We start from the raw sequence: 114729 nt of genomic DNA on the forward strand, positions 1-114729 counted from the left end.
CACTTTACTTCCTCACCTCCTCTGAGTCTCAGTGCTTAGCCTAAGATTTTTAAAAATACCTGTTAGTTGACCTATTTTCCATTCTTTATTTCTACATCCTGGTAATTATTTACCAAATATTGGTCACCTGACTCTCCAGCTCCTTTCAGCATTGTCCTGACTCTACCAAAGACTGAGCAACACCACTTCCAGACACTGACTAACTTTATTTAATGTATTCATGCCACCTTGATTACCCTTTGGAGGATTTTTAAGCTGGGACAGGAAATGATTACTCAATTTCTTTCTTTTTAGAGATGAGAAGATGGGTCCATGAGTAATTTATAATTAAGGGCTAGTAAATGTTTTGCAAACATAGAAATGAAAATTACATTCTTGTGATTCTAGAACAAAGAAAGAAAGGCTGACTTTTAGTATGTTCTAAAGAACAATGGATTTGGGTCCCAAGAGCCTTAATATTATTGCTTTGCTAGTTATATGTGCAGCCTTGAGCCTTACTTCATAAGGTTCAGAAAGCCTCAGAACTCTCAAATGTACCAGGAAAATAACTATAATGATATTAATAGTAACTATTGTACCGTCCTTTAGTAAAAAATAAAATGTTGAAGGTGATGTCATTTAATAAATGGTAAAGCACATGCCATGATAGTTATCAACAACAAGTATGTTAGGTGGTAAACAACCAGAATGAAATATTTTGTACAAATGACTGCAAATGACTATCTACACTTAGTTAATTGTGAGCTTATACACCACCAAATGTTAAAGGCTGTTTCTGTTTTAAAGGACAGTAGATAACATAGGAAGCTCTAAAATCAGTTTCTGGAGTTACAAATAGTTTCACAGAGGTTCTCCAATATCAGGAAAACCTGATGTATATGGCTTTCATAATTCTATCAAGAGGTGATACTTAATTGGATCCAAAATGTGCTTACTAAAATATGGCCATGTAACTAAGCTTTAAGTTATGTCCACAAGATGGGGAAACATATTGTGGTAAAAGAAAAGAAAATCATAGGCATTTAAAGTGGAAAGATAATCTTGTTTAACCTCTCATTACAGCTAAAGATGAGGAAAATGTAAGTTTTCATAGAAGAGTTCAGTGACTTGCTCAAACGTATATGGTCATTAGTGTGGAGCCTGAAGTAAAACTCATATCTTCTCACTCTGAGCTGTTCACTATAACATAAAACCTATTATTTAAACACGTTATTAAAAATGAGTAAAATTTTAAGTAGATCCCCAATGGAAAACCGCAGATCTGTAATAAGTACCACCCACTTTTCTTAAGGTGGAATAAAACCACAAAGTTTTATTCACAAATTTTACAATTTGGAAAGACTATAATGATTCATAATGGGAATAAAATAATTATTTTAAACAAAAATAAAATGCAAAAAACAAAAAGGTACTTGCTATATTTGAAGATAGCTATATTTAGTTTTAAACTTGTTCATCTTTGAGTCATTAGGTATTTGGTATGATGGAAGTATTAGAAATGAAGGAGAAACAAGAGGGAGAAATAATGAGAGAAGCAAAAGGGAAAGAAAGAAGCTGAGAGAAAAGAGGTTGAGAAAGCACATGTAAATCCGGCTAATGAGAACATATTTAACGTTGGACCACTAGATGGCGATATAATGTAAGGTGCTTCCTCGACTTTTTTTTTTTTTTTTAAACAAGCTATTTGCTGATTTGTATTAGGTACCATAGAGTGAGGCCGGGATGAAGCCGAGAGGATGCTGCAGAGGTCTCTGGTGCATGTGTGTATGTGTGCGTGTGTGTGTTTGTGTATGTGTGTTCTGCCCCAGTGAGACTGCAGCCCTTGTAAATCCTTGGTCACCTTTTACAAGAAGGAATCTGAACAATTGCAACTGAAGGCACGTTGTTATCTGGTCTCTGGGAGATGCAGTTCCTCATTGCGGATGGATAATTTTCTTTTAAATCAGGTAAGCCGTCTGGTTGTTTCGTTGCGATGTTAGACATATTCATTCCAGTTACTCCTTTGGAAAAAGAGCCCTTGGAAATACAGTTTGGGCTGAGCAGGAAGTCCATTTTTGTCTGTGAATTCGGACTAACTGTCCCCCTCCTCCCTCTCTTCTCCTCCCCTTCTCCTCCTCTTCCCCTCCCCCTCCTCTCTCAACCTTCCATGAACTGAAATCAGGTTTGTTTTGCAGCTCAGCATTTTGATACAAGATGGGATTCTTTGGCCTGAAATAGCTTGGAACCTGGCCAGTTCTTGCCTTTGCTTGCCTCGATCCTATTCAAGGTCTCCCTTGAAGCCCCCTCTGCACTGGGGCTTTGGTACTGCACTAGCTGGGAATAGAGGTCATGGTGTTCTTAAGGAGGGAGCACACATTAGATCTCAGTGTTAAGCCCAGGAAGAGAAGGCAGCGGCCGGCTGCTGGAGCCTAGCATTGCAGGGGTGCTCAGCCTCCCCAGTCTGAGGCTGGGCTTTGGAGGAGAAATGCCTCATGGCTTGGCTTGGGCGAGAAGGGGACAATGATCTCTCCCGCTAACTCCGATGGAACTGTGCTAACAAAGGAGCTAGAGGACAGTGGGCACAGAACCTTTCTGTGGAACCAGATGGGAAATACTGTTACTTTTAATTAGACAGAGGTCACCATCAGCAATGATACTGCAGATGCTGTTCCGTTCCCAATGTGAACGTCTTGCCTTTCCAAATGGCACAAGAAATGTCTCTGGGTGGATGGGAGGCTTTTCTGAACGTCTTCATTATCATGGATTCCCTCTCTCCTACCTGTTTGAGGCATGTGTGTGAAAACACCCCCACCCCACGTTTACTTCTCATGTTTCTTTTTGTTCCTTTCAGTTACTCACTGACAACTGTCACTCCTCTTTAACAAATGAGTCCAGATAGAGCGGTGGCAGGTGCTTTTTTAGGTGTCTGGTGAAATGATTAAAACCAAAGCAGGGTAACGTTCTGTCCATACGTGCATGTGACTAAATATTTCTGAGGTGCCAAACTTGCAAATTGCCAAATGCTGTTGCTATGACACTTATCAATGTGGCTTCCTTTTCTATGGATTGACAGGTTCACGTGCTGTGGGCAGGTTTCTGATGCGCTAGTGTAGTAACAGAACATATTTCTCCATAAAGCCCTTTAAATCATCCCAAGAGGGTGATGCCAGACAGAAATAGGAAAATTCCATGCTGAGGTTGGTGGATTCTGCTTTAGGAGCAGTGGGTACCTTTCCTATTGGCTGCAATACCTGGCAGGCCAGGGTGATGCAAGTGGAGGTTCTGCACGTCCCCGGGCGTCTGACACGTTCTTTCCCCTCCTCTGTGCATTTGGGAAGCAGAATAACTACGGTGAAAAACTCCTGTGACCCTCCTCTGTGGTTGCTGCTTTTGTAATTGCTATCGAGCCATTGCACCCTTCTTCTAGGAGCAGTGTTGCAATTTAGGCCTTCCTCCACAAAGCTCCTTGAAGAGATTTTTAGATGGTGTCTATTTTAGGAACATAATGTGTAGACAGGAATGGATGGCCACAGAGATTTACGGGAAAACAATTTCGTGGAGAGGTCGAAGTAACATTATAAACCACTAGAACAGAGCACAGTGGCTGGTTATATATCACATGAACCCAGCAACAGAATTAGATTCATTGAACTCACTGCAACTCGTTTGATGACTTTTGCTTTTTTCTTCCCTCTTAACATGGTTGGTCTGTTTTTTTTCCAAATATCTCTTTAGGTGGCCAGTGCATCTAGAATGCTCATACTGGTAAAAAATAACGCGTTGGATTTTGCAGCCAATACTAATAGTGTTCATTTACTTCCTGTGATATTTTCTATCTAGAGACTCGTTTATTAGGGCAGTTTCCCTTTAAGGCCTGGTCCAGAGGGTTTCTCCATGTATGGGAGGGGAGGGGAAGGCACACTTGGAGGCCTAATTAATTATACAGTATCTAAGAGGGCACTGGGGATTTCAGACAGGATTCTGCTTTATTAACCAGAGGTAGCAGGGTGAAGGGATGAACTAGAGACCCAGAAATAAACTCTCTGGCCACCAACCCAGGAAAACTCTGGATCTCCCAGAGGAGTCCCGTAAGAAACATTCTAGCTCCTTGTGTAGAGGGCCCTGTCAGGGAACCCAGCGATTCAGAGAGGGAAACATCAGAGCATCTTCTCTGGGGGTGGAGGGGAGAGCCTGGGGCTTGTTTGGGGTTATCCCTGGCGCATTACAGACCAGGCAGTCCTCACCAGCTTATACTGGTATGTGCTTGACACAGAAAAGCAGGCTTCCACCATTTAGCCTGGGGGCCCACACCCGGTGTTTTCCTCTGGGGCAGTTGGAGAGCGAATCCCGTCACTTCTTCCCTGTAAGTTCCAAAAGCAAAAGAAAGGCCTATTCTCTCAGCTACCTTGGGAGGGGAAGAGAGGAGGAAGAGGAGGGTGGGGGGAAGAGTGGGAACTGGCAATTGAAGCTCTCACAATCTTCAACGCAGGGTCCCGGATGCTGTGGCTGTGAAGTAATCACTTCCCTTTGAAATTCTGATTAGTCAATTAAGCTTGTTTCACAGCTCACTTTAAATTATTCTGGGATCGGGTAAAGGTAGGGGAGAGAGTTATTCTGAGAGCAACTCTGGTCAGAAAAATAAGCCAAATTTCCCCCAAACTGTGCCTTTCCAGCTTTTTCGTTTGGTCATGTTTCGAAGTTTCCAGCTATTAATTATTTTCTTTAACAAAAGATGTATAACATCTATTTGGTGCCAGCCACTATTTTAAGCAGCACTTTACAGATATTTTCTCATTTAATTCCATGAGGTAAGTGCTATTATTAATGATCGCTTTACAGAGGAGGAAACCAAGGCACAGTGAGGTGAAGTTAACTTGCCTTTGGGCAGACAGTTTGTAAGTGGCAGAGCTCAAACTTGAACCCAGGGAGTCTGGCTGGAGTGTCTGTGCCCTTGCCTCCCTAGCACCTGAGTGATGGTAGAGCTATGGCTTGGCCCCGACAGTCAGGACTGAGGTTGGTGCAGTCTGTACATGGCAGCTGTAATTCATCTGCTTTTGGACTCACCAAAATTTCAAAATACTTTCTTTGAATGAGTACAGATTCCCTAAATCTGCATTCATTCATTTTAAAAAACAACAACAAAAAACACCCCTGAATGTGCTCTCCTATAGCATAGGTCAGTCCCTATTGTAGGTGCTGGAATATGGTGAATAAAACAAAATTCCTGCCCGCATGGTGTTTTCAGTCTAGTGATGGAGGTAGGAAGTAGACAAATCAACGCGTAATGAAATACCAGTGAATATACTTTCTTTGACAAAAATATAGCAGGGTAAGGCGATGGTGAAGGCAAGATCGGCATGAAGGTGGCAAGACCCCTTTAGTCCTCTTGTTCTAGGACTTGTTCTAGAACAAGAGGACTAAAGGGGTCTGTTTGCCTGTGCACTTCAAAGCCCAGTAAGACAAGAACAAGAGTTTGCAGCAAATAAAGCAAGGTTTATTTTTAGAAAGTGACCCAAAGACAGGTTAGCTAATGCTCTAAGACCTGGCTCCCCAGTGGCCTCTGGGAATGGGCTAAGTCGTTAATACAGGAGTAAGGGTTGTGGTCTGGGTTGTGTTCTCTACTGCTTGGTTGGTGCAGGATGCGGGGTAGTTGATCAGTGCATCTGGTCCTGATGTCAGCCACGGCATTCCTCCCTCTGGTTTTGCCATTTTTCTGGGCGTGGAGCTGAAACACAACTTGAGGCATAGATGTTATCTCCTCTGGTTTGATCAAAACTCTGTCCCTGGGGTAAACAGACCCAGGCTTTGTTCCTAAGATTATTTTATCTGAATCCGAACCTCATTGTCCTGAGGGCTTAAGGAATAGGAATAAGTTAGTGATCCTGCAACAGAGAAGGAGATAGGTGAGTCGGCGTGCTGGGTGAGGCCAGTTTAAATCAAAAGGAGAAACGGTTATGCTAAAGAAATGAAGTTTCTACACTGTTACAAAAATGTTATTAAGGAGGAGCAGAAAGTGATTTTTATCTGAATGAGGTGAAAGAAGAGGGTTCAGGGCAGAGAAAAGGGAGAAACAGAGGTCCCAAAGGGCGCAGTGTCTCAGGGGTATAAGGAATGGCACCTGTTTTCTGATCCTGAGAGCAGAAGAAATGGGCCACAGGATGACCAGCCTGACCTGTGGAGTGGGTGAGTGTGCTCTAATTGTCCCTGCAGGGCTTTGACAAAAAAAAAATCAAGGAGTAATTTAATGGTGACAAGTTACTAAGTTAAACACACACACACACACACACACACACACACACACAGTCATTTTCACAAACAAAACAAGTTTTGGCAATTTTTTTAAAGTTCTTTGAAAAATGCTATGGTTCCTAGAATACAGTGAAATTGAAAGGTGTTTAAAAGACACTATTAATGAAAAAAATCTGTTTTAATTGAAATAATTGGTTAGATTGCTGTAAATTATCTGTTAAAATAAAAATAGTGCCCTGACCGGTTTGGCTCAGTGGATAGAGTGTTGGCCTGCAGACTGAAGGGTCCCAAGGTTCGATTCTGGTCAAGGGCATGTACTTTGGTTGCGGGCACATCCCCAGTAGGGGGTGTGCAGGAGGCAGCTGATCGATGTTTCTATCTCTCATCAATGTTTCTAACTTTCTATCCCTCTCCCTTCCTCTCTGTAAAAAATCAATAAAATATATTCTTTAAAAAATAGCCCGTGACCCATTCAGTCTTGTTTGCACTTAAGGCCTTACCCTGAGATGACTGAATTGAGAAGGTGCAGCCACAGCAGACACTGAGGATGGAATCCATCGGTACATTCCCTGGAGTGGTCAGGGCATTGCAGGGACTCAAATCATTTTCTTTTTTTTTTTTTTTAATATATTTTATTGATTTTTTTACGGAGAGGAAGGGAGAAGGATAGAGAGTTAGAAACATCGATGAGAGAGGACCATCGATCCGCTGCCTCTTGCACACCCCCCACCGGGGATGTGCCCGCAACCAAGGTACATGCCCTTGGCCGGAATCGAACCTGGGACCCTTCAGTCCGCAGGCCGACGCTTTATCCACTGAGCCAAACAGGTCAGGGCTCAAATCATTTTCTAAAAATTAATTAATATTAATGTGATGTCAAAGTAACATGATGACATATAAATATAAGCTTTTGTTTTTTCCCTGAATTGAACCTTTTGTTATTATATTTCTGTCTCTTCAAAATGTACCCTCTAACGGTTTATATTTTTATAGTTTCTGGCTCTTTGCTCCCACTCCTTCTCAGTTCCCTACCAACCTTACAGTTCCTCTCTGGCAAATGGGAGTTTCTATCTAACTTGGTTCTTGTTTTATTCCTCTAAGTGGAAAAGAACTTCTTGCCCTCTCATATGGCCTCTTCCTCCTTTGGCGCTCCATATACAACCTTGGCCTTAATTTTGATGCAATATGTATAATCTTTGGCTTTAATTTTTTCTTTTGTCACTTGTGTTTTTGATGTTATGAAATTGGGCCACAAATGGGCTGCCTGTCACTACTGGAGCCAATTAAGCAGAGATAGGGTTGAATCATGTATGAGCGTTAATTCCAATAATGCCTGCAGCATGTGAGAGCAGCAGGTCATCCACGAAAATCTACTCTACCTTTCCCCATAAGCCAGCTGCTTCTATTGGGTAGAAGGACAAAGATTACAAGGGAAAGTAGGAATTATAGGACCAGATTATTTTGTCAAAAAGGTTGTTAATCGCCCTAACCAGTTTGGCTCAGTGGATAGAGCGTCAGCCTGAGGACTGAAGGGTCCCAGGTTTGATTCCAGTCAAGGGCATGTACCACATCCCCAGTGGGAGGTGTGCAGGAGGCAGCTGATCGATATTTCTCTCTCATCGATGTTTCTAACTCTCTATCCCTCTCCCTTCCTCTTGGTAAAAAAAAATCAATAAAATATATATATTTTTTAAAAAGATTGTTAATCTTTCCATGATGATAGGCAGTTCTCAGAAAAGGAGAATGGATTGCATTCCGAGGTTAACTCCCATGTCTTGTGGAGTACACTCTCAGCCAGGTGTTAAAATGGGCTTTCTTTAATCAGAGCAGAACAGTCACGGTTAATTTAGCATGATTAATATTTCTTATAACTATAACTAATCCCCAGTACTCTATTTCTGCCCCTAACAGTTATATACATGAAATCGTTGCCAAATGCAAAGTCATGAAACTTTATATTTTTTTCTATAAGTTTTATAGTTTTAGCTCTTACATTTAATTAAGTCTATGCTCCATTTTGAGCCAATTTTTGTATATAATGTGAGGTAGGGGGTCTAACTTCATTCTTTTACATGTTGCTATCCAGCTGTCGCAGCACTGTTTGTTTAAAAAACTATTCTTTCCCCCTTGAATTGTCTTGTTAATCTTATTGGCTGTGCCATAGATATGTGCATCTATGTTTTAGCAAATTATTATTATTATTATTATTTTAAAATAGATTTTATTGATTTTTGCAGAGAGGAATGGAGAGAGATAGAGAGTTAGAAACATCGATGAGAGAGAAACATCGATCAGCCGCCTCCTGCACATCCCCTACTGGGGATGTGCCCGCAACCAAGGTACATGCCCTTGACCGGAATCGAACCCGGGACCCTTCAGTCCGCAGGCCGATGCTCTATCTACTGAGCCAAACCGGTTTTGGCGCAAATTATTATTAACAATACTTTTATACGCTGGGTGCTAGGGACAACTTTTTTATTTAAGAAAAGAGCAGTGATATTCTTCTTTCTTGAGAATTCACATAACTTTAAAGAGAAAGTTGACCCATATGACCTTAACTGTTAAACACTTTTTTGACCCAACTTCATGTCAAAACTTTCTAATTTAAAATATATTCATTTTTATTCTACTGGAAATTTAAGAAGATAATGATGTACAGTTCAGTAAGGACCTAATATTTTAGGAGAAAGATTACTAGTTATTTCTAAGAAACATCTCTAATGTATTGCACATGCTTTACCAAACTTACACAAACTTTATCCATGCCTTTTATGATATTTGTTGCTAGTCTGCTTTTTTCCCTTAATCCTCAATTGAAGATATTTTTTTTCCATTGATTTCTAGAGAGAGTGAAAGGGAGGAAGGAGGGGGAGAAAGAGAAACATAGGCGTGAGAGAGACAGATCAATTGGCTGCCTCCCACACACACCCCTACCAGGGCTGGGGAACCTGCAATCGAGATATGTGCCCTTGACCTGGAATTGAACCTGCAGCCCTTTGGTCCCAGAGCTGATGGACTCTAACCACTGAGATAAATGGGCCAGGATGCTAGTCTGCTTTTGTTCCACAAATACCATTAGAGGGAAATCATTGAACTAGAGATAGAAGAATTCCATTCATATTGGATTGATTGTTGCTGTAGCTTGCTGAGGCTGCCATGACAAAACACCACAGAATGGATAACTTAAGCGACAGAAATTTATTTCTCACAGTTCTCGAGGCTGGAAGTCCAAGATCAAGATGTGGGCAGGTTCATTTTTTTTTTTCTTTAGAATTTAGCAGAATTTTAGAAAAGTCATTATATACTCATGGAGAATCTACTATTTCCAATGAATAGTTTTTGTAAAAATTGTCTTCAGATTGAGAACAATAAAGAAAAACAACCAACCTATAAATACTATCACAATATGTACATAAAAATTTTAAATATATAGAATAGAACTTATCAAATTGGCAAATGAAGTTATAAAATTACCATCATTAGCAAATGTAATGACAACAAGAGTAAATTAACAATGTACGCTACTGAGCCAGAGTTGGCAGAGTGGGGCAATGAGGGTAATTACTAGTATGTATTGCATTTGGAGATGTGAAATTATTTGTGTTGAGTGTGTAGTGGGAGGAATCTGTGTGAAGGGTAATAAATGGTTAATGACAAGTCTTAGATTATTATATGACTTATTTTAAGCTATTATTAATAATTTAAAAATTAAAGAGAAATATTGAATAAAAATTTTAAAAAGAAACCAGATTTCAGGGTTTCTAATAATATATTCAGTGAGAAGGGAAAACTACGAGAGTTCTGTTACATAAAATATTTCAATCTAAGAAAGTCAGTGAATTTGAAAATCCTGAAAAGAGTTACTTTGAAACTTGACAAATGCTACCAGGCAGTACTTTTGATATTACCCTGGAATGTGATATGCCATTTTAAAAGGCCAGTGGTATTTTGGGCTATGTATGTTAGTGCGTTGGGACAAAACCAAAGAGGCAACAGGCTGGTTTTAGGTCTAGAACACTATAATGTATGCGCTACCTGGGCCTGGGCCGCGGCGTTTCAGGTTTCGGGTGATTTGAGAAGTCTGGAAGATTGCACACCATTTTTTAAAAAGGCATTTAGAGGATTAGAGATCAACCTGCATGAATGAAGAAAGAGTGCTTTTTGTAGAAATTCCAAAATGGGAGTTTGAATATAGTGAAGAAGTAAAATAGAAGCAAGCAAGGAAAAAGAAAATAAGAGGGTGATCTTCTCCATAAAACTCTCCATGGAATAACAAAGGGTAGGGTCCCAACGGCCTCTTCCTGGGCCAAACTTTATTTTACTGCTTTTCTTTACCTTTTTTTTTTTTTTCATTCCTAGGCATTTTTGTTTTACCCTCTTGTTTATGCATTTCACTTCTAACCCTCCCTCCACTCATTGAGTTATGTAAAAATATTCCACAGTTGTGTTCTCTGCATATTCATAGTCTTTGATTCATATAGAATATAATTCAAGAAAGAGAAAAATTATTGGCATGATTTCAACAGCTATTCTCAAAGCATAGTCCACAGACCCTCTTGAATTCCCTTGAAACATTTTAGGGAGTCCATCACATCAAACTATCTTCTTAATAATACAAAAACATTTTTTGCCTTTTTCACTCTATTGACATTTGCACTTATTATGCAAGAACAATTAAAACTCCTGGCCTTAACACTTGTCAAGATAGTGGCACCAAACTGTAGTAGTAGTCATTAATTATATTAGTCACTGCCATATATTCCCAATAAAAATAAGTAAGTAAATAAATAACATTAAAATCCAGCTTTACTAAATAAATGTCTTTGATGAAGCACTAAAAAATATTAACTCTATTTCGTCTAGACATGCAAGTGCACATATTTTAAATATTCTGTGTGCTGAAATGGAAGTACACATAAAGAATACCTGCCACATGCTAAAGTATGACAATAGTTGCCAAAAAAACCAAAAATCTCATGCACTGTTTGAGTTGCAAGCAGAACAAACTGCTTTTCTTTTTTAAAATATATTTTTATTGATAATTTTAGAGAGGGAGAGGGAGAGAGAGATAGAAACATCAATAATGAAAGAGAGTCCTTGATCAGCTGCCTCCTGCACGCCCCACACTGGGGATCGAGCCACAACCCAGGTATATGCCCTGACCAGGAATCGAACCGTGACCTCCTGGTTCATAGGTTGATGCTCAACCACTGAGCCACGCCGGCTGGCCATAGCTGCTTTTCTATGGGAAATCATTTTTACTTGAAAGAATGACTGACAGACAAATAATGGTTATTCATACTTGGTTATTCAATGGATGATTTTTAAAAAATGAATGAAGTGAGCCTATCAATAAAAAAAAAAATAACTGATAATATTTGTTACCAATGACAACATTTGAACTTTCAAAAGAAAAATTAGAATTTTGGAAAACTTGTATTTGTCACCATAAGCTCAACAACTTCTCAAAATTTACAGGATTTTCAGATGTGATTTGTGCTGATGTTAGCAGAAGGATAATGAAGTATTTCAATATTTCAAAGATCTGCATGACTTAGTCAACAGATACTTTACAAATGAGAAATGGATAATGATATAAAATCATGCATGGATAATGGATCCATTCAAAGTGCAAGATAAGCAAATAAATTTTAATGTAGCAGAAACAAGAAGTTTATTGATACGGTTTGAGATTCCACCTGTCTAGTTTTGCTAGGCTATCAAAGAAGACTATTCACACTTATGTGAAAAGGCTATTAAAACTTTATAGCTAGATATCTATATGTGACCAGATTTTCTTCATCAAGTGTAAATTATAACATTGAATGAAAAGCAGATTTAAGAATCTAGACATTAAGGCATATATTAAAAAGATTTGAAAATTTATGAAATAATGCCACTCAGATATTATTAGGGCTATGATTATTTTTCATCTAATATATTATTTTATTAGCATGTTACTGGTTTGTTATTATTTATAAATGAATTAATACATTTTTATGATTTCTCTATTTTAATTTCTAATAAAGTAAATATCAATAATCTTACCCCAAAATATGTGACTTGTGTTTAACAGGTAGTCAATATATATTTGTTGCTTCTGATTAATCACAGGAAGACTAGGAGGATGATAGGATATTTTTACATGTACAGATCAACTTTATTGTTTCAACCCTTTTTTTTAAAAAAATGTCAAATTGATTAGCACAAAGACACAGGCTAAATTAAAAAGATATCCTGCCCTAGCCACTTTGGCTTGGTGGATAGAGCATCGGCCTGTGGACCTAAAGGTCCTGGGTTTGATTCTGGTCAAGGTCATTACCTCCGTTGCAGTCTCCTCCCTTGCCAGGATCCTGGTCAAGGCGCGTACTGGAGGCAACCAATCGATGTGTTTCTCTCACATGGATATTTATCTCTGTTTTCCCTCTCTCTTCCACTCTCTCTGAAAATCAATGGAGAAATATCCTCAGGTGAGGGTTAAAAAAACTTCTATTACTAGAAGGCGACAATAATGTGTATTAAGGAAAATCAAGGCAAACATCAGGCATCATCTTTATGCTATTTTATTACCATTTCTCTGTTAGAGTGTCTAAGCAGATCAGTGCAATTGGGCATAAATTGGAAAGAAACAAATGAACAATGCAGATAATTATACAGTATTCATAAAGGGAGACAGTATAACTGCCTTCAGGTATATGCAGGTGTGTCTCAAGGAGAGCATGCAATTGGATCTTTTATCGCTGAAAAGAAAGGTCACTGGAAATGGGCATAAGCTATAGGAAGGGAAAGCTTCATTTGGTTTATTTCTTTTCTACTTCCAAAAATGATTTGATCTGAATTACAAAGTCAAATACAGTATAAATCAGAATAATAAAGGCCAAAAAGCCAAAAAGAGTGGTGAACTTGTTGCCAAATGCTGAAGTATAATGTGTTTTTTGTTGGATCTTGAGTTTAGCTTTGTGCTTATAACACTAAATGGATCATTGCAGATTACATAGACTCCCTTGTCTACACAGAAAAGTTATTAATTAAAGGGGAGCACACTGCAAGTCTCTGATGGTCCTACTTCCTCCAGCATCTAACTTAGCATAGTTGTGGTTTAATCGTTTCTTTGGTGCTTGATTGATTGGCTGATTGGTATTTAGTGATCATTTTTTATTTTCTTGTTGAACTTTATTCTACTATATGTATGCCTAGCAACTGCATGCCTATGCTAACTGAATAGAAATTTTTGGCATTTTTATCATATCCAACTTATTTTCTGGCCTTACTTTGAAACATCTAAAACACTAGACATTTTTATACCAAGATTCTTTGAATTTTGAATGTTATTCCTCATTTCTGCCAAAAGATTATATAACATACAAAACTGTGACTTTATGTGGAAAATAAATTTGGCTCAATATTATGGGCACAACTTAGTGTCGACTACACTAAAACTTGTTCTTTCTGGCAGATGTTATACAAGATCTAAAATGATCATTTAAAAGAACACTTTCAATCACTCATTAAATGGTTCAGAGCTTCCATTTGCAGGTCATCCATTCTGACAGACCTATCAGTATACCAGTCTCAAAATCAGTCTCCAAATGTAATCCTTCTCCTTCTCCTTCTCCTTCTCCTTCTCCTTCTCCTTCTCCTTCTCCTTCTCCTTCTCCTCCTTCTTCTCCTCCTCCTTATCCATCCTTTAAAACATAAAGCTCTGACAGCCCAACTAGAAATTTGTCCAAATGTTTGCAATTATATTAAAGACCATTTTTGAAAAAGATTTATCCTGGAAGGATTCTTTTAGTCTACTTTTATGAAAAAGTACATGGCTCAATTTCTCAGTGAGAAAGCATGTTGGGACAATAAATGTTTCAAATAAAATATCAGCCCTGCTGCCTGAATTCCTGTTTTTTGGGGGGGTTTTTTAAGCATTGAGTTGTGAACCAGTAGACCCAAATTAAAATATCAAACTTCCTACAAACTATCTTTCATCTGTGATACTTTCCACTCTTGAAACTCCATTTTTATTTTCCTCTTTGAGGTAGGCAGTTAACATTTAAGAATTTTTATAAGCAAAGCCATTTTACATTTTTAAAGTTTTGGTCAGGGAACACTGACCAAATTTCAAGGAATAAAAACACATTCAAGCTAGTATAAGTACAACGGGCTATTTATTGTAAGGATACAATTGGAAAGCATTTTGACCAAAACATAGCTAAGCCATAAAGAGCCTGAACTGGAACTGAGAAATCAGGAACCAAATCAAAATAGCCCTTTTTTTTTCTCTCAGTGGTTTCATGCTTGCTTCTTGTTCCTGCTTATCTCTCTTTTGCTGTTTTGGCTGGTGTCCTCTGCTTGCTCATGGCCAGATATCACTTCCCCACACTCAACTTTAGATCACTCAGTTCATGTTCCAACAACATTCTGACTCATTCAGTCTTACTCCAATTTAAACATTCTCTGGAAAGAGAATCCTATTGTCACAGTCAAGCTTATGGATTGGTTCCCCTCTGCTCTGTGTCCTCATTTAGTCTACCAGACTCTGGTTCTGGGAATGGGATGGGAACATGAGGTGGTACAAACACGGTTGCCTAGTTTCATCTTTCAGCATGATTTACACATGGGGCACAATTTCCAAAAATGTGTGAAGGCTGGGAAACACCTAAAGTTATTATAACAACCATTTATGGTTTATAAATGGTGTCATTGAAGCTGAGGGAGGTCAAGAGATTATTTTAATGTCACAATTTTTTTAAGAATTAGCACCGAAATGTGAACCAAGATATTCTCATTCTAAATTCATTGCTTTACCACTGAACTTTCATGGTTAAGAAAAATAAATCTCTGGCCTGGCCAGTGTGGCTCAGTGGTTGAGTGTCAACCTATGACCCAGGAGGTCACAGTTCCATTCCTGGTCAGGGCACATGCCTGCTCTAGGTCAAAAATGATTCCTTCCAACATTTTAATTAATTGAATCATGAATTTATCGTTAATCAACAAAATAATACTTGCATTAATTAATTCCTTACATATCAAAGACTTGTTTTTGATATTCGTTAAAGATGTTCACCCAGTCCATTATTCTATACTAGTGTCTCGCAATATTTTCCTATTGATAAAGTACAAGCCCTATATCCTAATCACCTGAACAGTTGTTTTGAGAACAGATTCTGGACCCAATTTCAGAGCTCTAAAACAAAACCTTAGGGTGGGACCTTAGACTATGTATTTTCAAAGAGCTCTCTAGATGATTTGTATATCCTCAAAGTTCAGTGTTTATTAGAAAAACAATAAGCATTATGCCATATAATTTTAGTTCACAAATATAAAAATATTCCCTTAATTAAATTTTTATGTTACAGTCTTGGATTTCAAAGAAAGGAGAATTTTTATCTGAATGAAGCTCTAAAAATTGTCATTGTGGCCATATGTTTTAGTTCTTTTAGTTTAATGATAATATGTGTGTTAGAATGAGATGGGAGACTAGGATAGTGATGTTGCTGTCTCATGACCTGTGTACTGAGCAGATGACCTAGGATAAGCCATTGATTATGAATTCATTCATTCATTCATTCATTCATTCATTCATTCAAAAAAACATTTACCGAACACAGTGCGGCACACATTTTGGTTCTCTAATGTGTCAGATAGAATGATGGTAGGTATATTTCTGGGGGATTTGGAGGAGAATATGGGACACAAGAGACTGAGTTGATTTCGTTCTTACTGAATAGTTGCACAATTTGCCTTTTCCTTAATGCTGAAGTTGTCTTTTCTCCCTTTCTCTTTGGCGGAGAAACGAACAATGGAGCAGCAGTAAAAAGGGTCTCAACTTGCTTATGCAGCTGGCAAGATTTATCAGTTTGTGAAAATGTCCAAAAGTGCTGAGTAATGCCTGCAAATGTAACAGGCAATCAGTCCCTTCTCTGCAGCTCAGTTAACGTCTCTACCAGCGCTATTCAATCCCTGGGTTTTTATAGCCCTGTTTCTAAGCCCTGTTTCTAAAATGAACCTCAAACTAAATTAAGCCCACAATAAGTTTAGCACTCATTTCTTTATTCAAATCGGTAGCATCAAAGTCTCTCCTGTAAGGCCCCTCTGCTTTGGTGAATAGATTAAAATATTTAAAAGTTCTATGTCTCTAATTTCAAAAACTTTCTAAACAATTTCCTAAGGTAAATACCTTTCCTTATAGCCAGTAATGTTAGATTAGTTATGTGAGTTTAAAAAAAAGAAAGGAAAAAAACATGTCTTTTTTTTCCTCAGCTGAAAACAAGCAGTGCTACTCCAGAAATGGTTTTATTTGTAGCCTCGCTGCAGCCTCTCTCTGCTGCATTGGTACGTAGCTTCAGAACTCTGCATTGTATAACTTGCCCCTTCAGTTAGTCAGCTGTTTCGTTCTCTTTCCCATTAAAATCATTGTTCAGGAGGGGATAAAAAACAAAAATATAATGCAGGCTAGCTCATTATGTCCTGATATCTGTTTTATGCAGCCTGTGGTGCAATAAAGTACTAGTAGCTGAAATAGAATGTAAATGTAGTTTGAGTTAATTTTGGTAAATTGTGCTATTTTAAGCACAAATCTTAGGAACATGAAATTTTAAACTTGGATTATTTGATTAGGAACGGCAAATAGAAGTATGAATGAACCAATAGATAATATAAAATATTAGGTTTTGGAATATTAAATATTAGGTTCTGAAGTTATAGAATATGTTTGGAGAATTTTGCTTAAAAGATGAATTTTAATGAACAATTGTCCAATTAACCAAAATATTTGGTACATATTACTCTTCTGGGTGATAGGGGAGGTAAAACAATTTTTGTAGCTATGTTCAGTGTACAATATAGTTACATTTTATAAGAAAATACCTGTCTCTGCACAGTGAGTGGTAGAGACAATACAATTGGACCTTGAATAACATGAGGTTAGGTGTACTAACCCTCCCATGCAGTCAGAAATCCATGTATAGCTTTTGACTCTCCCAAAACTTAACTACTAATAACTTTCTGTTAACAGGAAGCCTTACAATAAACAGTTGATTAACACAGGTTTTATATGTTATATGTATTATATACTGTATTATATAGAAAAAATCATGTATAAGTGTCCCTGAGCAGTTCAAACCTATGTAAGCTGTCAACTGTGTGACAAGGGAAGACTTTATGGCCTGACTGTGTATAAGGAGAGCTAAGTGTTGCCAATTCCTACTTTTTCTTATGCTTTTGCTAGGAATTTATTGCATCACCTCTAAGACTGAAGGGGAAATATAATTGCCTTATCTCTCAAAAATACATATAGGTTTATGATGCACACAGATGTTTAAGAGTATTTTTCTTTTTGTTTTATGGCTGTTTAGGTTTAGCAGTTTAATCCATAGTCATCTGAAATTACCTTCTTTTTCTTTCCTTGTGAAATATGCATGTATCAGACCTATGGCGTCAAGAGTGAAGTGATAAAACCAACAGAGGAGAAAAGTCATTGATGTAGAAAGATGCACTACCCAAACCTTTGAGAATAATCTCACATTGATAAATTTTATAATAAAATAAACCTAACCAATTAGCACATGAGCAAACAGATATGACCCATGCCAAGAACTGGATTTTCAAAATTGTCTATGTGAGATTTCTGTTAAAAATGGAAGCCAACGTCATTAGTATAAATATCATTATTTACACATATTGAAGCCACATGAAATTAGTTAACTTATTTGCCCTGTGATTTTGTTTTTCCTTTCCTCCAGATATAACTTCAAAAAAATGAGGTATTAGAGACCTCATAATTCAATTTGCTTGAACTGATAAAGGAAAAATTATAAGCACAGCACACACAAATTTATATTTCAGTAAACTATGTCACCACATAATGATTTTCTAATGGCTAAGGCTCTCAGTCTAAATGTAGGACACATATATTTCAGTACCTCATACTGTCAAAGCATCATTTTACTTAAGTGCAAGTTATGTCTTCCTGGGTTGAGTGGTTTCCGGAGTTCAGGAAACAATCCGATGGTATAGGTGAAGGCATAATCTGAAAATAGCAATGCGCATAAAACTGGACCCAATGAATTATTTTGCCAAATAAAACTTACCATATGGCAAAGAAAAATAGAATTTAAGACAGGATAATATCTATTAGAATTAACTTTGCATAAGAAAGTTCTGTGTGGAGCAAGAGTACAAGCCTATGGGCTACAACACCATATATATATAGTTAAGCACATTATGGGAACTGATTTGAGTGAGCTTATGTATTTTTTAAAATATATTTTAATTATTGATTTATGAGAGGAAGGGAGAGGGAAAGAGTGATAGAAACATCAACAATGAGAGAGAATCATTGATTGGCCCTCTCCTGCACTCTCCACACTGGGGATCTAGCCCGCAACCCAGGCATGTGCCCTGACCGGGAATCAAATCGTGACCTCCTGGTTCACAGGTCAATACTCAACCACTGAGCCATGCCAATCCGGCGGGCCTGTGTATTTTTTTAAATTCATCAAATACTGCCTCAAACATATTCCTAAACTCTGATTATATTCAAAGTTAACTTTGATGTGATGTAACATTCCAGATGTGACTGGAATGTTAGATCCCTATTGTGCTTTTCTAAACATTTAATTCAGTAGTTATACAATGAGGCAAAAAAACATGCCCCAAGCTGCACAATTTTATTAATAAAAGTGATGTGTTACATATTTCTTGATTCCAAGCATGCCTAGAATGTAGTGTTTTATTTTAGTTTACCATATCATGCTATTTATGTTAACTTTGCATTAGTATCTGAAGTTAATATAGACCTTCTATTCAACAGAGTAATTAATTGTGTAGTCTTAAACAATGCATTTTATAGATATTGGATTGTCAAAGGCAGTCATGGATTGAGTGAATTTTGTAGTTTGTGGTTTATTATTAGAATGTCCTGAAACATACTCGTAAAAAACACAAACGAAGAGGTAGACATATGTTAGTTATGTGACCTTATTTTAAATGTAATCTGCATTTACCATGAAAACTTAGGGGTGGATAATAAAGTTATTAAAGAATGTAAATGTTTTAAACACATGTATGAAGTATGCTGTTTAGTTAATCCCAATTGTAGTACTAAATATGGATATTATTATAAACCATATGAAATACATATCATAAACATACTAAACTAAATTATTTCTAAAAAAAGAAATTTATAAAGCAATATTTCCTAGGCTTGTGAAATTCTATGTACAGCAATTTCTTCCTTGGGTGTTAAAAAAAAAAAGAGTTCTGTGAGATCTCAACTGTAAGAATAACATTGTACCTGGTCATTTTTGTTATTAGTGGCAGTAACAGTCTTTTATAAAGGGGGTGGCGGAAACACCACAAAAGCACCTCAAATACTTCTCCACGATTTGCCAGGCCCAGATGGTGTATGTCCCAGAATAGCAGAGGGACTCTACAAGGAGCTGGCAGTCATTTTGGCAGCAGTCTATTTTCTCCTCAGTGTGAAAATCAAGCCCTCTTAAATTGAGAATTGCAGGCATATGCATTTTCTCCACCTCAAATTATATAGTATAAGGTGGTCAAGATCCATAAATATTGTATGCTTATATTATAACTTTGGTGTTAGGAAACCTTTGGGGAGATTAAGTGGGACAGGTGAATTACAGAAAGTGATTGGCTCAATTGATAACTAAAAATAACCAGGTTTAGCAAAATTTTTTTAAAGTTTTAGAAGTAAAATATAAATTGACTGTGGAAATATAGTTCATCAGGTTTCAAACCTGTATGATACAATTTCTAAATTCAAATATTATGAGTATTTTCTTTTTGGTCTCTTGTTTTTCAGATTTTTAAAGATCGCCTCTATTTCTGCCAAAATACTTCATTTACTAGATTTGTTTTGTGTTTCTCCAAGGAATACAATTCATTGAGTGAATACTAATTTAATATGGCTACTGTGATATATTTGCATACACTTTATTTAAGTTTACAGTCATTTTAGTACTTGAAAATTATTTCAGAATTGTTCGAAACTGGCAGGCACTGGTTTGGGAATCAGGAAATAAAAGTCCTGATTTCAGTTCTATCATTAATAAGCTGTGTGACCCTGAACAAATCACATATTTATTTTGGTGGTAGGAAGCACACAAATTCTAAACAGAGAGATGTCACTTTGTTCTCTGTTAAGCGAGAGGGCTGGATTTGATGATCTCTAACTTGGCTCTCAATGTTTGCTATTTCTTGATTTTATGATTTACTTATCTTTGTCTGATTTTCTTAAACTAATTTATTTAACATTTCAGAAGTTCAAAGGTTGAAGCTAACTAAATCTTCTCTTCAGAAAGCCTGTGTTGTAAACTCTAATGACCTGCTCCACATCAACATCAAAATACGATTACGGTACATTACGGATTACATATATACTCTCGTCAGAAAGGAAACACTTACAGGCTATAACCCATGACATTCTGAGACAACATATTTAATTCACTCATCAACTAGTCCATTTTTTTTCTTGTAAATTTCTTGCAGGGTCACATAAGGCATTAAATAATAGCAATATTCTAATAGATCACAATAGCAGCAGTAGAAGCTTGGATGAAAAGATGAAATAATTGTCTCAGCATTGTTGGGGGAGAGGAATGGAGAGAGGGGATTACTTTTAGGTTTTAAAAACAGCATGGAATTTAAGGACATTGTTAAACAAACCAACAAGCAAACAAACAAAAACAATTCCCATGAAAAGTTACTGGATTATGTTACTAAATCCACGATGGCGTCAGAATGCAAAGTTGTGGATGTTGGAAGTCTCTTAAGGGCATCATATAAAGACCACCCCTCTTTCTCACATGGATTCTGAACAAAGGCAAAAATTAAACTGAAGACTAAGACAGATATGTAGCAGAGTATCATCTTGTAACCTCATAGAGGTGTGTTTGTCGAGTGTAGCTTTGTGTGAAAACCCAAAAGGACTGTTAACCAAACTCCAGAGTTAGACAGATCTGCCCATGCAGGCCTGAGTAGTCATGGCCAGAGGTGCTCCCCAAAAGAAGTAGAATAATAATTAATGTATAAATGGCCATATTCAAGTACAAAAGCATTTATAAGATTAAGACCTTTGTGTGAAATGCCACAATGAAAATGAAATACTCCATTCTGAGCTATTATAGATATATCTATGTGGTTGGAAAAATACAGATGCCCAAAGCAGTCGGAACTGTGAGACCTCATTAGTTATGCTTACATTAAATGAAGCTTCTCCATCTGTGCTATGAAGGTAACCAAAACCATACTGCTCACCAAGCCACTTCAGGACAAAGTCTTTTGGCTGTGATAGATGATTACTCAAGTCCAACATGTAATACATGTGTAATCGCTGCGAAAGAGAGATATGAAATGTCCAGAAGAAAAACCTCATCCAGACTAAAATATTTATTATAGTGGTAAATGGAATGGAATAGGAGTGTCTTAGAAGTGATGCAGAACATTATCATTAGTAACTTTTGTATCCGACAACCCCCCTGCAAATGTGTAGTATTATTAAAATAGCATTCTAATGTTACTGACTGTCTCCTCCTCTTTTACACCAGTTTTATATCACCAGCATGTATTGTTGCTTTTATTTATTATTTGTACATTCTAATAAATTTCCTCCTCTTATTCTTCGTTCACCCATATTAAGTAATATTGATCATAGTATTGCTTTACTTTACTATTTCTTTCCACTCACAAATTCTACTTTGCTTATTTATAAAAGAAAATTTTTCCCACAGCCTCTGGCTTCCATTTATTTTCTTTTGGATTTTTTTTCTTCTTTAGGAGTTCTTTTCTAATTGGTTTCTACTTTAGTTTTGCTTGTCTTTTTTTTTTTTTTTTTTTTTTTAAAAAAAAAAAAGATCATCATTTTTCTATTGCCCACTACATTACTTATTCCCAATATCCTTTTGTTGTTCTTTCAAATTTGCTGTCTGTTAATGTATGCTTCCTTTTATTTTTATGTTTCTAGCTATTGTTAGCTCTCTCTCTCTCTCTCTCTCTCTCTCTCTCTCTCTCTCTCTCTCTCTCTCCTCTTCTCTTTTTTATTTTTTCTAAGTGCCTGTCATTATTCATAAGGGAAATATGCCATCTCTTTGAAGTATTTTCTCACCAAGAAAGTTATGTTGCTTTTCTCTTTTGAAAGGGCTCCTCTGTCAATCCAAACACATATTTAAATGCTTGTTCTCATATACAGAGAAAGGTGAAAGCCAAAACTACAGATTCTGTGAGGAGTCTCTCTCCCATATCTAATGAGGTATAATTTCAGAAATTAGGACCATTTAAAGTATTCAGTAAAAAATTTTACACTAAAGAGTGAGGTATGCCCGGCCAGCGTGGCTCAATGGTTGAGAGTCTACCTAGAAACCAAGAGGTCCTGGTTCGATTCCCGGTCAGGGCACATGACCAGGTTGCAGGCTTTACCTCCCTTGCAGGAGGCAGCCAGTCAATGATTCTTTCTCATCATCGATATTTCTATTTGTCTCTCCCTCTCCTTTCCTCTCTGAAATCAATAAAAATACATTTTTTTAAAAAGTGAGGCATATCACCCTAACTGGTTTGGCTCTGTGGATAGAGCGTCGGCCTGCGGACTTAAGGGTCCCAGGTTAGATTCCGGTCAAGGGCATGTGCCTTGGTTGCAGGCTCATCCCCAGTAAGAGGTGCGCAGGAAGCGGCTTATCGATGTTTCTCTCTCATCGATGTTTCTAGCTCTCTATCCCTCTCTCTCCCTTTCTGTAAAAAAAATCAATAAAATATATATTTTTTTATATATAAAAAGAGTGAGGTATAATGTAGATAGAAAACACAATTTATTTCTGTATTTTTAAGCAATGTACAGATTTTAAATACAATTCAGAATTTTTTCTATAATATTACTGACAAAGTGTTAATATTCATTATACTTAACAGTTTTTAGATATTCCATATGAAACATTTTTTAAAATTTTATTCTTGTAATTACTGTAATACAGAGTTTATTCTTAAAACGATTTGAATATAAGGTATACTTAGAGTTAAGAAACACTTTCATTAACCTCAATATAATATCATTATAATATGGGTTAAATTGCTCACATATAAATGTTATCCCAGTATTTGATAAGACTAAGCTTAAATAAACAAATCATTGGAAAAAATATATTAATCTATTATTTGGAAATTTTGAACACTTTGATTTACCATGGCTTCTACAATAAAGAGGAATTTAAGTCGGAGTTTATTTTAAGAATTTTCTGTTATTTTTGTTTGGTTGATTTTCCGTATGAAGTTTCAAATAAGTTTGTATAGTTCTAAATTTTCTGTTATTTTTATAGGGGCTACATTTAAATTATCCATCAATTCAGGAAAATTTCATCTTTATTATATTGTATTTCTATCCAAGAATAAGATGTGCCTTTTCATCCATTTATATTTCTTTTCAGTTTATTCAAAACTTAAAAAAAACCTCTTATTTTATTTATAAAATTTTCATCAAATGTATTTTCCCCTTTTAAATAGATTTGTTTTGGTTCATAGCAAAATTGAGTAGGAATTAGAGTTCCTATATATGCCCAGTCCCCCGAAAGCACCATCCACCATCCACAGTGCACACCAAAATGCCACATTTGTTATATCGATGAACCTACAATGAGACATCATTATCATTCAAAGTTCATAATTTACATTAGGGTTCACTCTTGGAATTGAACGTTCTATGGGTTTGGACAAATATATAATTGCCTGTATCCACCATTACAGTATCATACAGAAATTTTTCACTGCTCTAAAAATCCTCTGTGCCTTAGCTATTCATCCTTCCCTCCTCAACACCTGGCAGTCACTAATCTTTTTACTGTCTTCATAGTTTTGTCTTTTTCCGAATGTCATAGAGTTGGAATCAGACAGTTTGCAGCCTTTCCAGATTGACTTCTTCCACTTATGTAAGATGCATTTAAGTTTTCCCCCATGTGGTTTCATATCTTGATAGCTCATTCCTTTTTAGCACTAAATAATATTCCCTTGTCTGTATCCAGTTATCTACTGAAGGATATCTTGGTTGCTCCCAATGATGGCAATTTTGAATAAAGCTGCTATAAACATCCATGTGCAGGTCTTTTAGGACATAAGTCTTCAGCTCATTTGGGTAAATATCAAGGCGGGCAATTGCTGGATTGTATAGTAAGAGTAAGCTTTCATTTGCAAGAAAATACCACACTGTCTTCAACAGTGGCTGTAACATTCAGTGGCTGTATTGCATTCCCAACAACAATGAATGAGCCACATCCCTGCCAGCATGTGGTGGTGTCAGTGTTCTGGATTTTGGCCATTCTATTAGGTATGCAGTGGTATCTCATTGTTGTGTTAATTTGCTTTTCCCTGATGACATATGATGTGGAGCATCTTTTCATATACTTATTTAACATGTGCATGTCTTCTTTGGTGAGCTATTTTTTAAGGGCTTTGGCCCACTTTTTAAATCAATTTGCTTGTTTTCTTATTGTTGAGCTTTAAGAGTTCTTTGTATATTTTGGATAGGAGTCCTTTATCAGCTTTGGTTTTGCAAATATTTTCTGTGGATTGTCTTTTTATTTAGTTGATATTGTCTTTCACAGAGCAGATGTTTTTAATTTTAATTAAGTCTAGCTTATCAATTATTCCTTTAATGGATTGTGCTTTCAGTATTCATTAAAAAGTCATTGCCAAACCAAAGATCATCTGAATTTTATCCTAATTTATCTTCTAGGAGTTTATAGTTTTAAAATTTACCTTTAGATCTGTGATAAATTTTGAGTTAATTTTTGTAAAGTGAATACATATAACATGTATATATATATTTGTAAAGTGAATATATATATATATAACACGTATATATATTCAATAATAATAAAAACATAATATGCTAATTAGACCGGATGTCATTCAGGATGTCCTTCCTTCCAGACAAAGCCACAGTGGGCGGGGACTGTGGCAGAGGCGGCAGAGGCCCCTGGCCATGGCGGTGGTAGGCAGGGGCCGTGGCTAAGGCTCTTGCACGAATTCCGTGCATCAGGCCTCTAATATATATATAAAATCATGTGGCGGTCCAGTTTGTCCAGCACTATTTTTTGGAGAAGACCATGTTTGCTCTTTTATATTGTCTTTGTCCCTTTGTCAAAGATCAGTTACAGCTACAATCTTATTGCAATTCATATATACAAAAGATGCAATTAGCCGTATCATAGCTTGCTGACCTTAATGAGTTAATTCAGTATCCAAATAAACCTTGGGGCCAAGCGGTAGCATGGGCTTTGTGAAGTTCTGGCTCAGTAATACCTGTGAAATTTGAGCTCATATTAAATATGCCTGAAAATAATACATTTGGGATTTGGCCTCTGGCATCAGATCAGGTCTGACTCTGCTATCTGGAGTTGAGAGTTTTGCCTCAAGTTCTCATAATAGGACTATAGCGCTATGGGACTATAGTATCAGCAAGAATATTATTATTGCTTTAGTGAAGAAAAATAGTGCAGCTCCTACTGAGCTCATGGTATCCTGTCTTCTTTCTGGTCATGTTTTCTCCCCTGAAATAGGAGAACCCTGCTGTCTCCAGCAACTTTAGCTATCTTCCACCATGACCCAATCTAGTACTTTCTCTCTAGTCTAGTCTTTCTGTCATTCTTAGTTATATCAAAGGCATTTGTCCAGTCTTTACTTGTCTCTTTCTGTGTGTGTTCCAGTTCGACAACCTCAATATGGCTAATGACATGACCAGGTCACAGTTTTAGTTGTCTCAAATCTCAGAAAAGAAGACTCAATCAGAACAGCCTGATTGGTCATTAAGGCTGGCTCAGCAAACTGTTCTGACCACCTTGGCCAGGGGCCACTTGTCAGGACAAGAGGATTGGACTTTTTAAAAATATATTTTCATTGATTTCAGGGAGGAAGGGAGAGAGAGAGAGATTAATCTTGAGAGAGAATCATTGATTGGATGCCTCCTGCATGCCCCCAACCAGGGATCAAGCCAGAAACCTGAGCATGTGCCCCAACCTGGAATCCAACCGTGACCTTCTGGTTCATGGGTCGATGTTCAACCACTGAGCCACACTGTCCAGGTACTAGAAGGTTGGGTTTTATATCCTCTAAGAGACAGCTCTCTTTCCACTTCATCCTGTTGATGAACTAACCATTGTCTCTATGGGGTTACATCCTCATCTTCTGTGTGTCTTACAGAGTGAACAGCCCACTAGGGACATGGTGGTATTTAGCCTAATGTACTTTAATTAAGGCTAGACTTGAACCACTTTCTTAACTTATGGCACAGTTCCTGTATCTGCAAAGCATAAGACTGAATAAACAATGTTGGTACACTTAATAAAATCCTAGATAGAAACCATGTCTATTAAGCCAGGATCATAGAAGCAGAGAGTAGAATGGTGGTTACCAGGACCTGGGTGAGAGAAAAATGGGGAGTTTCTATTCAGGTCTATGTCTGTTCCAGTTTTATATCAAGGACTCTAGTATATTTAAGGTTTACTGAAGAGAAAGCTCTCACTTAAGACCAATTAGTGATTTTTTTTTCACTCCTGAAGTAACTGGAATAAGTGCTGCAAGTGTTGTACAATTTCATGCCTATAGTTAACAATACTGTCTTACACACTTAAAAACTTTGTTAAAATGGTAGATCTAACATTAAATGTTCTTATTACAAAAAAGATTCACATTTAATAATTACATTTCAATTTAATTGGAAACAAAAATGTCCATGCTCTAATGTTTAATGCAAGAGTTTATAGATATTAAGTCTTCTCTTAATCTCCTTAAGAAATGTCAACATTCTTTTTTTTTTTTTTTAGGACTTTCATATGTGGAGTAAATGGTAATTAAAATGTGCAGGATGACAAGATGGAGCAAACAGTGCTTGTACCACCAGGACCTGACAGCTTCAACTTCTTCACCAGAGAATCTCTTGCGGCTATTGAAAGGCGCATTGCAGAAGAAAAAGCTAAGAGTCCCAAACCAGACAAGAAAGATGACGATGAAAATGGCCCAAAGCCAAATAGTGACTTGGAAGCTGGAAGGAACCTTCCTTTTATTTATGGAGACATCCCTCCAGGGATGGTGTCAGAGCCTTTGGAGGACCTGGACCCGTACTACATCAATAAAAAAGTGAGTGTTTTTTATCAGGCATGTTTTGCTGCTAATTGCCTACTGCATACCTTGGATGGTTGTAGCACCAACACAGGCTGAATTAGCACAGTCTTAAGTACCCTTCTGTTTAAGAAATAAAACATGTTTGCATGTGTTTATGCACATACGTGAGAATGAATATATCATAACTGACGGAGCTGTTCCAAATGCACCACCACAGATACCTAATAACAAATTTAAGTTATAGGCGGCTAATTTAATAAATTACAAATTTCTACCCTAAGATTATATTTACTATAAAATTTTATGTTTTCTGTACTTGAAAATCCTGGAATTATCACATTAAGACTTCAAAAATATTATTATTAATGTCTTATGGAACAAAATATGATGCCACAAGTGTTTTTAATTTCTAAAGCATGTTATAGGTAAATCGGTTAATTTCTGGAACATTACTATATAAACTCCAATTTTAAAAAATTATTCAACTTTTGGTAAAAATATATTTATATTGATAAGAATTAAGAAAAATATAGTATTCTGAAGAATGTATAATGATATTTTAATGCTTGCATTTTCTGTATCCATGCTTGAAATAAGTACCTTGCATTAAGCACCCAATCTTTTATTAAGACCATGATTTCACCAAACCAAGAAGAAGAGCCTACAGGAAAAGATAAAATAAAAAATGATTATTATATTGATTTTGGATTGCAACATATTTTTATCTTTTTCATCTGACACAATATATTTTTGAACTCTTGGTGGAAGGGTAAGGCACAAAGATCGTATTTAAGCAAATGAAATATTTTAGTTGGACATGGACCTTAAAATACACTAGGCTCTGTTTGTTGCGGACACAGTTCTAAATAACATGAAATTAGCCTTTGTCAAATGCTTAAGTTTGGCAATTTTAATATGTGGATTTGAGACAGTCTTGTAAATCACTTCTCATTGCTATAGTTTCAAAGATAAAAAAAAGAACCCTCACAAAAGAATGACTAGCACTGTGTTTGTGTGTGTTTTTTTCTTTTAAGTTTCAGGATATAGCTGGTTTAAGTGTAACACACTTTTTACCAAGCATTTGCCCATTTTACATTATAGGAAGAGATAATCATTTTCCAAAGATTTTATTTTTCTCTATTTAACATTACTTATAATATTGCCAAATCTTAGTAGGTAAGAGATTATCCGTTTCATAACTGCCTTTCAAATTATAAGAAAAGTTTCACTTTATCATTAAATCAGTCCTTTGGAATATAATTTAATATATCACCTGAAATGCTAAAGCCCAAATTAAACAAACTAGGAGGGGTTTATTTGTATGAGGAAAGTAAAAATGCAGATAATCAAGTTATTTAAACATTTCAACTTATTGAAAAGTACTTCATTATTGAGGTAATGACTCTGCTGTGTTCTAGACAGAAATTTATTCACCCCATGGAGTGTGCTAGTTTATTTGTAGATATTGGACATATTTAGTCTGTTCAAAGACTTCTCTTATTATGGGTTAGGCCGGGGAATCGATCCCCAGAAGGCCTTTTGCTACTCAAAGACACCCAGCCCCCATCTCTCCAGCAGTAAACACCTTCTAAAAATTGTTAAAGCTACATAGGGCCTTCATCAAACAGGGCTGGAATCTAGCATCCCAGCTCATATGCTGTATCCTTACTTGTGAAACAACAAATGAATGGTGTGCTTTTTTCTTTTTCAAATGAATGTTTGATAAAGACCAAACTAACAAAATGCAGTTTGACAAAAGCAGAGATTCTTCATGTGAAAATCAGATAACTTAATTCATATTTCCCTTTAAATCAGGGGTGGGGAATGCTCGGCCTGTGGGCTGTGTAAGGCCCGAGAAATAAGTTGGTCTTGCCCTGCCAAGGCATGAGGGGGTGAGTTAATGAAATGTTTGACCAAAGACAGCAGGCTAATTTTTAAGTGGATAATTTTGTATGATGCAAATGATGTTAAAAAAAATATCCAAATGGTCTTTGGCAAAAAAACGGTTTCCCACTCCTGCTTAAATTAAAGTTTTCAGACTGATAAAATTTGTTATCTTGAGAGGATGTCCCCAAAAATAAAATTATTGGTTCATAATGAGTGATATATAATCTTCTATACTAATAAAAGGGTAATATGCTAATTAGACCAGATAGATCGGACATCTTCCGGACGCCCTTCCGGACAAAGCCACAGTGGCGGGGGCCGAGGCAGAGCAGTTAGGGGTGATCAGGCCAGCAGGGGAGAGTGGTTAGGGGTGATTAGGCAGGCAGGCAGGTGAGCAGTTAGGAGCCAGTGGTCCGGATTGCAAGAGGCTGCCAGCAGTCAGACTTCCCCCAAGAGGTCCTGGAATGGAGAGTGTTCAGGCCAGGCTGAGGGACCCCCCCCACCACCATGCACAAATTTTGTTCACTGGGCCTGTAGTATATACTAAAAGGGTAATATGCAAATTGACCCCAAGAGTGGAACGACCAGGAACAACCGGTCACTATGACATGTACTGACTACCAGGGGGCATACGCTCAATGCAGGAGCTGCCCCCTGGTGGTCAGTGCGCTCCCACAGGGGGAGCTCCACTCAGCCACAAGCTGGGTTGAAGGCTGTGAATGCACTGGCAGTGGCGGGAGCCTCTCCTGCCTTCTCATCAGCTCTAAGGATGACCAACTAATGGCTCCCTAGGGGGAGCGGGCCTAAGCCATTAGTCGGACATCCCCCAAGGGCTCCTGGGCTGCCAGAGGGATGTCTGAGCTGGCAGGTGGACATCTCCCGAGGGGTCCTGGACTGTGAGAGGGTGCAGGCCAGGCTGAGGGACCCTCCCGAGTGCATGAATTTTGTTTATCAGGCCTCTAGTAAAGAATATAAAGGCAGATGGAAAACAAAATTATGCAAACCCTTTTTAATACTGAAAAGAATGGTCTTAAAACTGGGTGTGAAAGACCAACTCTGATGAAATGACTAGTCAGCCAGATTCTTGTGCTGATGTAACCCTTATAAACTTTGTCAGGTTCACATTCAGACTTGCCATTAACATCTTCTATCCTTATCTTCAAATGCACATTGTGTGAGGAAGGAAAAATATTTTGGAATTTTGGAACAAATCACAGTGAGCAAGTAGAACAACCTGATAAGAAAAATATTGTTATCAGGAAGGAGTTTTCTCTAAGGTAAGACACTTCCATTGCTTTCACATTGAGCTGACATTAAATGAGTCTTCAAATGTAAGTCATTCAAAGCAATGCAAATGAAACTTCTTACAAGTTCTTTAAAACCAATATGGTATATTTAGGATACCTTATTGAGTTGTGTTTGAAATTTCACTATTTTGCATTTTCATGTTTTAAAACTTTCTCTAGTTGCCTATACAGTTTTCTAGTCTTAAATTTTCTTTCATAATTGTATTATTTCATATGCAGGAATAGTCTTAAATTCTGAAATTGTTTGCTATGATTAAGGTTTGAATGCTTAGCAAAATAATAACCTTTTAAAAATAATAAATTTTTCTTTTCATATTTGATGACTAATTTTATTTTAGTGACTTGAATATCTGAGATTGGGAAAGTGATCATCATTAAAACAATGCAATACACATGCACAGTACTCTGGCATAGCTATAGGGTTTAATTGTGGAAATGTCACTAGAGAAAAAGCTTCTTAGAATGAAGTTTCCCACTATTACTGATATTGAGGATGTAGATTGTATTGCCTGAGTGAGTTGGAATATGTAAACCTCAGGTAGGCCAGTGACTTTCCTAAGATTTTTCTCAAGTACAATAATTAAGGGGTCATTCTTACCTATATATAGTTTCTAGTTTGTTTCTTAATAATATATAGAATAAACAAAGCAATCCTATATAATAAAAGCCTAATATGCTAAGTGTCCGGTCATCCAGTGACCAGTCAACTGTTCAACCAATCAAAGTGTAATATGCTAATGATATGCCAAGGCTGCTCAACCACTCGTTATGATGTACACTGACCACACGGGGGGCAAACTCTCCTACTGGTAGGTTAGCTTGCTGCTGGGATCCAGCTGATTGGGACTGAGCAAGATGGCCGGACATACCCTGGAGCCCTCCCGCTGTCCCTCTCCAGCCCTGATCATGCACCGGTGGAGTCCCTCGGCCTGGCAAGTGCCCTCTTGCAATCCGAAACCCCTCGGGCAATGTCAGAGAGCCGGTTTCAGCCAGATCCCGCAGGCTCCTCCCCTCAGAAGGATTCCAGATGCAGGGCTCATGGCTGGCGAGCACTGCTGTGGTGGCATGAACCTCTCCCAATCGGGACTGATTGGGCACAAGCCCGTGTCAGGCACAGTGGGGCCAGGATGAGTGGGAGCGGCAGGTAGGAGCTGCAGGCAGCATTGGACTGTGGGTTTCAGCCCGATGCCCACAGGCCACCCCGAGGGACCCCATGTATGCACGAATTCATGCACTGGGTCTCTAGTACTACTATAAAAACGGTTGCAGGATCTCTTTTTTCTGTTATACTTTTGATTAAATTACATATATGTAGCATATGTGGAATGTATTGTGTAAGAAATAGAAACAACGCTAAGCTCTCTGTCATCTTCTACAAAGACAATTTCAGTGAGCTTATGGAATTGTCACTGCTGATGGTGTATTTCCAGATGGCATATGCCCACATATTTTTATCTTCTTTGCTCCAGTTTAAAGTGTGCAAATTACGTAATGTTAAAAATTTTACTAAAATTGTTAAAGTAGTTTAATCCATGATCAGTGACACCATCTCATGAGCATTCCTGGTGCATGGAAGCATTAGGAACTTCCCAGACCCTCAGATGCTTTAAGCCTTCAGAAGTCCAAGGTAAGAACTAAAGAAAAAAAGAGTGCTATCAGAATATTGTCATAGAATTCCCCATACCATGTGAGCTCTGGTCCAGTGTTCTTCAGAACATCATTCAAGGTTTGATTCCTTTTATTTGTTTATTTACTTTAGTTGTGTGGCAAGGCATATTTGAGCTTGTGAACTCATCTCCCTCCTGCACCCCTCCATGGGATTTTTTTTTCTCACCGTTACTTTTATAGCTTGGGTTGATTTTGTACCATTTGGCTATGCATTCAAATTCTTCACCCACTCTTTATTACAGAAAATGTCTCCCTTCTCATGTTCTTAAAATTACAGATGACTCACTAGCACCATGGGAGGAAATATCCTTTTGACAGTGTGACAGTGCAATGACAATAAAATGAGGTATTTTAGAATTGTAGTGAGAATGGACGTTTGTTCATTATGGAAAGTAGAAATTTATCCTTTAAAAATGTCTAATGGACCATATAGAAATAACTTATTCTCTCTTTTTATCAGCTCTTTTTAAAAAGGTGCATAGCCCTAGCCGATTTGGCTCAGTGGATAGAGTGTTGGCCTACAGACTGAAGGGTTCCAGGTTCGACTCTGGTCAAGGGTACATGCCTGGGTTGTGGTCTCCATCCCCAGTAGGGGACATGCAGGAGGCAGCCAATCAATGATTCTCTCTCATCATTGATATTTCTATCTCTCTCTCCCCCTCTTCCTTCCTCTCTGAAATCAATAAAAATATATTAAAAAAATAAAAAATAATAAAAGAAATTACAAAGGTGCATGCTCCTTCTTTATCAGGCCTGCATGAAGAGTCATGCATGAATTTGCTATTTTAATTCATGCCTGGTCTGTTATTGCTACAGGAATTTTTAGTTATTATATTGGGTAGAGAAAATTATTTACTTTGTTTTTAATTGGGTTTAGGGCATTTTTTTTCTTGCAAAAAATAATTTAGTAAGAAATCAGAAAAGTAGATAGTAATTAAAAGATTATGATTCCATGACTTATCATATGGACAGTTCCCAATTTACAATTTTTTTGCATATTACTAGCTCCTCTTGAATTACCAGTCACCTAGTATCTCCCTTACATCTAACACAGTATAATTGACTTTCAACTCTTTCTCCTCCCCACCCATAATTTTTTTCCTTAAACCCCCTTTTTGTTACCTCTAAGCCTCTGTCTCAGAAACAATCCGAAGGTGATGATATTGGTAATTAAATAATGGTTAGTGTTAGCCTTTATTGAGTACCTGCTATGTTAGTAAGAGACCATTCAAGTCAAAGTGACCAAAATGCATCAGAAACTAGTTTAAAAAAGAAAGAAAGAAATATGTAGGTGAATCTGGTTTTTTAACATTGAAAGATCCAGTACCTACAACTGCCAGAAGTGGGATCAAAGGGATCAAACTTTGGGATCCAGTCCTTTTCCATCTTGGGTTCTATTTTCACCCAAGCTAGCTGCATTGGTAGGCTGGCCCTTCCCACACGATGGCACAAATAGCCACCAGTAGCACTAAACTAACATCCTGCAGCTTAGTAACTCCAAGAAAAAGAACTGTCTCTTCTAAAGCTCTAACAAAAGCCCTGGAATTGGTTCTAATTAGGTCACATGGCTAAGGGGTTGTGATGGTCTCATTGGCCAGAACAGTGTCACATGTTCTCCTGTGTTGAAAGGGGTGAGTCAGCTCATCAGAAGCCACAAGGGCAGACATGGGGTGGTGGTTTTTCTAAAAAGAAGAGATGAGGCCTGTTTAAAAAGGTATGTGAGGCAGGCAAAAACTTGAGCTCTGTATTCTATACAAAATGTATCAGGTACATACAGTTCTTATTTAAAACGCATGTCCTTCCAAGATTGCTTTTGTCTGTATTTAAAAATAATGAAACTGAGGTGAAGTAATTTCCTAAGATCACAAAGATATTAAGTGAGAGAGATTAGATTTAAACCTGATCTCTCAGCTTCCATAGGCCATTGCCATGCCACTTTGGGTCTGCACTTGTAGTAAAGATACAGTGGAAAAGATAAGCCAGTGACAGAATCTAAATAAGCCCGTTACTGCTTTTCCTCTCCCTCTATCCATGCCACTTTGCTAGCCGTAGTCCTTTTCTCCCAGGCTGGCAGTATTTCCCAACGCTGACTTGTCCCTCACTTTTTTTTCCTCCATCAGGAGCATCCCCTGCCTTTGTAAAAACTAAAATCTTAGAGACTCATTGGGTCTGCATCGGCTTCTAAAATAAGTCGATAATTTCATTTCCCAACAGATTCTAGTTGTCTGATAAGCACCTTATTTTTCAAAGAGGACAGATTCGGGACACTTCAGTTATGTGCCGCTGTAAAGAAATGGCATTCAAATTGGGATCTGAAGGACAGAAAAGAGAAGAGAAAGAAGCATCTTCTAGAGAAAAGCAGTCTATCAAAGGATGTGTAACGGAGCTGGACTGTATTAAGAAGAGAATAGAATGAGGTTGGGATGTGGGCCTGGGGCCAGGCAAAAGGCCCCTTTTAATACATCTGAAAGAGTTTGAAGTTTAAGGGCAAAATGAATTATCAGAAAGCTTTGGGTAGAGGAGTAACATGGTCCATTTTACATTTTAAATATATTTTTATTGATTTCAGAGAGAAAGAGAGAGGGAGAGAGAGATAGAAACATCAATGATGAGAGAGAATCATTGATTGGCTGTTGCCTGCACGCCCCACACTGGGAATTGAGCCCGCAACCCGGGCATATGCTCTGACTGTGAATCAAACTATGACCTCCTAGTTCATAGGTTGACACTCAACTACTGAGCCAGGCCAGCTGGGCTCAAACAAAATTATTATAAGTTCTTACATTGACAGCCTAGAGCTGGGGAAGGGTGCATAGATGGACACTCCACACTGAGCCACACCAGCTGGGCCACGTTACATTTTAAAAGATCAATTAGGAGTCCTCTGGACACTTGGTCTAGATTTTTGACAATGAAGATGGAGAATAATGGGTAGGATCAGGATCTATTTTGGAGGTGTAACATTTAAGTATCAGAGGGAACAAGCTAATGGCGTTGTTTCCTAAATATGGAATTTGGGAGGAAAGTTATTGAACAAAAAAGTTCCAATGTGAAAAGTGGCACTGCTTTCAGAAACATGTGTCCATATGTGTATATACTTGAAAGCCAGACAGACACACACTTTGAATCTTTTAATCCTTATCATTTTATGGTAGTTTAGAACTGAAGGGCATTCACAGGTTGTATTTCATTCATACTCAAAAGAAGTCTGAGAGCCCTAACTGGTTTGGCTCAGCGGATAGAGTGTCAGCCTGCAGACTCAAAAGAAGTCTGAGGTTAGTACTACTGTAATTCTCTCCATTCAGATGTAGAAGTTGACATAAAGTTCTCACACAAGTCTGCACTGACACTGGGCCTCAACTTGTTTTTTTCCAGCCAATGAAAAGTTAACTGCACAAGTCAAAGTATACCACAGTCACAGTATGGGATAAGATACAGAGCTAAGAAATGTTTGATCCCCAGATTTTAACATTTCACCTATGGTTATAGTTTTTCTCTCTGTGATAGAGGCAGAGGTGTCCCCACCCCTGGCTGATGAGAGCCCAGCTGGCACCTCCGATGGGTCATCCCCTCACTGGCTCTCCCCCCCACCCCTTTTTCCCCCAGCTACAGGCCAGGGACAGCAATTTTACAGACTTCTCTACATACAAATTCTTCTCCTTTGCAGGAGCTTACAGCAAAGAAAAAAATTGTCTGTGAAGCATTGAGCTCAGAGATATGTTTTGTTGACTCATGCAATATTGTTTAAAATTTTGAATTAGTTTCAGAGATGTATGAATCTGGAGATTATACACATGTCCATGCCTACACACACACACACACACACACACACACACATGCTCACAGACACACACACACACACACACGCAGGCATGTTTAGGATTTCTGATTTGCATACCAAAAATTGGCACACACCCCTTGCTAGCCAGCCTCCATGAACACTGATTGTAATTGCTGGCTTACATGTCACATGTGTAATTAGGTAAAGGCTGTGTAGTAGAGCCTGGAGGGCCCAGCAGGCAAGTGCCACAGGTTGTTCTTTAGGTTGCTTATCCCTAAAATAAAAAGAAAAGCAGAATGAGACTAAGGAAGAAACAAAGTTATTTTAATATTGATGCTCACTTCAGGGTCAGGTAGAGAACCTGTGAGAAAGCTTCCCATCCCTCTGTGAGCCAGGAAAGGAGGGAAATCTTGGCCTGAATCCACAGGTTATAGCAAATAGGCAGGGAAGTAGGTGAGACCATTTAGAGTGCCCCCAGGAAGGAAAACAGAATTAGATGCCATGGAATTTCCTCAGGATGAGAAATGTCCCTGGAGATATGCAATAATAGGAATCTCTTGACTTCTCCATGCAGTTCTCTACACCCAAATCTCTGAAGCATCTCTCCTCCTGCCAGGACTCATTCTACCCCTCCCTGCTAGAACCTCTTCTTAAGCCAGCAGCCTGGAGCTGGAAAAAGTTTGATCCCTTTGATCCCACTTCTGGCAGAAGATAGAGCAAGGGAATGCTCCTAGTGCCAATGCCAGGGCATCATCAAGGGAAGAGAGGTGTACCTTGCAGCCCAACCTAGTACTCTGTTGTGGGAGTTCTAAACAATTGACTTCCAAACACATTTTTGGAACACAATGTATGTTAAAAGTTGAAAATTGCTTGTTTTAAATTTTGAAGCTGAGGCATAAATTTAATAACCAATAGTGTATTCTGCATTTTTCTATTGTTCATGATCATTGCTAAGCTTTCTCTGTTGCGTATAGCTTTTGCTAATGAATGCATGTGTACAACATAATCATTGATAATTTGAGCAATTTAAAAGATCACTAGTTAACCAAAACAGATTCACAGCCCTGCTATTGCAGAATCACCTGAGTCATTATTATTATTTTTTTGTTAATCCTCACCCAAGGATATTTTCCCATTGATTCTTAGAGAGAGTGGAAGGGAGGGGGAGAAACAGAGAGAGAGACACATTGATTGGTTGCCTCCCGCACGTGACCCGAACAGGACCTGCAGCTAAGGCACATGCCCTTTACTGGATCCAGGACCCGCGGGGATCCAGGACTCTTCCACTGAGCCAAAACAGCTAGGGCCTGAGTGTTGTTTTAAAATTCAGAATACTAGGCATGAGAATTGAAATCACAACACCTTTATAAGCTAAATATTCTTATTCACATTTTTCAAAACAGGCAAGTGAGTCACAGGCAAGCCAAGTAAGTTGATTAGAATCTCACTGCTGGAAGGCAGAGAGCCAGATTTTGACCCTGGCACCCAACTCCATTGTCTGCACTTTTAAAAACTACATAAGTTCCAACGAATCCTACTTATATTTTTCTAATGTTTCTTTACAGATTGTTAAGCTGCTGATGACTGATTTGACTGGGGGTGTTTACCTCTCTTTCTTGGTTTGTCTTTAAAGTCAGAAATGATAGTTTACCTGGCAGTCTTCCTGAAGGGAGTTGGACCTTGCAGCACAACGAATGGTTTGCGTCCAGGTCTGTGCTGCCCAACAGAGTAGACGTTAGCCACGTGTGATTATTGTATGGAAAGTGTGGCAAGTCGACTTTGAAGACAGGATTGTATGAAAAAGGATGTACAATATCTCCATCGTTTAAGTATTGATTTCATTCCTAAATGGTAATGTATTGGAAATACTGGATTAAAGAAAGCATTTATTTATTTGGCTCAGGGGATAGAGCATCGGCCTGTGCATTAAAGGGTCCCAGATTCTATTCTGGTCAAGGGCACATGCCTGGGTTTCGGGCTCGATCCCCAGTAGGGGGCATGCAAGAGGCAGCTGATCAATGATTCTCATCATCATTGATGTTTATATATCTCTCTCCCTCTCCCTTCCTCTCTGAAAACAATAAAAAATATATTTTTAAAAAAGAAAGCATTATTAAGTGGAATTTCGTCTGCTTTTTACTTTTTTAAAACATGGCTACTAGAAAATTTAAAGTCACATATGTGGCTCAGATTTATAGTTCACATAATGTTTCTATTGGGCAGCTCTAGTCTATGAAAACCTTCACTTACCCTTTTGGACTTTCTTCTATTAGAAGAGACAGTTGAGCACTCACTAGTTTATGAGCTTCTTGAGGTAATGACGGATGTATCTTTGCTTCCTCTATAAGCCATAACACAGAGCTTTGCAGGTATTGTGCTAAACAAAATACATTTTTTTTTTTACAATGAAATTAGTTAAATTAAAAGTTGAACCTAAAACTAGTTTCATGCTACGTTCCAGGTATCTGCAATGCTCATGCTTATTAATAGCTTATTGTACAGGGATTCAATAAATGTTACTTTAGTAACTATACATGAAGAGATAAGCGGAAAAACTTGACAAATATCTAATACTAGAAGCCTGGTGCATGGATTTGTGCACTGGTGGGATCCCTTGGCCTGGCCTGCGGGGATCGGGCCGAAACCGGGTCTCCAACATCCCCCACAGGCCACACCAAGGGACCCCACCAATGCACGATCAGGCCAGGGAGGGACCACAGGAGGGCTCCAGGGCATGTTCAACTGTCTCACCCAGTCCCAATCAGCTGGACCCCAGCAGGAAGCTAACCTCTCGGTCGGAGCATCTACCCCCTGGTGGTCAGTGTGCGTCATCACGACCAGTCACATGGTTGAACAGTTGGACACTTAGCATATTAGGCTTTTATTATATAGGCTATAAAGAGTTATGTTACTACAAATATATCTTTAAAGTGGTATTTCATATATAGAATCTTATTTTTCTAATTCAATCAAACTGCTATATTTTGAAATTTGTTTTCAAGCACAAAATTTTTCACGTTAAACTGATTTCATGAATTCCCTACGGCCTTGGGCTATAAAGAGAAGCCTGTTTCAAGCTAGATGCTATTGGATCAGCCTTTTCTCTTCCACCACCAATTTTGAACTTTTCATTTTGTATTGATGTGACTTCAGGCAAAATAATGTATCTTGAGTTGTTTTAATTAAATTTTTATAGGACTAATTTAGATTTAAAGGATGTCAAGATACTTCACTGTAATAAGCCATCCAATACATTGTGTAAGAAAAAGTCAACACTGGGCTGTATGTTTAGAAATGGTTAAGATGGTAAGTTTTATGTTATGTAGTTTACCACAATAAAAATTTGAGGGGAAAGTGTAAAACATCACACTCAATTGAACAGTTGGTAAATCTTGATTTGCTTAAACTTATATAATTCAGGTTGGGGCAAAAGTAGCTTTACAGTTATTCATATGGGAAATAGCACAATACTTAATAAGTAATAACACACGAATAAACTGTTTTGAGTACTCACAACTGTAAACCTACTTTTGTCCCACCCTGTACTTGTTTATACAATTTGAGATACATAACATCTTGGCTAGTCTTTGAATTCTTCCCATTTCGAGCCTTTTCTTATTTGTTAAATGGGGAGGGCAATTACCGATCTATATGTTTGAAAATTCTAGATTTACTTTACTTGTAAATAAAGTGTTCCCTTCTGATTCTATTCTCCCTTCAATACTATTAATACCATTATTTGAAGAACCATGTATCTAAGTCCCATTAATTCTTGAAACTTGTAAATGAAATATTTAGCTTCTTGACTATGCAAACAACTATAAGGATGATAGATACAGAGATGAGGAAATAGAAATCAAATCAGTTGCAAACAGTAAATTTGCAGTTCTAAATGGAACTTACTGATAAAAAAATGGTAACACATTTAAGATTCTATATATTGGGTTGCTCTATAAGTCTGCTTTATTGGAAGGCTATTTAAAATAAACCCATAAACCCTTTAAAGCGACATTTATGAAGTTTTTTGGTAAGTATATATGTTTCAACCTGAGAAAAGCAGAGGAGTCCTAGCAAGGATGCCTTGGCCATCTCTATGAATTGTGAACAATTACAAAAGAATAAACATTATTGTACAGTAAACTTCATTAATATCATTATAAATTCAAATTGCAAGCACTTACACAATGTACATATATTTCTTGTAAATACTAGTATTGTTAAAAATAATTATCTCCCACACATTATTTGAATTTTATAAACAAACTAAGAGGCCTGATGCACAAAATTCATGCACCTGGAGGGGGGTCCCTCAGCCTGGATTGCAAGAGGGTGCAGGCCAGGCTGAGGAACCCCACCAGCGCACAATTGGGGCTGGTGAGGGACATGGGAGGTTGGCCAGCTGGAGAGGGACCGTGGCAGGGCTCCAGGGCATGTCCGGTCTGTCTCCCTCAGACCCCAGCAGCAAGCTAATCTACTGGTCGGAGTGTCTGCCCTCTGGTGGTCAGTGCACGTCATAGCGAGCAGTTGAGCAGCCTTAGCATACCATTAACATATTACGCTTTGATTGGTTGAACAGCAGGCCAAACGATCAGACACTTAGCATATTAGGCTTTTATTATATAGGATAAAGGGAATACAACCTAAAATCAGTGAAAGTTTCCAACTAAGGCTGGAACAATTGAGAATTATGTCCCTTTGCATTTAACTTTTGTGACAAAGTATGGACTCCTCCATGTGAAAGCACTTTTAGCTTTAGCATTACTTATCAGCATCAGGGGTGCAGTGGACTTCGTTCTATTCACGTTAATGGTTCCAGCCATTTTTACTGCCTTTTGGGGCTCCTCTCTGCTTAGTCTCTGAGTTTTGCTCCTTTTTGTTTTAGTTCTCAAGGCAGAATTTTTCTTTCTCTCCCCTACCGCCTCTTTTGGCCTCTGCAATTCACTGATTGCTTTACCACCCCTTTCACTATCTACTTCCTTCTTCCTTCGGGCTGGAAGGTGCACATAGCCAAAGTCACAGGAGACCTCTTATGTGCATGGTCCAGGCTCCTTAGAATGAGCCAGTTGATTTTTATCCTGTCCACTGAGCCACATTCAGTACCATCATCATCCCTCTTACCCGCAAGCCCATTGTTTAGGCTACCTATGAATTGTAACTTCTTTATTATGTCTTTGAATCACTAGTATCTATTTCAAAATTAGTTTATAATATTATTTGATGTAAGAAGAATCTTTTTTTAAAAGTATATATTTTTATTGAATTCAGAGACGAAGAGAGAGAGAGATAGAAATATCAATGACGAGAAAATCATTGATCAACTGCCTCCTACATGCCCCATACCAGGGATTGAGCCTGCAACCCGGGCATGTGCCCTGACCAGGAATCCAACCATGACCTGTTTCATAGGTTGATGCTCAACCACTGAGCCATACAGGCTGGGCAGGAGATTCTTAGTTTTAAAATATATATGCTAGGTTATATTTTTGTTGGCTCTGCCATTCCTAGCCCCCAATATTTCTGTCAGGTTTTACTTAACATGTTTTTGGAAAAAAGAAACATATGCTGTAGGTTTGCAAGGTGGACCATACTCAGTCCTTTTTGTGTCTTTGTATGCATGTACTCCTTAAGGCAGAGGCATCTGTATTGCACAAGTCTGTTCACATTTTATGGTGAACTCAGAATGTCATTTAGGGACAGGAGCATTGAATGAATCAGAAAAAAACGGGGGGAGCTAAGTATTGTAGACATGATTATTGCTCCTCCAGTAAGTACAGGTGAAACTCTCCCCTCCTACAATGGAACTTGGTATATAGTTTTCTTTGTATTCTGAACCAGAGACCTTCAAAGATAAAAAAGAAAATATTAGTAGAGGTTCAAAGTTAAAGTTACAGCAATGCTTCTCAAACTCTCTGTTGTAGAGGTGAGGTCACCATTCTTCTATAAAATACATAAAATTAAGTACTAGAAAATGAAAAAGCAAACCAATGAAATACACCCGCTTTTTATTATTGCATTCAACTGATGAAATTAGTGTGTCAAATTGACTTACAAGTTTCTAAACACTCACTGTCACGATGTTGTCCCAGTCCAGCAATGGCTTGGACACCAGCACCAGTGGGGAGACTACACTTTCACAGCCCTGATTCAGGGCATTCCACACATACCAGACAGGAAGTGCTACTTTCAAACAGAAACTCAGTGAACGTTTTGGAATTATTGCTTTACTTGAATTTAGAGGGAAAAAGAAATGAGAAATCTCTCAATGAATGACCTGAAGAATAAATGAAGCATGTAAACACTTATCAAAGATTCTTAGTAGAAAGTAAACATAGTAAATGCTTGCTATGTCATAATGTGATCAAAGGCAAAAACCCACAACTTTTAAAGAATTGGTGAATTTTAATTAAAAAGGTATGAAGTTCTCTTCCTATGAAATATTCTTCACAGAGAAAATGGCTTCCCCCACCCCCAACTCCGTCTGATTGTAAGTAAACATCGTAAGAAACACTGAGTCAGAATCTTTTCTATGCTATTGTGGGTTGCTGCTTTTTTTTCTCCTGCACACTGCTAATTGCTTTCTATACTTAATTTTTGGGATGCAGTTTCTTTCACATTTATGGATTCCAGGTTCTACAAAGGCTTTGAGCTACTCTTCTGTGCTAAGAAAGCACTACAGGAGATAGGCAGTCAATTGGGATTAGAATTCAATGTGTCAGCTAATTCAGAAATCCCAGTACAGAATTTAGCACTCCTGGTCAACAGATACTCTCCAGGGAACTTGGCCTCCAAAAATCAATTATTAGGTTATATCCATCTAACCCAAGAGTTTTTATTTCCTATTACCAATAGAGTTATATTCATTTTATAAACATAAATGGTAAAAAAAAAAACGTTATTTTTTTAAATATTAGTTTTGTTGAATGATTTTGCATTCTACAGAGTTACTTTTCAAGATATTTGAATTGGAAAAGCTGAAATCGCTAGAAAGGAATGTAGTGTCTTAGGATTTTCAGAATAAAATGAAATATCCACCCATTTAAGGCATTCATTTAACTCAGATGTTTAAAATATTAAGAAAATAAATAAATGTCTTGTGTGATGACATTGCATGGACGTATTGGGTGAAGGTAAGTGATGCCTTTGGATGCCCTCCCTGTTAAGAAGAAATCCAGGGGCAGGTTGTCTTCATGGTGCACAGCAGAAGTTGTAACGTTGGAAGAGTCATTGTGACAGATAATAGAAAGCAGACAATAGAGTTTAAATGGTTTATACTTTTATACTTCTGTGTTGTGTTCCTATCTTACAGACTTTTATAGTATTGAATAAAGGGAAGGCCATCTTCCGGTTCAGTGCCACCTCTGCCCTGTACATTTTAACTCCCTTCAATCCTCTTAGGAAAATAGCTATTAAGATTTTGGTACATTCATATCCTTTTCAAGTAATCAATATTAACTATGTGTACATAATCTATAAGTGCTTTGTAGCTAAATATAAAATTAAGTTGGGACACATATATATTTTATGGCTTTTGTCACTCTAATTTTGTATCTACTTTTGTCATATAAGCCTTATTCTTTTTTTATAAGCTTTATTCTTGGAGTGTATTAGTCACATAGATGTCACTGAAACTTACAGTCTTAACATTATATGTCTACATATATCTTTCTAATAATACTTGTATGTGTTAAGTCCTACAAATCTAGTGTAAGATAGCTATACTACTCTTTACTATAGTTGTACACAGTTTGTAATGACCAGGGATATGCAGCAGAGAATGATATAACAAAGAAATCTAGTTCCAAAGCCAAGTTTAGACATATCTATAATAAAGAGCAGTTTAGTTTACCTTAAAATAAACCTTTAAGCATATTTTCTATGAAAGATGGTCAGAAGGCTTGACTAACACTTAGCTAATTATTGAACTTTCCTAATGAATTCTGTGAAGGAATTACAGTAATATTGGCTGACTTTCCAATTTAAGTCATTAAATTATTACTATCAAGCAAAACTGATTGCTTAGTAAAGACTACAGAAGTTAATGAAAAAAGCTTAGATTATATTTCCAAATGGTCTTTAGGAATGTGGCAATGTGGTTCCCGTGGTGTTAAAGAAAAAGAAGGACTTTGCAAATAACTTCATCTGTTCATATTCATTGGCAAAAACTTAATTTCTGATTATGTCTCATTCAATGGCTTTGGGAATAAGAAAAATAGAAATACTTGTATAATGATCATAAACTCATACAACCTGGTTCTTTAAAAAATTATAAAACTTAAAAGACCATTCTGTTTTTTAACTGATAACAAGAAAATCCTCAGTGATATAAATATGTTATTATTAAAATTAAAAGATTTAAAATATTAAAATCATATTTCAGCATTTTTACAGGTATGGTTTCCATATCCTAGTTTTTGTTTTTAGTGCCATCGTGTGGTCATTTGATGAAAACTTTCTTTTTCTTACTTATGGAAAATTTTTGTTTTGGCAATAAACTGTAGTAGAAAGCATATTGAATATGAAGGCAGAAAATTTGTGTTCTAGTCCTCGACTGAGTTATCTAATTTCTCTGTTTTAGGCCTTATTTGCCTGATGTCTAAAATAGAGTGATTACAATATTTGTTTTTCTAGGTCCCTTTTAGTCATTTGTTTTAGCTAATACTTATCATATCACACACATGAACTCATTTAATCTGCACCTCAAACTGAGACAAGACCACTTTTAGGTTAAATTTTAATTATATTCACATCATGTTAAGTCCTGGCCTTCAAGAATATTCACTTTTAATCATATCCATGGCTGCTATAGTTAATTCAGTCAAAACAGAGCAACCCAACACCTGCCATCATGCTGTACTTTGTACATAAATTTTTTAAATATATTTTTTATTGATTTTTTACAGAGAGGGATAGAGAGTTAGAAACATCAATGAGAGAAAAACATCGATCAGCTGCCTCCTGCACATCCCCCACTGGGGATGTGCACACAACCAAGGTACATGCCCTTGACCAGAATCGAACCTGGGACCTTTCAGTCCACAGGCCGACACTCTATCCACCGAGCCAAACCAGTTAGGGCTTTACATAAATTTTTAAATGTGTTTAACTATATTAGGTAACATTTGTTTCAGAAATTACAATATTGCAGATATGTGCCCTTTTCAACAACTTACTATTTTAATCACCTGAAATAGTTTAAGTCAATCTCTCTGCTCAAAAACTGTATGACTCCAGATTGCACATAGCTTTCCCTCTAAAGTTTTCTAGGGGGTAAATATGTTGATTTAGTAATATTAGCAAAAGCAACACTTTGTCCTTATATAAAGCTTTTTGTACATTATCTCATTTAATCTATATTGCTACTCTGTGAGGGTGATATTATTGCTACATTTTACCAGTGACAAAACTGAAGTTTAAAGAGATTAGATAACTTGTCCATGGTGTATTTTTCATGAGTCCTGGCTAAAATTCAGTTTAAGCTTTTCAATGTTAATTTTATATAATACATAGATTTAGATTTTTTTGTGTGTGTGTGTTCCTTAACAATAACCCACATTATTCAGCATGCTAATTATGTGCACTATTTTGACCAACTGTGTGTTTATGACCATGAGTAACCCTCCTGAATGGACAAAGAATGTAGAGTAAGTTCAACTTATATTTTAAACCACCTACTATGTGATTATTGATATACATATATAGTTAGGATTTTGAAACTATGTCTTAATGTACCTTCTAAATAAAACCAAAGAGCGTAATTACTAAAGGCATTTCTAAGCACAATTACAAAGCAGGAAGACAATACTCATTGACCCGTAGACCTGCTGGGGTCGGGTCTAATATCTCTCCTTCACGTGTACTTGGTGGATACCAGGTGCCCATCATTCTTGGACACTTATCACTTTTTCTTTAGTATCTACAGTGGTCAAAGCAAGTGTGGTGAAAACAATTGCAAAAAAGAGCCAGTATAGTAGGACTTGGTCCCAGGTAAATTTCAGATGAATTCAGTGAGTTATAAATTTACAGGGGCGGGTTACACATGCCATCAGAAGACATCTTTGAGTCTCACAAGTTTTCCCTTCCATCAGGCACATCCTATTCAGGTCAGGCCTGTATCAGTTTCACCAAAAACATTGCAGAAAAAATATCCCAACATTTGGGATTTTAAAACTTGAAAATTCATTAGACTACGGGCTTAACTAACTGAGGGGAAAGAATAGCATTTTCAGAAAACAGAAACATTACTAACTACATTTGTGGGCTCTGTTCTGGAATACATTTGAGCCGAGGGTCCAGATCTGTGATAGGTGCTCATTCCGCTCATGTTGTGACCACTATTACTCCATGGCTGTTGACCCTTAAAACAACAGCCCAGAGTTATTCCCAAGATCTTCTTCAGTTCTAGACAGTTCCAGATTGGAGCCAATCAGAAAAGGGACAAGATTATGAAGGAAAAACTATATGCAAAGAATACCTAAAGTATTGACATTGACATGTGAGGTCCACAGGTCTTTAGTCATCCTAGTTTTTGTGATTTTATTATTTAACTTCTGAGTAAAATATTTAAACCTTGAAAACATCCAAGTTTCTGAGTTAGCCTCATATTTCATTCTAAACTTTGATTCTAGAATTACCTACTTTGTTCTTAACAAAATTCTTTTTGCAAGTAAGTTAACCTGTCTTATCTTATGGAGAGAAATAAAGACTTGCTAATTTGTCAATGTTTTTCATTTATAAAACATGATGGAAATTGAGTTTTTTACTTTTGGAAAGAAAATCATTTTATGCTTCTGCAATATTATGGATTGGCCACTCCATCACATGAATGTACTAGATAATTCTCAAGGAGCTTTATTCATTAATGTCAATACTAAGACATTTCAGACAGCACCTAGCTGGACTTTATACAGCATGTATTTCTCACTCTGCTCTCAGGACACTCTTCATGTGTTAGGGAATTGAATTTAAATTAAGGGCTATGTTTTATTTCCATGAAAATAATATCAACCTGCTTAGATTCCTTTTAAAATAATTCATCTATTCCACTGACAGGGTGATAAGAAATTGACTTACTATGAAAAATATGTTACTTTATCAATTCTTTCTGGATACTTATCTCCAGGTACACCTTCACTGGAATATATACTTTTGAATCACTTATAAAAATTATTGCCAGGGGCTTCTGTTTAGAGGATTTCACTTTCCTTCGGGACCCATGGAACTGGCTCGACTTTACAGTCATCACATTTGCGTAAGTGCCTTTTTTGAAACTTCAAAAGAGTGTGGTTTGGCTTTCTATGAGTGTTTATGCTTTGAAAGAATAAGTTTGCTGTAACTGTAGAATATTTTGGTGTGATTTATACATTTAAACTTCGGATTTTAATTTAGTATAACAGAGGTCAAAGTGACATTTCACTTTGGCATATAAAGTCTTTGCATTGGTTGAAATTATAATTTTCACATTTAACAAACATCTAGCAAATTTCACACATGCTGCTTTTTCAACACACACACACGCACACACTAGTAAGAAAGCAAAAGTCTATTCATTTTACATTGGTGAAAATGACTTTTAAAAAATACAGGCACAAACAACTCTGCTGGCTGCACCAATTTTCATTGACCTTGCCCATTGACTTTTCCATCTTCTATTAGTTTGGTAAAATAATCTATACTAATAATAGAGGAATATGAAAATTGTCCTGGATGCCATCATGTAACAACCAATCAGGATGGGGGTGGGGCCGCAGCGGAGAGCTCTCAGCATGCCTGCGCCAGGGGTCCAAAGGGCACGGAGAGGAAGGGAGAGCAGATAGGCAGTTAGGGGGATTAGGCCAGGAGGGGAGAGCAGATAGGCAGTTAGGGAGATCAAGCCAGGAGGGGACAGAAGACAGGCAGTTAGGGGGATCAGGCCAGGAAGGGAGGGCAGTTAGGGGGATCAGGCTGGCAGAGGGGAGCAGTTAGGCAGTTAGGGTGATCAGGCCAGGAGGGAAAAGCAGTTAGGGCCATCAGGCTGGCAGGGGAGCTGTTAGGGGCATCAGGCAGGCAGGCAGGTGAGTGGTTAGGAGCCAGTGGTTCCAGATTGTGAGAGGGATCCCGTATTGGAGAAGGTGCAGGCCGGGCTGAGGGACCCCTTCCCGCCCGCCCCCCACCCCCCCCCGCATAAATTTTGTGCACCAGGCCTCTAGTAGAAAATAAACATCTATTAGCATCAAAACATTCCAAATCAAACTAATTGGGGGGGGGGATAAGTTATTTAATATATTAAATTTTTATTTCATCAGCAAATGATTTTAGTCTTATAAATGGACATACTCTCTCTGCCACTTCCTACTTCTAAACTGATTTCTTTTCTTTCTTATTTCCCTTTATGATTTTTGTCATCTCTCTCTCCACCCTCAACATAAATCTTTTATCCTTACCTTTCTTCCAGATTCACTCAGTATGTGCACAATATCTGCATCCCTGTCTACCCACACACCCCCACCTTTTTTTTCAAGTGGTAAATTTCCCCAAGAGAGAAGAAACTCAGAAAAGTAATAGAAGGTCATACAGGAGCAGGTGAAATTAGAATGTGGAGGAAAGTGGACCCACACCACTTGCTCTCATCATTCTTTCCGGAGCGAACTTTTTAGCCTTTACAGGTATACGTAGATGCTAAATGGGAAGAGAAGCAGAGCTGATATTCTCAGGGCTCCAAACACTGCCTCTCTTGTCTTCATTCCACATCTAATCAGGAAGAGCCAATTCTTTGCCATTCCCTCTGGCCATGATTTAAAAGAAGGCATGATGAGACTACTGTTTTTTAAAACAAAATAGCAGCAATGGCAGGAGCATCATTGGGCTCCATAAAATATTCTTAATTTACCTTTCACTTAAAGGTTACACTAGAAAAACTTTGTCATGTACAGCTAGTCAGGCAATCTGCCTTTTCATGCATAAATTTCACTTGCATAATTGTATGCATTTTTTTTTCTAACTGCAACCTTGAAACTATAATTAAGCTTTCTTTTAACTTAATTATCCTAAGTTACACATGATCCAAGCAAATATATAAAATCCTGCTTAAATTTTGAATAACTCTGATTTAATTCTATAGGTATGTAACAGAATTTGTAAGCCTAGGCAATTTTTCAGCTCTTCCAATTTTCAGAGTCTTGAGAGCTTTGAAAACTATTTCTGTAATCCCAGGTAAGAAGTCGTTAGTGTAAAGTATAAGGCTCGTTGTACCTACAGCTCTTTCTTTGTATCCTGTCACTGTGTTTGTGTGTGAACTCCCTACTGCAGGTATGTGACAGAGTTTGTGGACCTGGGCAATGTCTCAGCGTTGAGAACATTCAGAGTTCTCCGAGCACTGAAAACTATTTCAGTCATTCCAGGTGAGAGCTGGGTTAAAAGACATCATGTGTTTTTCAGCAACAGCTTCTTTACTTGATATGCAGCATTACAGAAAATCAGAACCATGAAAATCAAAATCATAGTAATCATGATAGGGTGCTTTAAAGAAAAGTATTCTTATTATTGGGACAAAGGTTTTTATGGTCTCACATTTTTTTTATTGATTTTTTGTTTTAGAGAGGAAGGGAGAGGGATAGAGAGATAGAAACATCTATTTGCTACTTCCTGCACAACCCCTTGTGGGGGGGCGAGCCCGAACCCAGGCATGTGCCCTGACCGGGAATGGAATCAGTGACCTCTGGGCTCACGGGCCAATACTCAACCACTGAGCCACATCGGTTGGGCTGGTCTCACATTTTTTATCAGCCTTGGAGTTTAACAATGTCTTGCCTGAGACACTGTAATATAGAGTCTGTATGATTTACACTTAGAGATGTCAATTTTTATCTATATCAATTGTAAGGATTTGGTCCCTATTGAATGTACTGATCTGTAATTGCTTATTTATTGTAGTCATTGATATCTATGCCAATACAATGTAATCTTAATATTGTTTAAAAAGACCAGGGAAGCCTGGCCAGTGTTGCTCAGTAGTTGAGCATCAGTTTATGAACCAGGAAGTCACAGTTCCATTCTCTGTCAGGGCACATGCCTGGGTTGTGAGTTCACTCTCCAGGGAGGGGCATGCAGAAGGTAGCCGATCAATGATTCTCTCTCATCATTGATGTTTCTATCTCTTTATCCTTCTCCCTTTCTCTCTGAAATCAATAAAAATATATATATTTTTTAAAAGTCAAGGGAAGAAGATAATACAGACTAGCATGAGTCTGCATGGAAAATGTATTATCTTAAGGTGTATTTATACTCCAAACCACCCCCAGTTTTACATCAAAATATTTGTTACTTATAAGTAGGAATTCAAAAATACTTATTCGGGTAATTTGGTATAAAATTATGGGGCAAGTTTCATTAGCAAAAAGAGAAATACAAGAGCCTTTCCCAATATAGGCTTTATGAAGACCATGAATCTTCCCTTATTTTCTTTCCAATATATTGGGACATGGATCTTCATTTCATTGCTTATTTCTGGAGGTCACCTCCATAAGCACCAGCCTACCATCAAGTGTTGCTTTTCCACTAGCATTGGCATCATTTTCAGACCTGTGCATGGAATCTATGTTTTCAAGAAAATTGTAAGGCTTTTATTTTTTCAGACCTTGTAAGTCTTCATGGTAATGGCCTTCTTTCGTTCTTTCAGGCCTGAAGACCATCGTGGGGGCCCTGATCCAGTCTGTGAAGAAGCTCTCAGACGTCATGATCCTGACAGTGTTCTGTCTGAGCGTGTTTGCGCTGATCGGGCTGCAGCTCTTCATGGGCAACCTGCGGAATAAATGTGTACAATGGCCTCCCACCAATTCTTCCCTGGAGGAGCATAGTATAGAGAAGAATATCACTGTGAATTACAATGGCACACTTGTAAATGAAACTGTCATTGAGTTTGACTGGAAATCATATGTTCAAGATTCAAGTAAGAATTACTATTATGTAGATTTATTTTTCATTGTTGATCTGCCTTCCATTTAGGCATAGATATATTTTGTTAAATGGTTGCATCACGGTTTGTAATCTCTTAATCACCATGTCAATGTTTTGCACATACATTTAATTACTTTATTCATAACTATTCTAATTTTGACTCCCAAATGGCATTTTCTGTTGTATCATCATTAAGGGAGGCTGAAGAATTCAGTAGAAATTTTCCTAGGATCTTTGGTTGCTGTACATTCTCCTTGTGCTGATTGAGACAATTAAATAACATAAGAATTTCTAAAGCCCTTTTGAACTGTAAAGTACTATCCAAATGTAACCCATAAAACGTTAATTACAGAACGCCTTTTATGTACTAGAAACTGTACAGGATGCTGGGAAATTAATGGTAATTACACATGGCTTCAGGGTGCTTATGTTTTAGTAGCTTATTTTTATTGTCATTTTATGGAAATCAAGTGAGACCTAAAGGCAAACATTACTCTTATACTATATTTGTAGAATAAGAATTAAAAGCAGTATCACATCAAGTAGAAGGGAATTGGAGTCAATTAAACTTTAAAAAAGAGTAATAAAAATGTTAAATAAATCAGTGGATTTATGGGAATTCAGTTTATTTTTATTTCAAGAGTTCAGACAAAATAGTCAAATGTTTAAATAGTCTACTTTAAAGGATGGAAAAATAATTGGCCTAATATTCTTTCACTTTTAAAAGTGACAAGAAAGTAAGTCAAATTTTCTCTTTTATTTAATTTTAGTATCTGCCAGTAGCAATATTTCAAAGGCAGAGAGAGTTAGAACATGATTCATGGGTAACAGGAATGTTCTTTTAGAGAAAAATATTAAATATATGAAACTTAAACTTTAGATGTACCTATCTTAAATTTAGTTATATCTTTATTATTTTAAGGTGATGCTTAGGGAAAATTTTTAGTATTTTAAGGTGATATTTAGGGAAAAATCAAAGAAGGGAAGAAACATTAATGACTTTTTATAAAAGGTTACTGGTGGTTTGATAATTCTTTTTTTAATATATTTTATTGATTTTTTACAGAGAGGAACTGAGAGGGATAGAGAGTTAGAAACACTGATGAGAGAGAAACATCGATCAGCTGCCTCCTGCACACTCCCCACTGAGGATGTGCCAGCAACCAAGGTACATGCCCTTGACTGGAATTGAACCTGGGAGGGACCCTTGAGTCCACAGGCTGACGCTCTATCCGCTGAGCCAAACCGGTTAGGGCTGGTTTGATAATTCTTAAAGTAATGATAATATAATCTTTAAAAATGAATCATTGTCTTTTTATAGTTGTAGATCTAGAAAATACCTTAGTTGCTACTGATGAACTCTTCCATGATATTAATGATTTGCCAATAAATAATTTGCAAAGTTTTAAATATCTAGATTAAGAAAATACCTTGATTAAGAAAAATACATGTCAGAGTAGTCCTTATTAACTACATATGCCAATAAGTCCACTGATGTCATCAACTCTCTGAAAAATTTTTTAATGTAATAACAAGGAGCTGACTATGAAGATGTCATTTAGGGTATATTTTCTCTAGTGAAATTTATTGGGTGCCATTTTTCATATATTCAAAGTCAAGGATATCTAAGGCCATTTTCAGCTCTAAAATTTGTTTCCTAATTATATTCTATTTGTTGAAACATTTATTTTAAAGCAAATACAAATATAAACAAAGTAGTTTATCTTTTAAAATATTAGAAAATTAAATTTATTAAAATTAAAGATAAATTTCTTTAGATTAAGCATATAGATCAGTGAATTTAATTGGGAATACAACTTCATGTAAGTACCTGATATCAAAAATTCATCCAGAAACTACATATTTCTTTTGCTTTGTTTAATTTTAAATAAAATTTAAAGATTCTATCATAATTGTTCTATGTTCAAAGAAATAAAGATGTTAGAAATGAAAATTAAATTTTGCATTATGTGTTTTGTATCCCTTACAGAACTATGCATAGGTTAAATTTCTCTGAAAGTTTAGGATCCAGAAAATATTTCTTCTGAGAAAATCTAAAATTTTTCTTCTGAAAAATTCTTCTTACAAAATGATTATTTAATTTTGTGTTTCTCTTCTTGTTATCCCTTTACTAATTCATTCAGTAAACTTTATTGAAAGACTACTACATTCAAAATACTATAATGTGGAAATAATTAACCATTAGGTTTTCTTTCAAGGTGAAACAATATTTGTAAACAACTAATTACACTATAGGATAATGAGTATAATAATAATTGAAATATATACGTGTTATTGGCAGCACGGTGGGAGTTCTCAATTTGCCAATCTTTAATGGGAAGGAATTAGAAAATATCAAAGAATAATTCACAGAAGTGACTCTTCAACTGAATAGTGAAAGAATCTAAGGAATTTGCCAGAGACAGAAAACTTTGAGATAATGAAGTATTCACCTATAATAATTATTTAAGCTTTAGTATTTAAGATTATTTTTATTTCATTTGTTTTACATAACTTGACATGACTTATGTATCCTTTACATAAAGACACCTATAAAAAATAAAATAAAAGTTACCTATGATATATTCTGGGAGTTGGTATAATGTAAATTATAATTAATTATTAAACTTTTAAAAATTGTGTTTAAAAATAGAGAAAACCAGAAAAGATATAATACCTCTATTTTGAAATATGTGACTATTTGGAGAAGGCAAAGGAATCCATTTTATTTTTATCTATTTTTACAGAATGCAATTTTTACTTTTTATGAGGGTGGTGGAAAAACACTGATACCTCCTAAAATATTATGTTAATACCTATAGTTACCACTAATTTTACATTTACCAAGAACAAATGCTTTGTCCTAGTAAGTAATCCCCTTAATGTAATATCTAACATTGGTAGAGAGAAGGGGCAAATACCTGTGTCTTTGAATTATATAGTGTATTTTAAATTACTCAATGAACTCTAAAAGTAGGGCCTCATCTTCTTGTTCTCATTTTTCAATGTAATGCAAATGTTCATCACATGACTTTCTTTTTTCTAAATAGGATATCATTATTTTCTGGAAGGTTTTTTAGATGCATTACTATGTGGAAATAGCTCTGATGCAGGGTAAGCCAATAATTTGTGTGTGTTCCTGTATATGTGCATGTATATATACACACTTATTTTGTCTCTTTTTTGTGGAAACTGACAGATAACAGCCAACTAACTTTATTTATACTAATTTACTATAATTATGGTTACTTATAAGGTGACAACTTATCTAAATGTTAGGCAAGTGCTTATGTTTTATAACTTTAGCTCTAATGCTGTTTTTAAAAATAAGTTTTTATTGATTTCAGAAAGGAAGGAAGAGGGAGAGAGAGATAGAAACATCAATGATGCAAGAGAATCATTGATCAGCTGACTCCTGCACGCCCCACACTGGGGATCAAGCCGGCAACCCGGGCATGTGCCTGACCAGGAATTGAACCATGACCTCCTGGTTCATAGAATCGAACTGTGACCTCCTGGTTCATAGGTCGATGCTCAACCAGTGAGCCACACCAGCCAGGCTCCAATGCTTTTTTTCTTAGATGAGCATATATGAGCCAAGAGTCAACTCTGGAGGTTTCCATAGTAGGGACAATGAAAAAGAGATAAAATGCTAATTATTGACAGAAAGCAATTTTGTAAAATATCATTAGAAATTCTATGAAATATGTTAATGATGACATCAAGTGGCTAGTAAAATTACGTTGTCAAAAATTGAGAAAAATATTAGTTACTTATTTATCATACTTCTATTCCTTGAAATAGACAATGTTATAACATGCTGCAAGAATAAAAAAAAAACAACACAGAATTTATTGTAAAACTTTCTTTTTCCACATTACAGCCAATGTCCAGAAGGATACATATGTATGAAAGCTGGTAGAAATCCCAACTATGGCTATACAAGCTTTGATACTTTCAGTTGGGCTTTTTTGTCCCTGTTTCGACTGATGACTCAGGACTTCTGGGAAAACCTTTACCAATTGGTGAGAACCTGAAGCAACACATATTGCATTTTTAAGTAGAAGTATATAAGAAAACCAAGTTAATTATGAAATTCAAACCACAGCATAATATAATAGAAAGGGCACAACTTGAAATCGGGAGATTTGAGTTCCTTTATCCTATTGATTATAACATTTATTAAGCATAGTGATGCTGGGGACAGTGGTTCTTTCTAATTTCCCTTGAGCTCAAAACTTACTAACCATCCTTCCAAGACACATCTTCCCAAATAGAAGGCACACCCTTTCCTGGGCTCCAACTACACCCTCAGGTGTTATCTACATCCCACAGGTGGCAGGGGATGAGAATTAATAAGCAGATGTAGAAAGATGATTTTGGTTTCTTTCTGACTCTCATTTAAGACTCAGCTCCTTGATGAAGGTCTCTGTGGTATTTTACTCAATTCTGTTTTATTCTTAGTAATTCCAAGAATTCCCTCCTAGAGTTCAAAATGTGAATGCATGAGTTAGGGAAGAAGAGGATAAGGTTAAAAAAAACAAAACAAAACAAAACAAAACAAAACAAAGAAGTGGGAGGGGGTGTGACCATCATTATGGTTGTTTATGTCAGAATCCTTCAAAATACACAAGTAAGTTGAAAGCCGGGGCCACCAGTTAATGACATTATATTGAAAACGAATGCTGATGTTGTTGTTTCCAGACATTACGTGCTGCTGGGAAAACATACATGATCTTTTTTGTGCTGGTCATCTTCTTGGGCTCCTTCTACCTGATAAATCTGATCCTGGCTGTGGTGGCCATGGCCTATGAGGAACAGAATCAGGCCACCATGGAAGAGGCAGAGCAGAAAGAGGCTGAATTTCAGCAGATGCTCGAACAGCTTAAAAAGCAGCAAGAGGCAGCTCAGGTAAACTCGTCAAATGGAATATGTCCTGTCCCTCGGCATGATATTTTTATTGTTATGGTTGTTACAAAAATCCTGGAAAGAAAGTGAGAGACAGATAATTTGATTGTATTTAAGAGAAGCTGGTAGTAGAGGGGATTGGTAAAGATTTCTACATTTCGAGCATCTATATAGATCCTTTAGACATTCTACATTGTTTAAAATATTAACCACAATAGAACACTCTCGTGCTATTTTAATCAACGGAATATCTTTAGAATAAAAGGGAAATATGATTTTGGGGTCCTCTCAAGTGAGAGACACTTACTGAATGAGTATACTGGCATTAGGAAAAATCCTAAGAAATCATCTTTTCTTAGAAAAAACTGTATTGGTTATTTAAAAAAAATATTGGAAATTAAAAGTGTTCACCTTCGGTCCCGTGCTCACATGGCAAGAATCAGTGCTGAGCTGAAGAAGCTAGGAACTGTATTGGGGAATTGAATGTCTTGTCTTGCTTGGCAGAAACTAGGGACCCTCCCCTCTCTAGTCTTCTGATAGAGCATTATGCAGGGCTGAGGAAGGGGTGTTACTACCTTCCATGGATTTTATTGATAATATTTTGAGGATATTGGACAACCCAGTTTCAATAACTGGAGAGAGGACCTCAGCTCTTATCTCATTTCTCCTGCCTTTGGATATGACCTCAACTAACTCATCAGCTTTTCTCACAAGTGCCAGTTTCCTTCTCAGAGAAAAGAAGACAGTGCTAAGTAAATACCAATTTTTAGAGTACATGAAATCCCCAAAAGTACAATGAATATCTGTTCTTGTGGATGCCTGATTGATCCTTTTGAATATGTGGTCTGTGAAGCATAATACAAACACAATAAATGTTAGCACAGAGAACACCAAGTTAACTTTGCAAGTGTTCATTAGGTGGAAAGAAAAAATAATTCCCTCTAATAATTGCAGAGCTGCTTCTATGTAAGATCAGCTTGAGTCAGCTAACTGTATTTTTTAAATGTCATGCAAATAGTTGGGCCATTTTTTAAAAAAGATAAAGTCTTCTCTAGTGCCATGCTAAAACCATTTCTCCTCAATGTAGCAGGCAGCCACTGTAACCGCCTCAGAGCATTCCAGAGAGCCCAGTGCAGCAGGCCGGCTCTCAGACAGCTCATCTGAAGCCTCCAAGTTGAGTTCCAAGAGTGCTAAGGAGAGAAGAAACCGGAGAAAGAAAAGAAAGCAGAAAGAGCAGTCCGGTGGGGAAGAGAAAGATGAGGATGAATTCCAAAAATCTGAATCTGAAGACAGCATCAGGAGGAAAGGGTTTCGCTTCTCCATCGAAGGGAATCGTTTGACCTATGAAAAGAGGTACTCCTCCCCACACCAGGTATGGCACTACAGAGTTAAATGATGCCCGGGTGAAAATGAGAAAGCTGAAAGAGGGGGAGAATTAAATCAGACTTATGAATCTTCATCAACTGAATTGACTGCTATGTTTATTATATTTAAACCCATCCTTTCTTCACATAGTTATGAGAAAATTGTACTCCATATATATGTAAGTCTTACAGCCTGGTGTAGTTGAGACAACACTAAGTTGAAAATAAGAGCCCTGGATTCTCATCCTGATACTGTCTGCTGCTACTTGTAACTAATGGCATTTAATATTTCTGATCATCAACTTTTTAAAATTAAATTTACTGGGGTGACATTGGGTAATGAAGTTATATAGGTTTCAGTGTACAATTCTGTAATACATCACCAGTAAACTGTATTGTGTGTTCGCCACCCCAAGTCAAGTCTCCTTCCATTGCCATTTATCCCCCCTTTCCTCAGCTTTTTGTTGTTGTTAATTTTTCCCATTGAGTTTTAGAGAGAGTGGAAGTGGGGGGGGGGAGAGAAAGAGAGAAAGAGAAACATATATGTAAAAGAGACACATCAATTGGTTGCCTGATGCATGTACCCAGACTGGGGATGGAGATCAAACCTACAACACAGGTACATGCCCTTGACCAGGAATCAAACCCATAATCCATTAATGCGATGGCCAATACTCCAACCACTTAGCAAAACCAGCCAGGGCTCCTCAGCTTTTTTAATTTTAAAAAAAGTGGATTTTGGACTAGCTAATCAGTGTCTTTTTGGTCATTTTATACTGCCCCTCCCTCCTAATCTACACTAATAAAAGAGAACCATGGTAATTGGCGTACGACCGCTACCCTTCCCATTGGCTAATCAGGGCGATATGCAAATTAACTGTCAGCCAAGATGGCGGCTGGCAGCCAGGCAGCTTGAAACTAACATGAGGCTTGCTTGCTTCAGTGACAGAGGACTCCAACATTCCCCGCCTGCCTTGCCGGCCTCTGAGCTGGCAGTTTGAAACATAGTTACAAAAATAGAAGCTAAACAAAACCCCAGAAACCAGCTTTCAGCCAGCCGGGATCTCAGACCTGGAGTTGATACAGAGTTTCCATTGTAGAACCTAAACAAACCAGATACCTGCTTTCAGGAGTGGAGGCCTAAGAGCTGGAGCCTCAGAGCTAAAGCTGGCTCAGAATTAAAAAAAAAGAAAAAGAAAAAAAGGAGCAGTTGGGAGCTTCAGTCCCAGCCTGAAAACAGCCCTCAGCCCCTCACCCAGACTGGCCAGGCACCCCAGTGGGGACCCCCACCCTGAAGGGTGTGTGACCAGCTGCAAACAGCCATCATCCCCTCACCCAGGCTGGCCAGGCACCCCAGTGGGGACCCCCACCCTGATCCGGGACACCCTTCAGGGCAAACCAGCCAGCCCCCACCCATGCACCAGGCCTCTATTCTATATAGTAAAAGGGTAATATGCCTCCCAGCACTGGGATCAGCGGAGCCGCGAGGTCTCCCGGCACCGGGATCAGCATGACAGGGTGCAGCGCCCCAACCCCCTGATTGGCCCTGCTCTGTGCGTGACAGGGGGTGGCGCCGCAACCTCCCCATCGCCCCTGCCTTGAGTGTGACAGGGGGCGGTGCCCCAACCCCCCATTCGGCCCTACCCTGAGCATGGCTGAGGGTGGCATCGCAGCCTCCCAATCCGCCCTGCTCTGTGCATGACAGGGGGCGGCGCCCCAATTTCCCAATTGGCCCTGCTCTGAGCCCGACCAGGGGCTGCACCTAGGGATTAGGCCTGACCTCTGCCACCGGGGAGCAGGCCTAAGCCAGCAGGTCGTTATCTCCCGAGGGGTCCCAGACTGCGAGAGGGCACAGGCAGGGCTGAGGGACCCCCCCTCCCCCCCCTCCCGAGTGCACAAATTTTTGTGCACCGGGCCTCTAGTTTCTTTATAAAACATCATGTGCGCATCTGAAAATATGAGTCATGGTATACTTTATCAAAAAGTTCATCAGTCTGATTTCAGAAATTTTAACTTCGAGTCCCAATATACTGAGCCTTATAGATGAAGCAGACATTGTGATTAATTTAAAGTGATTTTAGAAAGATGTACTAAAGCAATTTGTGAAAAGTGATGAAATTCCTTGGAAGGAAAGAGCAATGAAAACAAATGTAGCCTTCTTGTGGCCCTGCTACTGATATTTACCGATTGTTTACAATGTCCTAGTAATATTGCAATGATGTTTCCTTCTGAATTTGAAAAATGGTAGCTCAGGGTTCTGTTTTTCAATATCTTTAAATTGCAATCTGTCTCCCCATTCATTAATCTCCAGGACTCGAAACCTTCTCTTATAAAACGAATTTAACTTAATCTGAAAATGCACATAAAATAAAAATGTTGTTAATCAAAAGAAATGAATCATGCTCTGTCATGAATGCTAAAATCTCCTTCAACTTAATCTTGCAAATTAAAAACACGTTTCAAATGGCTAAATTAATGATTTTGCTTTTTTTTTTTTTTTTTTTTTTGGTGTCCAACTTTAGTCTTTGTTGAGCATCCGTGGCTCCATATTTTCTCCAAGGCGCAATAGCAGAACGAGCCTTTTCAGCTTTAGAGGGCGAGCAAAGGATGTGGGCTCAGAGAATGACTTTGCCGACGATGAGCACAGCACCTTTGAGGATAATGAGAGCCGGAGGGACTCCTTGTTTGTGCCCCGACGACACGGAGAGCGACGCAACAGTAACCTAAGTCAGACCAGCCGGTCGTCCCGGGTGCTGGCAGTGTTTCCCGCGAGTGGGAAGATGCACAGCACTGTGGATTGCAATGGTGTGGTTTCCTTGGTTGGTGGACCCTCGGTTCCTACATCGCCTGTTGGACAGCTTCTGCCAGAGGTGATAATAGATAAGCCAGCTACTGATGACAATGTAAGGAAGTTTTAAACAGTTCAGGCATGGCGGGCCCATTACTGCTGCACCAGCCAGTGTTTCTACAGAATGGAACCCCTTGAGAATGATTCCTGGTTGGTCAAGCTGTGAATGCACCTGCATCTTGTAATACCTTTATAGACTAACCAACTAAAACTTAAAGCCTCAACACTCTCTTGCATAACACCTGAATGCATTTACCTATTAAACACGCTAAGGATAAATTAGACACAATCATAAGTTACTGTCTACAGTTGGAGGATTTGCTATATACCCATGCTGAACTTAGATAGTAGGGCATCTTCTAGAGCCTGGTAAAAAGTGAATGAATGATGTCTATGTTTAAGTGTAAAGGGTGTATAATAAATCTTTCCAACAGAGTCTTCAATATAGCCCTGCTTTAGTTTAGAAGATTTTTAAGAACACTGTGCCTAAATACATAGCTTCATTGTTCTCTTAAAATTTTCTAGTACTCATATTTGTCTTACTAAAAAAAAATGCTGATATAGGCTTTCTCAAAACTAATCTTAGTGAAAAGAAACAAATAAATGATTAATACAGACAGGTAAAACAATTGTCTGTGTTCAAAGGTATGTTATATGTTTGTGATGCATAACCCGCTGATGAGGAATTTCTAAACACATGCTGCCTCATTAGACTGTTAACTCACTTGGAAATATATCAGCATGATGAGGCATGACTAAGTCAGTATCAGATGACTTATTGCTTTGGTACCCTGGATGAAACTGTTGTCCATGCAGCATGTGTGTGTGTGTGTTCTTAAACATACATTTTGTGTTGTCAGTGACCATCTATGTCTTGTGCCCAGAAACTGAGATGGCAATTACATGTGTTATGATCATTTCTATTTCTTTAAAAATAAGCAGCTTCCTTTCTCAAAAGAAAATGCCCTGATCATTTATATGAATTTTTCAAGTTGTTAGTTTTTCGCTATTAGTTCTAAAATAAAGGTAACTGTTAAATCTGTCTCTCAAGAGATTTATCAACTCTATCTAAATGACATCATGTCTCATAAAATTATGAAATCAGAAGGTTAAAAAAATTCAGTTTTTGCTGTATGGCTAAACAGTTGACAGTTTGGACACTCCAGGTTAATTATACAATAAGTCAGCAATACCTGCCATCACCAATTAGATATGAAAGTGCATGATGCATGTGTTTCATGCAATTCACTGTATCATGTTAGTTGTTTACTCATCATATGGTTCAAGTTAATTATTTAATACATTAGCATTTTCTTTACAGGGAACAACGACTGAAACTGAAGTGAGAAAAAGACGGTCAAGTTCTTTCCATGTGTCCCTGGATTTTCTAGAAGATCCTTCCCAAAGGCAAAGAGCGATGAGTATAGCCAGCATTTTAACAAATACAGTAGAAGGTTTGTAACAAGTTCCATTCAATTCAATTTATTAAACGTGTCGTCTCTTTTAAACAAATCTCTCTATTTGTGCATTGGACACAGTATATTTGGTGGAGAGTATAGTAGGTCTTCTTCAAGAGTTATTGTTTGTTATACCTACTTAGAAGTCCTAGGAACTTTAAAAAAATTCTTTAAACTCAGTGATATTGGACCTCTAACAAATGTTTTCCTGTGTGTGGAAAATCCTTGAAAATGCAGAATAAGCGTTTCTTTTTTAAAAAGAGTTAATATAAGTTTAGTATAGTTTATTTTTAATCTTTACTGTTGAAAATATTACATAGGTCCACCTTTTTCCCCCATTAACCTCTTCCAGCCCACTCCCGTCCTCCCCGCCGAGGCCCCCACTGCCCCATTATCTGTGTCCAAGGGTTATGCATATATGCATACAAGTTCTTGGTTGGTCTCTTCCCACCTGCCCTCCCCTGCCTTCTCTCTGTGGTTCAACAGTCTGTTCATGCTTCTATGACTCTGGGTCTATTTTTGATTATCAGTATTTGGTTCATTAGATTCCACATATAAGTGAGATCATGTGAATAAGCATTTCTATTAGAGGTTTCTAATCCCATTAGTCATAGTGATTCTCTCTCCTGTTCTACTTAGTTTAAGACTTCCAACATCAACCTAAATACTCTCATGATTGCAAGAGAGAAGTAGGTCATTTTTGTAAAATAAAAACAAATTTAAAAAAATGATTTTTGGCTCATGTTGATCCCTACCCTATCTCTTACAGCCAGAGGATAATAGGTTAGCCAGATATTAACACAGAATGACACTTCCCCAATCCATGTTTCTATTGAGACTTCATTTAAAAGATGGTTCAGCCCTAACCTGTTTGGCTCAGTGGATAGAGCGTCGGCCTGCGGACTTAAGGGTCCCGGGTTCAATTCCGGTCAAGGGCATGTACCTTGGTTGCAGGCACATCCCTAGCAGCGGGTGGGCAGGAGGCAGCTGATCGATGTTTCTCTCTCATTGATGTTTCTAACTCTCTATCCCTCCCCCTTACTCTCTGTAAAAAATCAATAACATGTATTTTTTAAAAAATAAAAATAAAATACAAGATGATTCATTTAAGTTAAAGGCTGAGCCACATTATCAATACATACAAGGAAAAAAAACCTGTTCTTTGCTACTTCTGTTTTATGTGTATGTCTAATGAAATATGTTCAGGAGTCTAAAGAATAAATACTTTAGATTTTTGTTTTGAAAAGAAGTCTAGTGGATCTGAAATAAATGTGTGTATAAAATAAATCTTTTGGTGGTGGTTCTTATTTTTTTTTTTTTTTAAATCTAGAACTTGAAGAATCCAGGCAGAAATGCCCGCCCTGTTGGTACAAATTTGCCAACATATTCTTAATCTGGGACTGTTCACCATATTGGTTAAAAGTGAAACATATTGTCAACCTGGTTGTGATGGACCCATTTGTTGACCTGACCATCACCATCTGTATTGTCTTAAATACTCTTTTCATGGCCATGGAGCACTACCCCATGACAGCTCATTTCAATCATGTGCTTACAGTAGGAAACTTGGTAAGCATATTAGAAGGTAAATGTGTTCAGTCTTTGATTATTTTTGTTTGAGAAACTGTTTACATTTAATAGCTTTTAGCAGTCTTTCCACCAAACTTCCTACTCCTGGCTCCCAAAAGATAGGAAATATATCTAGCTGACTTCACTGTACATTTTGCCAACAATAATAGTCCTTGATATCAGAGCAAAAAAACTCAGAAAGTAATAGGCATAGGACTTTTTGAAAAGTCAATATTAATAGTTATAATGTTTTTAAGATGCAGAAGCAGTTTAAGGACACACTTTTTGAAATAATATTATCACAGTTTCCCTACTGGTAGAAGATTAAAATAAAATAGTAGATCTTTCTATCTTGCTTAGTCATCATCATTATAAGCAAGAACTTAACCAGTCAAAACGTCTCCAGCTTTTCCACTTCCAGAATCTAGGTAGGACATATATTGTTTTATCCATCTATTCTATAATAAAACTATAAAATATTGAAATTGCCCAGTACATTTTGTGTATTATATGATTAACAAGGCCATTTTGGTTGCAGGTTGCCACTTGATTCTTTCTCTTCTGTGCTTAAAAAAAATAAATTATTGAAGTGTTTGTCAGTTGACTCAACTTAGGAATATTAGCTTTTATTTGCTGAAAGAGAGCTCTACAGTAATGCATGCATTTGCCATATTTGTTTTGAGATTTAGGATTTTTGATGGTAAAGGCAGAACATGTAAAATGTACTGCATTGTAGTATTTACATTTTCAAAGCACTAAGGTTTATACTATGGAAGTAAATTTATTTTTTGTGTGCTTAACAAATTGATAATAGTAATATTATATCATTATTATTACTATTATATTATTATAATACATATATATGTTTAATAACTATCTGATTTGAGAGAAATGAGAATAAACCTCTTGATAAATAAAATTGTTTCTGGGCAAAATCTTGTCAGTACCTGTGCTGTTTGAAAAGGCAGTTTGATTTAATGCACAGAACATTGGTTAAAAATAGATTTGCACTCAAATCCTAGTTTTCCCATTTTCCAATTGTATGATACCAGGCAAGTCATTGAACCCATCTAACGTTCTCTTTCCTCAACAGTAAGGTAATTATAATACCTGCCTTAGCCACTTAGCAAACTTCTGTGAGGCTCGGCCAGCATGGCTCAGTGGTTGAGCATCGACCCATGAATCAGGAGGTCACGGTTCGATTCCCGGTCAGGGCACATGTCCAGGTTGCGAGCTTGGTCCCCAGTGTAGGGCCATCAGGAGGCAGCTGATCAATGATTCTCATCATCATTGATGTTTCTATCTCTTTCTCTCCCTCTCCCTTCATTTCTAAAATCAATAAAAATATATTTTTTAAAACTTCCATGAGAATAAAATGAAATGATGTCTATGAGAGCCTTTTATCAATTATAATTGTGTGAGCTAGCAATAGAATCATTATGGGGAAAGTAGCATAAGCATTTTGTTCTAAGAGCAAATATTGTGTCATTCTACTTTATCATTATTTGATGGAATTACAGTAATTTTGTTTTGATCTTAGGTTTTCACTGGGATCTTTACAGCAGAAATGTTTCTGAAAATTATTGCCATGGATCCTTACTATTATTTCCAAGAAGGCTGGAATATCTTTGATGGTTTTATTGTGACACTTAGCCTGGTAGAACTTGGCCTCGCCAATGTGGAAGGATTATCAGTTCTCCGTTCATTTCGATTGGTAAAAACAAACAAACAAAAACAGCAACAACAAAATCTTTCTAATAACCAGGGTTTTTGCATAACACTATTGTAGATTTGAAACCACAACCACTAACATTTTCAGTTTTTGTGTGACATTTGCATTGTCAGAAACTGTTCCTAAATGGATAAAATTTCCCCACTTATTTCAAAAAATGTTTATTGCAAAAAGCATAGTCATGTAAAGTTTAATGTATTTCTCAGTTACCATTCTAATTATTGTTTCTAGAGATAACTACAGTGAATATTTCTGGATCTAAAAATATTTATAATGAAAATGTATCCCATTTTAGTAGTAACTTAAAATATAAACAACCCTTTGTAAAAATGGATGATGATGAGATACAAGATGTGCGGGCAGAAACTTTTCCTAATTCTACCTCTGGAAAACAAGCTTCTTCACAATCACAGGAAAGAAAGCTGTAGGGTTACTTAACATGCCCATTGATTCACATATATGTTCTTATACATCAGAAAAAGAATTATAATCATGGGAAATATTCCAAACTTTAAAATGCAGGCACATCTAGCTATGCCAGTGCCTCAAAGGAGCATTAATAAATAATAAATACTTTTCTACACTTATAGTAGAACTCAATATGATGTTACTTTGCATGCTGTTAACAAATAAGTAACCGCAGAAATCATTGCAATTCCGATGTTAATAATAGGGTCAGGCCTAGTATGGCTTATAACCACCTTCACTAAACAAATTAAGCACATTTGGATCCCACATCGGCATTAAACATCTACTCTTAGGGAAAATCATCTACATGGTTAAAATATGTAAGAACCAGATTCTTGTTAGGGGATCCAAAATTACCCATGAGCCAGAGAGGGTTCAAAGGCAGGGCAGATGTTATAACAGACTCAATACTAATCACCATTTCTTGGTAAACCATAATATATATATAACCTCTTTAAAGGTCATGATAATTTTTTTTTTTTTATTTTCCAGCTTCGAGTTTTCAAGCTGGCAAAATCTTGGCCAACGTTAAACATGCTAATAAAGATCATCGGCAATTCAGTGGGGGCTCTGGGTAACCTCACCTTGGTGTTGGCCATCATCGTCTTCATTTTTGCCGTGGTCGGCATGCAGCTCTTTGGCAAAAGCTACAAAGATTGTGTCTGCAAGATTGCCAGCGACTGTAAGCTCCCACGCTGGCACATGCATGACTTCTTCCACTCCTTCCTGATTGTGTTCCGCGTGCTGTGTGGAGAATGGATAGAGACCATGTGGGACTGCATGGAGGTCGCTGGCCAAGCCATGTGCCTTACTGTCTTCATGATGGTCATGGTCATTGGAAACCTCGTGGTATGCACTTATTTGAGATATGTATTTCAGAAATAGATTAAGAGCACGGTAGAATGATGCCATTTTATCCAAAACAAAAACTATGATTAATAATTTTGAAAGCCTTGTATATGCTTATAGTCTCATTTTGACAACACATCAATATAGCAGGGACTCTACAGTAATACTCAACACCACTTTGTCAATCATGTCATCACATTTATTATGTGAATTCTTATACAGTATCATATTGAAGACAGGCCTAATAGGATATGTTGAGAACATTCAGAGACAAGGGAAGGAAAAGTCTGGAAACAATTTAGAGAAAAACCCAATCTTACTTGCTAGTTTAGGACTAAAAAGTGAAGCCTTTAAGTGTTCATACTGATTTTACCATTTTCTTGTCCCTTCATGGACACAGTAACAGTCACTCCCTGGGATAGCCAATTCTCTAGTGGCTCTCAGTCAAAACAAAGGTTGGCTAATAAGTCCTGAGGTTACCTGAATCGAGTAACTGATCAACTCTTCTCTCTCTTTAAACTTGGAATATTAATTACTTTTTATAGTATAGAAATAGATAATATATTCCAAAGGATATATACATTAGTGTGTCAGTCTTATGGAAATATTAGGAATAAATAGCTCTCCTAATTAATAAACAGTTCTCCTAATTAGTCAATTAGTTCAATTAGTGAGGTATGAAAAATATAATAGATTAAGAAAACAAGTGTCAATGCCTATGTTAAACCCCTAATTCTCATTCTGGGTCATAATGGTCATATTTCAATTAATGTCCTATGCAGTAGCACTCTTTATCAATAAAGAAACTATAGAATGTATTTAAATTCATAATTGCAAGCATTAGTGATTTTTAAGTTCAGAGCTCTTTTATAAGTACATACATCAATCTGTTTTCTTATAATCAAACAGTTTTAAACTTAGCTAAACATTAGGGCATCTCATACAACTTCTCATTCTATACGTGAGAGAGCTTGAGACCAACAGAAATCATCTCTTTGTTAAAGGATGTATGTGTAGGGAAATAGCTATTGAGCAGGATCAAAAATTCAGGATCAAAAATTCCAATCTCTAATCACTGTACTGTGGTGCTCCTTTCTTGTCTAGTTGTTAGAACTTATAGTTTCCTCTACACTTAGAGGAATAAGTGATGTCCATATGCTATTCTTTATATTGGGGTGAAATTACAATCATGTTTATATTATTTTTAAGGTCCTGAACCTCTTTCTGGCCTTGCTTCTGAGCTCATTTAGTGCAGACAACCTTGCAGCCACTGATGATGATAATGAAATGAACAATCTCCAAATTGCTGTGGAGAGGATGCATAAAGGAATCGCTTATGTGAAGAGAAAAATATATGAATTTATTCAACAATCCTTCGTTAGAAAGCAAAAGATTTTAGATGAAATTAAACCACTTGATGATCTACACAATAAGAAAGACAGCTGTATGTCCAATCATACAGAAATTGGGAAAGATCTTCGCTATCTTAAAGATGTAAATGGAACCACAAGTGGAATAGCAACTGGCAGCAGTGTTGAAAAATACATTATTGATGAAAGTGATTACATGTCATTCATAAACAATCCCAGTCTTACTGTGACTGTACCAATTGCTGTAGGAGAGTCTGACTTTGAAAATTTAAACACAGAGGACTTCAGTAGTGAATCAGATCTGGAAGAAAGCAAAGAGGTAAGATTTTGTAGTTGTGGGTAGATATGACTATGTATGTGTATTTATAATTATATATTTTCTATCTAGATTTTTTTGCCATCATATAAAGTTTTATTTCACTGATAAATCGAAGATTTAAGACCAGGGAAATGATTGATAAATTAAAGAGTAATGTAGTTTTTGTGTGAATTTTCTCATTTTTATTAATGGATATTTGTTAGATGGTGAATAAGTGAATGATCCCAGAAATAAATAAGCATCATCTGATTTAATACATATGATAACTTTAAAAGGAATATGTTATTATTCTAAATTTTCAGAGAAGAAAATTAGCTGATGGAGCTTAAAGTCATATAACTAATGAGGGGTATAGCTGAGAATTGAACTTACAGTCTTTGTTTACAAGGGTCTGTATATCTTCCATTGCATCACATTGTCTCATACACATGGAAGAGAACTTAACCAGAAGAAATACCCTATATAGATCCTCCAATTAAAATTATAGTGACCTATGTGTTAATCTTCCAGGATGCCATAGAATATGTCGGACACGGCATGACTTAAGCAACCAAAATATATTCCCTCACATTTCTGGAGGCTGTAAAGTTTGAGATCAAAGTGATAGCAGGGTCAGTGCCTGGTGAGAGTGCTCTCCTGGGGCTGCAGATGGCTGCCTCCTCACTGCGTGCTCACCTGGCCTTTCCTAGGTGTCATGTGTGGAGAGAGAGCTCTGGTGTCTTTTCCTCCTCTTGTAAGAGCAACTGCCCAGTCGGATTAGGGCCCACCTTAGGATCTCCTTTAACCTCTATCAATACCTCACAGGCCCTGTCTCCAAATGCAGTCACACTGGGAGTTAGAGCTTCAAGAAATTAATTGTGGGGGCACACAATTTAGTCCATGGCAACTTAATTAGAAATATTAAGCTAAAACTCTAATGGATATGAAAGATAATTCAAAGGAAGTCTAGAATAAAGCATCTTCATTTCCCATTTATTGTGGGGAAATCTCAAAAACAAAAAAAATACTCTTTAGTTTACACTGTTTAAATTGTTTTCTTTTTTTAATTAAAATTTTTAAAATATATATTTTTATTGATTTCAGAGAGGAAGGAAAAGGGGAGAGAGAGAGAGAGAACCATCAATGATGAAAGAGAATCATTGATTGGTTGCCTCCTGCACACCCCATACTGGGGATCGAGCCCGCAATCCAGGCATGTGCCCTGACCGGGAATCGAACTCTGACCTCCTGGTTCATAGGTTGATGCTCAACAACTGAGCCATGCCTGCCAGGCTAATTAAAAATTTTAATGTTGACATTATTGCAAGTATCTTCCACTTTCCCTTCCTTTGCCTACCTCAATCCACCCTCTCCTCCTCCTCCCTCCGCCTTTACCACACGCATATCCATGGGGTTCGCATAAATGTTTTTTAACTAATCTCTTCACCTTCTTTATCTAATCACCATCACCCCTCCCCCTTCAGGCACCCACCAGGCTGTTCCATGTATCCATTATTCTGGTTCCATTTTATTCATCAGTTTATTTTGTTCATTAGATTATACATATTAGTGAAATCATCTGGTATTTGTCTTTCTCTGATTGGATTATTTCACTTAGCATAATACTCTCTAGTTCCATCTATGCTAATAGCAAAGGATAAGAGTTCCTTCTTTTTTACAGCCATGTAGTGTTCCATTGTTTAAATGTACCACAGCTTGTCAATCCACTCACCTGCTGATTGGCACATGGGTTATTTCCAGATCTTAGCTATTGTAAATAATGCTGCTGTGAACATAGGGTTGCAAATATTTTTTGATTGGTGTTTCAGGATTCTTAGGCTATATTCCTAAGAAGCGGGATCACTGGGTCAAAAGGCAGTTCCATTTTTCATTTTTTGAGGAAACTCATACTGTTTTCTACAGTGGTGTCACCAGTTTGCATTCCCACCAATAGTGCCTTGGGTTCCCTTTTCTCTATATCCTTGCCAGCACTTGTTGTTTGATGATTTATTTTAAAGTAGCCATTCTGTGAGGTGATACGTATATTACAAACTATATGATATTGATATGAAAATTATTATCATTTATTCAGTAAGCATATGCCAAGCATTCCTCATGTGTTATCTGGTTTGATTCCTATAGCAACTATGTGAAGTAGGGACCATTTTATAAATTAGAAACTAAAGCTTAAAGAATCAAATTAATTGCCTAAGGTCTATAAAACAGTTATTGAGACTCAAACCCAAGCTTGTCTGACTAAAAAGAGAACTAAACGCTTTCAGTAGACACATTAAATATTTGTTAACTAGAGCCTGGCACGGGTAGGATCCCTAGACTTGGCCATCGTTCAGGGTGATCAGATACCCTGCCTCCCAGCCTCCCCACCTCCTCCTTTCCCTCACTCCCTCAGCACCCCGCTGCGGCCGCTGGTTGCCCGCCATGTTCCACGCCGCCCTCGTGGTCAGTGGATGTCATAGCAAGCTACTGAACTCTCCGTCAAATTCCTGAGGGGACAATTTGTATATTAGCCTTTTATTATATAGTACTAGAGGCCCAATGCACGAAATTTGAGCAAGGGGCTTGGCCTCCGCCACGGTGGCAGCTGCCTCTGCCTTGGCCCCTGCTACAGCGGCTTTGTCCAGAAGGTCGTTTGGAAGTTCGTCAGGAAGGTCGACAGGAAGGTCATCAGAAAGGTGGTCTGGTCTAATTAGCATATTACGCTTTTATTATTATAGATTATGTTATTTAACATTAAAAATTAATATCAAAACACTAGTGACTCTGCTCAATATAGAAAAATGAATTTAAAAATGGAAATACTCATTTGGTTTACAATTTTATTTTCTAGCCTGGGAATTATTAATGAATTTTGCAGATTTTTTTTTTTTGGTGTCTAACTTATTTGTGTTATAATAATTTTCTGTTGGTCCAATATATGATGGAATGTTATTTTTCTTTTGTTACTTTAAAGCTAATCATTGATACAAAAATTCATGTTAAAAAGCAGAATTTAGAATATATTAGAGTTTTATTCCTCCACCATCACCTCTACTCTGGGCAATTGTTTGACTATCATTAGATTTCACAATAAGAACAATTCAATATTTAGTAAATGTGAATAATCTACTGAAGACTGTCACTCTAACACACAGCTTGATGAAGAAATCATCTGGGTTTTAGGGATGATGTGAGAATTAATAATAATATTTAATTTTTCTAGCTGCTCTGTGAAAATACTAAATCTCTGTACAGTGGTTTTTCCTTTGATATTATATGGGTGCTTTGTTGAGAGTCTTTAATAGAGGCCATTTTAAAGTTTAATATGCTTAGTGTACATTGGAAATATTTACTAATGCACAATATACACAATTAAATATTAATATTGTTGAGGTTGTAGAACATCTCATTTATGTATGACTTAAGGTTATATATATATATATATATATATATATATATATATCTTAAATATATAATAATAGTGAAAAGTTCACCTTTAATACACTAGGCATGTATTAAAATAGTACATGCCTAGGTTTAAAAATAAATATTTTTCTCAAAAATAATATTTATAGACACATACATATTCTGTACCCTTTTGACCCCTAAATTCTAGGTTTATTTTTTAAAATATGTTTTTATTGATTTCAGAAAGGAAGGGAGAGGGAGAGAGAGACAGAAACATCAATGATGAGAGAGAATCCTTGATCGGCTGCTTCCTGCATGCCCCCCACTGAGGACTGAGCTCGGGCATGTGCCCTGACCTGGAACTGAACTGTGACCTCCTGGTTTATAGGTCAAAGCTCAACCACTGAGTCACACCAGCTGGGCCCACTTTATTTTTAATATATTTTAGCACTTATTATCAATTGAACTTATATTAAATCCTATAGATAAGTTCCCTCTAACAAACCAAGTCTAACATAAAAGCAAAAGCATCCTAAGATCAAGTCAGAGAACAAGAAAATACTATTTAATCATGTACTCTTAAAATAATATCATGGAGTATTTTATTTGCTTCACTTTGTTTTCACACTCAGGGTCAAAATCATTTGCTTCCGTAGCAAACATTTTTAAAAGGAAAAATGTTGCATAAAGCCACTGAGAAGAAAAATGTTCCTACTATCAGGGCTGTAGTTATTAAATGGTTATTGAATTGGATGCCTCAGGCACCATGTGTTTCCGGCATTCTCTATGTTCCCTTGTTAAGTCAGCCTGCCAAAAACACATGGAGAATGCAAGTCAGTGCAGACTCTGTAGTTTAGCTACTGAGAGTCATGTGTGGAAATATACCTGTTTTCAAATAAACTAGCTCATTTTGGAAGTTAGTAAATTAAAGGCTGATTAATGGTTTAGTAAACATTAACATGGGTTTTTAAAATAGTCTTAATCTAAAAACTATGAGAATCAGTAGCTTTATTAGGTGAATTTCAAAATAAAATAAAATTTTAATGTAAGAACAGAAAAGGAAAAGTTAATTGACCTTATCGGTTTTTAAATCAATAAAATACTTGTTTGAGGATGTTTTATTTTGCTGTTATTCTATTTATTTAGCATTTTATTTGAATGTATATCTAATGTACTAATGTAGAAACAGATTCTTTCCACAAATCTTTCCCTTCTCTTTTTGTATAATAGTGTTATTACCCCAATCAAATAAACTACTCAGAGCCACTTTATCTTTTCTTTCAATAATGAGAACTATACAAATATATTGATAAAAGTAATGTATACTGATTGTGATGGTTTTAATAATATTCTTTTAGCCTTTGATAAAACAAAGAAAAATTCAAAAAGGACACTGATAACTTGAATATTATCCTATATAATAAAAGTGTAGTATGAAAATTGTCCCCTTGACCTGGAGTTTGTCTGGGAGTTCGACCAGGGGGTGGGGTCGGCCGAAGGAAGGGAGGGAGGCCCTGGCCAGCAGCGGCGGCAACAGGCGGCCAGGGGAAAGGAGAGAGGCCCTGGCCGGAGGTGGTGGTGGCAGCAGGCGGCCAGAGGGAGGAAGGGAGGCCCTGGCTGGTGGTTGCTAGGGACCCTACCAGTGCACGAATTTTGTGCACTGGGCCTCTAGTAAATAATAAAAGTAAATATGCTCTAAACGTTTATTATTTCAAAAATTATATTTACAGAGAATTCTTATTTTTAAGTGCCCATGTTACATTTATATAAATTAACAATATACTGGATCTCAAAGTAAACCTCAATAAATTCAGAATAGTAGATACTGCATAGTGTTATTGTCTCCATAAATTCAAAATAGAAGACATCATGTAGGTTATTATCTAATCACAATGCAGCTAAACTAGAGATTAATAGTGAAATGACAAGAAAAAATTCTAAACACTTGAAAATTAAAAGATTTGCTCCTAAGCAAATATGGGGGCTTCTCTAATCCATAGAACAGTGGATTGCTTAGTACATGTTTCTGATTGGCTATTTGTGACTTCATGACGTAGCAATCTGACTTCACATCTACATTGTGAGTTATGGCAAAGAAGTCCATATAGGCAATTTCCTTATTTCGTCTTCTTATCCAAAACCTCTTCATTTCAAAGAGAATTCAAAATCAGTTGATACTACTAATCCCTTCTTGGTGGGATACTTATTAGTTACCAAAATTAAAGTGATTTGCTAATTATGTCCATCTCGTGCACAGAAACTGAATGAAAGCAGTAGCTCGTCTGAAGGCAGCACCGTCGACATTGGCGCCCCCGCAGAGGAACAGCCTGTGGTGGAGCCTGAGGAGACCCTGGAGCCTGAGGCCTGTTTCACAGAAGGTAAAGAACATGACCCTCCTGCTAACCTTCCATTTGTGGAGTGAAGCTTTGTTTTGCGTGTGTGTGTGTGTGTGTGTGTGTGTGTGTGTGTGTGTGTGTGCTTTTAGCTCTTGATCACTCAAAATAGACCACTCATAGCAGGATAGAACTTTGTAGTGGATCTATTTCAATGACCTCTAACATGCTAATGAATTTTCAATCTGTTATGTTTCAGTTATCTCTGCCCATTATGTGGTAGGGATCATGAATGTGGAGAAAAATATTTTAATATAATCAAAATTAGTGACTAATGTATCATTTTTAAAATAAAACAATTGCCAAAACCGGTTTGGCTCAGTGGATAGAGCGTTGGCCTGCTGACTAAAAGGTCCCAGGTTTGATTCCAGTCAAGGGCATGTACCTGGGTTGCGGGCACATCCCCAGTAGGAGATGTGCAGGAGGCGGCTGATCGATGTTTCTCTCTCATTGATGTTTCTAACTCTCTATCTCTCTCCCTTCCTCTCTGTAAAAAATCAATAAAATATATTTATAAAAAACAATAAAATAAAACAATTTCACAAGTGGGCATCTTTGTTTTCCCTATGAGTAGTAATTTCCATAATCAGATTTTCTGGAGTATTTAAGTTTTGAAGAGATGAATCTATTTGAATATTCTCTATTTAGTGATCCCTTCTTCAAAGGCCTGATATCTAATATCTCCCTCTAATTCTTATATAAATTATACACATCACTCAAAGTCCTTCTCAAACTACCTTCATCTCACCATAGTGGAAAAGAACTCAGCAGCTATAATCAATAGATCCATTTAATTCTCCTGATAATTAGTCATATATTCTTTTATGAGAGCTCTTCTCTCTTTTGAACTGTTATATGTCTCTTCTCTTTTTTTCTATCCTCCTCCATCCCTCTCTCCCTTTCTTCCCTTTCTGTTCTTTTCCCTTTTTTTTTCCAGCATACCTGGCTTTTTACTTTTTCCACTTGAGGCAGGGTTCCTGTGTTTATATCTTTTCTTGAAACCTGGGATGTAATACTATTGGGAGCAAGGTCCATGTTCTTTTCTTTTCCCTTTCTTCTTCCCTTCCTTCCTTTCTCCTCCCCCTCCCCTACCTCCTCCCTCCCTCCCTCCCTCCCTCCCTCCCTCCCTCCCTCCCTTCCTTCCTTCCTTCCTTCCTTCCTTCCTTCCTTCCTTCCTTCCTTCCTTCCTCCCTTCCGTGTATGTATCCTCCCTGGTGCTTACAAAGTCATTCACAGTTTCCTGTTGATTTAATTCTTATGTTAGAGTGAGTGGAAGCAGTGTAAGGAAAAAAATGACAAATAAAACAGGGCCATGCAAATCACATTTTAGTGAACAAAATTAATTTTGAAAATTATGTAAACTCTTCTAGTAGCACCACAAGAAAACCTAAACAGTAACAAACCTAGCATTGTTGGGAGAGATGTAGGTTATTACTTTATATTCTCTTTAAAAGGGAAGATTTCTGTTTATTATTAATTTCCATTTTGAAGTCCTTTTCTAGTAGGAGTGGGAAATGTCCAGCCCGCGGGCCCTATAAGACCCACGAAATATTTTGGCTCTACCAAGGCATTAGGGGTGAGTCAATCAAATATTTGACCAAATATAGCAGGCTAATTTTTAAGTTGATAATTATGTATGGCCCTGGAATGATGTTATAAATATCCAAATGGCCCTTGGCAGAAAAATAATGTTCCCCGCCCCTGCTGGAGATTTTAACAGAGCGCAATGGGATGAAAGAGGAAAAGGCAAACTCCTTTACATTGATTTGCACCAGTGGTTCTCAACCTTCTGGCCCTTTAAATACAGTTCCTCATGTTGTGACCCAACCATAAAATTATTTTCGTTACTACTTCATGACTGTAATGTTGCTACTGTTATGAATTGTAATGTAAATATCTGATATGCAGGATGGTCTTAGGCGACCCCTGTGAAAGGGTCGTTTGACCGCCAAAGAGGTCGCGACCCACAGATTGAGAACCGCTGATTTGTACTTTACAAAGTTCTTTCTTGGAGAATAACAAGTGAGTCAGAAAAAGCAGGTATTATTAGCCAGGGAACCATTTAAAGAGCCTGAATGATTTTATAACTTTTGCTAATAAATGTGCTCTCACTACTCAGGCTTAGAGAGTTATCCTAGCAAGGTAGAGCTGGCAAAAGGGAAGAAAAGATGTATCTGGGACATGGCAGAAGTTATTATGGAAGCAGCAGAATTATTTTATCTATTTGAACATTATACTTGCAGGCTGTGTACAAAGATTCAAATGTTGCCAAGTAAGCGTGGAAGAAGGGAGAGGAAAACAATGGTGGAACCTGAGAAGAACATGTTTCCGAATAGTTGAACATAACTGGTTTGAAACCTTCATTGTTTTCATGATTCTCCTTAGTAGTGGTGCTCTGGTGAGTGAATATTAAGCAAAAGTGGTATAATCTAAGTTTTAGAATAATCTAATACCAATGACTTATTAACCCTTTCTGTTGCATTGTTTTAGTAAATGCACATTTTCTCCTCAACCTTCATTGTACATCCATTTTCATTTCCACAGCATCAGCCATCACCCCCATTTAATTAAGCCCTAACTGTTATCTCTGCTTATGACTTCTTCCTAGAACATAAATACATCTCTATATCAATCATCCTACCCTTGAACCTGTTTCCAAGGCATTTTTAATTACCTCCGCCCGTTTCATATCTTCCAGACTATAGACTTAATGTATAACTATTTATTTCTGAATTTAATATATATTTCTAATAAGTTATTTAATTTTTGCTTATTCAGTAACCCAGAAAATTTCTCCCTCCAGTTTATTCATTATAACCAAATAATATGAATATTTAATTACTTATATTTTATTAAGAAAGTAGCCATGGCAGCTACAGTGAAGTTAATGATAATCCTGTGATTGGGAGTTTATAACTTTTAAATCCTGGTGAATTGTGTTTCTGAATGGTATTATTATCTCTTTATGGACAGTCAGTAAGTCCTTAGGAACCACTTCTCTGACCCTTTTGAATTATGAAACTATTCTGATGCTATTTAGGAAATAATGAATATTGGTAACAAATACTGGTCAGTGTGCCTAAGTGATTCATTTAAGGATTGGTTTCTCTTTATATGAAGACTTCCTTTACATCAGAATAAATTTACATTTATATAAAAATAAATTACAAAAATATAAACTGTAACATATAGATAGCATTTCAGGAAAAACACTAACACAGATGGAATACTTAAGCCATTAGATAGATGATAGATAGATGATAGGTGGATAGATAGATGGCTCTTAATGTTTCTTTAACTTAAGTTTATAATTAGAATATAGGCCTATATTTTCTGCATACTTCTCTGATAAACTGAATTTCTTTATATACTACTAAGACAAGAAATAATACTTTACCATTGAAATAAATGTGAGACTTTGATGTGAAATATCAAGAGAGGTTCATAATAGAAGAATACATATTGTGGTCTCAATAAGAAGTAATTTTATCTAAATGAGAAGTAATGTAGACTAGTAATGTATCAGACCTTGTCTTTGCTGAGAAATATAAACTATCAACAAAATGAAGGGGGAAAGGGACAAATGAACCAAACCAGTAAAATTGGACAATGTGATTATCAGTTACAATTCTACTTTATGTAAAATATAAGCTTTACTTTTCATTTCTTCAACCTCTTTTTATTAGCAAAAAGCCAACAAGGGGAAGCAAAAGAAATCAAACAAAAGGAATAAATAACTTCAAGCTGGGATAGTACTATCAGGATATGCCATCAAGAACTATTTTCTAATAAGTCAAATTAATTCATAAACATTTACTTTTTTTTTTCTTTTAGCTATATTATAAAGAGAGACTATAACTTTTCCCTTGATTCATTAAAAGATCTTAAAGAGAAAAAAAAAAGCAATAGCTATTGTTCCTCTGTCCTCCTATTCCAATTGAATATCATACATATATATGTATATATATACTTTTATATATATACATATATATATGATCAGAAAAAAAAGCTTATAGAGTACAATGGTTTTAGAAATCTAAAATGTGTAACTCTTTCTTACAGGCATTTGAAGATATATATATTGATCAGCGAAAGACAATTAAGACAATGCTGGAATATGCTGATAAGGTTTTCACTTACATCTTCATTCTGGAAATGCTTCTAAAATGGGTGGCTTATGGCTATCAAACGTATTTCACCAATGCCTGGTGTTGGCTGGACTTCTTAATTGTTGATGTAGGTATTCTCCATATCTTTGTCTTCCATTAAAGGTAGTTTGTGTTATGTATGTGCTAATTCTAAAATAGTGAGTCTCTGACCACTATGTTGTGTTGACGGGATGTGCTACGTAATAGTCCCTAAATTAATTCACTGAATGTAACTGTAGTTTTTGTAAGAATCAGCTAATTTAGTAATGATTTAGCATTGGAAGGATGAGATTTATGGTGATTATCTAGGAAACAGCTGAATATAAAAAACAGCACTTTGTAGGGACAGTGGTAAAACTGGGCACGTTGTTTAAATTTCTTATGTTGTGAATCAGGCAGATGGGCTTGAATCCCAGCCCCAATTCTATTTGGTTGTATGCCAGTGCGAAATGTACTTGGCTCCTAACTCTGTAAATGATGATGTTAGTACATACGGTCTTAAAGGCTCTTGATAAACAGTCATGATAATGGGAGCCCTGTCAATTTTTAAAATTCTCTTTGATCTACTCAAAGTTTTTAAAGGGTAGGTTTAAAGAGTATATAATACTAGAGGCCTGGTGCACGAAATTCCTGCACAGGTAGGGTCCCTAGGCCTGGCTGGTGATCAGGGCCAATCTGTGGGGCGACTGGTGGGGTGATTGGGGCCCCTGCCTTGCACCCGCCTTAGCTGGCCTGGTACCACCCATTCACCAGCCATGCCCCGCGCTGCTGCTGTTGGTTGGAGCCTGCAGGCTGGGGGCAACTCCTGTGTTGAGAGTTTGCCCCCCAGTGGTCAGTGCACATAATAGTGACTGGTCGTTCCACCATTTGGTTGATTTGCATATTAAGGTTTTATATAGATAGATGGCTTATAACTTTATTACAGGAGGTAAGGTACAGAGTATAGGGAAAATCTATTTCATACAGTGATGAGAGTTCCCCTACACTATAGACTAGTAATGTACCAGACCTTCACAGATTTCTACACCTAATGATTAATAATACTTCATTTTCCCTAAAAGAAATTACTGTCCTAAAATTTGTTAAAATTAAACATCATGTTTCATATTATCAATTTGGCATAACTTCAGCTTTAGAAAAGTGTATCCAAAATATCACAGATTTCATAGGTAACAGTTTTATCCCAAAAAGATAATAATCCAGCAGAAAGATGCAGGCTTCTTGTGGAAAGTATTTCTAGGCTAAGAGTCCTGCATATATTATGTCTTCTTAATTCTAACAAAGGCAAAGCCAGAACTATTTGAAAAGCTTAATAATGTTACAATGAAATTAGTAAATTGAGAGAAAACCTCAAAAAATTTCTTCATCATATCATAGAGAGAAATAGTTTCTAATATTAAGGTTTCAAACATTGGAAGTTATATTTCAATTCTCACAATTATTACAAGTTGGTTTTTAATCATCATTTATGATATATTTTAAGAAAATAATTCTATAGAGCATTTTGTAGTTTTGTAATAATGATGCTTTTATTTTTCAATGTTCTATTTTCATTATTTCATATGGATTAGAAAATCACTCTAAAAAAGACAAAAGGAATTATAGTAAATCTAAAGTAATATAAAAATTATAATAAATACTAGAGGCCCAGTGCACGAAATTCGTGCACGGGGTGGGGGGGGGGGAGGGCGTGTCCCTCAGCCCAGCCTGCACCCTCTCCAATCTGGGACCCCTCGAAGGATGTCTGACTGCCTGTTTAGCCGGGATTGGGCTTAAACGGGAAGTCGGACATCCCTCTCACAATCCAGGACTGCTGGCTCCCAACCGCTTGTTTGCCTGCCAGCCCAATTGCCCCTAACTGCCCTCTCCTGCTGGCCTGGTCACCCCTAACTGCCCTCCCCTGCTGGCCCAGTCACCCCTAACTGCCCTCCCTTGCCAGCCTGGTCATCCCTAACTGCCCTCCCCTGCAGGCCTGATTGCCCCCAACTGCCCTCCCTTGCAGTGTCCAGTGTATTTGGAACTGCCCAATACTAGCCATTTTCAAATGAATGAAATTGTAACTCTGTTTGGACATGGAGTTTTGATAAACTCTTTACCAAAGAAAATTAGACAGCTAACATTTTTATTTCTTAGTCTTTGCATATAAATTCATTGATTTATTTATTTGATAAATATTTGATTGGCCATTTTGGACCAGGTACTATAGCAGAAGCTGTAAATTAGTATAGAAAAAAAATTGAGAGTTTCATAGTAAAATAACATTTTAAGTTATATTTACTTACATAAGAATAAACTTTAAACAAATGAAAACACAACATATTAGCAAGACAAAGAATCTCCTTCCAAAAATAAACTACAAATCAAGGTGATTTAGCACCTTAATTTAGGAGAGTATCAATTGTAGTTAGGTGAACATATGACTGCAGGATAGAGATTTCTTGCTTTTTCTGATGCAATAGCAGTTTTTGTATTTTATTTAGCCATAGGCAAAACCCTATATTCAGCAGTGACTTAATAAAATAAAGGAAGGATAGCCAATGACATTTTCTTGCACTTAGATGTCTTTCTTTGTTAAATTAATTTTTATTTAGTTTTTAAAAACTAATTGGTCTACTAACATTGAACAATTAACAAATTACATGGCATTTGAGGTGTTTTTATTCAACTAGCTTTTAATTAACATATTAAAAGCTACTTTTTTTCATCAGACTGAAAATATTTCCTTAAAATTTTTAAAGGTTTACTGAAAATATGCAACCATTTATCTTCTGAGTAATTACAAGCAAAATCATATTTGTTGAATGACATAGTAACTAAAAATTGAATGACAGTTATCTTTGTTTGTGTTTGTTTGTTTCTTGGTGCAGGTTTCATTGGTCAGTTTAACAGCAAATGCCTTGGGTTACTCCGAACTTGGTGCCATCAAATCTCTCAGGACACTAAGAGCTTTGAGACCCCTAAGAGCTTTATCACGATTTGAAGGGATGAGGGTAAGGAAACTGAAAGAACCAGAAGTATAGCCTATAGCCAAAATTAAAATATATTGAGTTTTAAAAAGGAAAAAAACCCATGCATGCAAAGGAATGGCAAATCCTTGCAAAATTGCTACTTTATCTTTTTATCTGTTGCATATTTACTTCTAGGTGATATGCAAGAGAATTTAGGCCTCCCTTGAAATGATACAATATCATTTATCTGCTGTGCTTATTAAAATGACTTTATTTCCTAATCTATCTTGGGAGTTTCCTTACAAACCTGTATACAAAAAAGCAAATGCACTATTAGAGTACTGTGTGTAATGATATGATAATAATCAACTAAAGTGAATTTGACATCATGTGCTTCTCATTGTGATGATCTAAACTGTACTTTATGAGTTTTATTGAAAATAATATGACTCACACATGTGCCTAAGAATAAGCAAAAAGAAAAAATTGACAGAGTTTTGTCTGTATAATGCCAAAGCTTGCATTATTGTAATATTTTCAAGGGTAGATATTAAATATTGACTAAATTTTAAACTTTTTAAAAAAGTTATGTTTAATATAGCCTCAATTTATAATTGCATTAATCTTCTTAATTTATACAAATAGTAATAGTAACTTAAAGATTTTACATATAAATCCACACAATTTTTCATGACAATGTGGTAAAACATTTACAGCATAATGAGCAGAAAATGTAATTTTGACTCATTACATAGATGATTTATAAATTAACCATAACTTAAATCTCATTTATCAGAATTACACTAAACTTTATATTACTTCTTCTAAGGAAATACTAAACCATTCCCTATGGTTTATAACAGATTAGAAATTTTGTTGTTATTTGCTTGTTAATTTTCCAGACCTTTTTAAAAAGCATGAAGCACTTACATATGATATATAGAATAGAAATTAGTTATTTATTAAAAAATCAATTTTTAACCAGAACAAAGATTTTTAATTAAGAAAAAATATTGCTCTTTTATTGACTAAGATTTAGTTATGTTTGTAGAATCTAAGCAGACTTGTCTTTTTCCATTTGCATTTTCTAGGTTGCTGATAGCCTTATAATATGTTCTTCTAAAATAAAAATTTTTTAAATGTCACTTTTTAAGAACATAAGACTTGTCTTCAGTTTCCATAACTCATATAAATAATTCCCTCATTAGAAACAATTTAACACAATATAAGATAGTCTTATTTTATTTCTCACAGAGATCCTTAAGTTTTTACTAAAACATTAAAGTAAATTCTCTCCAGGGTATGTGAAAATTAAGTTTATTTTCCAATTAAATGTCACTTTCTATTGTTTTATACTGCCAGTGTCAGTTCTGGAGAAAAATACTACTTTAATACATTCTACTTGAAAACTTGTCACCTGAATCAAAGTATAGCAGTTCCCCTTTATTCGAGGTTTCACTCCGTGGTTTCAGTTATCCATGGTCTGAAAATATTAAATGGAAAATTCCAGAAATAAATAACTCCTACATTTTTAATTGCGTGCCATTCTGAGAAGGCACACACCGTCCAGCTATGTCCCACCCAAGACACGACTAATCTCTTTGAATAGTGAGATAGTCACTTAGTCGCCTTCTTGGTTACCAGGCTGACTGTCACGGTATTGTAGTGCTTGTATTCAACTAACCCTTATTTTGCTTAGTAAGGCCCCGAAGCTCAAGAGTAGTGATCCTTACAGGGCGTGTTTCCTTCAAGTGAAAAGAGCAGTACAGTACAGTAAGATATTGTGAAGAGAGAGACCCCATTCACATAACTTTTATTATAGTATGTTGTTATAATTGTTCTATTTTATTATTAATGATTGTTGTTAATATCCTATTGTGCCTAATTAATAAATTAATCTTTATTCTAGGTTTATATGTATAGGAAAAAGCACAGTGTGTATAAGGTTTGGTACTACCCTTAGTTTCAGGCGTCCACTAGGGGTCTTGGAATGCATCCCTCCCAGATAAGAAGAGACTACTGTCATACGTTTTAACTGTCTCCTGAAATCTAAACAGTGCTAAGCATTTGAATATGTTATAAACATTTTGAAATTGACCATGAATCAAATGGCCAGATACTCCTGTATTTAACACTTTATTTTTGTAACAAGGTTGGTCTTGTGCATCTGCCTGCAATCTTTACAGGAATAACCTTACCTATACTTTTTGATCAATGAGGCTTTTTATAATATAAGGAGCGATTTGTTTTTGAATCTTCGAGTTTCAAAAGCATAAACTCCTTATAACTACTGATGGAAGATGAAGTAGTCATTTAAATTAACAGATTTATGAATATGGTTCCTTGCCTCATAATGACAGCATACACACAACCCTAAAATGGCTGATCATTTCAGTGTGTATTTGGCATTGTAGAGACAAAATAATCTGATTATAGATTCTGTTTTTCTGTGTTTCTAAGTGTTTGGATCTTTTGACTTTTTATAAAATGTAATCATGGATGGTGGTGAGGATGGAGATAATAATGATAATTATAATTGGGAAGTGAGATTGGAATATACGTAGAAACTCTCATTTTATTCTTTTTCCTAGCAGCATAAAATCGCAATAGCTGTGTAAAAGCGTAAATCAGCCATTCATTTTCTTTCTGTTGTCTTGTCACATTTTCAGAGCATGTGCTTTTATGTGACATTACCAAGTAAAGCATGTTGCACAATGCTTGATAGGAAGTTAGAAAGTAATAAACAAATTATCATCACGTTGCACTTTATGTTTTGCATGTTTTATGCACATTCTGGCTGAGAGCTTTTCAACATTTATTGTATTTCAAATTTCCAGTCCAAATTTTTCAACTTGTAAAATTGAACTGAGTGAATTGATGTCATGACTATCTAGAGTAAAATAAAATTTGTACTTAAATTTGTGTTCTTAATTTCCTAATCTAGGAAATGGTAAAGACCTTTTTCAAAAGAACTCAAGTCTTGATTGATAGGGAAACAGACAGAGAGCATCATAAAAAAAAAGTAACACCAAATGTTCTGTCATATCAGATTTCTAACTAATAACAAACTATATATTTCTATTTTATATAGGATAATCTTGCTCCAACTTGGATGGGGTGGAGCGCTGGTTCCTCCCCTCAGCCCTTTATTATGGGTACTGTATTACCCCTTTTGCTACCTTTCATCCTTTCACTGTGACTTTGTGTAGTGGGATGAGGGAGGGATTGGGAAGGGTACCACAGTAGGGAAACTATAGTATTTACATTCTAATTCCCAATTTTCAACTGTCTTGAATTTTCTTTTGAGAAAAGTAGCTTTGAGTATTTATTTACCCTCTGTGGATTTTAACCCCAATCATTGATGTTTTTATTAAGTTTCATTGAATATGGTTTAGTTATGTGTATATTGAGCTATCTATTGATGGGGAGATTGACTGATTGGTGATGGTGGGGAACCTTGGTTTAGAAGGATTGGGTGAATATTTTAACTTGTCAAGTTCATGATGCTCTTTGAGACATACAACCCTTGTCATTTTTTGCATTGGTCTGGGTCCTGAAAATTGCCAGCAGTTGATTCCTTGCCTTGTTGACTTACATGAGCAGATGCGAGGGTACAATATTTCTGGTTTCTTAAGATTGGTATTGACTGTGTGACCATTATCACTTTTTTATTAAGTGTAAGTTTATAGGGTTCCTTTAAAAATGTAACAAGGCAAAAATATATTATGAAAGAGTTGAGTTAGCACATGTGATTTATATTTTAAATGAAACTTAACATACAAGTACATTTTGAATTATGTAGACTAACACACCCACCTAAAAATAAAACAAACTGATTTCTTAGCATGTGTGTTAAGATAAGATGTTTAAATTAATAAATTTAAATTAAATATTCATTAAATTTAGATGTATTAATTAAATGAATTTAATACAAAAACTCACTTTTAGAATAAGATCCATCTAACTGCTTAGGATCTTAGAAGATGTCACAGTAAAAACATAAATGAAAATAAATCTACATTTTATGTATTCCTAAAGTTTAGAAATAATGTACAAGAAGGAGAGTTTTTATTTTTGAGGCAAAAAAAGGTTGGAGTATTTTCATGGATAATTGATGTATCATATCTTCCAAAAATAATTACCTTAATTAAATTCCACAACAAATATAGTCATTAGATTTTAAAAAGATTATCTGACTCTTCTTCATACTTAATAATGTGTGATTTCTACTTTACCTACTTTTATTTTTTTATTCATGTAGTTTTTTTGTATTTGGATTAGAGAAACAATTAGAATCCATGAGTAGTATTGATTTCAAGTTCAAAGTCAATTCGTTCAGACAAGAGGACATTTCTGCATGTATCAAAATTCCTCACATTAATTTGCATATTCAATTGTCAAGTCCTCATTTCATATTGATTTAATCAAAACTGCAGATAAGGAACCAAAAATAGAGTTTTTATGAGAATGGATTGTGCCAGAATAGTGAAATTGCATTTGATGATGCTTTACAAAACATTTGTGAGAAGAAGCAACCTCTAATGTTAATTCCTTAAAATAATTCCTTTCTTAGATATCTCATTTTACACAGCCTGAAACCTCAATCCGTTCCTTCCAGTGTATTCAGGCTAGTGCTGCCTAGTGCCTTTACCAAATGGGAACCAATTACTGCAGGTCCCTGCTGGCTGGAAAGAGTTAATACACCTCTTTCTGTCCTGAACCAAGAACTGTCTTGAGGCTCTTGGGAAAAATAGTCCTTTCCCCCCTGCTCCTTCATTGCCCACTTTAATAAAATTTTGAATATGAATGGACCTTTGTATAGTAAATTCCCTAATAATAGTGGAATATTTTCTTACATATAGTTATTTTACCTTCATAAAAATAAACCTTTTCTCTGGGCCAAATGTATGCCAACATTGTAATCATGTCTGAAAGGCAGTGCTGCGGAGCACTTGTACCATAAATGGATTAATTTTAATGCCAAACAAGTCCCCCTTTTCAAAGTAAATCTCTCAGACATATTAACTAACCCCCCAATTTTTTGTTGTACCCAGCTCTTTATTCTCATTCCATATCCACAATGAGCATTTAACAATTATGCTTTGATCAATAAATGCTAAGCTAAACTTCATTCATTCATTCAATGAACCATTTTTATATTTTTTTATTCAAAGCACTCGGTTATATTCCTATTTTCACGGCACTCAAGGCCTTGGAGAATTCACAAATATATTTTTCCATCTTAAATTCTAAAAAAATAAAAAGCATACCATCATTGAGGATTATTAGAATGTAATGAACTCTAATGAAGAGCAATATGTATACCAGATAAGTGCAAGAACTCTAAGGAGAATTAGTGAAGTTGAGTGCAAAGAGCACTAGATGGTACTTCTTTCTAGTCTCCTTTCTGAACTTGACCTACCTTAGCCTCATTCTTCTCATTTACCAAATGAGAACACAATACTAAATTATTTCTATGGCCCTGACCAGCACTGGAATTCTAATTCTGGAAGTCAAAAGAGGAAACATTCACCTTTATTTTGGAAGCTAAACTGAGGGGGTAAAGTTAGGCTCCATGAAGAAAAAAAAAAAGTGCTCCTTGAAATAAAGCTTGGAAGAAGAAAGAGTATCTAAGTAAAGAGGATTTGGGACAAGAAATGGCAACTCAGTTCTAGGGTAATAATATTAGTTAGATTGTCATGAAGAGTAGGTGGCTGGCGAAGTTAAAACTAGAAATGTAGATTGTAGAGTATTTTTAATATCAAGGTAGGGACATTTTTGATAATGAGTGGGAAGCCATTAAATAATTTTAAAGTGAGACTTGGAGAAGATTAATTCATCTTACATGGATCAAAGGAAGGAGAAATTAGAAGGCTCTAATGATAGTGCAAGTATAAGCTCTCAGAGGCCAGAACTAGGATGGTGGAGGTGAAAATGGAAAAGAAGTGACAGAGGTGATAACGGCTTTGAAGAAGTATGACACCTACAGATTGATATGGAAAGAAATAGGTGTAGGTAACCATTGCTCTGGTCATGCTCTAAATTGGCTGTTGGTAAAAATATACATTTTAACATGTACTCTCCTGTGTGCACAATAGAAATAGCTTTTTTATCTGGATGGTAGGCAAAATATTTAGAAAAAAGAGGCAAGTAAATAATAACTTGACTTCAGCTTTCAAATTTTGAATCCAAGAGAAATCTAAGTGTATCCACATATTTAAAATGAAGTATAAAATAAATATTTTTTTTCAATCAATTACATTAATGCGGAAAGCCAAATGAGACAAGGCAAGGTGCCATGGGTCAATGAGAGTAGGCTGCATAGATGACATCATTCGGATCTGCCTGGATAACCCAACTGATTTACTTTTTCATGCTCATGTCTCCACCTTTGTCATTAGTGGTTTTATCCTATCCTTTGGCCCACTTATTGCACTATTTTGTAACCCCAGAAGGCCTACGGTTATTTACAGACTTTAATAAGTCACTAAATACCAGGGTTCAGAAGCATCTGGAATTCACTATGTTTTTTCAGAAACTTTGTTCTAAAAATACGCTGACATCCTATGGCCAATAGAGGATATTTTGAAGCCTGTTGTTTGCTTTGGATCGGATTGACAAGAATACTGAGATTCATAGGTAGAATTCACTTAGCTATTAACGTTCAAGTCTGAGGGGCCATCTGCCACTGAGGAGCATTGTAGGGGCTGCTTTCTTTTCCCTCTTAGCTACTCACATACAGCTCCAATGGGAACTGTGGAGGGGGAAGCAAGGACAGGCATCTCTACAATGTTGCCAAATATGAAAACTCAGATTTTGAATTTATGATAAAGAAATAAAGACAAGGGGAGAGAACATGTTTCAGTAGGAAAGAGTAGATAATTAGCACAGAACTTGATGTAATCACATCAGATTTGGGAAATATATATGGCATCCCTCCTTTTCTTATTTTCCTAAGAAACTGATTTCTATTATGTTTCATTTAAAATAAGTTTATTGAATTAAACTCAGTAAATGAAACAACTGACATGACTGGAGCTTGAAATAAAGATGTGATGATCTAATGAAATACATAATGCTAAAGTGTCTTGCTTCTTCTGCAAAAATTATTAGTCATAGCAATGCATGAATAATTAAGGACAAAATTATGTTAGGTATTTAATATTTTTATACTTATATATCTTAAATTTTAATTAATTAGAGTATATTGGTCAAATCAACTCATCCAAATATTTTAGTTTTGTTTTTTAATATATTGCCTTTTTAAAAATGAGTTAGTCTGTATTAGGATTTCCTACTTCTCTTTTTTTTTCTTCTAATAAACGGCACATATTCTGACTTCCTCTGGCAGCAAATTCCTCTAATTTTGCTTTTCCTTTAACTTTTGAGTACTTCCCCTTCTCTATTTTTAAACTTTTTGTTTCTTTGTCATATTATCTATATTTGTTTCCCTAAATGTATTGCTTAAGAAATAATAGATTTTATTGTAAGATTTTTTTACTTTACTTTTCCAGTATAAACTCAATACTGAAAAATTAAAGATTGGTAGGGGGATGTCTTATTTTCTTAACCAACAAGAATTCTGACTTTTCTTTTTTTCCATTTGTGTATTAGGTGGTTGTGAATGCCCTTTTAGGAGCAATTCCATCCATCATGAATGTTCTTCTGGTTTGTCTTATATTCTGGCTAATTTTCAGCATCATGGGTGTAAATTTGTTTGCCGGCAAATTCTACCACTGTATCAACACCACAACTGGTGAAATATTTGACATCAGCGAAGTGAACAATCATTCTGACTGCCAAAGGCTAATAGAAAGAAATGAAACAGCAAGATGGAAAAATGTGAAAGTAAACTTTGATAATGTAGGATTTGGGTATCTCTCTTTGCTTCAAGTTGTAAGTGAACACTCTTTTTCTCTGAAATTTGTTTATTGTTTGGAATAATAACAAAGTAATTACCTATATCCATTATTTAGCTACTAAAGAAGAAAGTTTATAACATTTATTTTTCTAACTTTGTTTTATTAGTACCAGTTTTTGAGCCCAAGTGGGTGGAAACTCTATATATTTAAGCAATACAGACATAGTTGATAGTGGCCAGGTATTTCAGTTCATTCCTAAGGTCTTTTTCTCTTTCTTCTCATATTGCTTTCTCTTCCCACGTGAAAATGTTGATTAATACATCAACATTAATGTTTTTCACTCCTGGATCTCTAAGACTGACTCATACAAAATAAAAATATAATTTATGAAAATGCAAAAGATGGTGGCCCTTTAAATATTTTCCTATGATGCTGCTTTTAGCTGCAGCTGCATATTAACAAAGCAGTGGATAAAGACTGCTGAAATGCCACTTAAAATTTTTAAAAGTTGAGTAAGTTCTCCCCTTGTGATTTTATAGAGTTCTTAGGGCAGAAGTCTATTTTTTTTTCATCAAGGTTATGATTTCAGTTGTTCAGCTGAAGACTAGACAAGCAAACAAACCTACACTGGTCTCTTGCATCTCTTTCAGAGGTGTCTGTACTATTATTTTTTACACATTCTTCCCACCTTCTTGTTAGAATTCTTATTTCTCTTGTGGATATTGCTGACTTATTCTGAATGCTCATGCAATTAAAATAAATTAAAACAGGGATTTAAAAAAATCTACCTGTATGATTTATTTAAATATTATAGTAGACACATTATATTTCCTTGGGCATTTAGCGTAACCATTAACTAATGGCCACACTTGTAAAAGTGTCTCACTTCATAAAATTGAGGAAATAGAATTTAAAAACTTCAAGGAATTCCTTAAAATTCTGAAAATATAGGATAATGAACCTGCACAAAACTATAAAATAAATTCTGCTCTTTAAGAAACTAAGTTTTATACTTAGCTTTAAGCAGAATTGCCTCTCTGTTGTTTAGTAATTCACTGAAATGGTTCCTTGAATCACCATTCTCTGTTTATGTTCCTAGTGTGTGATGGGTATGTTCTATCATTGACCTCAGCCATTGATACATTCAATACTTCCCTCTTTGATATACAAATAACTTCTATTTTCTAGCTAAGAGTCATTTCATGATCTTCACAGCCATCATACCCACCGTTATGTGGCTTTCTTCCTACAATATCCACCACTTCACAAGTGTTAGTGTTATGAAAATATATGTGTATTGTGTTGCAATATAGATGCTGAAAGTTTAGTTAAATTACTAGCTAACAAACAATCCTCTCAGGCTCATAGGGCCCAAAATTTATATCGTGGGACAAATAACAAATTGCTATAAGTTATTAGACTCAGGATCCTTCTTGAATTTATGAATGCCAAGTGTCTACTGTACATTTTTTCACCTTTCTTATGCATATTAACTCACTCTCATAAAAAATTATATAGAAGAATGTAATATAGGATTATTTCTGGATGTTATATTCCAAAATTCTTAAAAGGATAGTTGCAACTCTAACATTATATGCAGGGGTGGGCAAAAGAAGGCTTAGAGTTGTAATACAAATAAATAATACAATGATTAATAAATACTACCAGAAAAACTCTGTTTCCTATACTCATAACTGTAAACCTACTTTTGCTTACTCCTGTATATATATATATATACATGTGTGTGATCTTTAGTGTTACAAATAAAGAGAAATCTTAAACTTTTGGATACTTTGATCACCTTACAGATGGATTTCAGTAGATGATCAGATCATTGTAATTGTTTTGCTGCTACAGATATTGCCAAATGTGGTGGTATTTTTAAAGCTTTCTAAAAGCATTCTTCCAAATTTTGCCCTAACTGGTTTGGTTCAGTGGATAGAGCATCGGCCTGCGGACTGCAGGGTCCCAGGTTCGACTCCAGTCAAGGGCTTGTACCTTGGTTGCGGGCATATCCCCAGTAGGGGGTGTACAGGAGGCAGCTGATGAATGTTTCTCTCTCATCAATGTTTCTAACTATCTATTCCTCCCCCTTCCTTTCTGTAAAATATCAATAAAATATAAAAAATAAATAAATAAAAAATAAAAGTATTCTACCAAATTTTGATAACACTTTAAATTGTATGATTTCATTAACTCTAAAGAATTGAGAAGTATTTGTGATTTCTTAATCACAAATATCACAAGTATTTGATATCTAATGACCATTTTGTTCATTACGTGTTCTAGAAATGAAAAGACTTACTTAGATATTGTGTTGTTCCAAAACCCATGTCAAATTTGTTTTGAAAGTCTTTTGAAAATGTTCCTTTGTAAAAAATACATAAGTGAGAATATTTATTATAAGTTAGATCTCAATTATTTTTATGCCAAAGTAAAGCATATGTGTCCTTTTTTATAGGCCACATTTAAAGGATGGATGGATATAATGTATGCAGCAGTTGATTCCAGAAATGTAAGTATTTTGTATATACTTTTTTAAATAATATTTGTTAGGTGCTAAAATTAATTCAGCAGAGTATTGCAGTCAAATGGAATGATTCTACAATGATTAAAAAAAATAAAGGGAAAAGTATGACTCAAATTAATATTCAAGTATACCAATGTTTATAAAAAAGATCTTACAAAGATCAATCAAAACTATTTTGAAAGGCAAACTGAAATAGCATATTCATATATTTAATAACTAACAAATATCTTTCTATTAAATAGTTCCTATTTTTATCCTCTTATCTACTAATTCGAGGCCCAGTGCATGAATTCATGCACCAGTGGGGTCCCTTGGCCTGGCCTGCGGGATCGGGCTGAAACCGGCTCTCCAACATTCCCTGAGGGGTCCCGGATTGCAAGAGGGCATAGGCCAGGCTGAGGGACCCCACCAATGCACGATCAGGGCCAGGGGGGAATGCGGGAGGCTGGCCAGCCGGGGAGGGACCGTGGGAGGGTTCCAGGGCATGTCTGGCCCATCTTGCTCAGTCCTGATTGGCCAGACCCCAGCAGCAAGCTAACCAGGGAGTGTCTGACCCCTGGTGGTTAGTGAACATCATAGCGAGTGGTTGAGCAGCCTTAGCATATCATTAGCATATTATGCTTTGATTGGTTGAACAGACGACCGGATGACTGGATGACCAGACACTTAGCACATTAGGCTTTTATTATATAGGATTATATAATCAGTAATAATTTTGGTGTGCAGGAGCAAATGTGAAAATATATGTGATTGTCAACTACTGTCCAAATATCAAGAGGTTGAAATATATAGTTACTCCCCATATTGAATGGTATGAAAGTTTGAGATGTTGTTGTCCAGGCAGCTTTAAATTTCTATAACAGTTCCTTTCAAATTAATTCTTTTATATGATTTTAGTATCCATACTTTACTAATGCTGTTATCACTTCTATGGCCAACAGATACAATGAAGTGTATATCACCAAAGTAAAGACCTACTTTATTTGATTTCTCCTACCACAGCCTCTTTCCGGCCTCAAGAAAAGAACTACTATCCATGTTCATTCCAACTCAAACTTTGCAAAATTAGGTTTTCTAAAAGCCTTGATTTTTTATTCTGAAGCCCAATCTGTTTAGTCTATCATTATAGACTGTCCCGACAATCTTTAAACTGACCTGATAGACCTCACTTTTATCTTTCTTGATATGCACTTCCCCTAAGTGGCTTTGGTTTTATGTTAAATATCATCCTGATATGCTCCAAAATACCTAATATTTTGTTTTGTGTGTTTGGTTGGCTTTTAACTCTATTGTCTTTAGAAGGACATAAACCTATGAGTGAACTATCCATGATGGCTTCTTTACTTCTTTACTAAGTGATAGATAATAGTTCAATGCTAATTTACAATAAGCACAATCTAGATATTAAATTATCAATTGAAGATTTATAAGATGGAGTTCTAGTTATATCTACTAAATCTGAAAAATTCAGTGAATGTTGTAATGTTAAAGATATGATGCTGAAAATCTAAATGAATAACTCAATTCCTATTTGCTGAATAAATTCATGTATGCACAAATGGTTGCTTCTAAACATTGTATACATATTTACTCAAGTAAAACTTTTTCACTAATTTTTAAATTATTAAAATTCAGTACCTTAAAAATTTTTCCAAATTTTGCATACTACTGTCCAAATATCAAGATGATAGTTGTATTTACATTTATAAAAATAGATCCTTAAGTATCTTGATAATCATATTTTTTTTACATGAAGACATCCTTAAAGGCCACTTTCAGAGATTTTTTTAGAAGTAGTTGATACAGAGAGAAAAGAAGTACTGCTCAAGTATTACTAGGAATTTTCTTTTCTATTCTCATGAAAAAGTACCAGTGACTTCTAGTCTCAATATGTATTGTGATATTTTACAAAATATTTTCCTTTGGTAGGTGGAATTGCAGCCTAAGTATGAAGAAAGTCTATACATGTATCTTTACTTTGTTATTTTCATCATCTTTGGGTCCTTCTTCACCTTGAACCTGTTTATTGGTGTCATCATAGATAATTTCAACCAGCAAAAAAAGAAGATAAGTATTTCTAATATTTTCTCTCTCACTAAAGATAGTAAAATTATTTGAGGTACTCGCCACCAAAGTATACTTTAATTCAGAGACCAACTGTATAAGAGTCTTTTTTTTATCCTCTCCCTTGCCATCCACTGCTCACACCCCTGGGAATAGGTTTACAAATCCTCTCTCCCTTCTGTTGTTGTTGTTTTTAATCAGAAACTAAATTTTCTATCTTTTGAAAGAGAATACTAGAAAGGAACCCAGGCATATGCCCTTTTCCCAAAGTCAATTTGTTGTTTTATCCTTGCAACTCCCCTCCTAAAAATAAATCTTCCAGCTAAAGCCCTTCATTGGTTCCTTTTATATATTTCTACTTCATTCTTCCTGATATTTAATTATAACCTACCAGTTCCCACATTGAAATAACAGCTCTTTATATTACTATCATCTTTCCAAATATATATGCACATTATAGAAAATATGGAAAGTAAAGAAATATCATGACTCATGAGTAACCACTATTCACATTATATGTTTTCTGTTCAAATTCTCTCTATACAGATTCTTGTTATTGAAATTATTTTATCTATAACTATAAATTCTCTTTTTTATTATACTTAAATATTTTGTTAAGTCTTCATATACACATGATCATTATTTACTTAACCACTTCCCATAATATTAATGATTTAGGTTGCTTCTAATCTTTAATGATTTAAATAGTGTCTTGTCAAAAGTTTTTGTGGGGAAAACCAGTTTTAATTATTTCATTAAGATAAATTCCCAGAGTAAAGTAGTTTGCTTTCCCAAAATAACAATCCCACTTACACTGCCAATAGCTATGTACAGGTATGCCCAGGTCACAGCTGCTTCACTAACATCAAACACTCTTTGTTTTTACTACTTGATATTTGATAAATTAAATTAGTGTTTCATTTTATTTATTTATTTTTGTTGTTGTTAATCCTCACCTGAGGATATTTCCCATTGATAGAGTAAGTGGAAGTGAGGAGAAGAGACAGAGAGAGAAACATCAAAGTGAGAGAGACATCCATTGATTGCCTCCTGCATGAGCCCCAACCAGGGTCAGGGATTGAGCCTGCAATTGAGGTATGTCCCCTTGACTGGAATCAAACCCAGGACCCTTCAGTCCATGGGCCAATACTCTATCCATTGAGTCAAACTGGCTAGGGCTCATTTTACTTTTGTCTTTTATTGGTAGGTTTGAATGTGTCTTCAAGTGCTTTTTTGCCATTTATTTTCCTTTCTTTGTGTATTGCTCTTTCATCTCATTTGCTCAGTATGTTTTCTTATTAAATAACTAGAGGCCTGGTGCATGAGATTCATGCACTCACGGGAGTCCCTCAGCCCAGCCTGTGCCCTCTTGCAGTCCAGGAACCCTCAGGGGATGTCCCACTGCCAGCTTAGGCCCAAAGGGAGCGGGCGTAAGCCAGCAGTGAGACATCCTTAACCCTGCCACATTGCTGCTAATGCTCCTCCTGTGGGAGCACACTGACCACCAGGAGGTAGCTCCTGAACTGAGCATCCTCCCCCTGGTGGTCAGTGCATGTCATAGTGACCAGTTGTTCCACTCTTCGGTCAATTTGCATATTAGCCTTTTATTATATAGGATAATGAAAATAATAAAGTCAATTTTAGATGATTGTGAGAATTAAATAGGATTACAGTACCTAAAATGTACTTTTAATTTTTCAAATTTTAAGTCCCAGGCATAATTATCCCAACTCATTGAAGTTTGCATTTCCTTTTTTAACTACCCCTTTCCTATTTTAAGTTTATCATTGAAATATGTGTGCAAAGGGACATAGTTTTAACTAGTTTTGTTTTTTCTTTTCTATACTTTGGAGGTCAAGACATCTTTATGACAGAAGAACAGAAGAAATATTATAATGCAATGAAAAAATTAGGATCGAAAAAGCCACAAAAGCCTATACCTCGACCAGGAGTAAGAAATACCCAATGATATGGGGGGAAAATATACCAAAAACAAAAACTTGCATGGGTTTTCTTACAAGAGAGATAGCAGCTAATGTTTCTAGCCTCAAAGCTTTCTTCAATTTTTTAAAACATCATTAATTCACACCTTTTATGGTAATGGTAAAAATTATTTTAAAAAGAGAGAGACCAAAAATAAAAAAGAAGAAGAAATAGAAAATGTGCTCTTAATTTCAAGGGATTTAGAATTTTACAGTTAGAACCCAAACTAAATGGCAAAGGACACAAAATACTAGTGAACTTTCATAATATGCTAGCCAGCAGTTGCATTCTTGAGAATGATGAGTAATATAAACTTTCCCTTGATAAGCCTCAACAGTGGAAGTAGAAATGGGTCAACTGTGTATAGGGAAAATGTAAGATAGAAGATATCCTCAGAGTTCCTCAGTGACCTAGGGAAATGAGCCAGACAATGACTGGCCGTGACTGACAGTGGCAGACCTGGGGAGCAGAACCATGGGTCAGTGACAAGGGATGTGAATTTTAAAAAATGTCTTTATTGATTTTTAGAGAGAGAGGAAAAGAGAGGGAGAAAGAAAGGGAAACATGATGTGAGAATGGAACATTGATTAGCTGCCTCCTCTACACCCCCTACCAAGAATGGAGCCCACAACCCAGCCAAGTGCCTTGACAAGAAATAGAACCAGCAACCTTTTGGTGCATGGTAGGATGCCCAACTGAGCACCAGCCAGGCTGAGGATGTGATTTATTTTTTTTAATTTTTGTTTTATTGCTTAAAATATTACAAAGAGTGGTACATATGTCTCCTTTTTTGAGGATGTGAATTTTTGACATCAAAGAATAAGGGAGTGCTTTTCTGGTCTGATTATCCCCATATAGACTCAATCAGAATTGTGTGTCTGACAATGTCAGCAAAGACTGTGTGGTGGAAGAACATCAATACTGCCATAAATGAACTTTAAATGCAAAATGTCCTAGAAATCCCAAGTTCCCTTGAACAGTTCTTTGAGAAAATAAGACAAATGGAATGTTATTAGATACTGCATTTTGAAATGGATGCATGGTTCAACTGATAATGGGACATTGTGGTAAAACAAAATAAAGCAGATTTCTTACCTTCTTATAAACTTAATTCGTTAATATGCACTTGTATTACTATGCGATGTTTCTTATCAGAAATCTCCTCTTGAGAAGAGATTGTTATTCTGTGGCATACACATTGGTAAACAGCAATTTAGATAACTGAATTAAAAAAATTAATGTATTGCCGAGTCGGCATGGATCAGTGGTTGAGCATTGAATTATAAATTAGGAAGTCATGGTTCAATTCCTGGTCAGGGCACAGGCCTGGGTTGCGGGCTCGATACCCAGTGTGGGGTGTGCAGAAGGCAGCCAATCAATGATTCTCTCTCATCATTGATGTTTCTATCTCTTCCTCTCCCTTTCTCTCTGAAATCAATAAAAATATATTTTTAAAAAGTAATACATTATAAACCACCTTTTACAAAATTCAGGGCCAGTGGTTACTCTGCATAATACTAGGGAGTCAATGGAGAAAGTGTTTCTATAGATGTTAATATGTACAGGAAAACTATTCTGTTGCTAAAAGCATTTCTGTTTCTCTACAGAACAAATATCAAGGAATGGTCTTTGACTTTGTAACCAGACAAGTTTTTGACATAAGCATCATGATCCTCATCTGTCTCAACATGGTCACAATGATGGTAGAAACAGATGACCAAAGTGAATATGTAACTAGCGTGTTGGCACGCATCAACCTGGTGTTCATCGTGCTGTTTACCGGAGAGTGTGTTCTGAAGCTCATCTCCCTCCGCCATTATTATTTTACCATAGGCTGGAATATTTTTGATTTTGTGGTTGTCATTCTCTCCATTGTAGGTAAGAAGTATTTAAAGTCTCTTAAGTTCAGCTCAATAAAAGTAAAAGTGGGAACAATCAAGTTTAAATTAGAGGTCACCCCACCACTCAGAGATAACCACTAAGAAAATGTTTATGTATCTCATCCAGGTGTGTTTGCTTTTCTTACAAAATGAGGCTCCTGCTGTACATACAGTATTGTATCCTATTCTGTCCATTCTAGATACTAGGTGTATTATTTGTCAATATAATAAACTTTCATTCATTTGAATTAGAAATGTACTATTAACTGAGATCAAAATGTTTTGAGATGTTGAGATTGAATAGCCTATACATTATCTAGATGGCTCTATTGAGAAGAGGACTAGAAATTTAGTCTGGTATTTAGGAAATACATTGCATCAGAGATATGGACATAGAGCCATCAGCAAGTAGATAGGACTGGAAGTAGATGACAAGAGAAGATAAAGCCTAGAGTGAGAAAATAATAAAAATAAAAACAAAAAATGTTACCAAATTCATATCAGAAGTTCTTTAAGGATATCAGGTAGAGATTTTCTAGATTACCCTGAAAGGGTTTATAGTAATGATGCACAAAGGAAAGTGCAAGTGGCACGGGACATTGTTTGATGTTTGTTCAAACCCTTCAACAGGTCACATGAGCAATAGCTCATCTTGTTAAAGATACAACTCCAGCTCCAGTGAAACAAAGAAGTCTGTCCATAGGACTAAAGCATGCACTCTTTCCTAAACCAGATAATATGATTAGGTCAATATTTAACCTCCAATATGGGGCACCTCTATTGGGAAGATTTTTATGTCATTCCCCTCTCTGAAGAAGTTGGTTGATACCCAATTCATACATTGTATGTAGCCTTTGATCCCTACACTAATCCCTCATGTAATCCTTTGTGGATAGGGTACTAAAGTTGTATGCATCTCTCTTATTCTCTCTCTCTCTCTCTCTCTCTCTCTCTCTCTCTCTCTCTCTCACACACACACACACACACACACACATACACAATTATGTAGGCTTACTTACCCTGTACAGAATGAGACAGTGTAACTCCAAGACACTTGGTTTCTTGAGCTCCTCTTCAGTACAATTATTATTTCATTATTTAAATGGTAAAAGGAGAAAGAAGCTTAAAAGAAGAGGGCTGAGAGACCAGTATCAGCTACAGGAGACCAAAAAGATCATCAGCCTTAGACTTCTTTATACATACACCAGAGCATCTATAAATAAATGTATAAGAACTAGAGGCCTGCTGCAGGAAGATTCCTGCAAGAATAGGGCTTCCTGAGGCCAGAGGGAAACAGTGGAGAAGGGAACAAAGCCCGCCTGGCTTCCTCCCATCTCCGCTGCTATCCCGCCCGGCCAGCCCGGGTCACACATGGGAGGGCCGTCCCGGATCGCTCACGGAAGGGCTGGATGGAGGCCAGGCGGGCGGCTGATGACACTGTCCCACCCTGCCTGCAGTATGCAAATTTAACAGCCATCTTTGTTGGGTTAATTTGCATACTCTTCTGATTGGCTGGTGGGCGTAGCGAAGGTATGGTCAATTCACATCTTTGTCTTTTATTAGTGTAGATATTATAGAGGAGACTCAGAAAAGTATTAAGTTCAAATAAATATATAAAAATATTATAGAGGAGACTCAGAAAAGTATTAAGTTCATGGAGAGATGAAGATAGCATCAAAAACTGCAGATGCTTTTAGATGGTTAAGGACTGAAAAGAGGATGTGTGATTTGCCATTTTAGAAGAAAAAAAAGTATATTCATGTAACTTTGTTCTTATACTATTGGCCAATGCTATTCAGCCAGAATTGAGAATTTTAACTTATTTTTTTTTATAGATTCAGTCTGGAAATTTTAAGTAAGCTAATAAATAGTTTATAAAGTCAAAAAGTACTGTAAAATTTTTATTGAACTGAATGTTGTTTTAACTCAGACTGCCATAACAGAACAGGTGGCTTGAACAACTGAAATTTATTTTCTCAAAGTTCTGGAGGTTAAAAATCCAAGATCAAGGTGCCAGCATGGTGGGTTTCTGATGAAAGCTCCCTTCTTGGCTTGTAGACAGCCACCTTCTCACTGTGTCCTCACATGGCTGTGGGGAGGGGGGGCTTGAAAAGGGACAGAAAGCTCTCCAGTGTCTCTTCTTATAATGGAACTAATCCACCATGAAGGCCCACCCTCAGGATCCGATGTAAACCTAATTATTTCCCAAAGGCTTTTTCTCCAAATACTATCACAGGGAGGGTGGTTAGGGCTTTAACGTATGAATTTGGGGCTGAAAATATTCCATCTGTTGTAAATATTGAGTTAACTTAATACTGAATGTCAAAATTTTGGTTTATTTATAACCTATATTATGTACAATTATATATATGTGTGTATGTGTGTATGTCAAATTTATTATTATGTAACTGAATTTCAATACTCTGAACTTTACCTTAGAGCCTTGACAGAAACTTAAGTGTTATTTTAATAGATAACTTCTTCATTGGTTGACATTCTCATTTTTTTATCCACAGGCATGTTTCTGGCAGAGCTGATAGAAAAATATTTTGTGTCCCCTACCCTGTTCCGAGTGATCCGTCTTGCCAGGATTGGCCGAATCCTACGTCTGATCAAAGGGGCAAAGGGGATCCGCACGCTGCTCTTTGCTCTGATGATGTCCCTCCCTGCGTTGTTTAACATCGGCCTCCTGCTCTTCCTGGTCATGTTCATCTACGCCATCTTTGGCATGTCCAACTTTGCCTATGTCAAGAGGGAAGTTGGAATTGATGACATGTTCAACTTTGAAACCTTTGGCAACAGCATGATCTGCCTGTTCCAGATTACCACCTCTGCTGGCTGGGACGGGTTGCTAGCACCTATTCTTAATAGTGGACCCCCAGACTGTGACCCTGATAAAGTAAATCCTGGAAGCGCAGTTAAGGGAGACTGTGGGAACCCATCTGTGGGGATTTTCTTTTTCGTCAGTTACATCATCATATCCTTTCTGGTTGTGGTGAACATGTACATCGCTGTCATCCTGGAGAACTTCAGTGTTGCTACTGAAGAAAGTGCAGAGCCCCTGAGTGAGGATGACTTTGAGATGTTCTACGAGGTTTGGGAGAAGTTTGACCCCGATGCTACTCAGTTCATGGAATTTGAAAAATTATCGCAGTTTGCAGCTGCTCTTGAACCCCCTCTCAATTTGCCACAGCCAAACAAACTCCAGCTCATCGCCATGGATTTGCCGATGGTCAGTGGTGACCGGATCCACTGTCTTGACATCCTATTTGCTTTTACTAAGAGGGTTCTGGGGGAGAGTGGAGAGATGGACGCTCTCCGTATACAGATGGAAGAACGATTCATGGCTTCTAATCCATCAAAGGCCTCCTACCAGCCAATTACTACAACTTTAAAACGAAAACAAGAGGAGGTGTCCGCTGTTATTATTCAGCGTGCTTACAGGCGCTACCTTTTAAGGCGAACTGTAAAACAAGCTTCATTTATGTATAACAAAAATAGAATCAAAGGTGGGGTTAATCTTCTTGCAAAAGAAGACATGATCATTGACAGAATAAATGAAAATTCTATTACAGAAAAAACTGACCTGACCATGTCCACAGCAGCTTGTCCACCCTCCTACGATCGGGTAACAAAGCCAATCGTGGAAAAACACGAGCAAGAAGGCAAAGATAAAAAAGCCAAAGGGAAATAAACAGAAACAGACAAAAATAATTGGGTTACTATTTGTTTACAGCCTGTGAAGTTGATGTATTTTTGTCAATAGGACTCCTTGAGGAGGTCAATGCCAAACTGACTGTTTTTACACAAATCTACTTAAGGTCAGTGCCTACAATAAGACAGTGACCCCTTGTCAGAAAACTGCAACTCTGTGTAAAGGGGAGATGACAGGAGGTTACTGTTCTCACTACCAGCTGACACTGCTGAAGACAAGAGACAAAACAGCTACTCAGAATGTGAGGACCAGTTCCAAGGGGTGCAAACCTATGATTTGGGTTGTTTAACGTGAAACACTTTAGTGTAGTAATTGTATCCACTCTTTTGCATTTCAACTGCCACATTTGTCACATTTTTACAAAATCTGTTCGTGGATTCATCTTTTTTTTAATCCATATGTTGTTTATTATATGTGACTATTTTTGTAAACGGGGTTTCTGTTGGGAAATAGATTAAAGGACCTCTTTACCAGGTATGCCACCGGGAGTGATGGCAATCACATGGCCCTCCTCTCTGAACAAAGACTTGGTTTGCATGAGGGCATGCTACACTTAGAGATCATGCATGAAAAAAGGTCACAAGGAAAACAATGAGTTCTTAAATTCCATCCATGTTTCCGGAGGGGTAATTAGGTGATAATTGGAGGTGCTTTGCTCATCTTGTTTTGTGTTTTTGTTTTCAAATCCAGCCCCTAGACCAAGTACATCATTTTGGGGGTGGTAGGCCACTAAATGTTAGTAGGTGCAAACTTCATTCAAATGTCTGGAATCATAATGTTATGTTTCTGTTTATTGTATTAAAAAAAAAAAACCTAAATAATGAGCATTGCTTCTCCCCTGAAGACTGAATTGACCAAAAGAATCCTTTATAAATTTCTGCTTAATCCTGCACTTCGTTTAGCCATCTTCAGCTCAGCAAGATCAACGCTGTATATGTTACTGAAATGCTATTTATTATGTAAATAGTCATTTTACCCTGTGGTGCACGTTTGAGCAAACAAATAATGACCTAAGCACAGTATTTATTGCATCAAATATGTACCACAAGAAATGTAGAGTGCAAGCTTTACACAGGTAATATAAAATATTATGTACCATTATAAATAGTTTGGATGCTATAAATGCATGTTTTTATTACCATGCCGCTATATCTGGTTTCTCCCACTGCTCAGAATCTCATTTATGAGAAACCGTATGTCAGTGGTAAAGTCAAGGAAATTGTTCAGCCAACTTCATTTCTTTATGTCATTAAGCAATAGTTTGCAGCACTTTAATAGCCTTTTGGTTATTTTTAAATTTTAAGTGGATAACATATGGTGTATAGCCAGACTGTACAGACATGTTTAAAAATAAACAAAAAAAAGAATCTTGCTTAACCTGTTAAAAATGTGTTTAGAATTTTATAAGCAAATATAAATACTGTAAAAAAAAGTCATTTATTTTATTTTTCAGCATTATGTACATAAATATGAAGAGAAAATTACCTTCAGGTTGAGATCACAATCACTTTTCTTACTTTCTGTCCATAGTACTTTTTAATGGAAGAAATTTGCTAAAAAAGAAATGAAAACAAGACTGGGTAGTTGTGTATTTCTGCTTTTTATTACATTTGCTAATTTTAGATTATTTCATAATTTTAAGGGCCAAAATGGGTTCACAATTCACATCCAAATTATGCTTTGCAATTGGAAAAGGGTATGAAATTTTATTTACACTTTTTGGTGTATTTACACTAGCTGATTGAAGGTAGTGTTTATTTTTCATTTCTGTCCTTTTTTCTAACTTCTGTTTATATTTTTATTTCTTTGGAGTCATGCTGCTTTAGAGTGCGGAAAATATGATGTGGGTTTCACATTATCCCCACACACACACACACACAAAAATAGAGTAGTGAACGTATCTAGGCAATTACATCAGGACATTTTGTGTTTCTTACAGATGAAGTAAACCGTAGGCTCCTCTTTTTCTTAAAACTACTTAGATAAACTGTATTCGTGAGCTGCATGCTGGAAAATGCTACTGTTACCCTAAATGATGCTAACCAACATTAAAAATGTGCAAAACTAATAAAGATTACATTTTCTATTTTATTGTTTGCCCGGGTACTTCATTTATAACAAAATGAAGCTATTTTTATTCAACAAACTGGGGGAGAAGGGGAGCTAAACACACACACATACACCTACAACTGGGTCTACCTGGGCTGACAGTAAGGTGTGTCTCTGTTAGGAGAAAGAACCAATGTCAGAGTATAAGCTGGTGTCTGTCTCCAGGAGGAAACGTAAGGAAACCCAAATGATGGTGGATGGCGACTTGAAGCACAAAAAGAATCCCTTAAATTTGTATTTTAAAAAAGTGAAAGTTGCTATGTGTGAGCTGAATATTTTGTTTGTACCCCCAGAGCCACACTTTTCCAAGTTTCTCCATGCTGCTCTGTATGAGGGTAATTGTATGCATTGCATCAGTCTCATCAATCAATCTCTTACTCTACAGCTCACAACTGCTTTGGCCAATGGGAAGCAGCATCAGGAAAGCACTGATGGGAGAAGAGTGAATTGGGTATTTATCCCCAGTACCTTTGTTGAGCTGCTCTGGGTTGGCAGTGGCTGCATTTGACAATCTCAGTTATGAAGCCAGAAGGGAGAATATGACCTTGACAAGAAAAGGAACAGTAATGTGCAGTGTTTCTCTCATCCTTCAACAACCTTGTCTTTTCACATGGTAGCCCTAAAACAACATGAAAATAATACTGATGTATCAATAGCTGAAAAGAATTTCCTATTTCCAATCAATATAAATAAGAATTATAACAGAACTAGAGGCCCAGTGCACAAAATTTGTGCAGGGGGGGGGGGCAGTGTCCCTCAGCCCGGCCTGCACCCTCTCCAATCTTGGACCCCTTGGGGGATGCTCGACTTCCGGTTTAGGCCCGTTCCCTACAGATTCAGGCCTAAACCGGCAGCCGGACATCCCTCTCACAATCTGGGCCTGCTGGCTCCTAACCACTCGCCTGCCTGCCTGATTGCCCCTAACTACTTCTTCCTGCCAGCCTGATCACCCCCTAAGAGCTCCCTGCTGGCCTGATTGATGCCTAACTGCTCCCCTGCTGGCCCTATCTCCCCCAACTGCCCTCCCCTGCCAGCCTAATTGCCCACAACTGCCCTCCCCTGCCAGCCATCTTGTGGTGGCCATCTTGTGACAACGTGATGCCCTCACGCAACACCCACCTAGGCTTTTATTAGTATAGATTCTTGCCAATTTTTATACTCCACATCCATACCAGTACTCAACAAATTCAAAGAGAACTGGTGAACATAATTCTAAAGATCAACATACTCATTTTTGTATTATTTTGCATAATATTTTGGTACCAAAAAGTAACTAATGCTCATGTAATGAGGTGATGTTACTGTAAGACATAGTAAACAGCTTGAAGGGGGTTCTCACTGGTTGAAATGGGCAATTTGACATCAAAATAAATAATGATAGTAATAGATTATAACCCATTGAATGAAATAACAATCCACCAGTATATACTGATATAAATGGAGAAAAGGACAAATCTAACCCTTACAGTTAAATGTTAACTGTCAAGTATAGTAGAAATAATGGAGTTAGAAAGTCACCAGTTGGCCATCTTCATAAAGACAATTGATTCAGGCAAAAGTAATCAATGAATACTAAAACTCATGGGTGAGTTCAATGAGGAAAAGGAAATTTACATAGTCTCAATGGTATCTCTTCTGTATTAATTATAAAAATAACAAAGTTTACAGTGGAAAAATCTAGCAAACACTATCTTCAAAAATAACATCACCAATTATGGAACCAGCTATACTGAAAAAGACATGCAATGTTTTGATATCCAGTCAGAATTGCACAAACAGAAATTAAACATAAATGAAATCAAGCCCTGACTGGTTTGGCTCATTGGATAGAGCATCGGCCGATGGACTGAAGGATCCCAGGTTCGATTCCGGTCAGGGGCATGTACCTTGGTTGTGGGCACATCCCCAGTAGGGGGTGTGCAGGGGCAGCTGATTGATGTTTCTCGCTCATCGGTTTCTAACTCTCTATCCCTCTCCCTTCCTCTCTGTAAAAAATGAATAAAATATATTTTTAAAAAAATAAATAAATGAATGAAATCATATTGAGGGCATTCTATAAAATAATGACTGAAATCTTCAAAAATATTAATGTCATAAAAAGCAAAAAAAAAAAAGGCTAAGGAGCTGCTTGTCACTAATGAGCTATAAAAACTAAGCATAATGTTTGATTCTAGATTTGATACCAGACTAGAAAAATAATAGTGATTATGGATATTACTGGGAAAACTAAGTTTAAAGATAGACTGTTGCCCTAACCGGTTTGGCTCAGTGGATAGAGCGTCGGCCTGCGGACTGAAGGGTCCCAGGTTCGATTCCGGTCAAGGGCATGTACCTTGGTTGCGGGCACATCCCCAGTGGGGGGTGTGCAGGAGGCAGCTGATCGATGTTTCTCTCTCATCAATGTTTCTAACTCTCTATCCCTTTCCCTTCCTCTCTGTAAAAAATCAATAAAATATATTAAAAAATAAATAAATAAAAATTCTTTAAAAAAAACACTTTAAAAAGATAGACTGTTGATTAATTATTATAATTCTAAATGGGTTAATTTTCCTAATTTTATTAAGTATAGTGCTGCTATTACATCACCATAGGTAATGTCCTTGTTCTTGGAAAATGCACACTAAGATATTTAGGGGTGAATGGGATGGTGTCTCAATTAATTTTCGAATGGGTTCAAAGGAAATAAATTATATGTATCTATGTGTTTGTGTAAATTTAGATACATAGATAAATATGGATATAAATATGATAAATATGTGTGTCTTTTGGGAAGGAATTTTTTTGTTGCTCTGTGTTATTCAAGTATGTATGTGTGTTTATTCACTCTACCACCTGTTTTTGGTATCCTAAAATTTATTCCTTTTACCCTCAAACATAGATATGCTACCTCCAATTACCTTAAAGAATACTATATTTTAACTCTTGTTTCCTGGAAGTCATCTTTCTAATGAGTAACTAAATGATTATATTCTTTACCCTTCGTGATAATTTTTATATTGCTAAAAATAAGGCTACTTTGTGAGAAATCTGTAGTTAAGACTCAGTATTTGAAGCTAGATAGACCTAAATTGGAGCCATAGAACTAAGTTCTAGTGATTCTGTCCACATCATAAGAGAAAATGACTGGCTTATTAGCTATGTATGCTGGAGCCCAGGAATTGTTTGGATAGAAACCAATCATCTCAAATACAGTTCCACAGATCAGCACCCCATGACAAGGTTTTCATATGCCTACAGTTAATCTAGATATTAAGAATAGTGTCAGCCCTAGCTGGTTTGGCTCAGTGGATAGAGCATCAGCCTGCGAACTGAAAGGTCCCAGGTTCGATTCTGGTCAAGGGCACATGTCCGGGTTGTGGGCTCAATCTCCAGTGGGGGACTTGCAGGAGGCAGCCGACCCATGATTCTCTCTTTCATCATGGATGTCTATCTCTCTCTCCCTCTTCCTTCCTCTCTGAAATCAATAAAAATATATTTTTAAAAATTTAAAAAAAGAATAGTGTCAGAAGTATTTATAAAGCTAAACATATTCAACTTAAATAATTTTATTGCAAAAGTGTCTCCCAAGAAATCAGAAACACCAATCAGAAAAGACATATGCACTCCTATGTTCATAGCAGCACAATATACAATGGCTAAGATTTGGAGACAGCCTAAGTGCCCATCAGCAGATGTGTGGGTTAAAAAACTGCGGTACATCTACACAGTGGAATACTACACTGCTGCAGAAAAGAAAAAAAACTTACCATTCACAACAGCATGGATGGACATGGAGAACATTATGCTAAGTGAAATAAGCCAGTCAGAGAAAGATAAATACCACATGATCTCACTCATTTGTGAAATATAATGAACAACATAAATTGATGAACAAAAATAGATCCAGAGACAAAGAAGCATCAAACAGACCATCAAACTTCAAGGTGGAGGGGGACTAGATCAACCAAAGGACTTGTACGCATGCATATAAGCATAATCAATGGACACAGGCACTGGGGGGGGGGGGGAATGTGCTGGGGGGTGGGGTGGCAGGAGAGGTCAATGGGGGAAAAAGGAGACACATGTAATACTATATGTAATAATTTAAACAGTACACAGACATACTCTCTGGACCAAACTGGAAGTACAACTAAAATACAAAAAGACGTTTTGAATAATCCACTGAACACTAGCTGGAAATAACAACTGATAACCAAGGACTGAAAGCGGAGACCAGATAGACTCTGGAAGAAAGGGCAGAATTGCAGAAGTGCTGGCCAGGCTCCCAAAGATAGAAGCTAAAGTTTTGGAGAGATATCTCAGCTGTGGAGTGCTCCCACTGAGAACTCTGGGTCATCATCCCCCAGCAGAGAGCACCAGAACTGAGAAAGGTGCTCACATAACATCTGACTGTGAAAAGCAGCAGGGTTGCTGTCTGTGAGGGAGAGATGGCTGGAAATGCAGGCACCCTCTTAAAGGGCCAACACACAAAATTTCGTGTGCAGTCACTCACCTTGTGCTGCGGCAGAGGGTGGATAGAATGGACTGGAGCTGGGTATGCAGAAGCCAGGGTTGAGGGCTCTGGGTTTAAAGCTCAGAAGGCAGACACCATGGTTTCTTGCTGAGTCATTTCCTCATGCTGGAGAAGTCATCTTTCTTGGGAAGACTTTTACTATCAAGGTGGTTTTTGCCTGAGGGGAAGACAGTTTTCCCACCCTATTGGAAAACACCTTGCCCCACATTGTGGAGTTTCTGAGGCCCATTAGGAGTCTGAGAATGACAATTATCCCCCAGTCAGAAGCAATTGCTCCAACCTGTTGGAAACCTCTCTCCACACCTGTTGGCCATTGGCTGAGGGTTACTCAAGAGTTAATCCAATCAGTCTTCAGTCAGAGCAGCCGTGGCAAACTACGGCCTGTGGGCCAGGATCCAGCCCGTTTGAAATGAATACAACTATTGAAATAAAAGACCGTACCCTTTTATGTAATGATGTTTACTTTGAATTTATATTAGTTCACAGAAACACTCCATCCATGCTTTTGTTCCGGCCCTCCGGTCCAGTTTAAGAACCCATTGTGGCCCTCAAGTCAAAAAGTTTGCCCACCCCTGAGTCAGAGGCAGGTCTCTAGAGGCTTTGAGTCTTTGCCTGATCTAATTAGTCATAAACACTGTTGGACACTCTCCTGCACTACAGATTGAGAGGCGTAGCAGATCTACCTAATACATAGTCACAAATCCAAAGAGGTAGCCAAAATGGGGAGACAAAATCAACCCCCAAGTGAAAGAACAAGAGAATTGTCCAGAGGAAGAGATAAATGACATGAAGATAAGACATTTACCTGATATAGAGTTCAGAATAATGATGGTAAAGATGCTCAACAGCATGAGAAAAGTTATAGTAACTATGAAAAAGAACAATCAGAAATAAAGGCTGACATAGCACTAATAAAATTTGGCAGGAGTACACAGCAGATTAGGGGAAGCTAAGGATTGGATCAGTGAATTAGATGACAGGGTGGAAAAAAATCACTCAATCAAAGAAGCAATAAGAAAAGGCAAAGAAAAAACAGGAGTACAGTTTAAGAGAGCTGTGAGACAAGGAATTTTTTTTCAGCCTTGCAGAATATTTTACTAGGGTGCTGTTTTCTAAATGCCCACAAGAGGGTACTGTTCTCAGAATACCCATAAGAGAGCACTATAACAAAAATAAAGAATTTAAAAAATAAATAAATAATAAATAAATTTATAAAAAGACTAAAATTATTTTCGTTATAAAGCTCTTTTAGAAATTATGGTTACAATGATTTGTAGTGGGTTATTTAATATTTTATTTGGCCGAATTAACAATTTGTGTTCTACTAGTACATGGAATCTAGAAACCACTGGGTTACACAACCACTCATCCTCTTAAGTTTGAGATTTGTATGTGTGTACCAGATAGTTCAGACATTAGAACTGTATAAGCTATATTAAAGACAGAAAATACGTCCTGTAATTGCCTATCATATCAATGTGCACAGAAAGTTCATGTTATTATGTAAGAAAATAAATGTTTCTAAATCACTATGAACTTATTAAAAGGTTCATAATAAAAAATATTACTTCAATCCCAGATAATACATTTCTTCCTGGCACATGGGAACAGTCTATGAGGTTGTCAATTAATATTTATTCAACCAGTGTGGCAGCAAAGGCACTGGCAGAGGAAAATATTCCAGGCAGCCAAGTATTGCTGGGGAAGTTGCATCACCAAGAAATTCTTAACATCACAAGTGGATAATCTGCAATGTCAATTTAATGTTGCTCAATTTCCTTATCATGCCTTCAGAACACTCATATTTTTAGATAACTGGCTTTTAATTCACCAAGAAACATGAGGACATTGTCAAGAACTTCTTCAACTTCCTTCAACTTCCAGTGAAAAATGTCTTCCTTTCCATTCCCTTCCCTTCCTTGCCCCTCTCTTTGCTGTCTTTTCTTTCACTCTCTTCTTCTCCCTCCCTTTCCTTTCCTTCATTTCTTCCCAGAGATCATTTTCCCCCATTCATTTCTACATACCCTGATACTTTGTTCCATGATTTATTCTCCTCTCTTGTATCTATTATCTCTCTGACTCTTGATTGATCCTTTTTGTCTGGATTTGCATTTTCAAAACCGTTTTTATTTTATTCTTGCAAAATAACTGCTCAAGTCTGATGCATTTTGACCTACAGTTCCATTATCTCATTCCTTTTAAAAATTACCTTCTAAAATCAGGGTTCTATACTTATCACCTTCTATCTCAGTTAAAATTCAATGAAATATAGGCCCCAATGATATTTATGTGAAAATTTGGCTGTGAATAATATTATTAACATAGCACTTTGAGTTTTCAAAATGCAATTCTGGCTATTATCCTTTCAATAACATGGACTAGAAAATACAAAAGGTGGATATATGAACAAAGGTTGTTACCCATGTAAAGCAAAGCTGTACATACTCTGCTACTGGTTATCATGAATTACGTCTCCCCTGTTTAATGCTTACTTAAAAAGGCAAGATGTTCATAGAGCTTCAATCCTAACTGCAGCATTTCATTTTCTTTTTTTGTTTGTTTTCCAGGAATGTAACAACCTTTTTTTAATGAAGGTATGGGGACCAGAAATTTCTTAAAATAAATTTATAGGTAATTATATTTTGTGTAAATTCTTCATGAAAAATATACTGTGATAGAAAATTTAATTTGCTCACTAAACTATTAATGACTTCATTACCTTGTGTTAAACTTGCCACAATATGTATATATTTCATGGGAAATGGGCAAGCATTAATACACAGGTTTTTCTTCTTTTTTTTCAAGCTGTGTGAAAGAACTTGTGATGGACAGATTCAAATATCAAACAGAAGCTGAATTTTATTCTTCCAAAGCACCTTCTTTCTCTCTTTAATGCTCTCAAATCCGCCTCTTCCACCAGTGTACAATTAGCCTAATCCAATTATCTTTACTCAGTTGTCATCATATTTCATGGATTTTCAGAATTCTATGTTAATGATCATCACCACCTCCTTCTGCCTGGCTGGTATGTCTCAGTGATTGAGCATCAACCTATGAACCAGGAGGTCACAGTTCAATTCCCAGTTGGGGCACATGCCCAGGTTGCATGCTTGATCCCCAGTGTGGGGCATGCAGGAGGCAGCTGATCAATGATTCTCTATCATCATTGATGTTTCTCTCTCCCCCCGCCCATTCCTCTCTGAAATCAACAAAATATACATATATGTTTAAAAATCGTATTTTTCTTTGCTGTCAATAAAGCTAAATAAACTATTCTAGGCCTCCTCTTGTATTTTAGGTTCTTTGCCTTTGCTGTTTATTAACTTCTCCTCTCCTTTGTTTTATACTGCAGCATTTGCCTTTTTGCCAAGCCTGTGCTGCAGTTCCAAAGATTGGTCATTTATACTTGAATACTCAGCTATCACCGCCAATTAAATATGTGTAAAACTGATCTGACGATATTCTTTTCCTCTCAACCACCAATAGCACTAAACTGCTTTCCCAACATCTGTTACTATTAGGATTATTCTTGTAGCTCAGCAAAAGAAGTAAGTATGAATTTACTCTATGGGAGAATACAGGGATAGTTATAACAGGGTAAATTCTGATCTAGGTTAGAAGAATCAGAGGAGTAGGGCAGCCCAAAAACATCAGACATTATCTAGAATAGAGGTCAAAAGCATAGACTCTGAAGCCAGATTATCTGGGTTCAAATATCAGTTAAACTACTTACCAGCAACCTTGGACAATTTCTTAATCCCTCTTTGCCCCAAATTTTCATCAGAAATGGTAGTAATAATTCTTGAGAGCATGGAATGAGTTCATACAAGTGAAGGTGCTGGTTAGAGCAAATTTTGACTTTTAGGAATAGGAAATAGAAAGCAGGGACATAATTTAAGAAGCTACAGGGGAAACAGAAATGAATGATGAGACATAAGACTTGACCAGCCTCCTCATCTCTGTTTCTACCTCCTGAAACAAACCCACCCTTCAGGATTTGGTGACAGCTTCCTTGTTTCTTCTTACTGGAAGAGAATTTTATCTCCTATGAACTCTATGGAGTTTTGATGTACATGCCCAACCCCAGGCACTTTTGAGAATGAAGGAGAGGACTGTTAATAATTACACTAAAGCAGCAGGCGTAAGTGCAGACCCTTCTAGGCTAACCAAGACCTCACATATGCCATTTGTATGGCCTGTAAACTGCCTTGGCGCAGTGGTTGGAATGCGGGCTTCTTCCTCTCATCGCCCTTCTCCTCCACTTCTGCCATGAGAACACACACACCGGATAATGTCGGATAATCAGACACTGACCTTAAGTACTTTGTATCCTTTACAGTATTTTGTGCACAGGAGGTGCTCAGTAGATAATTTGTAAATGAGCAAATTAGTTAATTTTTAGCACTGCTTTAAATTGTTCTTCTCTTAACTTATTTACCTTTCTAAGATCTTTTCCTCTCGTATACTATATTAGAGACCTGTCATTATAGGTAAAATATATAAAGTAGTAACATCACAAAAGTTACCAATGAAACTCAGTTTTGGTATACTATAGTAATAGTGGGTATACATATAATAAACATTAAAACATATATGACATCCATAAGAGCACATACACTTCCTCTCTATTATATAAGAAATAAACATAGTGTAAGTGTAGATATAGGTATACATAGATATATACATAAATATTTCCAAGGTATAAGAGTCCATACATGGATACTTAACTTTTTAGAACTTAAGGGTTATACAATACTCACCTCATTCTTTGTTATGGTGGAACTATTGAACTTATCATTTTAAACGTATTTCGTTAAAAGAAATTAGGGCTTCTGGACCTTGTTTTCTTTTCAGCATCGCTTGGCCTGGTTCTTATCTGCATTATTAATGTTCATTTTTCATCAAGGATGGTGAAGAAATGTCTTGTTCAGCAGTATCTCTGGAAGTCATTGAAAACACAAATTTCTAAAGTTCAAGCAGATTGTACCTTTGTTCAACTGCAGTGGTAAGTGCAGCCTTTTTGCCTTACCTTAGGGAAAATATCTATCAAGTTATACTGACTGATAACTTGAAACAGGTGCAATGCTCAGGCAAAATATAGTAACCAGAAGCTTGTGAACTTACAAATATGTAAAAAGCTAAATAATAGGATTTATGGAGAATGGTCAGAGTACCTAGAAATATTTCTCTCAGAGAAAAGGAGAGTGAGGAAAGACTTCATTCAAATAAGCAGAGGTCATTCTATTTGTCATATATAACGTTCGCTGAAATAAAACTCATTTGACAGTTAATAGCATTAAATATAGTATGAAACTAGCCAGGTAGGTCTTAGGACTTTATGATATTCTGCTTTCCCAACCAAAACCTAGCTATTTCCATGGCATTCTCTTGGCCTTCCTTTAAACATCCAAGTCAATCAAACCATGACCTCAGTATAGTGGGCCCCAAGTCTCTGGACCTATTATATAATCCAGGGGTGCGCAACCTTTTTGTGAGTGCATGCCAAAACCAGCAAAATCTCTGACTCAAAATTCTTCTGCGTGCCAACCCTAATTTTTTGAGAACATGTTACGCCTACTTGATATCTCTTAAGCTGTATGTATGTGAAGAAAGAACCTTGAAGAAATAATAAAATTCATTCGAGCGACAAAAACACAGTATATGATGATGAAAAATACATTTATTTTTAATGTATACATGTACAGTGATAGTCTGACAGAAAACTTTATGACTCCGTTTGATATTATCAGTGGGACTTTTGCTGCTGCATCACTGATGACAGAGATTTTACATCAGGTTTATATTTCGTGACCTTCAGAGATATGCACGAGCTACTACTTTCATCCATCAGGCTATTCCTATTACGAGACTTAACAAAATTCATCACTGAGAACAAAGATTCACAAGCGTATGTGGATGAAACCAAAACACTGGTCGGATCTAGGAAGGCAGGGAGGGTTAGGGCAGAGGCATAGAAATTGCTCTTCCCCTCTTTCGTCGATCCATGTCTATGGTCTTTAAGATAACTTGTTATGTAAAATTATTTATTTATCTAAGATGCAGCTACACTGAATTTATCTGAAAAATAAAAAAGTTGATATTAAGAAAAAAATTGTAAATGGAAGATTATAAGAGAGGGTTTCGCGTGCCAGCAAAAGTTACTGGCATGCCATGTTTGGCATGCGTGCCAGGGGTTGCCCACACCTGATATAACCTCTTTCAATAATCTTAGAACAATTTAAAAAAAAAAAAAAACTCCTCTAATTTGAAAAACCTCCCAGGGCAATATCTAAAAATACAGTTCTAAGTATTACCTGAAATTAAATCAGAATCCCCATAAATACATACATGCAAACATACTTTGGCTGGTGTTGCTCAGTGGTTGGAGTGTGGTCTGAGCACCAAAGGGTCTTGGGTTCAATTCCCAGTCAGGGGTGCATGCCTGTATGAAGATCAATGGAGAAAACATCGTTGGGTGAGGATTAACAAAAATAAATAAATAGATAAATAAATATCTCAGTGAGTAGCTTGATCATTTTGTGCCTTTAACCATGCTCCTGAGACATTTTCTTCCAGATGAACTTTCCACTTGGAAGCAAAGGCATCCAGTTAAAGATTACATTCTTTGATGAGCATGTTGGTTTGCAGTATTCTCTTCTGCATACCAAGTGCAGATTAATCCACTGCTGTCAATATCAGTCCAGCAGCTATTACCACAGACATTTAGCGTGCCTATAAATGTTGGAAACAGAAATAACTATCCGTATGAAAATAATATGTGCTTCCTTGGGTGGAATACTCTTCCAAAGGAGGCCAATGAGAGAGAGTGCCTAGCCTTGAAGCCTGGGAGGGTAGCCACCCCCTTCCCTCAGGTTGTCCTTACCCAATCTACTGGCACCAAAGTTCATGGACTCCACAACAAATTTAAAACCAGACTCATGCAACTATAAATCACACCGGCTAAATTAGACAACGCTAGAATCAAAATTTGGAATTCATGTAAATGACTACAAAGATCACCGACACCTCAAATCTTAACTGCTATTTAGAAAACATCTATAAGGAAAAATAGAACATCTCTTAGTCCATTATATTTTAATTTAATGTTCTGAAAAAGTGAAAAAAAATCTATGAGCAGTTAACAGAGTTGCCTGATGGGTACAGACATAAAAGTCTGCCTAAAGATTAATTTTATTGTCAACTTGAAATCAATTGTATCATTTTAAAAAAACGAAACAAATTGTTCCTCTCATTATCAGGGCCGTAAAAAAAAATAATTCCATATTCATTCTTACAACAATCTGGGATTGCAGCAATGCCTGTGAAGATGAGCCCAAGAGGCGCATCCCCTTTGTTACAAGTTTGTGATTTTTCCGCGCCACCTTGTGGCCACAGTACAG

The 114729-nt window shown here is 36.7% G+C and overlaps 1 protein-coding gene across 1 annotated transcript; it reads left to right on the forward strand.

Moving 5' to 3' along the window:
- The first annotated feature begins 1723 nt into the window (after positions 1 to 1723).
- LOC118662034 (sodium channel protein type 1 subunit alpha) lies at positions 1724 to 101546 on the forward strand. The gene is made up of 27 exons (XM_036320647.1): positions 1724 to 1946; positions 27045 to 27357; positions 43292 to 43410; positions 45537 to 45626; positions 47105 to 47233; positions 49270 to 49361; positions 50639 to 50908; positions 53967 to 54030; positions 54800 to 54941; positions 55621 to 55827; positions 56912 to 57196; positions 59711 to 60058; positions 61358 to 61490; positions 62824 to 63062; positions 64603 to 64776; positions 65755 to 66111; positions 67321 to 67800; positions 73442 to 73562; positions 75821 to 75975; positions 77640 to 77813; positions 80593 to 80715; positions 88288 to 88569; positions 90997 to 91050; positions 92995 to 93132; positions 94976 to 95080; positions 96720 to 96990; positions 99509 to 101546. Exons 2-27 carry the CDS (start codon positions 27094 to 27096, stop codon positions 100684 to 100686), a joined length of 5994 nt encoding a protein of 1997 aa, XP_036176540.1. The 5' UTR covers positions 1724 to 1946; positions 27045 to 27093; the 3' UTR covers positions 100687 to 101546.
- Positions 101547 to 114729: the final 13183 nt, after the last annotated feature.

This window comes from Myotis myotis, unplaced genomic scaffold (genome assembly GCF_014108235.1).
Source record: "Myotis myotis isolate mMyoMyo1 unplaced genomic scaffold, mMyoMyo1.p scaffold_m19_p_8, whole genome shotgun sequence".
Classification (NCBI taxonomy): Eukaryota; Metazoa; Chordata; class Mammalia; order Chiroptera; family Vespertilionidae; genus Myotis; species Myotis myotis.

Coding starts and splice junctions, on each gene's coding strand:
- LOC118662034 (XM_036320647.1), top strand. CDS start 27,094: ATGGAGCAAACAGTGCTTGTACCACCAGGACCTGACAGCTTCAACTTC. Junction 45,627..47,104: donor GAATGGACAAAGAATGTAGA/GTAAGTTCAACT, acceptor ACTTATCTCCAG/GTACACCTTCACTGGAATAT. Junction 61,491..62,823: donor TTTAACAAATACAGTAGAAG/GTTTGTAACAAG, acceptor TTTTAAATCTAG/AACTTGAAGAATCCAGGCAG.